The sequence below is a fragment of the Quercus lobata genome, chromosome 1 (assembly GCF_001633185.2).
Source record: "Quercus lobata isolate SW786 chromosome 1, ValleyOak3.0 Primary Assembly, whole genome shotgun sequence".
NCBI lineage: Eukaryota > Viridiplantae > Streptophyta > Magnoliopsida > Fagales > Fagaceae > Quercus > Quercus lobata.
Window position 1 is genome coordinate 17,671,995 of NC_044904.1, and position 138,155 is coordinate 17,810,149.

Genomic DNA, 138,155 nt, shown 5'->3' on the forward strand with positions numbered 1-138,155 from the left:
AATAAACTTAACTCTCTAGACCAATACCCAAAAGTCTTGGAAACTTGAAATACCTTCGCAGTCTTAATCTGAATCTGAATAACAATCAGTTCACAGGGGAGCCTGGAGAGTAAGAAATGACTTTCCTTTCATCTTTATCTAATTGCACATTTTTGGAAGAGCTGGTTATATCCTACAATTCCTTCAATACTACAATTCCTTCCATTTCACTTAACACCTTCCTTGCAAGTTCTAACCAAATAAAGGGTCAAATCCCAATGGGAATTGGTTCCTTGAAAAACTTGATCTTTCTTGATTTAAGCCCTAACAATTTGACTGCAAGCATACCATCAACATTAGAAGGATTTCAAGGGTTGCAAAGATTGCATCTTAGTGAGAACAATATTGGAGGAAACATTCTAGAAGAACTTTTTCAGCTAAGGAATTTGGGAGAATTATTTTTCTCACATAACCAAATCTCTGGATCCATCCCAAATTGCATCGAAAACCTTAGTCTTTTGCAGAGATTAAACCTGAGTTACAACGGATTGACGTTATCAATCCCATTGAAATTGTGGAGCCTTGGAAATCTACTATTCTTGGATTTATCATCGAATTACTTTGGTGGATCTTTGTCTCCAAACATGAGAGAACTGGATGGTATTATATTCATGAACTTATGTCGTAACCAAATTATTGGAAATATTCCAAGTATCGTTGGTATTTTTGAAAGCCTACATAGTCTTGTTTGTCAAAGAACTCATTTCAAGGACATATTCCAAAATCCTTCGAACACTTGAAAGAATTGGATCTGTTGGACCTCTCAAATAATAATCTCTCCGATGCAATTTCTAAGTCTCTTGAGGCACTTTCATATCTCAAGTATTTGAATTTGTCTTTTAATAAGCTATCAGGAGAGATTCCATCTGGTGGAGTTTTTATAAACTTCACGACAAAATCATTTTTAGGCAATGAAGAACTTTGTGGGATCCAATTTTTGGAGTTCCACCTTGCACAAGTCCGATTTCTTCTCAATGATCAAGGGTGAAGCAACTTTTGCTTAGATATATTGTTCCTGCCATTGCATCAATTATAATCTTTGCTACACTGGTCACTATGCTAAAAAGACACCCAAAATGTAAAATCTAGATTCCAAGTTTTATTAACACATTACGTGCAGTGGATTATAGAATGATATCATATCATGAGCTTTGTTGTGGGACAACTTTTGTGAAAGCAACTTACTTGGAACTAGAGGTTTTGACTATGTTTACAAAGGGGTATTATTTGATGGGACCATTGTTGATATCAAAGTTTTAAACCTGCAATTGGAGGGTGCTTTCAAAAGTTTTGAAAGCACCACACCAGGGCTACAAAAAAAATTGCAATTAATTTACCTGCCAATAAAGAAATTTATTGAAGAATGTCCATGATGTTATATTTTAGCTTCTCTTAAGCATTATTGTATGCATATGAAATATTGGCATACTTGCTAATGATTGTTGTAGGTTGCCCTATTATTCTTCCTCAAGAAAATGAGTCAGTGCTTTTGGGTGCTTCCATTCTTGGTGCAATTGCTGCAAAGAAGTTTTCAAGTCTGAATGAGGCCATGAAGGCAATGAATGCAGTTGGTCAAGTACATAATTTTTTTTTTCTTAACTCAATCCTATTTCTTTATATTTAAGATGAGCTTAAAAAGGTGTTTGAACTAAGCTAAGGTCTTGAATGTAGTTCTGGGGTAAAACCTTCCACATGGTAATTGGTATGCTATGCCACATAGCTGGCATCATCATTGTTTGGTACTTTGGTCTTTATTCAAAAGCAGGACTTCATTTAGTTTTGATATCTCAAATTTGCACAAATAGCATGGTATCATTTTAGATATTATTGTAAAGTTGTGATTTATAACTATTTTGTGTTGGCTTTAATTCCATGCCAAATTTGATTGTAATTTTGTTCAATCATGTTTACCCTATATTTTATGTGGGAATTCATTGTCTAGGTTGTGTGTGAGAGAGAGTGTGAAGACTCAAGTTGTTATTGAAGAATAAGTGGATTTCGCGAGAAGCCTTCCCGCGAAGTGAGCCATGTGCAGAGCACATGATTGGAATACGAAGCATCATGATAGCTGGTTTTCGCAAGTAATTCGCAGGTAAGGCCTTCTCGCAAAATACCTGTGAAACGTTCTGTTTTGTTATTTTGGCATATCTACTACACCATGTCTTCACCCACATTATATATACCCTCATTACCCACATATTGTAGGGAGTTCTTTTTTGAGAGAAAACTCTAGCATACACACTTGAGAGTTAGAAATTATTATACCCACAATCCTCTACACAATCTTTTGTGGTTTTCCTCTACTCCTACCTCTCCATATCCATATCCTTGAGAGGTTGATAGCCTAAACACTTACCACACCCAATTTGAGTGTTAAGTGAGGTTTTGGTGTTGCTGGGAAACATTGGAAAAAGCCAAGTGTTGGCGGATGCAATCGGGTATATTGCGGGATTCGGAAAGCTAGACAAGACATGGTTCCGAGAAGCCTTATTGGAGTAAGAACTTAGAGGGCTTAGGTGCATTGGGTAGATTAGGCTTGGAGGGTCTCTTGCTATTCGTGTATCCTAACTTATTGTCTAGTGGATCGATTTACCGCTTGGAGGGTGGCAGAGAGATTTTTCGCTGAGTTTTTCAATTTCCTTTTTGATAACACATCGCCGTGTTATCTTGTGTTTGTATCTTTCTTCCGTACTCTTTTAGCTTTCATTTTACTGTTGATATATGATGAATATGGCTTAGAGTAGTTTTATTGTTTGTTCGCTCGCATTTACTCTATTCTGCTCTTAATTAAATTAGAGTAAAATCAACCGAGGCGTAATTTTTAATTTGGGGGTTTGAACAGCTCTTGTGTTTTCAACATAAATCCAAGCTTTCAATTGGTATCAGAGTGGGTGCACTTGTTGTGGTTTCATTACCTAAGTGCGATCCTAAACCCCTTCTGTGATGGATCGATCACAATCACTTAATGCTCCACCATTCTTTGATGGGAGCAACTATGCGTTTTGTAAAGTCCATATGAGGGCATTCCTTTGTGCTATAGATGAGATGGTATGGGATTTCGTCGAGAATAGGTATGATAGACCCACTACCGCCAAATCCGAATGGGATAAGGCAGCTCTTGCTTTGGCAAATGCTAATAACAAAGCAATTAACGCTATTTTTTGTGGTGTGTCTATTGATGAATTTCACAGTATATCTCCTGTGAAAACCACCAAGGAAGCTTGGACAATTCTTGAGACTACCTATGAAGGTACCAAGAAATTCAAGGACACAGCTCCAAATGCTTACTACCCAATTTGAAGAGTTCAAGATGAGTGATGATGAGTCATTTGATTCATTCTATGGGAAGCTTAATGAGATTGTGATTGCCAAGCTCAATCTCAGAGAGAAGATTGAGGATGCTAAGGTGGTGAGAAAGATTTGAGGCCCTTATCGGAGAGCCTCCGTGCAAAGGTCATAGCTATAGAAGAGAGCAAAGATTTCGATGAGATCAAGATTCAAGAACTCATTAAATCTCTCCAAACATATGAGCTCAGACTGCCTTCCCACAAGCCAAGCAAATTACTTGCTCTCAAAACCATCAACGAGAGAATGGATGACTCCTCCGAAGAAGATAATGTGAAGAAGGAGGTAGCGTTCCTTACAAAGAACTTCCAGAAATTTCTGAAGATGAAAAACAGTGGAAAGTCTTTTAGCAAAGGAAAGTTCTCATCCTCCAAAGGAGATAGGAAGGAGTTCAAGAAGAAAGATGGGAAGAATTCTCAATCCCCTCAAGGAATCGTGTGATACGAATGCAACGGTCATGGACATCTCAAGAAGGAATGTCCCAACTATTTGAAAGGGAAGGGTAAAGTGTTTGCAACTACCCTTAGCGACTCTGAAAGCTCAAATTCAGACACGGAAGGAAAGTGTGATAGTGATGGAAATTATAGGGCCTTCATGGATATTACCTCTATTAATTCTAAGGATAATTTGAGCAATTTGTTTGATGAACTTGGTGTGCATTCGGATGGTGAAGAAGTTAAAGGTTCGGATGATGAGGAAGTATGCCACAATGAAGGTGAGAAAAACCTTCAAGAAGTCTATGATGCTTTGTTAGAAGATTGTGGTAAATACACCAAGGTTGCGAACCATGCTATGAAAAAGATGAAGAAGATTCACTCGTGCAACTTAAGGAAGCGAAGTGTGAAGTAGAAGGACTCAAGGGAGAATTGGTGGAAGCTTATTCTAAGATCAAGTTTCTTGAACTTGAAATTATCCAAGCTATTGTCAAGGTTGAGTGCATCTTCACCAAGAAACTTGACAACGTGCGATCTTCACAAAAATCTTCACATGATAAAACCAATCTAGGTTATACCAGTGAAGGAAGCTCTAGCAGCGAACCCAAAAAGGAAGTGAGGTTCGTATCAGCCAAGAATCTAGAGAAACTCAAAGAAGTGAAGCTTGAGATTGAGACCCCTGTTGTTGCAAAGAGAACCATTGGTGCAAAACCAAAGGATAAAGGAAAGTCATTACCCAAAAATCAAAGGGGACCTCAAGTGAAGCATGTGTGTCATCATTGTGGCGTTCAAGGGCACACAAGGCCGAATTGCTTCAAGCTTCATGAATTCAAGAAGGCTGATTCTATGCGTGGCCTAGAAAGTTCAAGAAGAATACCAAAGGGAGCATAAGCTAAGGGAGAAAGTGAGGGACAACTCATTGGAGACGTTATGGAAATGTTGAAGAACATCTCACTATGCCTTGCTAGCTTCACCCTAAGGTTTGAAAGTTATGTCGGTCGTACCCCTCCATCTAAGGATCTTACCCAAAACACTTGTAAAGTGCGGGTGAAGAAGGGTACTCATGCATGATCACTCTCTATGCCCATGCATTAATATTTCCAATGTTTTAGGGTTATAGGTTCATGCATCATGACATATACATTCTTCTTGTGTCATTGCTTCCGACTTTTAACATGTTTCTTTTCAAGTTTTTGTACTTGTTGTTTTTGTTGATCTTACAAAAATTCAAAAACCATAAAAAATTGAAAAATCTCCAAAAAGTTTGATCGCTTGTGTTGTGTTTATCACATGTGAGTTTGGCCTAGTACCTTCGTACTAATGGCATAATACATTTACAAGCTTAGCTTGTTATGTATGCATATCTATCTTTGTGGGAAAAATCTTGACATCTATGTGTGATTGTTGTAAATCAATCTTCAAGCTTGTCCTAAATGATTAGTCAATAGTCTTGATGGTTTTGATACATACATATACTTGTGCCTATATATCTTCCCACTTTTTATGTTTTTGCTTTATAGCTCAATCAAATGTCAAATCTTGAAAAGAGATATTGTTGCAAAAGCCATCGCACATGCTAGTATTTGACTAGGAAAAAGGGAAAGCGACTTATATTGAAATGTATGGTGCCTCAAAAAGCCAAAGGCTTACTATCAAAATTGAAATATCAAAAATTTCAGGCATCGATTTCAAAATGAGATGTATTTGTTCAAAGATCTATATGGAAGGGCAGTTTTGTTGATGCATTCCTGTTGAGAATGAAGAAGAAGAGAGATCTTCTTTTGAACAGGAAAATTTGGTCACGTAGATCTTCTATTTTGCTGGAATTCGTTAATTGCTCTGTACGAATTTACAATGATCAAAAGTTATGAGTTGAAAGAAGCCAACAAGAAAAGCTTCAAAGATATGTAATCATTTTCTTGTGAGAGGTCATATATATGCATTTCTATAATTGAGATAGACCATTTGACTTGTACTAGTTATGTATGACTTAATTAAATTGATCATTGAAGCTTCACTCAAGACTAAGGATTATTCCACATTTGATACACACACACAACACACAAGTCTATTGTTCAATGAATGCTTATTTCATTTGTGTGATCGTACATGATCAAATATGATGTGTATACTCAATTGCTTGTCGATCAAATCCAAAAAGATTTTTGAGTATTTTATATGTTTTTGAAAGTGTTTTTATGCTTTTGTGTTTTAAGTTTTTGTTCATATTGTGTTTTTAATGTTTTTCATAAAAAACTCCTTCAGAGGCATTTTTGCGAGAAGCTCGCGAGTAAGCTCTTCCCGCGAAAATGAGATAGGCAAAACAAGAAATTCAAACATAAACTTTCACAACTGTCTCGCGAGTAAATCTTACCCGTGAAAAGTTTTGTGCTTCAGTGGCATTTTTTATGAGTAACTTTGTGAGAAGCTAACCCACGAAAAACGTGTGTTTTCAGTTTTTAAAGGGTAGAACAAGACAGTTTTTCAAACTTATACCCTTTGCCTCCCTCAACCCTCTCTCAACCCTAAACCTATTTTCTCTAAAAAACCTAACAAAAACTCAAATTCAATCTCCTCTACAACTACTCTAAGGTATGTTTCAACACTTTCTACTCTTTGATTCCTTGGTTTAAGCCTTAGATTCTAGGATTTTCATGAGTTGGGTATATTTTTGAAAAAGGGTCGGGAAAAACTTACTTTTGTGCAAAAAAAATTTCAATTTCTTGATTGGGCTCTGTCCCATTTGCTCTGTTTGTGTTTGTGTTGGCCCCTTGTGGCATTTTAACATGTATTTAGGCAAAATTTCCATATGTTCATGCATTGCTTATATGTTAGTTGTGTTTGTGCAAACCAAGTGTTTGATAAAATGCCCACATGGCATTTTGGTGTTGTTTTGGACTACGATAAGTACCAAAATTTGGGGATTACCATGATTATACATGTTTATCATGTTGTGATCATTGGTTATGTGTTTTACACACTTTGACCCAAATGTGCTTAGTCATGCCTTGATCATGCATCACATATGCACACTTGATGCACACACTTGTTCATTTGTCATGTTTTGCATATCACTCATACTAGATATATGTTGTTACATATTTAGCACTCATTACATGATCTTGTGACATTGTTTATGTTCTCTTTAGGACTTTGTAGTTGCTTTATGAACTAACTTGGTAACAATCAAGTTTGTGTTCTTGTTTTGTGATTTTGCACTTGTTCCTTGTGTTTTGTGATTGTTTTTGCAAATGTCTCCTACCAAGCATTTTGCCACAAAGAAATCATCAAAGCATCCACACTCAGACTCAGAGAATTTCTGAAGCATTGAGGCAGACATGGCCTACAACAACTTCTACAAAAGGGCAACGATCATCATGGAAAAGGTTGTAAGAATGGAGACCCTTGAAAACACTTTCATTCCTGAAGTGTTCAAGGAGAGGACATGGATAAAGTTGTTGAACCCAAGTAGGAATGTATTTTCTGAAATCATAAGGGAATTCTTTGCAAATGCCCTTATGGAAAGGGAGCGCATGCTGCGCATAAATTGTTGGATTCTCTTTAGCAAATGGTGGATCTCCTCAGTGGTTCTCTCAAAAAGAAGTCAATGTACACAATTCCTTTCACCACAGAGATAAGGACATTGGCCTATATCATGATCCACAACCTCTACCCGATGACGAACTTGACCACATTGTCCAGACCAAGAGCTATGTTTCTGTATGATCTCTTCACACATAAGGAGATTGACATATGCAATCACATATACTACCTCTTGACCAAAGCCATCACCAAGTGGAATTTGAGAACCATCTTGCCATTTCCAAGTCTCATCATGGCTCTTATAACAAGAACAAGGCTGAAGTTTCTGAGTGGTCTTATCATCATTGAAAGGGATTCTCCAATTGGTGCTCCAACAATGACCTGAAGCAAAGCCTATGTCACCGGACCAAAAACCGGCATTTCTCAAATCCCAAGGGACAATGTTAAGGAAGAAGGTAGGGACACGGAAGAGGAGATTGACAGGTTCACATCAGCCCCAGAGGGCTCTGCACAACCATCCTCCCAAGCACAAGCACGGGCACCTGATCGTCTTGATTGTCTCATTGCACGGGTTGAATAGATGTATGGTATGCTAAAATCCCATGTGCAGCACACCTCGGGTCAGTTTATCTATGTTGAAGGCCAGATTTTTGCACTATCGTCTCAAATTGATAACATGATGATGAAGCAGCGGCAGCAACAAAAGGGCTCTAAATCAAAATCTGAGCAGTTCTAGCCTCTTTGGCCATTCCAGTCAAAAGGGGGAGAAAGTTTGAGGGGAGCATAACATAGTATATCATAGATATTGGTTTATTTTGGTGGTTTAGTGGTTTATTTTGGTCTACCTCTATAGTCTTTATAACTCTTGGATATTTACATTACTTTCTTTTTAAGCTTTAAAGTACTTTAGTTTAAAACTTTAGTTTATATTTTAGTACTTTGTTTTTAATGTATCCTTGCTTTGTAGCATTTTAAGTACTTTTAGATGAATGCATACATTATCTTTAACTACACACTTGTGCCCTTGTTGGATCTTGTATCCTTAATGCAAATACCTCTTGTGTTTTGCATTGGTTGTGTGTTGTGCCCTCGTTGGATCTTTTATCCTTAATGCAAATACCTTTTGTGTTTTTGTATCGGTTGTGTGTTGGACATGCAATTGATTTTTGCATTGCTCTCATTGCATTGTGTGTCCAGATGATCATTTACTCGTTAAATGTTCATTATAGTCATTCTTTAATGACTGCTTTTTTTTTTTTTATCAAGTTATGCTTCATAGTTTATATCTTGTTTAATTCCTTGATCACATTTTACCTGTTCCTATACGTACCTTGTATTCAACTTGTTATAAGCTTAATGAAAGTTTTGTTTGTGTGCGAGTGTTTTAGGATATAGGTGTATATGTGCAAGTGCTTCACAGCTTCTAGGTTAGGTGTGAGTGAGTTTTACCACTGTTCTCAAACTCACATTTAAGTCTAGAGTCTGTTTTAGGGGTTTTGTCACGGAATAGCCAAAAGGGGAGATTGTAAAGTTGTGATTTACAACTATTTTGTGTTGGCTTTAATTCCGTGTCAAATTTGATTGGAATTTTGTTCAATCATGTTTACCCTGTATTTTATGTGGGATTTCATTGTATGGGTTGTGTGTGAGAGAGGGTATGAAGACTTAAGCTGTTATTGAAGAATAAGTGGATTTCGTGAGAAGTTTCGCAAGAAGCCTTCCCGCGAAGTGAGCCACATGCAGAGCACATGACTGGAATACGAAGAGTCATGAAAGCTAGTTTTCACAAGTAATTCCTAGGTTAGGCCTTCCCACGAAATGTTCCGTTTTGCTATTTTGGCATATCTACTACACCTTGTCTTCACTCACACTATATATACCCTCATTACCCCACATATTGTAGGGAATGCTTTTTTGAGAGAAAACTCTAGCATACACACTTGAGAGTTAGAGATTGTTATACCCACAATCCTCTACACAATCCTTTATGGTTTTCCTCTACTCCTACCTCTCCATATCCATATCCTTGAGAGGTTGATAGCTCAAACACTTACCACACCCAATCTAAGTGTTAAGTGAGGTTTTGGTGCTGTTGGGAAGCATTGGAAGAAGCCAAGCGTTGGCGGATGCAATCGGGCGTATTGCGAGATCTAGAAAGCTAGACAAAACACAGTTTTGAAAAGCCTTGTTGAAGTAGGAGCTTGGAGGGCTTAAATGCATTGGGTAGATTAGGCTTGGAAGGTCTCTTGCTATTCATGTATCCCAACTTATTGTCTAGGGGATCGATTTACCGCTTGGAGGGCGGTGGAGAGGTTTTTCACCAAGTTCTTCGGTTTCCTATTCGATAACACACCGCCGTGTTATCTTGTGTTTGCATCTTTCTTCCCTACTCTTTTAGCTCTCATTTTGCTGTTGATATATGATGAATATGGCTTAGAATAGTTTTATTGTTTGTTCGCTCATATTTACTCTATTCCCCACTTAGTTAAGTTAGAGTAAAATCAACCGAGCTGTAATTTTTAATTTGTGGGTCTGAACAACTCTTGTATTTTTAACACAAATCCGAGCTTTCAATTATGTATACAATGATTTGTTTGGTGAGACTGCATATGAGGCCTAGGCTAATATTTTGTTCAAGATTGACTTGGATGGAACTCACTTCCTTTTTTCTTTGTGAGTTTTAGGGATCCCCATCCATAGGTCTGAGATCCACATCTATGAATTGGGGATTGTTAGCCCTTTTTTTAATTTTAATTTTCATTGATTTGTTTCTGTTTCCTGCGCGGTTGGTATCAAGACCATTAATAATACATGGTTTGCACAATTGTATCTTGGTTTTTCCATAAAGGATAAGTGTGAAGTCAATAAGTTTTGTAATAATTTTCCAAACATTTTGTAGACTGCCTATATCACTACCCAATTTTAGATTACTAGCAGTGCTAAGGGTAAGCAAAGAGAGCCCAACAACTTAGGCTAACCCTTTTCCCATGAGAAAGAAATAATGAAATATGAATGGTGAATTGCCACCTCTGCCCAAATATTCTGAGCTAGCATTGTATCCTCAAGACCCTCATTACATAAACAAAAAGCTCTCAAAATTGCTATAAAAAAAATTTTATTTTAAAAGTCTCAAATATATATATGTGAATTTTGCAGTTACCCCCCCCCCCCTTCCAAGAAATCCCCTCAAAATGAAACTTTAAACTGATAAATAAATATATATATATATATATTAATTATTCATTGACAATCAATTTTTTTAAGAACTTTTAAAAGGGAATTTAAATGCAAAAACTTAATTATCAATTTTGTATCTCAAAAAATAAAAATAATAGTTTTCACATAACTTTTTTTAAAGAGTTTTTAACTTATAGCGTCCGCTCCTGATGATATCTTTTTATCATCAAACTAAGACACCAATCAGTTTTTGGTGTAGGCAAGGATTGAACCTTAAATCTCTTATTCAACCATCAAAAACTTTACCAATTGAGTTAACTAGAACCCACTAGTTTTCACATAACTTGATTACTTTATGTTTTATCTTCACATAACTTGACATTTATGCCTCTAAATATTCTATTTTCGAGTCTTTGACTAATATTTTCTTTATTTAATGCTATGAGTTGTGATTATTTATTGTTAAAATTTGTTTAATTAACATTAGCGTGACTATGTCATTATAGTAAACAGTGAAATCATTTGGTATATATGTTTATTCAAATTTTGATGGCGCGGTTTTGAATATTCAAATGAAGCTAGAATTGGTGTTGTGGTCTAAAACTCAAAGGGGGAAGTTATGGCAGAAATGTTTGAGAAAATACCAATGTCTTTATCTACTGCGGTGCTGGAGATATTAGCTACACAAAGGGCTGTCTAGTTTGTTCATAAGATCAGTATTCTTAATGTATTTTAGAGGGAGATTCAGATTTTGTTATCAATGCTCTTTGACATGATGATACGTTTCTATCTTCTATCGAACATCTTGTAAAAGACTCTAAGTGTCTAAGTCTATTGTTGGTTCATTACAGAATCATTCCATCTCTCATATTAGAAGGCAAGGCAATGTTGTAACTCATGCTTTTTCTTGAATAAGCTTCAATATTATTCGACCAAACTAAAATATACCTTGCAAACTGTCCTTAAGACATCTAGAAGGTTAGTTAGGATAGCAAGATTATTTTTTACTTTGTTAGTATGAATGGAGTCTGTCCCTCCAGACATTCTTGAGTTTTTGTTTCTGATTTTTCAAGTTGCTGAATAAAACCCTTTTGTTATGATTCCAAAAAGAAAAAAACGGGTATATTCGTTTATTACTTTATAGTTTATAAGTTTATATAGCATATAGACATAATTAATTAACTTCAACATGATAACCATTAACTCTTTTAGAAAGCAAATAGACATAAATCACATAACTTCAACCAAAAGTCACTTAGGGTATGTTTGGTTGGAGGAATGGAAAAGTGGAAGGATAGAAAATTGTGGGAGGATGGAAAAGTAGGAGGATGGAAAATATTTAGTTTTCCCTCATGTGTGTTTGGTTGGAGGGATGGAAAAGTGGAAGGGTGGAAAATTCTTTTGTTTGGTTGAAAAGAAAAGTAGGAGGATAGAAAATGTAGTTTATATATAAATTAACTATTATACCTTTGTTACATAATAGGTAAGAAATAGATTTATTTGTACTCATTAAATAATATAAAATTTACCAACAATTATATTTTTCAATGAGAAGTGTTACGTCCACAACATTTTTTGCAATATTTTCACAACAAAATTTTTGTGGAAAGTTGTTACTAATTCTAATCTGAACCCACCACTGAAATTATTTTTTTACTCACCAATATTAACTAATAACAATCTGTTACTTAAAATTTATTGTAAAAATATTGTGATAACATTTCTCAATTAAGATTTTCTATTCTTTATATTATTTCTCTTTTCTCTCAATTCATTTCATCCATACGTTTTTTTTTTTTTTCACCATACACGTTTGTCCTTATCTCATTTCTCCCTTCTTTTCTTTCTTTGTCTCCTACCTTCCCAGAAATGCTCACATTCTATCTTTTTTTTTTTTTTTTTTTTTTTTTTTTTAATCTTCCTCCATACACGTTTGTCCTTATCTCTTTATCTCCCCTTCTTTTCTTTCTTTTTCTCCCTCATTCAAGAACATTCCAGCTAGTGCTCTCATTCTCTCTTTTTTTTTTTTTTCTCCAGCTCTCACTCTCTATTTCTTTTCTTTTTTTCTTTTTTACTTGATTCCAGAACAGCCGTTATGTTTGTGAAGAGGATAGGTGGGAAAGGGCATTTATGTAATTCCACGGTGAAAACAGTTTTCTCTCCACAATTTTCCTCCCAATTTGGGAGGATGCAAATTGTGGGCCCGGGAGAGAAAATTTTCTCCCGGGTTTTCCATCCTCAGCATGCCAAACAATGAAAAACACTGTTTTTAACCCTATTTTCCTCCCTTTGTTTTCCATCCTCCCTATTATCCCCCCAACCAAACATAGTGTTAAATACCCCCAAACTTTGGCAAAAGTGACCTTAAACCAAGGATGACGATTTCGTACAGTACCGGCCAGTACCGCCGGAATATTCCGTTCCGGCACCTGAACCGGTACAGAAACAAGGCTGATTCGTACCGCCCAAAATACCGGGGTGTATCGGCTTGTTTCGGCTATTCCAGCGAATTTCGGAGCTTTTAGGGCGGTATTTTCGTTTCGGACCGGTACAAATATAACTGGGTTTTTTTGAAAAAACTTGATACTTACAGCAACTTACAGCAACTAGTGACCATCATTGAAGCATCAACTTGCTAGATCATCAACAACATCATCTTCTTCTTCGTTTTAGCCACTTAGATCTTCTTTTTAGCCATTGTAATCACTCCCTTCTTCATCTGCTCTCCCCCTGCTTCGTTTGCTCAGCTTGTTGAAATTCTTTCTCTACTTTTTTGAGAAGCTTTCTCTGCTTGGGGAAGAGCAGATGTAAAATTTAAAAGCAAATAAAATAAGAGGCTGCTGTACCTATTTCGCTTGGTTTCTCCGCCAAAAGCATAAAAGCCTCTTATTTTATTTGCTTTTCCCAAAGCCACGTGACTCTCCATGGTTCTTATCTCTGGCTTATTTTGCTCTTTCAAATTTCAATTACTTTTTATTTTTTATTTAGTCAATTGCTTAGATGGGCAAGTGCCAACTTCTAGACTTCTAGTGGCTGGAGTTTAGTTTAACTGATTACATGGGTCATAAATAAAAATTTAATTATTCTTTAAATGTATTAACAAATTCTTTTAAGTCCTAAAGAACATAGAAGGGATAAGTTCTAAGAGAATTATTATTATTATTATTATTATTATTATTATTATATAAAATAACGATAAATCCGAAACGGTACACCGGTATTGACCGGTATCCGAAATATATCGTACCGGTGGTCAAACCGGTACAATCTCCGGTATGGTATTGACTTCCTTGCCTTAAACAACTCTTCATAGAGGCAAAACTCACTTCTTTATTTTCTTTCTTAATTTTTGAATAAAGAATAAATAGTTTATCTTCTCAGATGTTCCATATGTGTTACTATAAAAGGCCATGCAATATATGACTTTGTATCCCAACTTCCAAATTATAAGAACATTTATGGGAGTAAAAGAAGCTATGGATGTAAATGGTATGGGGAGACTTGTGGTGATGATGATATTAATGCTAATCAATCACACCTATGTTAATTGTAGTGCAAACGAGTGATCGTCTTCTCTCATCTTCTCTCCATCCTCAACCTCCTTCTCTCCCTCCCTCTGCATCTCCTATTAATTATGCTCATCTCTCTCCCCATCAAAGTGATGCTTTACAATCTAAAAAACTCCCACAAGCATTATCATGTCATAAGAGGTGTCACCCACAATCGACGACTGGTGTGCATTCGAAATGGAATTGTTCTACAGTATGTCATAAGATATCAAAACCAAATGTACTCAAGTTTGTTTCCCACGAACATACATATATAGTTAAAACCAAGGCCAATAATCTCGTAATTTAACTAGATGGCACATTCTTGTGTCATTTAGCTTTAAATTCCCTTCCTGATTATAACCATTCAATTAAAAAAAAAAAGGTGATGTATTGTTTCATAGCCACGTGGTATGCAATTGATTTTTTTTTTTTTTTTGCATGATTTAATATAAGCCTAGTATCAAGAAAGTTAGCACAGTAATGTATTGCTACATAGCCACGTGGTATACAATGAGAAATTCTAAGGGCTATATACTATCTCTCAACTTCCACTTTTATATGTTGTAAAAGAATATATTAATATATTGTTTACCGTAGTTACACTTTAGAACTAACCACTTAGTATTTTATTTCATTTTTAATATCTGTCATATTTTTATTTTAATATAAGATAAAAATTCTACTTCAATTTAATCTAAATGTATATGTGTGTAGAGCTTTCTCCTAAATACTTAAACCCTGGTCTTTGCCCTATCTCCTTTATCCCACAAAAACTTTATATTTAAAGAATAACTATCACATCAACGGTGCATGGTTGTCATTTTTATTAAAATTTAGAACCACTTTATTATAATGAATAGGCACAACTTCAAGTATTCAACCATTAGTCCATTAACTCAAACGCCATCAAAGTTTGGCAAAAGTCACCTTAACTCTTAAAGAAAAATCCACCTTTTTTTGTTTTTTGTTTTTTGTTTTTTTTTTTCCTATTTTTTCGTTTTTGAATAAAAAATTAATGGTCTTACTTTTTGAGCTTTTGCATATATACGTTATAAAAGGTTTAAACCCTCTAATATATACATATAACTTTGTATCCAACTTCCAAATGTCAAAAAGTTCTAGAAGAGTGAAGGAAGTTATGGAAGTAAATGGTATGAGGAGGTTTATGTTTATGATAATGGTATTGATATTCATTATACCTACCTTAGTTGTAGTTCAAGCAAAACTCCATTCCCATCCTCCTTCCTTTATTTTTCCTTCTGGATTTCCCCTTGCTCTTCTCTCTTCCCCTCAGAGTGATGCTTTGAATGTTGAAAAGTTATCATATCAAAACCGCTATGCTATGTGATGTGTGCTACAAAATGCGTGCAATTTCAAAGAAATGACATCCTTTTCGATAAGAACTGTTACCACCATTTTGTGGGTGATAAATGTAAACTTCGTGGATAGATTTGATAGCTATTGAAAAACATCAATTTAGGATGAGGTCCGATGAGGACCTCATCCTAAATTGATGTTTTTCAATAGCTTTTTAGCCCCGTAAAAGTGGTGGGACAGGGATGGGGCAAGATTTTAGCCCCGCACCAAGAGGCGAGGTGAGAATGGGTTTAGACTTTTTAGACCCACCTCGCCCCACCCCTCCTCGTCCCCATCCCGCCCCACCCTGTATTGCTAAAGGTTATAATTGTAAATTTTTCATACTCTAAAACCCTACTATTTAAACAAACATATTAATATTAGCTTATTTTATTCTACCTAATATGGTTCTCTGTCTTTATTTTGTCATGTGTTATACTATGAGATTTTTTTTTGTGATTATCTTGTTAAACGCTTGGATATATTATTCAATTTTTTTTTTCTAAAAATTGATTTGATTTGATGGGATAAATTTAGTTGTAATTTCAAGTATATTTTTATTAATGAAATAGGTTTCATTAAAAAAAAAAATTGGTACTAGGTGTAAGGCAAATTAACAAAAATTAGAGTTTTACGGGGTGGGGCAGGGTTTCGCGGGGCCCCAAGGGGCGAGGATGGGGTTAGAAAGTTTTCCCCATCATGCAGAGTGGGGCGGGGATGGGGCAAGACAAAACCATGCAGGGTGAGGACAAAAACCCTATCATTCAGCCCCACCCCACCCCATTGCCATCCCTACTCTGAATAAGGTTTTTTTTTTTTTTTTTAAATATAGAAAAAGGCTGTAAATATATATTACTAAGAAACAAAAGCTAAATCGGCTTGAATTAGAGCAAAAATGTGTGGTGAGACTTCTATGAATAAGTAGGTAGAGATAAATATGTAGAGCTAATAAAGTACATAATTGATTATTTTCAGTCATCTACTTATAAAAATAGGTAGAGCTAAACATAATCAATATTATCACTTTAATTGTAGTCATTGGGGTTGTGCTTTTTCTTAGTGTAGTTGATGCATGCAACTGGTATATGGTTAAGACCAAGGTCTGAAATATATAGAAGCATTTAACTTTTGTTCTGCTCTAATGAAATTCATCCGATTGATCTTCATCCAAAAAAAAAACTTTGGATACTCTGAATTTTATTTTGTACTGTTTGTTTCGACAATAATGTTTTCTAAAAAATGAATTAATTTTCAAAAAAATATTTTCTATAATTTTATTTCATTTTCTTATATTTGGTACTAACCTTAAATAAGTTAAAAAAAATAATCTTCTAACTTCTCTTATTTAGATTACTATGTGATAATTTCTCAAAAAAAAAAAAAAGTTACTGTGAAATAAAGTTATTTTCCAAATAAATTTAGTGAATAACAATATCTAAAAATAAATCATACGGAGCAGATGGTTAAGTAGTTTTACATCAAAAGAAGAATATTATTACTTATTTCTCATTAGTTCGTCCTCAGTTTTATTATTATTTTTTTTTTTAAATGTGTTACAAGTGTACTAGAGTATAGTAAGAGAAAGTCAATGAGATGTATTAATGCTTTTATCACTACAAAAACTCATTTCATATGCGCTCCTGGAAATGTAATTCCTTCAGAAATTACAGGTAATATGCTTTAATAATAACTATATTATTATTATAGGTATCTATTTCTCTAGTGACATATTTTTAAGAATTGCTATGTGTCATCTACCGATTGAAAACATTGGGATTAGCAGTCAAGTTACACATGCATAATCTCAAGTGTGATATCCTAGATTTTATGGACTAAATGATATGAAAGTATTGCACTTGCCTATATAAGCTAAAGTCTCATATTTTTGCAAAGTATATTTAGGTTATATAAGTTTTTTTTTGTTTTTTTGAAAAGAAGGTTATATAAGTAATTATGGGGAATTATAAGAATCTTACCCTTAGCTATATATGTCCCAATCTTAATATTTCATTATCAAAATATGAAACTAAAATTCATTAATTAGTAAGTGCATGATTGAATAATTACAATGATCCTGGTTATATAGGAACTAAATAAGGACTCTAATAGTCAATTTAGATGGAGGGAGAGTAGAGTAGAGTCGGCCAAAATGAATAACCTATAGAAGCATTAAACCTATACAAGCATCACATGTGCACAGCACGTGATCTACTAACTAAGCCTAACATATATTTATAGAATGACTAAACGATTGTAGTTTAGCTAATAGTAATACACTAAGCTACCGTAGCTTTGGAGCTAACAGATGAATCTTCTTCTTGACTTGTTTTTTCTATTTCTTCTTCTTGCTTATCTGAAATCCAATTTCTGTTTACTATAGTATGTGTTGTGTTTGATTTTATTTTCCATTTAAAATTTGATTTTTTATCAAGAAAAGAAAAGAAGAAAAAGTGACATATGATGGACTTTAATTAATGGAGCATAAAATAAAATAAAAAGTGAGGGTGAAACGAAGAATATGACCAATCTAATCCCAACAATCAAAGAAAACATTGAAATTCCGATATATCGTGTATTATATACAAAAACAAATAAATACAATTATTAGCTTACATGAACACTACAATGTAAAGTCTACATTGTAGACAAAAGGATTCTTTCAATAATATTTGCCACTTTGAGAGAAAGTGTACAAGCCTTTTACCAATGTACACTTTACATTGTATCGTTCATATAAACTAATAATTTTCCAACAAAATAAATATGCAAGTCTACACCTCAAAAGGAACTCATTTCCATTACATACATTATCTTCTTCTTGATTATCTCTCTCACAGCTTCACCAAAAACTACCTTCTCTTCCTCCTCTCCATCAAAATCATCACCTACCAACAAATCATCTCCCACCAACAAATCGCCATCACATACTTCCTTTCCAATTACCTCACTGACAGGCTTGATCAACACAAGTGCCACTTCCTTCATGGCATACCCCAATGCTGGTAACTCCATTACAGGCACATACCAAAGCTTCATGCACAACTTTGGTATTGGAGTCCTCTCCAACGAAGACTCTAATGTCCTTGGCGAGTTCATACTGTTTCTAAGCTCAACAAGTTGTTCTTTCCCCATGCAAAGCTTCCCTCTCTTCCCTGCATCCGTAATAACTAAACTTTGAAGCATAGGAAAGTTGGGTACAATTTGTTTCAACAAGTGATGCCTCACTGATGCAGATACTAAGCAAGATATTGTCCATACTATTTGTAACTTTAGCTCATCCTCAGCTAGAAATGATTGGAGTTCTTCTTCTTCCTCTTCACGTTCATTTACATAGGTATAACTTGATGATGAAAGGTTTTCCCTACGAAAACATTTTGAGCTAAGGATTGCGCAGCTTTTGAGCTCTTCACCAAATTCAGCTTTCCACTTGAGCAATGAACTTCCACCGTTAAATTCAATCTCACTCCCTAAGGAAGGAAGCTCCAAATGCAAAGATTTTAACCCATTGAAGTTTTTCAAAATTTCATTAGGTGAATAGTACAAGAAATGGTCAGAGTTGGAGTTTACGGCATGTGTACAAGTCATGATATTGTGAAGGACTTGCAAAGGTTTGATGATTAACTTTCTGGCCAGAATCTTGAAAACCTTTCTGGACAAGCCACGCCTCCTTTTCTTGTTCCGGAAATGAGGAGGAAGAGTAACGAATATGGTGTCTATTTGACGTATGAGAGAAGCAAAGCGCTTGGAAACCAAGAGACATCGGATTAAGGTCTTAGCATCAAGCGAATTGTTCAATATGAAGAGGAGAAGCGCATCTGGAAGGCGATCAAAATGATCAACCTTCATTAGCATTCATTTGACTTCAGTTGAAGATAAGCATTTTTTTTGGTTGAATGACTTGAATCTTATGAGTGCAAATAAATAGAGGAAAAAAGTGGTTAGGATTGGAGAGAATAGAATGGTTGTAAATGGTATCCGTGGTTTATTGGCATATGAAAAACAGGGGCCAGTACGCTGTTTATTTGACCAGAGCCTATGAATTTGGACACAGTTTTAGTAAAGACCAATATTATAGAAAGGATGTGCCAGAAAGGCAACAACCTTATCCTATTTTCTTATTGAAAAGAAAAAAAAAACAACAAAAAATAGAGAAAGAAAGAACCAAAAGAAGCAATAGACAACTAGGCATTCAGAAAACTTTGACGCTGCAAATAGTTAAGCTACCTGGCATGCTCATCCTAGGATACCAAATTAGAAGGTGGGATATTGGTGGCATACTCATCTCATCCTAGGAGGCTGAGGACGGAAAATTAGGTGATATCAGGTTAAAATAGTATTACAACTCTTTTCACAACTATTACAACATGTATGCTGTGATTGGCACTAATAAAAACTGGGGTCCGAGGTAGACTTATTTAAGGGAAAATCTTGTTAGGCATTTGTTATTGCACACTTTATATACACTCTTTGAAATTGCATTTTCAGTCAAGATTATGGAGTCGTGAAATCATATTTTCACAATTTTAATTGAGACAGTGTTTTGAAACACAATTTCTGTCTACGTGGCAGTGTGTGTATGGTGAGTGTGTAATTAGGAATGTGTGATAATCATTGCCCCTTATTTAAAAGTGATGATATTTTAATCGCAACTTAACACTTTAGCAAATTATTAAAAAAAAATTAAAAAAAAAATTATTAAAAAAAATGGTGTCAATTGATCTTAAAATGATGTAATGCATTGCATCATGAAAGAGGTGACGGAATGACTTGAGAAGAGGAGGTGACAAAACTACCCACGTTTCTGGTCTCTGGTCCAAGATTGGCTTCAAAGCCTACCTAAACTTCTCAATTTTTCAAATTTTGTTGAATTGTTTCTTCTTGCTGTGTGTTTTTACTTCCTTTTTTCATGTACCCATTTTCTTGAAACTTTCTTTTATTATTTTTTTGCAAGCATGTTTGCTTATTTGTCAAGCATTAAGTTTTCTTGACTACAATTTTTTTTTTTTTAAACAAAGAGTCAAAAGCTCCCTCAGATGTAACAAGAATGGTTCTCCTAAAGAGCAGTGGTCAGGGGCGGCTCAAATTTCTAAGGCAATATATTTAAATGGGGTCTTTTTGTTATCACTTAAATAATATTTAACTAGTATTTAATATCATTATTTTTGATAACAAAAATCTATTCCTTTTATTTTGTAATATGCTTTTTTTTTTTTGAAAAAATGCTAAAGATATAACAAATTTTACTAAAAAAACTTTCAAACGATGTAAAAATGAATGCGATTAGTGACACTTCAAGAAAATAATAAATAAGTATTTGAATAAATGATGTTAGGGATATTATAAATTTTACAATATGAAGCTTGCAAAGATATACCATTAATCACAAAAAATAATTCAAAAATGTATTTAATAGGTTATTGACATCCACATATCATATTAATTGTCACATCAATTTATAAAATTTTCAAGTAAAATTAATAATATTTCTAGCATTTTTCTATCTGAATTATTTCTTGCGATTAGTAACATATATATATTTGTAAGGGAAAATGTTAGAGATACAAATTCTTTTACAAATTGATGATGTGAAGAATGATTATAGATAAACAAAAAAGTGATGTTATCAGTGGGTCCAGATGAGAACCAATAAGAAGTTGGCTACAACAACAGTTAGTAAAAATGTTGTAAAATAGTTTGTAAAACTATAGCATTACTCTATTTGTAAGACCCATATATTTAAAGTTGTATTATCTCTAGCATTACTCAATACTTTGGGACTTCTTGAAAGTAGAGGAAAATTATAAAACTAATTTTTTTTTCCCTATATCTCCAAATTTTTTATATTTTTTTTAAATATATCAATTTTTGCCTCAAAATTTGGGGCGTTCCTCTAATAGGGGGCCCTAGGCGGTGGCCTAAGTCGCCTAGGCCTAGAGCCGGCCCTGACAGTGGTAGAACTAAGATTTTTAAATCAGGAGTTATACAAGATTAAAGGAAAAAGTTGACAACAAAGTGGCTCTGGTAATGTTAATGGATACAACTAACAAAATAAATAAATATTAAAAAATTTTAATTCTCCATTAAGATATAAACAAAAACAATCAATATATTAATATATTGATTATATGTGTAAGGTACAAGGCAAGGTTGTGGATCAAGACCCACGGAGTGCTTATTTAACTTAATAAAAAATTCGTCAACAAAACTTTTTTCTGTTGAAAAGTTTAAACCTTCAATGAATTTGAATGTAGCCAGTACTGTATAAAAAACTAGTTACATGACTTTTCATGATTAGGTGTTTGATTTGCCTTCTCCTACAAACAATGCAAAACACATGCGCACTCACACACAAAACAAAATGTTGTGCAGAAATTAGTCAAATTCCATTACTATGTTGAATGTCAATATATATGTAATGTCGTTGTCATAGGTGTAGTGCCTGACATAGTGAAAATTAGATATTCTGTACTAGTATGATAGAATTGATGGATTCCTAGACATATTTATTCTTTTAGCTAGCTTCTAAGACATCATAGTTTTAAGCAAAGTGAGTTGATAATGAATATCATGTTCAGAACCATAATAATAAAACACATGATCGGCCTTAGAAGATATTTCCAGACACAGGACAATTAATTCAAGAAGCATTGAATTACGTAGGGAATGTGGTGAGCCTCAAAACAGTGCAGGCAGAGGACATAATACAGTTTTTTACAAGAACAACAGAAGGAAAAGTAATTACATGCATTGAGGTGACTCAAATCCTGGAAGGGATGAGTGGAATGCTGTTCTGCAAGTACGCGCAAGCAGCAGCGACTCCACTTCCTAGCTTAACCGGGTAGCCCACATCCTTGAGTAGCATCTCCACACCAGCAAGACAACCCAATAATTGCAACTGAAAATAATGAAAATGGTTATCACACAGAATAAAGCAGGGAAATTCACAAGGCAATGAAAAACCAAGAAAGAAAATGCTTAGACACATAGAAAGAAATTAGCATTTGGAATATCAGAAATTAATATTCAGTCTGGTCATAGTGACATTAGAGATATTATAAATTAACATACCTCATTCAAATTGCCAAGATGCCCTATTCTGAAAACCTTTCCAGCAACTTTGTTCAGGCCCAAACCTAAGCTTAAATTGTATCTCTTCCATCCCCTTTTAACAATTTCTGTACTATCAATATAGGGAGGAACAACAACTGCAGTCACTGTGTTACTGTACCACTCTTCCTTTTGGGTGCAGTTCTTCAAGCCCCAAGCCTCCACAGCCAGCCTGTATTTTAAGTTATAATGGCCAGTCAAATCTATCATTCATATATGTAAGAGATAAGATAACATATGGAACATGAACATCACAAGGTTCTTCTTTCAAATATTACATAGGATATTAGACTCATTTTTTTACTTGGTAACAGACCTTACAAAAAAGGAAAAACATGACTCACCTTGTTGCATGGCCAAGACGGCTATGCCTTGCAATCACATTTTCAAGTCCTTCCTCAAAAATGAGATCCAGAGCAGCTCTCAGACCATACAACAGTTGAATGGAAGGGGTGTATGGCCAAAATGTTCCCATTTTGTAGAACTTCAAGTAATCTTTCCAGTCAAAGAAAACTCTAACTGATCTTGCAGTTTTAGATGCCTCTAGAGCTTTAGGGCTTGCACACACAATTCCCATCCCAGTGGGAAGAGAGAGAGCTTTCTGAGATCCAGTTAAAGCCACATCTATTCCCCATTCGTCCATACGAAAATCAAGAGCACATATGGATGACACTCCATCAACAAGAAAGAGGGCTGGGTGCCTGTACTCATCTGAGATTTTGATAATAAACATAAGAAACATTTTTTAAAAGGCAAAAAGGAGTAAAAAATACAGAGGAAGAGAGTGTTGTCCATTGCAAAGGGATACATCACTGATGAAAATATCTGAAGTTGAGTAAGAAAAAAAGTAGGAATTTTATGAGAATTTTTATCATGATGTCTACATTTGCAGTGGCAAGTCAGTAACAAATATTAGACATTAGGCAATATAAATAAGCTTGTTATATTCTGTACAGATTCTGGGAATTTTTTATTTGTACATCATGCACCATGTATGCCAAGCAAACTGTGGCCAATCTGTACATTTCTAAAACTTTTTTTGATTACAAATTATTGAGTAGGCAATAGCACTTTATGGCCGCCACTAATTTTGGAAGCTCTAGTATTTGACTTGCCACTGCGATTCAAATACTCCCATGAGGCTGGCCCAAATTAAGAACTGATAAACAAATCAGCAAGCCACATGGATATCAGAACTCAGCTGCTTTCTCAGCAAAGATTGTCAATCCACAGTATAACTTTAGAACGTCTAAGTTTGAGATAACAGCTAATCACAATGGCCAGCTATTTAGCCTTATTAATAGCATGAATGGAGAGAAGCATAATTTTAAAACAAGGGATCTGGTCAATTTTATTACTATAATACAGGCACATGTGTGGCGTGCACACACACACACACAAGAAACATCATAACAAATGAAGTACGTATATATGTGATGAGCAAAGAGAGGCTTTTAGTATCTGATGTTCAAATGATCTGAAAGAACTTAATGTATTTAATCATGTCCAATGTACACCTACTCAAGCAAGTATTATCCACCAAAAGAATTGCATAAGTCACAGAAAAAAACACATGTCAATCACCAAATGTGTTCCAAGAAACTTACCCAAAAAGAAAATGTGTTCTGAGAAAATCTAAGTCACAAGTGTAGTACCACTGTAACTAGTAAATACTTTAATGGGTTTGTGTATTGAGCAATGACACCCACCAAGATAGAAGTATTGAAGAATGATGATTTGGATCTCACCAAAGAGATATCCAAAGCCAAATGTTTTCCTTGGTTTGGTTGGTTTAAATGGGTTAAAGGGTCATAACTTCATCAAAACATTATGACTATTTTTACCTCCAAAATTCATTAGATGATACACTTACCAAGGAGTTTTCTCACTTTAGACAAGTCATTAGTAACCCCTGTTGCTGTCTCATTGTGAACAATGCAAATTGCCTTTATAGTGTGTGCACTATCTGCTGCAAGTTTTGATGCCAGAATGTCTAGGTTGGCACCTTGGCCCCATTCACTTTCGATGACATCAACATTGAAGTTAAGGCGCTGCTGCTGATCAATCCAGAGCAGACTGAATTGACCAATGAGGAAAGATATTGTCCGATCTCCAGGAGACAATGTGTTAGTAAGTGCACTCTCCCATGCACCAGTACCTGAAACAGAACAACATTGTTTAACACTTAAATACTTAAACCTTATGTTTATTAAGATTCAATGTAATTCAAATCTATAAAGCAAAACCCCATATATGACTTAATGAAAAAAAAAATGCTATAACCACATCAATATCACAGTACCAGTGGTAGGAATCAGAAATGGGGTTCCAGAAGTAGTCTTGAAAATCTTCTTCACATCCTCAAGCAGAGTTTTTGTCAATGCTGGGACTGCTGGAGAGCGGTAATCCTCATTGTTTCTGTTCATGGCCCGAATGACAGGTTCCGGGATATTGACTGGCCCCGGAACAAAGAGATGGTTCCTTCCTGGTCCATACACATAGTCCATCTTTCCCCCCTTGAAATATCAGTATGGAATTGAATCCTAACAAATTTCTTGACACGTTTGAGTGCCAAAACACATCCAACTGCAAAAACACATGAAAAAATTAATCTTGACTTATTTCCATTATCCATTTGTGTGAAAGTACAATTCTGTTACTGCAAGTATAGGACTTATGATGTCAAAACTTAAAATACCTCATCTATATTTATTTATATCCAAAAAAATAAAGCGTAATACTTATTATTGCTAGGCTTCTGTCAAGCCACATCGGTAGTCACGTTATCCACCTTTTTTTTTTTTTTTTTGTAAGCTGGAATTAACATTCAACTAACAACTGGAAACCAACCCAGGACAGCGCCTGTTACAAGATTCACCATGAATATCAGCCTCAACAAGGGAGACTAATTCCACAGGAGGAGCAGAATAAATAATAAACTCCGAAGCTTGAGAATGGCCAGAATTCGCTAACCAATCCGCACATTTATTAGCTTCGCGAAACACATGATTGATACGAACTTGGGGGATTTGGGAAATCAGTACCTTACAATCATCAAATAGAGGAGAAATAACAGAGTTACCGTAACGGGGATTTTTAAGAGCATCCACAAGAGCCTTGGCGTCTATTTTTCAACTCTCTATCTCTCTCTTATTTTTAATTCTTTTTCTTCTTATATTAATTCTCAATTTATTGTTACACTTTCTCTAACATTTCCCCTCTCTTTTACCTTTTCATCTCCCTATTACTATCCATACCTTAATATCATTCTTTTTCTATCCTTTTATCTTCCTTTATTTTTGGTTCTATTTATTTATATCCTCTTACTATAAATTTGCAACACAAAAATGTTATTTCTCTCTCTCTCAATTTTTTTCATTTTTTAGTGAATTTTCTTTTATCTTGCATCTCTACTTTAGGTTGATTAATTTTTGTGTTTTTTAGAACTCTACTTTGAGTTGATGTGATTTAGTTTTATGTTTTTAAGTTATCTTTTTTCTTGGATTTCATAGATATTATCCTATTGCATTATGAAGATATTATATACAAATATAATGTTATTATATTACATCGCATGATTTAGATAATTTCGTATTTATTACTATATCTTTTATTTTTACTTTTTTTTCTTCTCATCTTATTTTCTATAAATTTGTTATCATCTCTCACATTCTCTCCAAAAAAAATAATTATTCTCTCTCTCTCTCTCAATTTTTTATTCTTTCTTGTAACTTTACTTCAGGTTGACGAATTATTATGTTTTTTTATAACTCTAATTTGGGTTAATATATTTTGGTGTTGTGTTTTTTAGTTCTCCATCATGAGATGTCTCTCTTCCTCTTATAACTTTAAGGTCTGTTTGGATATCGCTTATTATTGAAAATACTATAGCAAAATAATTTTTAAATGTATGAATAGTGTCGTGGGATCCAATTTTAAAGCAAAATTTGCATTTTTCCGTACTTGTGAGTCTCGTGAACAGTGCACGGGACTCAGGGGAAAAACGCCAAATGCTAAACGCAGATGCAGACGTGCAATCCAAACTCAGCTTTAGTTGGATTTTTTTTTTTTTTTGAGTTAATATTTAGTTATTTTGGAAGTGAGTATTTGAATTTATTTCAAAAAACAATTGGTTACGCATTTGAAATAGCAATTATTTGAGTAATATTAAAAAGTTACATTTAGTCATTTAGAGACCCATATAATCAAATAGAGTACTAGGGAAAAAAAAAAAAAAACACAAGGTGACAAAAAGTTCAATGTCATTACATTCTATTTTCTTGATAAGTTACATTTAGTCATTCACAGACCCATATAATCAAATAGAGTACTAGGGAAAAAAAACACAAGGTGACAAAAAGTTCAATGTCATAACATTCTATTTTCTTGATAAGTTACATTTAGTCATTTAGAGACCCATATAATCAAATAGAGTACTAGGGAAAAAAAACACAAGGTGACAAAAAGTTCAATGTCATAACAGTCTATTTTCTTGATAGAAGTATTTTGTACTATGTGAAAAAAGAGATAAGAACTAAGGGGAACCTGACATTTGATTGTAGATAAAATTCTAAAATTTCATCCAATATTTCCACAACACTATTCCGGGCCTTAAATAGGATGAAAGATAATGGAACTGACCTTTCCTTTCTTTCTCTTAGACCATTTATTTCCTCGAAGTTATAAAGAAAAAATGGTGGTATTTTTTTTAATAATAAGAAAAAAAAAAAACATAAATTGGACACACATGTGCTAGTAAATACAGACAAAAAGAAATTACTCCAATATTCTGTTACTCCATATCAGAGCAGCAAGAGATTCTTGTAATACTGTAAAGGCTTTGCTTTATTTTAGATTCAAAATCCAAGGAAGAGAGGACAATTTCCATAGAAATACAATATACAACAATACAATATGCCAAATATGATATATTCACTCCTCCGTTTGCTTCTTCCACTACTTATTGAATAAGACAAATAAAAAAATGACGTGGAGAAGTAAGAACAAATTATTATTTTTTCTAGTTGTTTAGTTCATTGATTTCTTCTACTTAATTCTATTCTTATTTTCTTGTCATAAGAAGCATAGACAAGATTGGCAGCAATAAAACCAGACTGACTCTCTGAGCCAGCAATTTACCCCTCTAGGACCCACCCTCACGAACAATTTGAAAACTTTGATGATACACGGTAGGGAACCCAAAAAAAAAAAAGAAAAAAAAAAAGGAGACTGACTCAGCTACCAAATATAGCTGAACCCAGAAACAATCAGAGAACTAAGACCTGCATGGTACATACACTGACACACATGTAACTATTTAAGGCTTGTAAGCACTGAAATATATATATAATAAACATAAGAAATTCCTCCTAAGTTTCACTATATATATTATAAGAAGATGGAAGAATTACCTGGAAGAGAATCTTCTTTCCCTGAATATGTTCTGTGCTGGATTTGCTCTCTCAATCTAACTTTTGCAGAGAGAACTCACAAGTCTGAATTCTCAACCTTGACATAAGAGGACTTTTGATTTTATAGTAAGAGCGCGGGAGAGCCAATCAAAACATTTTCTATGGGCCCCACCCATGCACAAACGTGGCAGATAAGAGCTCATAAATGAGTGATATGAGAATCTTCATGAGATTAATTTGTAGTTTTATACCATAATTTATTATTTTATCTTTTATATATTATTATTATTTTTTATATTGAAAATTTTCATGTGCCCTTGTATTTTCATTTATTTTATATAATCTCATACAATACTTACTATTAGACTTATAGAGTGTTGAAATTATTGTTTTTAGAGACCTACTGAACTTTATTTTGGTCAAATGTAATTATGTGGTTTGTTTGGGTTTTTAAGCTGAACAGTAAAATAAGTTAAGTTTTTAAGCTGGAGCCAAACACACACGCAGTATTATTATTGACTTATTTCTAGCTGTTTTCTTATAATTTGTGTATTTATGATCATAATATTAGCACTTGGAAATGGCATCAAATTCAGGACTCAGATTATAGGATCCAGTCCAAGTTGGCTTAATTAGGAAAAGTAGAAACCTGGAGGCAGTAAATAAGAACTTTGCAAAATGTTGGGGCTCCATATAATAAACAAAAAAAGATTCAGATTTCGTCACTACTTAGTCTTTTGGAAAGTGGAAGTCTGAGGTTGAGAAGGCCATGTAAAAGATAAAGTGATAATGTGCTGTCAACCACACCTGGCTTGTGGGAACCTTGGCCACACAGCAATTTGTATTTATGCAGCTTCTTACTTCTTTTGCCAACCCCTAATTTTGAGGCTGTCTCTGAAACTTAAAACTTGTGGGTTTAATTTAGAAATATGCGTGGCTGCGTGGGGTACATATTTTGTCCTCTACTCCTTATCGCTGATATCTAAATTCTTTTTGGTTGTACTAGAAACCAGTATGTCCATGACATCTATGGTTCAAATCTCTCCTTGTAACTATAAAATATAGATAATAGAATAAAGCAATGTCAGTGGTTTTATGGTGTTTACAATAACAAGGCAGACCTCCAGTCTAAAAGCAAAATTGTTTTGAACTTTTCTTCGATAAATAATCAAAAGCTAATAAAGACAGAAGAAACTGAATACATCTGAATCACACAGATGGAGCAACTAATGAAATCCAAACTGTTATGAAAGTGTTACAGATCTACCCAGTTCAACTTCTAATATAAACAGTTTACAAATCAAAACTAAATTCATTTCCGCCACAATAAACAAATTCCATACCATATGAATAGGAGACTGAATTTATCAATTCGACAAACATTGCAAATCTTGAATTTCGAATCTCCAAGTAAAACTTGCCCCCAAGACAGGCACTTTGTTCTTCGCTCTTGTTTTCCTAGAAATCTTTAACATCCATTGTTCAAAGTGCATGTCAAAGCCATATTTCAGCCAGAGAGATAAAAGGCAAAAACATAAACACAAACCAAGACATTATGATAGAATATGATGCAGCTTTGCCCCAAGACCTATAGTTATTAGTAGTGTATATTGTGCATACAAACACTGATATAGGTCTTGGTGCAAAGCTGCAACATCATATTCTAGCGAGAGCCGCTACAAAAGACAATTTGAAAAACTACGAAAAAACATCAACCTTCTTATGGACAAATGGAAATAAAAAATGGCCTGAACAAGTCATTCAAAATTTTTTGCAAAATTTGATAATGTACAATTTTCAAAGGCATATTACATATAACAGGCTCTTCTAATGTGTGTATATATTGAATGGGGTAAATCCTTTTTCTGATATTTTTTTCACTATTTACGAGAACAAATTACTGAACTCTTCAAAAGAAGAAAAAAATTGGCAGCAAGACTCCTCGAACCTTGCACAAAATAGAGCATTTTTGGCTCTCTCGTCATCAGCCAGCTTTGATGAACGGTGGATGCAAATTCCCATTTGATGAATACTTTCCCATTTGATGAATACTTCTGAGATCAGCCGCAGGATACCTAATAGGAATCTGAACCACTTATTCCCTTGGGTGAAAAAAATTCCAGGGAGAATATATAATGGCTGAAGCAGTTGCCACCAAGTGAGCAAATAGCCATGATTCTCAAATCAGCTGTGCTCCCCTCCCATAGAGAGCATGAAGACTACTTGATACCAGATGAGAAACCTTGCCTCGGAGGGAAACCAGTCTGACGCATCCTAAAAGGCTTCTCACCACCCAAATGTCTGTTGTCAGATGGTCCAGCCCCAAGAATCCCCAATGAATTTGGATCAGCTACCCGAGCACCATTACTCATAGGTCTTAGAGCTGGGGGCTGAACTTGGATATGATTATCAGTTTCTGCTCTTCTCCTTCGTTTCCATGCTTCAAATTTCCCTGTATCAAAACCCTTGACAACTGGTTCTGACACTTGAGAGTTACTCATATTTTTGAACCCTCTTGTCCTCTCAAATTGCCGATGGAAAGGAGGAAAATAATTGGGGTCACCGTCTTGGCCAATAGGACCATGTGTGGATCCATTAACATGGGAAGGGCCAACCGCTCCCTCCTCATCCTGCTCCTGTCTAAGTTTTGAGTAAATTTGATGAAGCCTCTCACCAGAGAGATTTGAAAAGGTAGAGACATAGTTCCAAAGTCGCATGGTCATCCCTGAAAATTGAATAACCACATTGTAAACATCAGATTAAATTTGGAACAAAAGAGAACAGATCATTAACTACTATAACATAAAAACAGAGTCATCTATTATTTTCGGGGAGAAAAAAAATTGGAAAATGGCACTGTACACTCACAAGAGCAAATGAGAATCACTTACAGACCCAAATTTAGATTGAAAAGCAACATAAATCAGTCACACTAATATATGAAGGATAAAGAAACACTTACTATCTTGTTTATACGGTTCCTCCTCATGTTCTAAAACAATTTGATCTATCCTTCGGCCTAGAAGCTGCAAGTAATTCCGAATTTTTGAAAGCACCTGAAGAAGAAGATAATGAAACATAAAGTCAAAGATAAAAAATGACAAATGAAGAATGAAAAATTAAAACTAATATGTACCTTTTCCTTTGGGAGATCAGCACTAGTGGTCTGCAACCTCTGAAGACGTTTCAGGGTTTTTATTTCGTCAACCATGACATCTTCACACCATTCCATCCATTTCACTTCCTTGAACTGCTCATATACTTCTTCATTGTCCGACATTTCGCCCTCCTCTTTTACTAAAGGTTCAAGTTTCATGGGTTTCTGAGGTCTTCCTTTGTTCATTTGAACATTGAGTTTGGGAGATCCAGGCTTTCCTTTCTTAGCCCGGCCACGAGAGATTGAGGTGTTCAGAAGATTTTCCCTCTCCTTCTTAGAAGTTTTACGACCCACTTTAGCATTTGCTTTCTTTCCAAGAACTGCAAGTTCCTGGCAACAGAAGTCCTAGTCATCAGTTCATGCAATTCATGAACCAAAATAATACTAACATGAAGCAAAAAGTGATTTTTTTTTTATTGGTAAGTTATACACATACCCAATGGGTCTTGAACCCACCTCACCCTCCACCTATAACTCATTAGGGGAGGAGGTGCCAGTTGAACACATGAAGAAAAAAGTGGTGTTCATTCTATAATAGATATCAGCATATTTTACAGAAACGGGCACATTCAAGTTTGCATGAAATAAATGACAGCAAGATGATATGTGCGGCCACATTCTTCAGGATTCCGATCTTATCACTATGGATTTTGTTTTGATGTTGTGATAAACAAATTCTATTAGACTGAAGAAAATCCCGAAGTCTACAATACATAAGCAAAAGGTTCACCTAAAATATACAAGCAGAAAAACAAAGTCTCTCCAAACTAGTTTGGAGTGAAACTCTACAAACTCCTCATATATATCTATATTGAATGTGAATTTTGAAAATCTAACCGTTAAGTTGCATGTTCTTACTATATTCTTCTTGCATGTAAAATTTAAAGAAGATCAAAGATCAATTGATATCTCATCAAACAAATGTTAAAATTTCAAATTTTTATGATTTAAAATTGTGTATAAAAAATAAGTTTATTGACCAAATAGTAAATAATATCCAATTTAAACAAAATTTGATATGCATGTTAAGAACATAAGGAACATGAAATTCAACGGTTAAATTTTAAAATTCACACCAAAAAAAGATATATGAAAAGTTTGAAAAGTTTCTCTCCAAACTAGTTTGGAGAAAAACTTTGTTAGGAGTAGCATCATTCCAAATCAATCTGTCGGTATGTCTTTGAAACGAACCTTTCCAACAAAATAACACACCAATAACCTTCAAAGATCACTCACTAATGCAGGGAACCAAGATTTTATTTTTTTTAATTTGCAATTTTTTTATTTTTTTTATTTTTGAATTTGATTATTAATGTTGAAGGTTTTAAGGGATTTGATTAGACGTTTTCCATATTAGTATAATCCCTAAAACCTATTTGACTGGCACTCCTGTAATGGTGAAAGGCAATACAATTTGAATAAGAATATTATGATGATTTAAGAATATATCTCCTAGGTGGTGATGCCTAGGGTTTGCAGGCATGTTCTAGGTGGGGAAGCTTAGGATTTGTTTTGTTGTTCCTTTTGTTCCCCTTTTATCTCCCATTTTATTCTTGTGTTCTGCATCACTCACTAAACCCCAAATAAAGAGAACATGAACAACTGAAGCTCCCTAGCAATCTGATACTGAACTTATGAGATTATCCACAATTTAACACTTACCCCCCAACAGGGACACATTAAGCAAGAAAAGGATAATTTTATAAACACTTCTGATGTTTATACCCCTAATGCCAGAGCAGCATATTCACAATTGAAGCTCAAAAAAGGAAATTTTATTGAAACTAGTGATGGTTATATGTTGAGCAAATATTGAAAGAAAAAGGCCAACAAATCTATAGACATGCTAAAGATTGCCTACCATTTCTAGAAGAGCATTAGCACGGTCTCTCAAATTTGGAGCACGTGGTAAAAAGGTTTCATGGTGTTGAAGTTCCACCGGAGCAATCTTCTTCATAAGGCCAAGCCTTTCATCTAACCTTATCTTTTCCCAATTGCCAAAACCATGGTAGTATATTCCCAGAAGCAATCTTGCATCATCAACTATCAGAAACCGAAAAACATTCTTTGAAATCACGATATAATGGAAAGAAATGAAAAAATTAGTACAATGGGAGGAGAAACACATACTCTGATTCCAGCCGCAACCTTTGGACCAGTTTGAAGGTTTGAGGTACGTCAAAACCCGGAATTGGGCAATGGGATCTTCATAGCGACTAATGCGCTTCGCTAGGAGTTGAAGCTCTTGAACACGAGTGATAAGATCATTAGCCTTCACAGGAACACCAAAGAAATCCAACAAAGGCCCCTATCAATAATTACCATATAAATTTGTTAGATTACAAGAGCAAACAAGACAAAAAGTACGCAAAGCATTCAAAACAAAAACAGAAACAGAAACAAAAGAATAAGTCTAAGGCCAACCTTTGGGTCCAGGATTTCTACTTCAACTGCTTCTTTACATCCATCAATCAAAGCATCGAAGAGTTCAATCTGTGCTTCGGGTGGAGCTGCTCCAACTGCACCCCCAACCTCCTCAGCTATGAAGCTGATTTGGCTCTGATTTCCAAATTTCATGACCTAATTTTTTTTTAATGGTGGGAGAAATTTGACAATTAGAGCTTTGCCATAACAGAGCAAAGTAATACAATTTCCAGCTATCATGTCCAAAGACTATAAATAACACACTCATTGCCATATGACTACAATCCTTGAACATCTAGCACAAATTATCATACCTAGCTACTACCCTAGCAAATCGTGATGCTGGATTGCCACTTCAAAATCTGATGCACTTTTGTTCCAAAAGACTAAGGTTGGAAATCCACAAATTCCCTTAAATTACCTCCTTAATAAAGTAATACTAAAACTTCATAGATTATAAAGCTTGGGGCTAAAAGAGGATAAAAATTATAATATGCATGCTTCACAGATTAGGAAGTGATGTCATTAAGAACATATTCATTCATGCTAACATAGTGTAAGATGAAGATTTGAATCACAAGTAAACAGGCTGGCTGTGATGCCCCAGATTGACATTGAATTAGTTGAGTGTGTTGAATCGCACATTGAGCATATATTGGGTTGGTCTGAGCTTTGTAAACAATTACAGGAAGCCTCAATTGTGATAAGAATAGTCCTTTTAGGGTATAGTGTAGATCTAACAAGTGTTTTTCCTTGGTCATTACAAATGGTACCAGAGCCAACCTAGTAACATAGTGTGGGCTCGACCACAATACCCACAACTTGGGCCCTGACGAGGAAGTCGAGAATTTAAGTGGGGGAGATTGTAATGCTCTAGATTTTTATTGAATTAGTTAAGTGTGAGTTGTGTGAGTGTGTGCTAAGTCAAGTATATACTAAGTTGATCTGAGCTTTATAAAAAACTACAATGAGCCTTAATTGTGACTAGATTAGTCTTTTTGAGGCACAATTCAAATGTGACTAGTGCCTTTCCTTGAGTTGTTACACCAGCTATGCCAAGATTGAAAGCAGCAATAAAAAAGACCCCCAAAACAAACATTAAACTCAAACACAAACAATACCCCCAAAGAAAAATTATTTAAAATAGAGAGAGAATAGAGAGGTAGAAGAAGACTCAAAAGCTCCAAAAACATTTTCCCAAAACATATAGCCATACTCATCAATAAGGTGAATAATATGAATATTTTTTTTGTCCTCTTTCATTGTAATTACAACTAAATTCGCCATGTGCACATTAACGAGTAACAATTGGTATTGGTAACTGAAACTGATACACAGCATCTCATACAACAAAACAGCTTCTGTAGCTGAGTCAAACAAAAAAAGCTATGCTCTCCTGATCTGTTACACACTAGTTCATTCAATATTAACAGTGAAAACAGGCAAATGGTGCCCCCCCTTCCCCCTCAATGTTCATGGCAAAAAGGTGCAGGAATGGAGAAAGCCAGTAAAAGAGAAAGGGAGTTGCTTACATTAAGTATATTAAAGAAAATGCATATTGGATATCCCAGACCCAAAACTGCAGAAAGTAACTTTATCATGTCACCCCATAATTCCACATGTAGCAAGATCCCAAAAGCAATGACTTCCAAACAATAGGATGGACCCATCACCTAGGTATAGAATCTAAAAACTTCCAAATAAAAGGACCCATCACCACAATAATCTAACGTATATAAACTCCCAAGCTAAATTATTTACAGTAAAAAACAATTTAATATGGTATACGATCAACAGCCTTGACATCATAGGATAAAAAATTTGAAGTTGATATAACAGCTGGATTTTTCAACAAATAAATAATGTAATGATAGCTAGTATATCCAAATACAAACAACTGAATCAGGATGACCTACCAAAAAAGAAATAATGGACCCTCTGTAAATCAAGAAAAAACTTTAAATGGTAGATAAAACACAATCTTTTTTTTATATATATATAAAAATCTCTATCATCATGTTACAAATAAAAATTGTAAATATACTGATATTAAGGTGGCCAAACTATCAAGGGCACAATATGAACTTGCTCTAGACAATCCAAAATAAATTAATATAAGGTGTAGTGAAACACAAGGCATAGAGTTTGTAAGAATATCAATAGAACTTTACCGCACGAGAAAAACGCAATGCGTCTCTTTTAGACAAATTCCCATAAGACCATCTTCTCACTTGAAAAGTAGCTCCCTCGATCATTGGTACTGCTGGCACTGAATAATCAGCTCTACGTCGTTTCTGCGATCTCTCCTGATGCTCAGGTCCTTTCTTTTTCCTTTTATTACTCATCTCAGGTTGGTTAGCCTCTGCATAGCTTTTGGTATTTCTTGCAGCACGAGGAACTAGAGCATCCTGAAGGAGAACAAATGTCTAAATGATTAAGAGATTCCAAAAATGAAGAAAGAACTCATAAGTGTAACAAGCAAAACACAAAAAGGTTATCACAGTCAAAGCACATACTTCAGCGTGGGCTATTGCTTCTGGCTTTATCCAACGACTCCAAAAGCTCCCATCATCTTCAGCACTACCGAAATTGGCAACCTGGATGTAAACAAATAAGTATATAAAGGGTTCTAAAAATCATTAATGACTCTATGTCCGGATTTAAAAGCCTAGAGGAGGGAAAAGCTATTTAAATGAACCCACATATTGCTCCCGACCCCAAAACACTAGAAGAGGGCAAAGTTATTTAAATGAAGTATTTTTTTACATTACTACATTACACACACATTCAGTGCCTTGGAACTATGACCTAACCCTACCCATCCTATCCTTATAAGGGAAGGAGGTACCATTAGAGCTAGCAGTCACTGGCTAACAAAAAAATGTCAAAGTTACTAGGAGGAGAACGACCAAGATTTAGCCACCAAGAAAATGGTTTTATAATCTTGCCTTAAAAGCACTCAACAATTCATTCCCTTGCTCTCCACCAGGTTCCTTCTCTTCAACTTTCTCTGCTCTTTCAAGAATTTCATCAATATCCATGCTTAAAAGTTTCTTCTTGCTTTCTTCATCATTCTTGTCTTCCTTAAAAAGTTCCTCTGCTCCAAACCTTAAGATAGCCGATAGCTCATTCTGCAATCATGAAAAATACAAGATATATCAATTCTGCCAAAGGACAAAAAGTACAGCAGTCACTACAAAGTAAAATTCCGAAGGTTGCATTAAGGCCCAAGAAAAAAGAATTGAGCTACAAATGGAAGCTTATAAGCTCATAAACTTCTTGTGTTTCTGCTTCAAAGTTACCATGTAATCCAATGAAATTTCGATAATCTTATTGTAACAAATGTCCTTACTTTGTCAAAGAAACTCGCTTTTTTCGATTCTTTCTTCTCCAATCTGCCCTCTGCATTTAATTTTTGGATCACCAAATGGTCAAGAACCTATAGAGGACACATAAGACAAGAACATGTAAAATTATTATCTCAAATTTCTGAGGAAAAAAAAAGATTCACGTAAAATGCATGAACATTGGTAAAGATTATAATGTTTACACGCTCACAGACACTAACTAATGCATCTAAGAATAACTGGCAAAAAAGGAATTAAACAATTTAAAACGTTTTTGTGCAGTATACCATTTTTTTCTTGGCTCGCTCCAGGATATCTTCCTCAACACTTTTGCTTGTAACAAATCTATAGATGTTAACAACTTCTTGTTGTCCAATTCTATGAGCTCTACTCATTGCCTGATGCAAAACAAATAATAATAGTAAACAACACGATTGAACATATCTGCTATTTTTTTATAAGTAAATAAGAAACTTTATTAATATGAAGAAAGGCACATCCCAGTACACAAGATGCGTACTGGAGATGTTCAATTAAGACAGATTACAAGAGTCTAGCAACTCCAAGAAATTGGAACTCAAGTATCCTGGCGTTACAGCCATCAATCAAACAAAGACCATACGACAATCATCTGAATGAACATGTCCACTATTAATCATAATCAAGAAGCATGAAGCCCAATGACATAATCACAAGACAACAGGAAGAGAGATTTCATCCAGTACAAACCTGTAAGTCATTTTGGGGATTCCAGTCTGAATCAAATATTATAACTGTGTCAGCCGTTGCAAGGTTGATACCCAGGCCACCTGCCCGAGTTGAAAGAAGGAAGCAGAAATCATCACTCCCAGGAGCATTAAAATGATCCATTGCCTGCTGGCGTAACTCAGACTTTGTACTACCATCAAGCCTCTGAAACTGAAACCCTCTAAGCGACATATACTCTGCTAGTATATCCAGCATTCTGACCATCTACAATAAATCATGTAACCATGACTCAGATCACTTTGATGCGTGCAAACACTCAATACTAGTTCAGAATCTGACACAAGTCACACAACTATCATCAACACAATCATAACTCATTAACAATCTCAGTGCAATGTCAATACAGGATGGTACCTAAGAACGTCAGTCAATTATAAAACTATCTAAATTGAACAACTTTAAATGAAAATTCTTAGGAAGACATAAATTCAAAATAACTTTGAAGGGTTTTTTTTTTTTTTTTGTGTTGTTGTTTGGGGGGGGACACTTGTGGAATTTACTACTACTAATGAAAATATAACATGTAACCAATAAAACCCCTTTTAATATGTTAATTCTAAAACTATTCTCCATCTCTTGTCAGAATCCAACTGCACTCCCTTCAAGAATCATACCCAAACAGTGACCTCTTATCATAAACCAGTGCACTACTGCACTCCCTTTAAGAGATCATACCCTAACAATCCATTTAATAAAAGTAGCTCCAGCTGGCAAAAACAGCCACCTAACAACAGTATCATCAACTCGAGCTTGCTTTATTATGAAAGACGGCATTTTCATTCCCAATGCCAAAATACATATACACAGAAACTGTGCTCCCATTGACAGCTATTTACACCCCTAACCTCATCAACGTGGGACAAATAAAATGACACATTTTTGTTTAGTTTGATTGGTAGAAAATAAGTAACAAACAGAAACCAACATTGGTGCACATTTGCATGCAACTTGTTCAGCTCCCAATAAGTTCATCTAGAATCCATGATAACTGACTTATAAATCAGGTAAGCCAATTATTAGTCTCAAGAAAAACTTCCAGTCAGGTAGGCAAATCACATGCCTTAGATGATACAGGGAATCTGCATAAGCCAATATGTCACTTCTACACTAACAGAACAATTACCTGATACTTGATTGATCACTTACAAAACATATTTCTGATACTTCCAAAATAGTTCAACTAATATCTAAGTAGCTAAGAAACACCATATAGATATCCATGCACAACAGGTCAAGATAATTTATCCTGCTGATTAGCCTATCTACATGCAAAGATATGAAGACTCAACAAAACAAAACTACAAGGTAAAACAACAGACTATTCATAGCTTCTTGTAAGTTATTTTTTTTTTTTTTATATTATAGCTTCTTGTAAATTCTTAAGCTACAAATTCAAAGCAATTATTCCGGAAAACAAACCTGGGAAAAAATCAGAACACGATGCTTTGTCTCATGTAATCTAACAAGTAGCTTATCAAGTATGACTAGCTTCCCGCTGCTTAAGATAATTCTCTCCAGTTTACTGCCATCATTTCTTGAGTCCCCACCATAACCATGGTCCGCACTTTCAAACAGGAAAGGATGATTGCAGCATTTCTTCAACTCTACCACAATATTTAAAAGTGAAACCTGGAAAGGAGAGAATATAAGTATGTGCCAATTTTTATATAGTTAACAAGCAAACAGGCATTATTGAACCAATTACAGATTCAGTCAGTTTTATGCCACACAATGCATTCTTACTTTTAATTACTAATGCTATAAAATTATGACGGAGACCTTTTACGGGACATACAGAGATGTTTCTTATAGTAATGATAAATGGTGTTCAAGCCTTAAAACCATATAAAGCTAAAGTGTATAATAACCTGATTCCCACGAACTCCTTTGTTCAGGTCATGAAAGTTGCGTTCCAAAATCCACTTGTAGTACCTAGATAAATGCAACCAGCACCAGGTGTGCAGATAGTGAATTCAGATGGCATGATTGGAAGGGTAAAACTTCACTGCAAGCTGATAATAGCACTTACTGCTTCTGAAGAGGGGACATTTCAAGCCGAAGAATACGCTCAATTTTTGGAGGCAAAGACTTCTCTACATCCTTTATAACTCTTCGGAGAATATGAGGCCTCAATTCCGTATGAAGATTAGCAAGCTACAATAAGATAATCCATAAAAAATAATAATAATATGAATAAATATTTAAGGTAAAGACAAATTAATGTTTTTCAAATAATTAAATACATATTGAGATACCACCACACACCCTTGGTGCGATGGTCACTCCACAAGCATTAGTGCTTGTGGGGTGTGGGGGGAAAGGACTGGAGTTCAAGTCTCTAGGAGGGAACTTCACACACATATACACTTAGATTAGGCTAAAGTAGAATTTCTATCTTGTATAAAAATAAAAATACATATTGAGATAAGCAGGTAATGTAAATGAACATGTGATGAAGAGTGTAAATTGCACCTCATTCTCATTGAATGAGCTGAGATTCTTGTAATTCTGAACAAAATCATCCTTACTCTTGAACTTCTCATGGTCAAGGAAGTGAAGCAAAGCCCTATAGCAAAAAAGGGTTGCAAATAAGCAAAACGATGAATAACATTGGTACCAATAATAGCAAATAACTGCTTGTTGCTTTCCTAAAATTTTGTTTACAGTCAAAAGCAATCTCATACTGGCTCACAGATCGTTACAAAAAAAAATCAACAATATCTTTTCTTTTCTTTTTTGTTGGTAAAAAATCAACAATATCACACTAATGAGATCTAGTTCCCCATCGTTTGGGGAGGTTAGAATAAACAGAACAACAAAACATTTATGCAATATTTATTATCTATAGAAAACACACTATAGGATCTTAAGGAAGTAATGTGGTAGCCGGTAAGGTTGGATAAAAATAACTATGAACAAAAACCTAGAAGGCATTAAGGACAAAATAAAACAAAGCATTTGTTAGTGCAGAAAGCGATTAGAGAAGGTAAAACTCATGTTCTAATTTTTTTATGATAAATAAAAACTCATTTTATAATTACAAAAGGCTAATATAACAAGCCAAGATTAAACCCCTGCAGTTTACATTCAGTACAGATGAACCGACAAGAACTGATTCTCATCTGAGTAGAAGATATGAGACACAATAGGATCAAAAGTTTCAGAACACAGTGCTAAGACCAAAAACAGGAAGCATGAAATATTTCTATGTCAAAGTGATAAGGAGAATGAGTCTTCCACCAAGTCACTAGGACATGCATATGCAATTGCCACCCCCCAACAAAAGAAAGAAAAAGAATGGCAATTGCACATGCATCAGAATATGCTAAACTATAGTTGAAAAGTTATTTATTTGCCTCGCAATACATTTGTTATCAGCATTAGTGCATATTCAGTAAGAAGTTAAGAATTAAATAAACCAGCATGCAAAAAATGCAATGCCCTTTCTAATATGAAGAGAAAATTCAATACCATAGTTCTTCCACACTGTTTTGTAAAGGAGTTCCAGTGATAAGCAACTTGTTCTTGGTGCTAAATTCCTGAACACAGCAGGGCAATCCAAAACCATCCAAATTAAATTAAAATGTAAATATATATGTCAATCATTCAAATTCATTGGAGAATTTAGCATACCGAAAGGGTTGTGTACAATTGTGCCTCACTATTCTTTAACCTATGAGCTTCATCAACCATCAGATAATTCCATTTGATCTTCGAGAGAACAGCCTTATCCTTCAGAACTACTTCATATGTAGTCAAAATTGCATTAAATTTTATATTCCGCCCAACTTTTTCATTGTAAAATTCATATTGCTGACAAACCTGCAATCATATAGCCAGACAAAAACAATTAACTATAAAAAATATGATGAGAATATCTAAACACAGGCCAAATATATAGTCCTTAATGCAGATATGAATCAGCTAAATACAAGAGGCATATAGCCTCCACCTTAAGCTTTCTCAATTATTTAAAGGAAAGAGAACAATCAGTAATTGTGATCTGTCATGACTACCATCATGATGCAAAGTCCCATCAATTATAATATTAATGATTGCCAGGGAGATTTGACATTCACATGCACCATCAAGCAATACAAGTTACAACAATCGGAACCAAAATTTTGTCTTGCATTCAAGAATCAAACGACATATGACATAACATCCACTTCTTTTTTATAATCAGTCGTTTTCCCGAGCTGATCTACCATTATTTTATCATAAATGTCATAGGAGAAAGAAATTCACTAATTTTTTTAAAAGGTAGATAGTGGGGGACGGGGGAGGTGGGGTTCAAACTAGACACGAGACACCACAAAGGATGCCATGTTGAGCTATCACTTGAACCCCCCCAAAAAAGAATCACTAACTCCACAAAGCAAGACAGCTTGGGGACCAAACTTGAAATTATGGTCAAATATCAAACAGTGTGCAAAAAGGCATGCCAAAATGTGTATCACTGTGCTGATATTGTAAGTCATATTATATGTACCAATTGGACGAGCAAGCTCTAATAGTACACTCACTAAACAACTCATCAACATAAACCAACTTTTTTTTTTTTGATAAGTATCAACATAAACCAACTTTATCATTTGAAAACTACAACTATCTTTACCTAGAAGAAATATTTGGCAAAAAATGTCACCGCTAACAATCACAGATATATCATGCCTATCAAAAACTTTTGCATCCTATCCTAGTAAATACATCAAACATACATATCCAGAAGTATAACTAACCTCTCGGCTTGCGCGGGTACCAACATATACAATAACATTCATATCAGGAAGCCACTTCCTAAATTCTTTTGCCCAGTTTGACAAAGTAGATAATGGTACAACAACAAGAAAAGGCCCATGGATTTGTTGAGCATTCTGTAAGAAAAATACTTATTAACACTAAATATGACTAATGACTGCAGAGTTCTATCATGTCATCAGCAAAATGAAGAATAAGTTCACCTGTAAAAAACCAAGCATGGAAACTGACTGAACAGTTTTCCCAAGACCCATTTCATCAGCTAAGATTACATTTGTATCATTCCTCCAACTGGCACATGAAAGAGAAACCAATTAGAACACATACAAGAGCAAGCATATTCTAACAAAACCATTTTTCAGTTTAAAGAGAGGTGAAAAACAAAACAAAAAAAAAAAAACCAAAGAAAAAAATAAAATAAAATAAAAGCAATCTTTAAACTGTAGAGAACTAAAGCACACAGGCAGTGTACTAAGGAAACCGGGGGGGGGGGGGGGGGGAGGTTGGTGGAGAGGAAATATATATATATATATAAAGCAAAGAAAGTACAACTATCTAACAAATCCGTCAAAGAATTAAAATTAAAAACACCCAAAGCATTTGTCCACTCTAGCAATGTCTGGAGAAAAAACAGCTTCATATCATGAGTTGAAAATTAGAGAACATATACCTGTTAACAAGAAAATTCAAACCCTCAAGCTGATAATCACGAAGCTTTCCTCCCTTCAACCATTCAGGCTGTTCGTCAAGCTTCCTTAGGCTTGCTAAAAATTAAAAATTTAGATTAATTTATAATTTTTATGTCATTCGCATGCTGCAAAATAGGGGGAAAAAATCTACATACATAAAGAGAAAATTGAAAACTTATGGGACGATGAAGGGATGAAATAATACAACTTCAATTAAAAAGAACTAAGGCTGTTACCAGAAACTGTTTGTGGCAGGAAAGAAAAACAAAATGTTAAATACTTCAACCTCCCCAAAATCTATTGAAAATACACAGATAGAAATTATTATCAATATATATATATATATATATTTTTACAAGTAACGAAAGATTTTATTGAAAAAACAAAAGAAAGAACACCAGGGCCGGGGGTGTACTCAGGGAGCCTAAATAAACAAAAAGCCATTGTCCACAGCTCGTAAGCCATTGGACAATGATAAAGAAGGTAGTCCACAGACTCCCCACACCTTTTACACATGCAGCACCAATCTAAAATGATAATACCTCTCTTCCAAAGATTTTCAAAGGATAATATCTTCCCTAGAGAAACAGCCCAAGGAAAGAAGGCCACCCTAGGAGGGACCTTCGATCGTCACACCAATTTCCAAGGGAAAGGTGTGCTATTACCAATTTATATTGATAAGACAATATAAATGCCTGAAACACTTACTTACGTTATAAAAATCCTAATAACATCAGTAACCTTTCCAATGGAAATCTAAATCCAACTTACAGGATAAGACAGCACTTGGATAATACTTTTAGATGCATAAACAGTGCATAATACTTTTAGAAAGTAGAAAAACATTTGGGACATCCCAAAAATGAAAAAAGGACTAAAAAGAATAAATACCACATACATACATACATAAATATATATATATATATACACACACACTTGTGTGTGTATGTATTTATCAAAAAACACTTGTGTGTGTATGTGTAAAACTTATTAGCAGTTCACAGCAGCTACTTGTTAGAGATCATGTGATGCAAGCTCCAAGGACCAAAAAATACTTTTTTATTGGTAAGATACAACTTGAACTCACAATCTTACCTTCCACCTTATTCTTACAAGGGGGAGGAGGAGCCATTTGCTTTAACTCATTGGCAAGGACCAAAAAATACTAACCTTTGCTCTTCTTGCGCTGGAAATCCACCATTTTCCCTTGTACAGCCATTGCAGCCTCACGAGCCTACTCACAGATATAAAACCACAACCTTTAGTAAATATAAAACCCTTTGTGCACGGGTTCCTGTGCATTTGCTCATATAATAAACAGTAACAGATCAAACAAAGCTTAATGATTGATGCTGACAAGAGAGCTGTGAGAAGCACTTAATTAGGAACAAAAAGGGGAAGAAATAAAGCAAAGAAAATATCAAGTCACAATATTTCAAAGCCCTAACTTCAGTTCTGGATTCCAAAGCATCAAACACAGACTAAAAGCTTTGATACTATTCCATTTTTTTGTTAACGAGTGAACCACTAAATGGTCCATCCCCAAAAAAAACACCTGAATCAATATGAACCCTACACATACTATATTTAAAACAAGCCATTGACACTGCTTGTCTTTTAGAAAATCAGAAGGCTGTAAATAGAAATAAGGAATGTCAATGAGTGCCCTTAAAGAATTACAAATGGACACTCATGAGGTCCAAAAAATCAACAAATAAAAGAAATTAAACAAAGGGAAATGTAGGCATGCTCTTTCACAATCATTGAAAATTAAAACCAAGAAGACAATTTAAAACACATAATACCTTGTACTCATCAATGGATTCTTGAGCAAATGCGATATCAACATCCTTCTCCCTGATACCATATATAAATTTAAATATAAGCATTCCAGTTCTTACTTTACAAATAAAAATGATGAACACGTAAAAAATGAACAAACCAGTGACCAAAAGAAACAAACAAAAACCCCAAAACGAGCACTACAATGCACCCATGAACCAAAATCACGTCCTCCATCCCATTCAAATGGGGAGAGAAGATGCCATTTAAGCTAAAGCTCATTGGCCAAAGCAATAAAAAGAGTATATAGTACAAACAAGTATCATTGCACAATATTCTTGTCCAGATTACCATGTTGCTTCAGCATAAGACAATCCTTGCCACTTAACTAAATACTCTGGTATGACATTGCCAGAACTATCTTTACTGATTCGGTCTGCAATAATTCTCTCCACCTGAAAAATAGATGTGGAAACCATTTATAAAAATAAAAAAATAAATTAAAAAAAAATCAAATTTAAAACAAATTATTTGACAATAGAAAGGAAAGTAAAGATTAAAAAAAAAAAAACGAAAGCAGGAAAACAAACCTGACTATTTTGCTTGATGAGATCTAAGTCCATTTCCTTGCTCACATCATTTACCTCAATCTAACAGGTAAAACAGAACCAGAAAATGAAAATGATAAATTAAATCACGTGAAGGAAATTAATATACTGAATTTCATGAGCACAGAACTTCATAGGAATCCGGAACTGTTATATAACTTCGAAAAAATCATATCTGCAGTAAGTAATAATTCTTTTTTTTTTTTTTCTTTTTTTGACTATTCAATAGTTGGGGGTGGTGGGATTTGAACCCAGGATGTGTCAACTGGAAACACCAGGGGGTGCCAACCAGTTGAGCTAAGGCTCTTGGCCTATAGTAAGTAATAATTCTCACCCATGCAGAGACCATTACATAGAGAGTTCATAAAGTAAATGGACAATAACACACCAAAAAGGTTTTATGGCTATGAACTCCCATACAGGTAGCTAAGTACCTTAGTGTCACTATAAAGGTATACATGTGAGCAAGCTAAAATTTATTGATCAATATCTGACATCAAAAAATAGCTAGGCCTCATTTAGATTGTAAAGAGTTACCAAGAGAGAGGAATAGAAAGACTTATATGTCAGAATTCACCTATTACCTAGCTATTAATCATATCATAAGTCAAAAGCCAACACAGCAATACATTGTTGTTCAACCTTTTTTGTCCTTTCAAAAACTCAAGACAGTGAAATCCAATATGTCACAAAATTAAAAGTCAACAATAATCTACAGACCAAAAATAGTGTAAATCGGTCCATAGCAAAAAAAGCACAAAACACAGCTTGAACTCTCAAGACAGACATATTAACGACATTGCCAAAGAAACTTGTGTATGCCCATGTTGCTAGCATGACAAATTGTTTAGCATCTTGTTCTGAGGAAGCCAGTTCAGTGAACCAGATTCACAGAAAAAGAAACAGAAAGTAGCAACTCAAAGCAAATTACCAAAATGTTCCTATAACATGTTCATATGCATACATGAGTAACATGACCTCACAAACATTTTGAGCATTTGTTTCTTTCCAGTTTGTGTGTCTCTGCTTGCAATTGTTTATAAATCAAAATACCAAACATACTTCATAAATCTTGCTCTGCTATTAAAATAAAGGAACTCTAAAACTCAGAATATTACCTCCTCGCGTGAGATTGCCTTCCTGTATCTAACATCCTCCATCACCTTTTTCGTGTAATTTAAAACTTTCTTAAAACCACTAAGCTGCAAACTCACATACACAAAAAGCACAGAGCTGCACATGTGAATAACAATTGACAACAGAAAGCATAAAACTAATTACACCATTAGCACATTACTCACAACCAATAGGAAGAACAAAAGGCATACATTTTGTAGCTCAGAAAATGACTTCCACTGACAGTGCAAATGAGATTGGCCTTTCCATTTTATCAAGAATTCAATCTCATTCCAATCTGGCTCAGTATCGTACAAGTGGCTCCACAGAACAGGCTCCGTTGATCTATTGTTCCTTAGAGCATCTTCAGCCGTGCCCTTTGGCTGATGCCACAGAACCTTCTCAATGCAGTCACCATCCTCTTCTTCAATTTCCTCCTAAAGATGTAATTTAGAATTTGGAACACCTTAGAATCTCATACATAAAAACAAATTCATGAAATGATCCAAAAGAAACCATTGCACAGTAAGCTATCCAGTAAACACATAGATGTGCACAAAACAAAAGTAAATTATCATCAGATTGGAAGAGTCCAGAGTATTCAATTAATAAACAACACAACTCTGCAAACAAGATCATAGACACATCACAACTAGTGTAAGGAATTTCAACTCCAAATAATTTATAACTTTTACCTTTGACTTTGCCCTGGGGTCTATGGAGCAGTGTTCCTAAGCATTTCACACTTCAAAATTTCATAGTTTAGCACACAAGCATGGAAAACTGATGCAGCCGTTGAAAATTAAATTTTTTTTAGCACACAAGCATGGAAAATTAATTTGTTACTACTTCCCAAATTCGTCTATTCAGTGTTTGTTTTATAGGTCCCAGATGTGAAGTCCAAATGAAGTAAAAGTTGTGTGGTTTCAAAACTCTAGTTATATGCGTCCTAGGGTTGAAACATTTTTTAACTTGGATTTTAATTTAATAAGTTATGGTCAATTTTGTATTCAGGGGCAGAACTATAATTTCTGCAACCCTACAAATTAAAGTGATATTGGTAATTTAGTTAAGTCTAGAATTTTCTAGAACATTCTATGTACCTTAACTTTTCTTTTCTTTGGGTCCAAGTTAGTCCTTTATCAGTTATTCCCATATTAGGATTTTAGTTTAACCTAGTCAAACTAGGAGACCTACTACTACTAGTACAAGAAAGAGTATATTTATGTTCAATGTACTCGAGAATAAATGGAGTTCATTAATATTGAGGCACATTGGTGTTGTAGTTCATTTTCTCCCTTCCTCTTCTCTCTTTTATTCTCCTTCTCATGATTTCTTCTCCTTCTCGTGATACTGTTCACAGGTACTGTTAATCCAAACCTAAACACTTTTCCTTCCTCCTTACAACCCCAAGTCAAGCCCTTCCTCTGACCTATCAAAACCATAAAGCCTCATGTCCTTTCTCTATCACAACACTACCCAAGATCTTAATTTCTTAACCTGCCACAGCCAAATTTGCTAATTTTTCCTACTTCAAAACCTAACCACAAAAGAGAGAAGAACACACAGACACATAAAGCTAACAACATTGATTAGATTGAGCAGGTCAAAATATTTTAAAAGCTACACAAGATGGCTTCAAAGGGAATAATAGGCAACAATGCAAGTAGGCTTCCAGCCTAATTATTTCCAGACAGCAGAAGCCACAACTCAAAGATCAGCAGACTGCATAATAATTATGGTGTATAAATTAATTACTTCTCATTACTTTTCTATTTTTTATTTTTCGGAAACAAGTTAGATCTTTAGACCTGTGGTTCATCAATGTTTCATCCATTTGATAATCGCTAATAGTCAACCAAAAAAAAAATTATTACTAAATTTCAGACGAGTAATTAATTTGGACCTCCATTCTATAAAATGCATATCCAACAACTAAGCTCCGCTAGTTTTAGACATGTCTGCTTCTAAAAAGATTATTTTCAAGTTAGACTGTTAAAGGATACATACAGTGCTTATCAAACCCATATCAGCTGTATCCAGTGCATTCCCCATCAAACAGTTGTTTGTTAGTACACATTGCTTCCAACATATCATGACTAAAAACCTACATCACATTTGCTAAAGAGACACCACCAATTTTTTGACAACTAGCTGAAACAAAAAAAGTATTGGATCTCCCCAACGGATCCAACACAGCATACTTTCCAAAAAAAAAAAAAAATTTTTAATCATCACAAAGAAGCCAATATCCAGTGGACTTCTCCACAATCCAACAGAAAGCTGATCAAACATGTCATCTCAAACCAAATGAAGAAACTATATATCTTGGAAAGACCAGGAGGAGATTCCTCTGATCTGAAGAACATTGGTAGCATTTACCTTTTTTCCTAGACAATCAACCTAAGCAAAGGCTTCCTTTTCAAAAGCACTTTAAATTGCCAAATAATCAAAGAGGGAAAAGAGGAGCTACTATATTGGGCTTCTACAGAGTAAAAAGAAGGTAACTTTGCAAAATCAACTGGATGATCTAAACACCAGAAACTAGTCTTTTCTCTTTCTTAAGCAGGTGGATGGGAGGGAATTCACTTGACATAACCATCAGATATTCCACTTCAAAACACCAATTTGCAATACAAAGTTCCTTGGATCTGTCTAAAACGTTTTTTTTTTTTAATAAGTAAGGATCTGTCTAAAACATGCCTACCAATCCTGCCTTATTTCTTATCAACAGATCCATCTCAGCCTCTACTTTATAAAGTTGATAGTGCCTCACTGATAAGCTCCAGGTAAATTCACCAGCATATATATATCATTCAGAACAAACAAACCATCCTTTCAAAAAAAAAAAAAAAAGAACAAACAAACAAACCATCAACATCACCACTAATGGTAAAGGCGCTAACTAGGTAAAACATTCTGATGTTTAATTTCAAAGGTAGATATAAAAATGTATATTAAATAAATAGCAAAAATAAGGTCAACATTTCACATTAAATAGTGCTTCAGCAACACCAATCTGTAATTCTCTTTTCCCCTCAATTTTAGATCACAAACTGTTTCATCATAGAAACAATGTATAAAAACATCCAAATTTTCTAGCAGTGTTTCACTAACCGCTAGCCTAATCCTCAGCAAAATTACAAAATAACTAGTCAAGTAGGTACTTTAATGTCATCCAAAGGAGAAAAAATATACATGGTATAAATAACAAAACGTGACAAAGCTATTTTACATTACTGAAATTCTAGTTAACAAAATTACTATTTCATTCCATCAATGTTGTGCAAAAAATTGAGACAATCTTTTTCTGCAAAAAAATAATAACTTAAGCAGAAGCTAAAAAAGCAAATTTCCAACAGTCATAAGGGAAAATCGTCCAGCAGCTATACATGGTATAAATAACAAAATGTGACAAAGCTATTTTACATTACTGAAACTCTAGTTAACAAAATTACTATTTCATTCCATCAATGTTGTGCAAAAAATTTAGACAATTTTTTCTGCAAAAAAAGAATACCTTAAGCAGAAGCTAAAAAAGAAAATTTCCAACCGTCATAAGGGGAAATCATCCAGCAGCTAGATTGCTTATATGATAACCTAAAACCCAGCCCTCTTCAAAACCACTAGGGGATAGAGAGGGAGAGACATCATCATAAAAGACCAAAAGACCCTATGAAGAGCCCTCACATATCCTTTGCAAGCTTAAAGAAGTATTTGGCTTTAATTAATATCACCAAAAAAAACTGGCTTACACCATGAAAGAGCCCTATAACAAGATCTCATTTTACTCCTAAAGTGCAGATACAGCAAAATTTAAATCAAACACAAGTCAAAAGATATAAACAAAAGAGAAAATACTTATAGCTGTCAGGTGAATGCATGTAATTAACACTATAAGTAGACCACACCTTTTGGCCCTTTTTCTTTTTGCCTTCATCAACTTCTTCACTTTCTTCACTTTCAACATATGATACCTTTCGAACTGACCTACTAGAAGTACGGACCTCACTGTTTCGTCCAGATTTATTTGTTGACACGGTGGACCGGCCACCATTTTTACGGAGATTTACACCTCTCCTTGTCATGCTTTTAAAAGCCTCATCACTGTCATTGTCAGAGTCCTCTGCCGAGGACTCTTCCTCTTCAAATGATGATTTCATTCTCCTCTGTCGACTAGATGCACGATATGATTTATGGTCTCTAGTGGACCTTATATTACGTCCAACTTTACCTTGTTGCCTACCCTTAGGTTTCTTTGCATAATAGGAATCATCTTCATCTGAACCTTCTATATCATCAACACTGTCATCATCTTCATCAGAATCTTCACCATCCCAATCTTTATGCTGTATCATTAAATAGAACTTGATAAGTCCACAAACATAACAGACAACTAAAAATACAGAATCTATATTAGTACCCGGAACCAGCAGGAAACAAAATCAAAAACCAAATTTAAGTTCCACATAACATAACAACCCCCCCCCCCCCAAAAAAAAAAACTCCTAACAAAAAAAAAAATCATAATAATTAATATGATGCGTTTGATAATCAAGCAGGAAATATATCAATACATAAAGAATATGTCATCGAAAATGCAAGAATTCTTTTTTTTTTTTTAATTGAGAAGTTAAACAAACACCCAGCGGCTTTGAAGATCTCACTCTCCACAAGAGGATTAAGCTAGATCTCATTGGCAACAATGCAAGAATCCTATCTTGTCAGACAAAGACAAAAACATAAACATGCATAGCATCTGAATCTAGTAGAAAGGACATCATGTCTACTATCCTCAAACTGATTTTTGTTTGCAATGCTATTAGAACTTATTATGACCTAATTAACATCAAATATGCATAAGATTGAGGTAACCTATAGTAAACCTCAGGTGCCTACACACCCCCACTGAGCAGGCATCGGTAAATCGCAAAATGCACTTATATAGCATATAGTATGACAGAACAACAAAAATGAACAAACAAGATTAAAAATTACAAATATAGATCAAAATTTTTCATTTCCTTATTCATTGTATTTTGATTTGATTGCACTTCTCTCTTAGTACACCACCAGTGTACACTAGGGTTGCTTTTTTCTAATAAAATTTTTCATTCTTAGCCCAAAAAAAAAAAAGTTTCCTTATTATTTATAACTTTCCACCTATATTTTCCAGCTCACTACTGGGGAATATTTCCTAGAATAATGAAATTTACAAGGTTCTGTATATCAAAGTCCAAAAAATTTCACTGAGCAAGTTAACCTAAAGTTTGAGCAGCAAGAGTAAAGTAGGCACATTTTAATCTGGACAATTTTTAGACATTCCTAACAAGTGTCATAAAAATTTCTGTTATAGGATTGAAAAATTAAAGAGAGACTTCTTATGGAGTGACATGAGGGACGAGTTTAAACTCCATTTGGTGGGATGGGATACAGTGCGCACTCCTATTGCTAATGGTGGATTAGGGATAAGGAAGCTTACCACAATCAATAAAGCATCTAGACAATTTTTAGACTTTCCTAACAAGTGTCATGAAAAATTCTGTTATAGGATTGAAAAATTAAAGAGAGACTTCTTATGGAGTGGCATGAGGGAAGATTTTAAACTCCATTTGGTGGGATGGGATACAGTGCGCACTCCCATTGCTAATGGTGGATTAGGGATAAGGAAGCTTACCACTATCAATAAAGCCTTATTGGGGCAATGATTGTGCCAGTTTGTGGTGGGGGTGACACAGTTATTGATGCATGTGGTGGCCTTAAAATTTGGGGAAGAAGGGGGGAATGGTACTCAAATCTGGCTAGGGGCCAGTATGGTTGTGGCCTTTACAGCCAGTGTATTTGTTTTGAGGTGGGTATGGGAAATTCAGTAATTTTTTGGCATGATTGTTGGTGTGGTGACCAATCACTCAAAGTGGCTTTCCCGGTCTTGTATGAGAATGCCATAAATAAAGAGGCTTTAATGGAGTCCTTATTGATGAGACTGAATATAGAGGCGGAGCTGGGATGTAAGGTTTCATCAAAAAAAAAAATTTGGTAAGTAACATAAGGTTTCATCAAAATTTATGATTGGGAGCTGGAGTCCGTGGCAGATTTTCTTCATCTTATAGTCTCACACTCCTCTAACTGATGGTGGTGACCAAGTGACGTAAAAGTTGAAAACAAATGGAGATTTTGACATTCACTCTTTTTATAATATTCTGAGGGGTCTTCTTCTGTCTCTTTCACTTGGAAGAGTATTTGGAGTGTGAAGGGCAGCTTGGCGAAAGATACTCATTGGTGATAACCTAAGGAGGAGAGGATATACTACAGTGGATTGGTGTTTACATGTGCCAATGTAGTGAGGAGACAGTGGATCATTGATCCATTGTTGGGAGGCTCATCACTTATAAATCTTTGTTTTCAGAACATTCAGGGTATCCTGGGATTTACCAGATAGAGAGATTGATCTTCTGGCGGTCCCCCAGAAGGGGGGGGGGCGGGGGGGAGTCAATTGGGGAAACATTTGTAGAATATTTGGAATTTGGTTCCGCTACGTTTGTTGTGGAGCATTTAGAGAGAGCGTAATAATTGTACACTCGAGGATTAGGAGGGCTCAATCAAACAGCTTCTAGTCTTTTTTTTTAGGCACTTTGTTTGATTGATCTTGAGCTTGGGGATTTACATTTAGTGATTCCATTTCATTGTTTATAGATTCCCTTTCTTCTTGTACATAACATCTAGTATCTTTGCAGGTTTATTTTTTGGCTCCTTCATGCCTTTTTTTGCATGTAGCATTCTTTTTTCAATAAAATTATTCTTATAAAAAAAATTTTATGTTATCCTAAATGCTTGTATCAAATATAACGAAAAATCCACATCCTAACAGATTTGGAAATTGATCGTAGTCTACATCAGAATATTGATCTTTACATACCAAGTTGTAGTTGCAGAAGTCAGGTTATTAAACACAGCACCTATGTGAGACCATACATTAATCATTATACAATAAAAGCATCAAAAGGTTCAAACAAAGTAGTAAGTTTCTTCCTCTAATAATACAGTCCACTAATCACAATATCCCTCTCCTAACAACTTCTTTTCTAACTGGAAGTATAAATTTAAACCAGACACTGCAAGCCCAAACAAAAATGAACACGTAAATGTAAGCCTTGATGGATGCATAAAACAATTAAAAATAAGTAACAAATTGAACAAGACATCAACAGCATCCCAACAACCAGACGGGTCTTAAGTGCAGGCACCAGCTGCTCAGCACAACCCACATGAATAAAAAATTTAGCATATTGACCTAAAAAGGATAAATCCCAAAATCAATTACATGCTTAGACCTATTCCTCAAATGTTAACAATTTTGACATTGTTATATTATACCAATACTACTACATATGTTACTACAACAAAAACAAAGTCATAGTCCCAATACCAGGGACTAGAATGTAAAAACCACTTTGACTAAATAGATTATGACAGCTTACAAGGTTCACTCAGACTTGTACCAGAATGAAACAAACTTTAAATAATTTTTTTCTCAATTCAATCCAAAAGAAGTATCTGCTAGCAGGGAAAAAATTTTACTAGAGCCAAAACCTGCTATATTCACTTTTTTTTATAACTCAATAGTTGGGGATGGGAGGCAAAACCAGCTATATTCACAGATGTTAAACCATATGAACTAAAGAAAGGACTACAAGGAAAAATGGTAAGGGGACATCATCATGCCTTGTCAGTTTGTTAATTTTCAATAAGTAAAAAGTCAGATCTATTACCATATTCCTACTTCGAAAAAAAAAATGCATTATAATGAACCAATACTTATAGCAACTATGACAATAAAATTAAAATAACCTTGTTCCCTGTGCGACCAATTGTGACACCAGAATCAGGTTCAAAGTCTGCATCATCAGGGTCATCCTCTGCATGCAAAAAACAACATAAATTTAGTGTCAACTCCCCAAGTGAATAGTGACACTACAGCAATAATCAATTAGACAAAACAACAATGTAAAACAAATTACCATCTGCCTCATCCTCTTCATCGTAATCAGCGTCATCATTATTGTCGTCATCATCTGCATCATTGTCATTCAAAGCTCTAGAATTCCTTTTCACGTGGCTACTAATAGCAACAGGCTTTGATTGTGGCCTAGAATTTGGCCCAACGGAATGATGAAACCCTCTATAGTGCATTGAGTCACTCTGCTCTTCCCCATCCTGCTCATAGTATTCATCAGATAACATCTCATCTGCAGGGACATCGGAGTGGACCTTGTGACCCTTGCCCACTTCCTTTTGCCTATCATCATCTTCTGACTCTAATCTATCTTCCCTGCCATCTGATGAATTGTCTTCCACCCCTTCTGCATTTCTATACTCGGACCCACTTTTAGAATCCTGCCCAGAATCAGAGCCACCCCGAGTCATAGGTTGGCAGTCCTTCCAAAAGGTTGAACCCCATTTTCCTGCCATAGCCATTCTCCTTGAAGTTGGTTGGAAATTGGACGTTCTCGTATTAACATCATTAACAGCTTCCTCATTTTGCAGCCTATCAGCACCAACCGCTTCAGCTTCACTTTGATACTGCACATCCAGGTTTATATCAAATTCTCTATCACTCGAAGTCGCATCAACATCCCCATTCCCTACTGAGCTCCTCATCCTGTCTTCACTCTGTTCCTGGCCTTTTTCTTCCAGAACACTGTGTGAAACTGTTTCATTAGTATAGTTCCTAAAAAAGGCCATCCTTTCACATGTACCCTCTATGTAGCATATTTAACTCAATCTCCTCCTCACTATAAAGAGTAAGATTTCAAATAAAGAAAGCTTCAAGTAAACACCTAGTGCCTCAGTTTTTGTCTCCAAAAATCTCCCGAAAAAGGCCTGAGTAAAAAGCAAGCATGCAAAGGCTAGTCAGTAGAATCCCCAGACACTTTCAAGAACCTGAATAAACAAAATGAATATTTCAGCCATTAATCACTCAAAAACTTACAAATTACAGTAGAATGTAGGTCAGAACCAAATAACAAAGAGAGCATGTATTCAAAAAACAAACACCTGAACCTCACAACTTCTCAGGAATCCCAAATAATGATTAATCTCAATAAGTTGATTCAATTTTCTCAGAAACCAAACACTGAATACTCATCCCCAAGTGTAACCTTAGCTCGAAGAACCATCCGAACTAAATATCACGAAAACAACATTCTCCCATCAAATTCAAACCCTAAACTAAAACACAGAATCAATAAAAACTGTCACAAAACAGTTCAAACGAGGAACACCGAACACACTCGAATTTCGAACTCATTGCAATCGCAATATTCATCAAAACCCGATCCAAATTATCGAAAAACTCACGAATGCAAAAAAAAACAAACCAAGGGAGCGAAAACGAATCAAACGGAACAAAGCAATAGATCGAATACCGAATTCTCAAAACCCAACGAAATTAACCGCTAAAACCCCTTTCAAAAAAAAAAAAAAACCACAAACCCTAACGAACACAAATCACAATACCCCAAATCGAAACCCTAATTTTCAAAAGCCGAAACGAATCGAACGCGAAAAAATATAGAATCCGATATAATCGAAAAACCATAACACAACGCTAACCTTTAAATTTTTTTTTTTTTAAATTTCTTTTCTACATGAGCTTAACTATAAATAAACAATACAGGTTTATAAGAGAGATTGAAAGAAGGTGCGCAGGTTAACAATCGTGCGCACCTCGTTTAACTTAGAAGAACTCGCCGGGTCACCGAATCGCCGGCGAAGAAAATAAACGGAAAATGGGACAATCCGAATTTGTTTTTTTGGTTCCGGGTTCGGGTCAAAATTTCGGGGCGGGTTTTGAGATTCGTCGACGGCTGAGATGCGCCGAAGAGGTGAGAATTAACGGTTGGATTTAAAAAGAAAATTAGGGGTTTTTTTTTTTTTTGTTTTGTTTTGTTTGGATTAATCGTCGAAGATGACGATGGTGTGTGCCAGAGACAGAGGGAGAGAGAGAGAAAAATAATTTTGTAGAGAGAGAAAGTAATTTTGTTTAGAGAGAGAGAGAGAGAGAGAGAGATATAGGGTATTTGGGGAAAAATCTTTAGATTGTGGGTAAAGGGTTAAGGGGTGAGTGTATTTGATTTTCTCTGGAGAAACGTGTTTATAGTGGTTTTCTCTCTCTAAATTTTTCCCTATCTCTCACATTTTTTTAACTTTCTTTTTTTTTTTTCTTTTTTCTTTTTTTTTTTATAACAAAATGAAAAATGTAACTCTTTTTTACTTTTTTTTCTTTAATTTTTTTAATTTTTTATCAAAAAAAAATGTCAAAACATAAATTATACTATTTAAATTTGACTAAAATTCATTTTTATTTTTTAATTTTACTTTCATTCAATTTACATAAATTTTACTATTTAAATTTGACTAAAATTCATTTTTATTTTTTAACTTTACTTTCATTCAATTTAGTCTTTTAAGTTTTAGATTTATTTAATTCGGGTCTTTCATCCATTTCTGTTAATTAACTAATGAATAAAAAATTATCCCGTTCAATATTTTTATAAATTTTTTCATGGGAAAAAAATATTTTTTGAATGAAAATTTTTTAACGAAATTAAATAGAATGCTTGAATTGAATAGATTTAAAAATTATAGAATTCAATTGAACGAAAATAAAGTTAAAAAATAAAAATATTTTTTGAGTTATGTTGTGAACACAACAAATTGTTATAAAATTTTCACAATAATTAAGGCCAAATTAAAGTAAAATGTTTCACCAGAATTAAAAATAAAGGTATTATGAAAATATTGTAAAAATTTGTTCTCTCAAATAAAATTTCTCCTTTTATTTTTGGGTAAAAACAATTTTTTTTTTTGAAGTGAAAAAAAGTATTTATAATTTTAACTCTATGGGCCAAATTTTATTTCCTAGTGGTGGATTTTTTAAAAGTTGTAAGATATGGGCAACTGGGTGGGGCCATGTGGCGGTGAGGTGAGCGTGGAGGGGTATCCAAGTGAGGATACCAAAGGGTTGCCATTGTGGGGAGCACAAATTTGGATTACTCCCATTAGAGAGAGAGAAAGGATAAATTTGAAAATGTGACTGTAATTCTTCTTGTAGTCTCTTTTTCTACTTATGGTACAGTTTATGTATAAGCAGTAATTCTTCTTTTGAAGCCTGTTTTCTACAGATTACCCCCCAACAAAAAATAGTCTGTTTTCTACATATAGCATAGCGGGTTTGTATGTGTATAGGCAGTAGATAGTAACAATTGGGAGAGGCCTTGGGACAACGGCCAGTTCCATGATTTTCACACTATGTTACCATATTTATGAGAGATAAGGGAAATAAATGAAATAATTGTTGGAATATTCATTCCATTCCTTTATTTGAGAGTTTTAACGAAAGAAATTAAAATTTTATTTTATGTTTGAATGTGAAGAAATGAAATGGATAAAAGGAAACAAACACTCATTTTTCCATTTTCATTTTTCCCTTAAAATTTAAAATTTATTTTGCCCCCAAATTTTGGAGGAATTAGAATGAATGGAACAGATTTAATGAAAATAATGGAATGATGTCTTGGTCTAATGATAAAAAATAATCATTAAGAAGCACACGTCATATGTTTAAATTCTATCATATTTATAAATAAATAAAAAAATTAATGAAATTTTCACTAATAAAACTCAAAAAATAGCAATTTTTTTATACAAGATAGAAATTCTATGCTAACCTAATCTAAGTATATGTGTGTGTGAAACTCCCTCCTGAATACTTGAACCCTAACCCTTGCCCCCTACACCCCACTGCTAACCTAATCTAAGTATATTTGAGAGTTTTAACAACAACAAAAAATTAAATTGTTATTTTATGTTTGAGTGTGAAGAAATGAAATGGATAAAAGGAAACAAACACTCATTTTTCCATTTTCATTTTTCCCTTAAAATTAAAATTTTATTTTGCCCCCAAATTTTGGAGGAATCGGAATGAATGGAATAAATTTAATGAAAATAATGGAATGATGTCTTGGTCTTATGATAAAAATTAATCATTAAGAAGCACACGTCATATGTTTAAATTCTATCATATTTATAAATAAATAAATAATTAATGAAATTTTCACTAATAAAACTCAAAAAATAGTAATTTTTTTATACAAGATAGAAATTTTACGCTAACCTAATCTAAGTATATGTGTGTGTGAAACTCCCTCCTGGAGACTTGAACCTTAGTCCTTGTCCCCTACACTTTACAAGCACTTATATTTGTAGAGTGACCATTACACCAAGGGTGTGTGGTGGTAAAAAAAAAAAATAGGGGTATAATAGAGGTATAATAGTAATATTTTTATAAAATAATTTTGTTCAATTTTTTATAATTTTATTCTCAAATAATATGGACAAAGTTTAGTTACAAAATTAGTAGTAACCTAAGTCTATAACCTTACACAATATCTTTTTGTTGGAGGTGAATTTTCACATATCCACTATTAGAATATATTTTATTCTTATATCCTCTATACTTGCAAAATTTCTAGAAAATTAAAAATCAATAACTATATCATCAATAAACTGTTTAAATTGCAAGTTTTTGTTGTTTAAAATTATGCATAAAATATAAGCTTATATATCATATAATAAATAATATTTAATTGATACAAATTTTGACATGTGTGTTAAGGGTGTAAAAAACATTAAATTCAACAGTTAGATTTTCAAAATATATAGTGTGAGTACCTGAGGACCGACGAGGAAGTTGGAAAGTCACAGCATTGGCCTGAGGACCGAGGAGGAAGATGAAGGGTCGCAGCATTGTCTCGAGGACCAAGGATGAAGTCGAAAGGTCACAGCATTGACGTGGTGATACTGCAAGCCACGGGCCTAAAGGAGGAAGCCACCCGAGGAGGAGAAAAAATGAGTCATGATACTCCATGGTATTCTAAGTGGAAGCTAGAATCTGAAAAGAATGGAAGTCAGTAGACAGTAGGTAAGCCTTTAGCCTGATGTAGCCTATTGCATTCACATTAAATGGTAGACAACAATTTTATCAGCCATATTGATGAGGAAGTAATCTAAACAGTGTAAGTCACAGTTAAACAGATCTCTTCCACCACCTATTTCAGATGTGAAAGGTAACCAGTGTCAAAAAAAGAGGAAGGTGAAGTAGAAATTGACGGTGAAGATGTGATGAAGGTAGAAGTATATAAGGAAAGAAGAGAGCATTGGAAAAGGGATCGAAAAAAGAAGAAAGAAAAAAGAAACAGAAGAAAAGGCACTGGAAGAAAAAAGTGAACAGGACTAATTTTATACAAATCCAATCTCCTCGGGAGTACCTGTATAGAGCCCTGTACTCATTTGTTTCTGAATAAAAATGAGATTCTTCCTTGTACTTGTCTTTGGGTATAGCCCATTGTTGTTGTTATTTCCCACCTCTTACAAATTTTATTGATTTGGGCCAGGTTTGAAAGACACAGCCCATTGTTCCAAGTGGGCTTGGGCCACAGATATTCGGGTCCTTACAATTGACGCTGTCTGTGAGAACAACAAGTTGTGGTGGATCTGTCCTAAGTACTAATGGCTAACGTTGGCCAGGATAGGGAGGAATCCATTGGCTCCTAAAGGGAGAACCAATTTGTTAACTTGGAACGTAGGAGAGACAAGCAACATACCCCAAGTGTTGTGGTGGAATCTTATCACATTGAGTATACTAAGCGAAGCCATTCCAAGTCCAAGAGTCAGGTCTCACATGATTAGGAGACACTGAAGCTGCAAAGGGAAGTTGATCATCTGCAGACGAAGCTGAGGCGCAGGAAGCATGATAGGAGGAGCCCATCTTCCCCATCAAGTGAAGGCTCAGAGGAAAGCCATGATCACTTGTACCAACGCAGGTCTAGAACTCCACCTAACGAGTCTTACTTAGCCTCTTCACGACAAGACAAGTTAAAGAGGGGCCATAACAAGCACGGAAAAGGACTTGCTCATCACACCATGGGAAATGATGCTATAAGCAAAGCCCTACGGTAGATTTCCAAGTCCCCTTTTGTGAGGAGGATTAATAAGGACAGGCTCCCCTATTGGTTCTCCCAGCCAACATTCACCATATATAGTGGAAGGACTGATCCCGTGGAGCATATCAGCCACTTTAATCAGAAGATGGCCGTCCATGCCAGCAATGAGGCCCTTATATGCAAAGTGTTCCTCTCCAGTCTTGGGCCTGTTGCCATGCGTTGGTTTAATGCCTTTGAGGAAGGATCAATTGGGTCCTTTGAAGAGTTGACAAGGGCATTTAGCGCAAGATTTATGACCTGCAGTAGAGTCCCCAGGCCAGTGGATTCTTTGTTGTCTATGGCCATGCGGGAGGGAGAGACCCTCAATACCTACTCGGACTAGTATTGGGAACTGTACAATGAAGTGGATGGAGATTTTGAGGATGTGGTAGTAAAGACCTTCAAGGTTGGCCTCCCGACTGAGCACGACCTGAAGAAGTCATTAACAATGAAGTCTGCCTTGAACATACGCCAGCTCATGAATCGTATTGACAAGTATAAGAGATTAAAGGAGGACTAGATGCAGAGAAAAGGGAAAGCTAAAGTGTTCCCAGAAAAGAGGGATCCTCGAGCAAGAAGGTACCATAATGACCGGCCCCGAAGAGATTTTCCTATTCATACAGCATCCATGAGGGTTCAACTAATCAATTCACTGTTTAAGGAGCCAGTGTACCAAATACTGGAGAAGATACAAAAACGAGTCATTTTTCGAGTGGCCTAACAGGATGGGTGGGGATCTATCCAAAAGAAACCTAAACCTCTACTGCAATTACCATCGGGACAAAAGACATACCACGGAGGACTGCAGGACTCTATGTGATTACCTTAATCAGTTGGCGAAATCAGGAAAACTCGGTTATTTCCTACATCAGCCTGTGGAACAGCTCGGACACTCGGGGAGTGGGATGCATGGAAACGGCACTCTTCGGCCAGCGTTGGGCATTATTAATGTGATCTTGGCTAGGCCAGGGGGTGACGTTAGGGCAAATTCCGGAGTCATGTCCGTGGTAGGGGGCTATAACCTAGAGGCTAGGGATCAGACTCACAAAAGAACAAGGGTGATGGTCCCCCCTAGCTTGAGTTTTTCCGAGGACGACAAGCAGAGAACCCTCCAACCACATGATGATGCCCTGGTGGTTACTGTTAGGATTGGGGGCTATGATGTGAGGAGAGTATTGGTTGACCAGGGAAGCGAAGTAGATATAATGTACCCAAATCTGTATTAGGGGCTAAACTTGAGGCCCGAGGACCTGGATACGTATGATTCTGTGCTGATGGGTTTCGACGGCAAAATGGTGGTCCCCCGAGGAACGATCAAACTTCCTGTGTAGGTCAGCGATATGGAGGTCCAAGTTAATTTTATTGTGGAAGAAGCGTTCTTCCCATACATTGCTATTTTGGGTAGACCCTGGCTTCACGCTGTGGGAGCAATGTCCTCAACATTCATATGAAGGTCAAGTACCCTACTCAGGGGAGAATAGGAGAATTTGTGGGTGATCAGGCCATGGCTAGGTAGTGCTTGGTGTCAACAATCACGTAGCAGTCATCAGGTCCTGCCGCGGTGACTAGGGATCCAATCCAATAGCAACCAAAAGGGCCTGCAAAAGGGCAGCAGGTTGAGATATCAGGAGAATCATCTGAAGAGTTGGAAAAGGTGATAATATGACTGGACCTAGAGCAGTATTTCCTAGTGGGCTCACAGTTGCCACCCATAGAAAAGGCAGAATTGGTGAAGTTCCAAAAGGGAAATATTGATGTTTTCGCATGGAATGCTTATGACGTTCTAGGAATTGATCCCGAGCTAGCATGCCACCGGTTAAACGTGAATCCCAAGGCCGTGTCGCCCAAGCAGCCTCCTCGGCGGTCATCCAAAGATCACGCTAAGGCAGTTAGGATAGAGGTGAACAAGTTGAAACAGGCTGGGGCTATTAAGGAATCCTTCTACCCCAAGTGGCTGGCCAACCCAGTAGTGGTGAAGAAGAAAAATGGGAAGTGGCGAGTGTGCGTAGATTTTACAGACCTGAACAAAACCTGCCCAAAAGACCCCTTCCCCATTCCTAGAATTGACCAATTGGTGGACGCCATGGTGGGGCATCCTCAGATGAGTTTCCTGGATGCCTTCTAGGGCTACCATCAGATACCTCTGTCATTGTCCGACTAGGAGAAGACGGATTTTCGTGCCCCCAATGGAAACTATCACTATTGTGTGATGCCCTTCGGCCTCAAAAATGCAGGATCCATTTATCAGAGAATGGTAACACGAATGTTTAAGAGACAGATGGGAGGAACATGGAGGCATACATTGATAATATGGTAGTTAAGAGTAAGAAGGTAGAAGAGCATTTGGCTGATCTAGGAGAAACCTTCTCGGTGCTGAGAGAGCATAAACTATGCCTCAACACGTCCAAGTGCTCCTTTGGGGTCAGCTCGGGCAAATTCCTAGGATACATGATTACTCACCAGGGAGTCGAAGTCAATCCAGAACATATCACGGCTATAAACAGCTTGCACGCTCCTCCAAATCCCAAAGAGGTGCAAAGGTTGCCTAGGATGACAGTAGCCTTTAATAGGTTCATCTCTCGGTCCGTGGACAGGTGTTGCCTTTTCTTCCAACTGCTTCATAAGTGGAAGGATTTTCAATAGAACGAGGAGTGTGCAATAGCTTTTAAGGACCTCAAACAGTACTTGTCCAATCCACTGATACTTTCTCGACCCGATGAGGAGGAAGTGTTGTATACATACCTAGCAGTCACTAAACACGCTGTTAACTTCATCCTAGTCAGGAACGAGGATGGGATTTAGAGGCCCGTCTACTATGTTAGCAAATCCTTACAGGAGGACGAGACACGTTACCTTTTCTTGGAAAAGGTAGTGCTGGCCATTGTGTATACTACTAGGAAACTTCCTCATTACTTCTAAGCCCATACCGTTGTGATGCTTACCCAGCTCCTTTTGCAAGCCCTACTAAGGAAATCTAACTACACTGGCAGGATTGCTAAATGGAGAACCAAGTTGGGAGACTATATGTTAAGTACATGCCTTGAACGGTCATAAAAGGACAGGTTTTAGTAGATTTTGTAGTAGAATTCGCCGAGGGCGTTCTCGAGGAAGAAAATGCAGTAATGAGTGGATTGATCTCCTCGGCCACAATTGCCCCCTCCTGGAAAGTTTATAAAAATGGGGCTTCCAACAGAAAGGGGACAGGAGTAGGGATTGTGTTGGTCACCCTCGAGAAGCTGATAATGGAAAAGTCATTGCGATTAAGATTCTCGGCCACCAATAATGAGGCAGAATACGAGGTCCTGCTGGTAGGGATAGCTATGGTCAAGCTGCTAGGAGGAAGTTGGAAGGTCGCAGCATTAGCCCGAGGATCGAGGATGAAGATGAAGGGTTGCAGCATTGTCCCGAGGACTGAGGATGAAGTCGAAAGGTCATAGCATTGACGTGGTGATACTGCAAGCCATGAACCTAAAGGAGGAAGCCACTCGAGGAGGAGAAGAAATGAGTCATGATACTTCATGGTATTCTAAGTGGAAGCTATAATCTAAAAAGAATGGAAGTTAGTAGGCAGTAGGTAAGCCTTTGGCCTAATGTAGCCTATTGCATCCGTATTAAATAGTAGACAACAGTTTTATCAGCCGCATTGATGAGGAAGTGACCTGAACAGTGTAAGTCACAGCTAAGCAGGTCTCTTCCACCACCTGCTTCAGATGTGAAAGGTAATAAGTGTCCAAAAATGAGGAAGGTGAAGTAGAAATGGACGGTGAAGATGTGATAAAGGTAGAAGTATATAAGAAAATGAGAGAGCATTGGAAAAGGGATTGGAAAAAGAATAGAGAAAAAAGAAACAGAAGAAAAGGCACTGGAAAAAGAAAGTGAACAGGACTAATTTTATACAAATCCAGTCTCCTCGAGAGTACTTGTATAGAGCTCTGTACTCATTTGTTTCTGAATAAAAACGAGATTCTTCCTTGTACTTGTCCTCAAGTAGAGCCCATTGTTGTTGTTATATCCCACCTCTTACAAATTTTATTGATTTGGGCAAGATTTGAAAGACAACCCATTGTTCCAAGTGGGCTTGGGCCACAGATATCCGGGTCCTTACATGTAGTAGTGTTAATTTTTCTAATGAAAGTTATAGCCTAACAATTTTGTAACTAAACTTTATCCAAATAATATTTATTACATTCCATTATTTTATTTTAAAACATTAAGACTATACTACTTAATTATATTCCACCCTTCCCTCAAAAAAAAAAAAAATATATATATATATATATATATATTCCACCCATTCATTTCTTTTTCATTACTTGAATACCTCTTAGGGCAAAGTTTAACCACAAAATTAGTTATAGCCTTAGACTACAACCTTACTCAGTAACTTTTTATTGGATGTGAATTTTGACAAACTATCATTAGATTACATCTTCTATATTTGCAAAATTTCTATGAAATTAAAGATAAAAAGTTATCAATAAATTGTTTACAATTCAAAAAAAATAATAATAATAATTGCAAGATTTTGTAATTTAAAATTATACATAAAATATAAGCTTATAGAGCATAAAAAATAAGCTTATAGAGCATATAGTAAAATAATATATGATTAACACAAAATTTGATATGTGTATTAAGAGCGTAAAAAAATGCAATTCAACTGTTTGATTTGCAAAATATGTAATAATGTTTATTTTATTAAGTAAAGTTGTAACAAATTGTAATTAGAACCAATATATCACAATTATCAATAGCTTTATGAATGTAATTTTGCAACCTACATGAATAAGGTTTTTCTCTAAAATATCAAATTTTCAATTAATATTTGAATATACAATATTTTTTTTAATATTTTTATTTAAGGGAAGGTTCTTTTATAATTATTCCAAAAAAAAAAAAAAAAAAAACACATGGTAAGCTTAAGTTGTGTTTAAACATAAATAACGTGTAAGTGAATTTTATTATTTATTTTTTATAATTCTATTAATTATAACTAGTGGGGATAAGGGCTTAAACTTTAAACCATGGTTTTCCTTGTAAAGGAGACTAATCAATACCACCTTTTTTTTTTTTTTTTGCTAAAGAGACCAATCAATACCACTTAACAACAAGATTTTTGGTAACTTTATTCCGAATTCTTCACAAACTTACGAGGTTTTTTTCCCCTTACAAATTCTCAAATAAAATTTATTTTTTTCATTTTAATTCCAAATCCTATGCTAATTAGGCGACAATCGTAGTAGGATCATGCTGCTAAAACCTTTTTAATTTTTTCTCTTTTGAAATTGTATTCAAATGACAACTGTAGATATAATGAATAAAGAAATGACTAAATTACATTTTCTTCTAATTAAGTTTGGAGGTATTTTTCAATGTAGTTCCTCAAGTTTCAAAATTTTAATTTTCTTTCTTCATGGTTGACATTGTTTACAAAGTGGTCCCTCGATTTTTATCCAATTGCACTAAGCTTAGACATGGCAAAACAGGCCCGAATTGTCTTACCCAACCCAACCTGACCTAAAAAATACCCGACCTTAACCCGATTTTTTGACCGGAAGCAAAAACGGGTTGACCCGTGACCCCAACCCATGTTTTTTACAGGTCAACCCGACTCAACACACAACCCGAATAATTTTTTAAAACTTTTTTTTGGTAAAAAATAAAATAAAATAAAGACAATATTATTTTAATTGTTTATTGTGAGCTTTAAAGAAACAATTAAGACATTTACATAACTGCATGCAAATGAATTGAAAGATGAATGATTGAGCATTCTGTAATAAGTAAAGATTTTTAGATATTAAATAGTAAAGTACATGTCAATATAATCTGGTTATAGTAGAGTTAAAAATATAAATTTAAAATTGTAAACATGTGAGAAACATTCATAAGTGTGAAAATAGCGAAGCAAAGTATCAAATTAGCATAAATTATGAATGCTTAGACCTATTTTTTAACAATTTATGTCCAAAATAAACAATTTTCCAAAGTAAATTATAATATTTACTAGAGTTTGTGTTACTTAACAATGATATGATATTTATAAGACACCATGAATAAATAAGTAAACAATCAGACTTTAATATATATTCTCAAATTGAAATAGAGTGTCAACCACAATTGATAATATATTATAAAATTAATTTTTAAGATTGTAAATTTCTTATATTCATGTTTTTATTCTTTGTCAAATGAATTATCTAATAAGTCATTTGTAATTTTGTTTTTATATTTTGAGACGTTAATATTGTGTAGAAATAAAACTTGAGTATCTGTTTTACTCATCTTTGTGTTATTTTGTTTTAGTTAGCAATATTGGGATTTGTATAATTTTAAAATTATTGAATACTTATTAATAAGTTTAACTGAATTTATTCTTGATATAAGTGGTGAATTCAAAGTAATGCATTTTACATCAAGTAATTTGTTTCATGATTGTTCAAATGGCAAATATATGTTGTTTTCTTTATAATAATAATAAAAAAAACTCATGTGAAAAATACGGGTCAATCCAACTCGACTCACAACCTGATTGACTCGAACTTGTTTTTAACCTGCTTAAAATGACCCATTTTTTACTCGTAACCTATTTGACCCACAACCTAATTCACCTGACCCGAACCCGACCCGCCTGTTTGCCATGTCTAACTGAGCTAGAGGCGGCTTAATATATTTAAATGGAAAGCCTATAAACACAAAAAAAAAAAAAAAAAAAAAATTGATAAAACTTTTCACACATATTGATATAGTTGATTTACCACCTCATTCGCTTATAGCATAGAGTTGGCTAGGCACCGAGCCCAAGCACATTGCTAAAAAGATTTTAGCTTATGTGGTGGTGCCCTTTTATATTTGGCGGGCCTAGTGGCGGCTCTAGGATTTTTATTTAGGAGGGTCAATAATGACAGAGCCATGAATTTATTGGCGGGGGAGGCGTGAGTAAAAAATAAAATGATTATTTTTTTATTTTCTATATATATAACTTTAACGTTATATATAACACAACTATAGTGTACAATAATCTTAAAAAAATATTAACATTCAAAAGATCTTTAAAACAACAATCATTGGATGTGTAAACGAATAGAATTAAATAACCAATCTTACAATTTTATCAAATTAATAATAACTTATTATATGATTCTCAAAAAAAAAAAAAACTTATTATATAATTTATATTTATAAGTTATATCAGTTGAATAAAAAATATTAAATAAATAAGAATAGTAACACACTTAGGAGTAGGGCTAGGATCTGGGAGTAAGTGTGAAACTAAGAAAAATAATACTCTAGTAATAAAATTTCGCTTTTAAAGTATATGGTTTTTTAAATATGCACGTTGTTACTCTCTTGGAATTGGAGTAAACAGTAAAAGATTTCTTGGACTTGGAATGTGTAAAGCACTAATCAAAATACTTAATCGGATATAGAGAAAACTAAGAAAACATAAATACAAATCAAACATAGAGAAAAATTAAGGATCATGTTCAAACTTATTTCAATTGGGTTTAACAAAACATTTAAAGTTAGGGGGTTCAGATTTTTATTGTAGGGGTCAAAAAGAATTATATATAATTTTTTTTTTTAGGACTAGGTCAGGGGGTTCATTTGAACCCCCTGGGTTGGTCTTGGAGTCGCCCCTGAGCGGGCCCCACACACTTGTGAAACCCTCATGTTGTGAAGGAGGCACTCCATAAGTCTATCTCACAAGATAATTTGTTCACAACACCACGACCAATTTTCCATTGCCCTCTTAAGCCCATCAAACCCACTATCATGTCACCACCGCACAATTTTAGTGCGGTGGTCACTCTACAAGTACAAATGCTTGTGGGGTGTGGGGGCAAGAGATGGGGTTCAAGTCTCTAGGAGGGAGTTTCACACACATATACTTAGATTGGACTAGAGTAGAAATGTTATCTTGTATAAAAATAAAAACCCACTATCACGTCTCTAATTTTTTATACTATATATAAGGGAATTTCCGTCTTTGAATTGAACTTTTATGTAGTTCAAAATTATTCTCATTAATGAAGTGTAACTTAAAAAAAAAAAAAAGGTTATAAATGTCAAACAAGTAATCAATCAATCTGTACTTTCTATAACACCCACAGCAGCATAGCTATTGTCTTTTTAAAATTAAAAAAGAGAACTCTTAGGGCACGTTTGGTAGATTGTAATAGACACTGTAATGTAATAGATATTCTTATGACATAATTATTTGGTTGTTTGGTTATATTTTTATTACAATGAATAGTCATTCCTTATGAATAGTTATTCCTTATCAAAAGTATTGAATATCTATTTCTTCATCTTACGTAATAATTTTTTTAAAATTTTTTCCTAAAAAGCCATTAGTTGCCACATCTTCAAAAAGAAAGAAAATAAATTTTTCTTGTTGTTAATTATTAGCTCTATTTTGAACATCCTAAAATAAGTGTATTTTAGGAAATTTGACTTAAAAATGATTTAATTATATCTTCTTTTTATATTCTACTAAATTATGGATGTATATTCAGGATTCTATTCTTAAATGGTCACCAAACTAATGAATAGTAATACTTATTACATTCCTACTTAATGTCCTTGTAATACCTATTCCTATTCCCATGTAATAGTCATTACAGTGTACCAAACATGCTCGTAATATTTAGATATTTTTTCCCTTCACATTCATCTTTTTATTCCCTAAAATTTAGCCATTTTATTTTTATTCCTTTCTCATCCAAATAAAAATACCACCATTTTTTTTAACTAAGAGAACTTCTAAAATTTAGACTTTTTCCCCTCAAGTTCATCTTATTTTTCTTATCCAATCTTTTCTCTATATCATTACACCACTTTCAAACACACGTTAAAAAAAAAAAAAACAGTTACTGGTTTTTTTTTTTTTTTTTTTTTTTTTTTTTAATTTTAAGAATAGAAAAACTTTTGCCCGTGCATAAAAAGTAGTCAACTATAAGCCTATTCGCTCCTCTGTTCAACCAAACCAATAAGGCCTTGTTTGGATTTTTTTTTTTATCACTCATCACTCCTCACTCAATTTCCGTCACTCATCACTCATCACTCATCACTTATCACCCATCACCCATCACTTATCACTCATCACTCAATTTTTCACACTTGTTTGGCATCATCACCCAATTTCCACCACTCAATATTTTTCACACTATTTATGGGCCCCACACCTGTCACTTTGTCAGATTTTTTTTTCAGTACCCAAACTCACCGAATCCATAAATAAAATAAATAAATAAATAAATAAAAAGAAAAAAGAAAAGAAGAACTGAACCCAGAAACCAAAACCAGTGAAAGAACAATTGCACCCAAAAAAAAAAAAAAACCTCAGAAACCGAACCCAGTGAAAAAGAAAAAAGAAAAAAAAAAGAAAGAACTGAACCCAGTGAAAGAAGAAGGAAAAAACAAAAAAACACGGCCAACTGAGACCAGTGAAAGAAGAAGAAAAAAAAAGAACCCATCCAACGTGAAAGAAGAAGAAAAAAAAAAGAAAAAGAAAGAAAGAAGAAAGCCAACGGAGATAGTATTGGAAGAAGAAAGAAAAGTGGAGAAGAAAGGAAAAAAAATGGTGAAAAGTTGCGGCTGTGGGTCCCTTTATGTGTGTTTATTTACGAAAATGTCATTGAGTTATGAGTTATGGAAACAGAGTTATCGTTTGCCAAATGGATATTGAGTTATGGGTCCCACCATTTTTGAGTTATGAGTTATGAAAACTGATAATTAATTCTTATCACTAAAATGTGCATTTAGATTTTTTTTTTCTTTTCCTTTTTTTTTTGTCAATAATAACCTCAATATATTCTTCCCATTAAAGACATATTAACTTCTAAAGGTTAATAAAATAGTGGGTTTTTTAAAATTATTAATAAAAAATTTTCGTCAAAACCATTGTAATTGGGCATACATATTGTATAAACCATAAAATTACAATAAATACTGGTTTTTATTCTTAATTTTTGTTCTTAAAAAATATTGGTTGCTATCATGCAAGTCTACTAGCATGTGCTTCTTGACCTAACTACCTATTTTGTGTGTGTGTTTTATTTATTATTATTTTTTATTTTTAGGGTCGGTTTAGAATCTGCTTATTTTATTGAAACTGAAAACCTTTTACTGAAAGTATTGTGAATAAAGGTAAATGTTAGTTAAAATAGTATAGTAGGACCCATAAATAGTATCAAAAAATGCAGTAGGACTCATGAATAGTAGTAAAAATAAGCTAAATAATAAAATAAATTGGTAAAAAAAAAAAAGCTAGCCAAACTTGCTTGGATGAGAAGTGGAGTACCATGTGTAAACCAAAGGGGGAAGGAGGTATGGGCTTTAAAGATTTAGCTTTGTTTAATGATGCACTTTTGGCAAAACAAGCTTGGCGGCTGCTGCATAATGACCGGTCACTATTTTACCGGGTTTTTAAAGCAAAATTTTTTCCGCATTGTTCAATCTTGGAAGCCTCAGACTCTGTCAAGGGGTCTTACGCTTGGCGAAGTATTTTGCATGGAAGAGAAGTGCTGAAGAATGGAGCAAGATGGCGAGTGGGTAATGGAGAGGATATTAGCATTTGGGGTACTGCCTGGCTTCCATCCACCTCTGACCCAAAAGTTAATAACCCCATGGGAATTGATTTCCCAGAAATCAAAGTCAGTACTTTGATCAATTCACATACACGAAGCTGGGATGTGGATTTACTGAAGGCTTTATTTAGACCAGAGGAGGCGCAGCTGATCAGCAGCATTCCACTTGGAAGTGCCTCAGCCAGAGATAAGGTGATTTGGCCTCATACTCAATCTGGGATATACACAGTAAAGTCAGGCTATTACTTCCTTTCCCGAGACCAAGATTTGTTGGATGGTGGAGCTTCTACTCCTACCCCTCCAAAGAAGTTTTGGAAATTTATTTGGAGTATGTCAATCCCAAGTAAGGTCCGGAATTTCTTGTGGAGGGCAGCAAAGAATGCTATACCAGTCAAGACCAGCTTAGTTCAGAGGAAGGTATTGACAGAGGAGACTTGTGATCAGTGCAAAATGCAACCCGAGAATGTTTTACATGCTCTGTGGTCGTGTTCTTGCCTTGATGAGGTGTGGATGTCCGATCAAGTTTGGAGTTTCAGGACACAATGACTTTCTCAAATTTCCAGCACCTCATACTTCACGTTATTGAAACAAACATGGACTTGGAAGTGTTTTCCATGGTGGTGTGGTCCTTGTGGCATAGACGGAATCAAGTTAGAGTTGGTAAGGCTGTTCTTCCACTCGTGCAAACCTTAGCTCGGGTTCAGCAGCAATTGCAGGACTATTATCGAGCCCAACCAGTGAAATCAACCCCAACACAGACTATTCCTCACTCAAATACTCGGTGGACCCCTCCCTCTGGTGCCACATTGAAAGTAAATTACGATGGAGCAGTTTTTCGTGAAACTAATGAAGCCGGACTAGGTGCTGTTATCAGGAACAGTGCAGGCCGAGTGTTAGCATCCAGTGTTGAAAGGGTTACCCTTCCTCAGACAGTGGCAGAGGTGGAAGTAGCAGCAGCTCGACGGGCCATTCTCCTTGCGAAGGAGCTGAATCTTAGCTCCATTACTCTAGAAGGTGATTCGGAGATCATTAACCGTGCCTTTCAAGACGCAGAGCAGTCCTTTGCTACTTTTGGTAACCTTATTGAGGAAATAAAACTTCATGCAGACTCTTTTCTTAATTATAATTTTTCTTATGTTAAGCGAAAAGGGAACTCTGTCGCTCACAGCCTTGCTAGACATGCGAAACATGTTAGCGGTTTATTTGTTTGGAGGGAGGAAGTTCCCCCACCCATTGTATCTGTTCTTTTAGCCGATTATGGCTGAGGTTTTCTATTAATGAAATTCAGTTTCTTTCTCAAAAAAAAAAAAAAAAAGATTAAATAATTAACTTAGTTTGTCTAAGTGTAACTTTATTTCCAAAGTTTAAGGACATTGCGAAATCACAGCTTCAATTAAAATTTATATTTCTAAAAGTTTAAAAAACACATAGATTTTCTATTATCTAATTTAATTAATTTAGTGTGTGTTTGACTTCAACTTAAAAAGTCAGTTTATTTGACTATTTAGTTTTTTTTTTTATACTATTTTTTGGTACTATTCATGGGTCTCACTGTATTATTTCATTTAATTTTTACCTTTATCTATAGTATTTTTAGTAAAAAGTTTTCAGTTTCAGTAAAATAAGTGGATCCTAAAAAAACCCTAATCATCAATGAACTTTTGTTTTAATGATATAGGTTGGGTCTTATATGCCACATTTGTGATGTGTGGCTCAAAGTGAATGTTATATATATCTTGTACATGTTTTTGTCATGCGATGCATTATCAGTGTATTTAAATTATTAAAGTAGTTTACTTTTATGGTCTGTCTAATTGGGGAGATGAAAAAGTAGAAGGATAGAAAAAATTATAGTTTTCATAATTTGTATTTGGTTGGAGGAGGAAAAGTAAAAGGAAAATTTTTTTTATATAAATATACTCATAAGCTCTTATTAAAAAATAACGTCTAATTAAAAAAAGTGGAAAATAGCCAACCAAAAAAAAAAAAAAGCAATACCTAAATTTAATAAAAAAGAAAAATCATTCCCAATAAAAGAAAGAAAAAAGTTTTTTTTTTTTAAAAAATCACATGTGGTTAAACCCAAAAAAAAATGAAGACAAGCAAAACAAAGAACCTAGCGCTCAAAAAATATTGCAAAAAAAAAAAAAAAAAAACTAGCACGTAAGAACAAAACAAAAGGAGAAAAAAAAAAAGTAGGTCTAGCACGTTAGAGGAGGAGGGGTAGTTCAGTCATTGACTGCAACTATTCATCTTCCCTTTATTTTCTCCCCAAATTGGAGAGATTGAATTTTGATAGGTCAGGGTAGAAAACACCTGAGTTCTACCAATTTTTCATATTCCCCTTTTCTCCAACTAAATACCTATAAAATCAGTTTTATTTCCATTTTTATCTCCTTAATTTTGTATCCTTCATATTTCACCTGCAACCAAACGGACCCTAAGTAAACCTTTATTAGCACCTGACTTTATAAGTGTGATGAATTGAAGATATCTCCTCATGCATTAAGTACTTGGAAGGTTAGGAGGGGGGCAGAGAAGAGATCAAGTTATCAAGCTTGTAACATATTAGTGATGTAGAACAGATAGCACATGTCTTTTTGGAGCAATAAGGGCGCAGGAAGTCACAACGTAAGATCAAAGGAAGGTACTAGTAAAGGCCATCGGGGTGACAGTGTTGGAATTGCATGAATTTTGGCAGGTTGAAGGGAAACGCATTTTGATCTAGACTCATATTATGAATGTTGCCAAAATTTAGGTGAATTCCTTTATTAAGGCCTTGAAAACAGTGTTTTTGCTATTTATAATAATATTCGTTTTTCCTTAATAACTTTTAGTTTAAAAGTTAGAACAAGGTCTCGTCTATTTTGGGACGACCCTTGAAGTCAGTAGTTTATGATTCTGCGTTTAACTCAATTTTGCCAATTTTGGTATTTTGTCACCTAATCGTGTAATTAGTGCGAATTAGGGTTTTAGAAGTTTTTTCTTAGTACTTATATGTTTTGTAGCCGTCCGAGGCAAAATAGACTATTATTAATACACACAAACTTTTGTCAAATTATTTTTCTGGTGGATCTCAGTTTTTTTCTCTTTGTGGATTCAGGGAAACCCTTTGTGGATTCAAGGTTTACTATTAGGAATTAACAATTTAGTTTCTGTTCTATCAAGATAGTATCGTGTATGCTTTTTTCAGGCTTCTGCGACATCAATTAGCATATAATATTTCTAACCATCGCCATAATAATTTTTTTTTGAACCATTAGTCTAATAACAACTCAGTCACAATAAAATTAAAATAAGAGCATTAGTGTCTAGATTCTTACAAAATTTGTTATTTTATACTCTAAAAAGTTATTTTATCTATTTTACCATAGAATTTTATAACTCACCAACATCTTAGTTTTATTTTAACATACAACTCATTGAGTAGCAAATATGGAGTTCAAATCTTACCTATATAAAAAACTGACTAGTGTCTTGCATAATTATGAACGTTATAAGTTAAAATTCTATATATATTAAAAAAATAATAAATGTGATTAGCATTTTCCATTTTTAATATATACATAACTAACATTTTTTTTAATAAAAAATTTCACCACTCACAATTTGATTGTTGTCTCTAGAGTCTAGTGGCAATATTGCCCACAAAATAAAAAGTCTCTTAAACATAAAATTTTAGAAACATGTGATCAATCTTTCCCATAATATCTAACCGTTACCCAAAAAATAGTTAAAAACATATTTTTGGCTTTTTTCATCTTTGTAGTGGCACGTAAATCCAACCAGAGAAACTTACTGTAAATGCTAAATTTCTGGTGACGTGGCCAGACAAAGACACAGAGAGTCATGGCGTGGTTATAAGTCACAGTTCTGGAAAAAGCGTTAAAAGTACTACTAAGCCACAGTGAGTTAAGTTGAAGAACCCAGAAACCAAGACTAAGAGAGAGAGAGAGAGAGAAACAACTTTGTTATCAATGGTGGTGGTGTTGGTTTAGGTTGCTTTAGAAGAAGTGGAAGCGTTTTGTCTTTCTTCAATGGAGTCCTGTACTACTTCTTCGTTGAGAAGCTTCTGTGTAACACTAAAGCCTCCAGTAGTACTAAGCACTAGTGTAGGAGTGTTTTCTAGCACTCATAGCTGTTGGTGGAGGAGGAGGAAGAGAGCTTCTTTTCATGTTTCAGCAATTTCTTACAAGAAGTTCATCGGATTTGCTCTAAATGAAGCTAAGCGCCAAACCCATTTGGTTCCTTCTCCTTTGCAGGTATATTTTGCATTCTATTGTCTCTGATCTTACCTGGAGTTACTTCAATTTTAAGTTTAATTGATCCATTTTCGTATTCAGGTTCTGGGTTATTTTTTGAATTTGAAGGCTTATATTAACCTGCTATTAGTCGCCACTGTGACTAAAGTACTGTAGTTTGACATTTTTTGTTGTTGGTGTCATTTTTCAAATAAAATAAGTTATAGTTGCAATAATATAAGAACTAGTTCTGTTTTGAGTCTTTTGACCATTGACTTCATATTTGTGTCATGAAAAATGGGTTCTTTAGCTATGAATAAAAAATAAATTAATAGATAGATGCAATTCGTAGCGGTTAGATTGGAATTCAGTGGAACCATTTTTTTTTTAATGGGTGTTTCAATAGGCTTAATATTGCATTAAATACTCTGCTATTGCCTTTTAAAAGAGTATACATACGATAAGATGTATTTGCTCTGATCACATTGATAAGTTGTTTTTACAGTTAGTAACATATACATCTCCAAGCATTGGATCGAAGAAAGACGCTCACTTGAACTTGATTGCTTTCCAATTTGGAGAGAAAATGGAATACTTTGTGTGAGTACACAACTCGCACCAATCGGTTTTTGTCCGCTTTGGGGAGCCAGTCCCTCACGGTTTTGTCCTCGACCCCGAGTGTGGTGTTGGGGGTTTTTGCCTTTGAGGTGATTGACACCTAGGCTCACCTTAGTCCCACATCGGTTAGAGAACCCTCCCACTCAAGGCTTATAAGCTTCTGGAGCAACTAAGAGTGTAAGTAGTGGTACACTCTTGGTTGCTCCAGAAGCTTATAAGCCTTGAGTGGGAGGGTTCTCTAACCGATGTGGGACTAAGGTGAGCCTAGGTGTCAATCACCTCAAAGGCAAAAACCCCCAACACCACACTCGGGGCCGAGGACAAAACCGTGAGGGACTGGCTCCCCAAAGCAGACAAAAGCCTTCTAATGTCCCCACACTTTGAATACAATTGTAAAGCACAGTTCTGGTCTTTTTTTGATTAATCAAAGCATTTGTTGCTCTTTCTTTCTTTAATCTTTCACATTAGTTTTTATTTGTTATCTTTACCTTTTTTTTTTTTGTCTGCCTAAATTAGGCACGCTTAAGCATGTCTTCTAGCAGTTTATCTATTTCAGCACACATCATTCTCATTAGCTATTTTTTCATGGTTTGGGGACCTAATATTTTGGCCAACAACTTTTATTTAACTTTGGCTGCATGTTTTTCCCACTTTATTGCACCTAGTAAAATAGGAAAATTGGATATAAGCTATGTGCAGAACTTTAATTGTAGTTAGATGGTGGGTTTGAAAGTTACATAATCCAAAAGTGCCGTCCTTCCTCTACTTTGACTCAGATGGTTTTGAGACATCATGAGGTAAGATAGTATAGAACCTAGTTTTAGGCTTTTGAAATCTTTCTGGGCTCTCTAGTTAGATATCTGACTCCTGCTGGCAAGAGAAATCCTCAGTGATTGTGTTTATTTTATTATCCTTTGGCTTACTCCAAATGACAAGTTATTCTCTTTGTCGTTCTAGGTAGGTTTCCATTGTGTTGCTTTACTAATTTGATGGATAACTGTGAGGTTTGTTAGAGGCAAGATCATGAGGAGAAGTGCATTATGGAAAATTATTGTTCCATTAGGTTGGAAAAAATTAGCAGAATTTTTCAGGATCCTACATTATCTCCTAGGAGGAGGTCTGAGAGATGATTCCTGTTTCACTTTTTGTGCTTAAAGCTTTCAAAGAACAAGACCTTTTTAACTACTACTATCGTTTTAGCATTGTTAATTTTGTCATTAACACTATAGGAGCTCATAGGAAATATTACATTACGTCCTCAGTCTTGCTATTCGTGAAAACATCAATTTTTTATGTCTTCAGGAACAGTTTAATTCAATGATATCCATGGATGGTAAAGCAGAACTTCAAATGTTATCATTTCAAGCTCCCAAGATTAGACTTCTACGGAGTATGAGCATTGAGACTGAAGTAATGCAGGTATCATTCTCTATTATGTTTATTTATTTATTTACTTTGATATTACAAATTATCAAATAGTTCATAATCATTTTTCACTTCAATTCTTTTGAAACTATTTATTGTGACTAATGGAGCTTGTCCTCATCTGAAGCTTCTTTAAACTTTTATTACCATTCCGCATGAGGATATCTATTGGAGGTGGTGTAGTTGTCAGCCACTTCAAGATTGTGATATATCTTAAAAAGAAACCTAATTAAAAATCAATGGAAAGGTTGGTCAATTTACTGTTGCTTATTGAATAAATGGATGCAAAATCATCTTTATGATGATTTATGCAAGAGATTGGACCTTGGTTTGATGGCAAGTACTGTTTGCCCAAGTGATGTGTTGTGGGTTTGAGCTTTGGAATCAATCTCTCCAAAAGTGGGGATTGCATACCAATCACCTTTCCTAGACCCTGTAGAAGTGGGAGCCTTGTCACTGGATATGACCTTTATGGTGATTTAAGCCTGGGTTTAGTATTTGGATACCTTTATTGTTTTGCTTCTAGGCTGCAATGTTGTCTAGTCATTTTGGGGAAAAAAAGAAATTAATGGAACAATTAAAAAAAAAAAAAGGCAATAAGAAAAACCTAATTCTACTCTTCTGATATTGGCTGGTGGCATCTTGGTCCAGGCCTGCAGGTCCATATGCACAATGAAAAGAATTTTAGAAACCTCAAATCTTCAAAGCATGTGCTTTATCAATATTAAACCTTTTAACGTATGAAAAAATTTATGCTTTTCTGTGTAATAGCTTTTTTGTCAAAATCTATATGCAGGTTTTGGACTTTGCTGTCTTTCCAGAATCGGAATTTGATGTACCCATATTTTGTGCCAACTGTTTCTCCACCAGTAGCACAAACATAGTGGTCTTGTAAGCTTGTTCCTTTCTTTGAATTACAGAATCTGATAAGCCAGACACTGCTTTTTTACAATAGAAAATACATTCTAAAACTTTTCTCCTGGATTTCCTTTCTGCTTGAAATGGGAAACATGCCTCCCAAGGGACCTGTTCTCAGAAGGTTTGATAAAAATATTAAAAAGGTCTAGGAAAACTCGTTCTCAGTGAGCATTTATTTTCATTGGAAATGCTCGAGCAATGCAAATTTTTCCCATTCATGAAATTTCCAGAACTTGATTAGAGGCTTTCCAATGCTTTGATAACTTGATTAACTGATAAAGTAGATTTGTAATTGGTGACTTTCATGTAGCATGATAAAGGACCTAAGTTGTACGTCCATGTAAAGTAAAAGTTTGAGAGGTTGTGTGTACAACAAAAACGTTCAGCTCATCATGCTCCTACAATCTTGTACCAGTAGACGCTTTATTGCCCTTAAGTATGATTAGTGATAACATTATGTGATATGTATAATGTTTTTCAAAAATATTTGGTCTGCAAGACACATAACATCAGCATGTCATGCTCATACAATCTTTTATCAATAGACATTATGTTGTTCTTTATTATGATTTGTGACAGGCTGACAGCATAATTTTGTCAAAATTGTTTTAAAAAATAATTTTGGTGTGCAATGACTTGGCAACCTGATATATTCACTCACTTAGGTTGATTATTGAGAAACTGATCTGCCCGATATTTACAGGACTTAGAGACATTATCATATACCAAACTAATTCTAATGCATGTTTCTGTGGACGAGTCCCACATGACCATCATCATAGCACCATGTTGCCTCTAAGCTGTCAAATTTGTCTTGTAACCAGTTGAGGACTCTGGACTTCACAACTTACTTTTAATTGGTGATTTATAGGGACCTTAACCCTTTGCATGATGTCATTAGTCGAAGAGATTATAAGGACAGATACTATAAAAGTTTAATGCCTCTTGGTCTCAAGTATGCTGAGGTAAATGAATTGCTCAGTACTTGCACATTAAATAAATCCTGAACTTGTTAAATCTTTGGATTATTTTTTGGGTAATCCTTTCTAAGATTTATGGTATGACTGAACACAGATTTCATGCAGCTTCTGCCCTGGGGAGGAAAGCTCACAAGCGAGTCTTTAAAATTTTTCTCACCAATTGTGCTATGGACCAGATTTTCTCCAAGCCAAGACAGATTTGATATCTTATATTCTGCATTCATGGATTATTACAAGGTATAGACTAATGAATTTTGTAGCCTGATTTAAAAGTGAGAATTATTTTAACCACATACTATTAATAGGAAGTGAGAATTAACATTTATTTGGTAGTTCCTATGTTCAATTGGACGACTGAAACATTGCAAATTGTATTGCGTCACAACTTTTCACTGGTTTTGCAGGCTTGGTTTGAGCTGATAAAGCCAGCAGTAGGGGAGACAGATGCATCCCAAATTATGAGCAATCGTGAAGCACAACATAGATATCTAACATGGAGAGCTGAGAAGGTGGTTAATGTTGTTTCCCAGTTCCTTTTTCAGGCATCCTATCATATCTGCTGAACCATTATGATTGACCATTGAGCCTTCTGTGTGTACCACGCCACTGAGATTGAGGGAAAAAACCACTATATTCCTTAACATTTTCAGACATATAAACTTGAGTACAATCCAAATGGTTAAAAATCAGTTCATGCTGCTCTTTAAAGTTTTTCAATCAACTGAACATCCCTGATAAGAATTTTTAAGCGATAGAAACTCCCTCTTGGTCATCTACTTGGTTGTGCATGTGTGCATGCATCTGAAGATCCTTCCCTTTTTCTTCAAAATTATTAAAAACTAAAATTATAATTAGAAGATGCTTCATAATTTGCTCAACCTTATAAAGGCTATAGCCAAGATGTATCACTAGCATATTAAAGATGCAACTTGGGAGTATCTGTAATGCAAAGTTTAATATACTCATCTCAAATTCAATGTATATCAGGATATCATGTTTGATATTTGTGTTGCGGTTGGTTGTGACACACAGCAGAAGTATTCATGCTTTATCAAGGGCGTGCAAAAAACATCAGAATTTGTATGTGTATGAGAAATCCCATTTAGCCTACGATCATTAGGGTTACATCTGAAATACAACTAGACCAAAATACTATATATAAAAGTGTTATAAGTAGTCTCATTGTTGACTTGTAAATACTTATAATTGTATTCGTGGTTGAGTGTTAGTATGTAGAAAGCAATAAGATTGACCATGGGGAAAGGGCCAGGAGTCAAGGATGAATCCATATACCAAGCTTGATTAATTGTACAAAATAAGGGTTAAACCATATAACTGATAATCACATAGAGTGAAGCCCTGAATCTCATGCAGACCATGTTAAAATTCACAGTTTTATGCGCCTTCTCTTGCTTTCCTGATGTATTTGGTTTATGGAACATTTGCAAAGCAGGATCCTGGTCACGGAATGCTGACAAAATTGATTGGGGAGAGAAGTTCAAAGGTATATATTTTATGAATTGGTAAGTTAAACAATGTTTCTCTACCATTAAACAATGTCGTGACTCGTGTCTTACTTTGCTACTAATCCATAGGAGTTGTTGAGGAACTTCCTCTTTAATGGAATTAATGAGCTAGGAAGCAGAACATTCCTGGATTACTTTCCTGAGTACCGCTGTGAAGATGGGACTATAAATGAGAAGCGCAGCATTATTGGAAAGTCTTTTGAAAATCGCCCTTGGGATACAAGAGGGGAATTCATTGGTAAAATTTCTAACTAATATGTATGTCCTTTTTTATTTTCCTCTTTCTTAGCCTTTTTGTTTGTCCGGCTTAGTACTTAAATCTTGCATATTTTGATGTGTTTTGTATTTTTTTCATAATAAAAAAGGATAAAACAGATTATTGTACTCAAAAATTTTACCAGTGAATGGTTGGGCCAAGTTTCTTTAAGAGAAAACCTGGAACTTGCTGATTTAATCCAATTTTATATATTTAAGTCAAATTTACCCATGTTTGAGATGAGAACACATGACTGAAAGATTTTCTGGGTTTGGCAAAGACAAAGGATTGCGGTAGTGGGAAAAGGTATGGTGGGCACTTGAAATAAAAGAATTTATGGTCATTTTCAACCCCTTCCCTCCTCTTTTAAAAAGAAAAAGGTTCTTAATGGTCCTGTATAGACCATGAAAGAAGAAACAAAAAGGAGAAAAAGAAAGAGAAGATTGTGTAATGCTTGCTGGCATGGTGTCCATGTGGCTCAATGAGCATCAGACTTTGAAATCTTTTCTAATTAGAAAAAAATTCAGTTTCTAGTTGTTGATTGGGGGTAATCTTTTGCAGGTTAATAGGGGGAATTTGCAGAGTAACGGTGTGAGGGGGTTGTATGTAGTAAGTTAGGTAACGTTTGAAAGATTTAAGAAAACTAGTATCTCGAGTTTTAGAAACTCGAGATCCAATTAAAAAAACAAGTTTTAGAAACTCGCTTTGCACTTGTTGTGAATTACTGACTGGGCTTGAAGTGCCACATAGATCTTGAGTCTATAAGACTCGAGTCCTAAAAAACCAAAACCGAGTCTTACAAACTCGATTTTTGTCGGACTTGAAGAAACACAACCTGAAGAACGCAGCAAGAATAGAGACGAAGAGACCTGAAGAACGCAGCGATCTGACGACGAAGAACAGGAACCCACGGAAGAACAGGATGAAGAACACAATGGAGCTTCACTGCTGCTGCCTCCGTCGCTCCTAGGACGGAAGAACACGATGAAGAAGAACACAATAGAGTTTCGCCGCCACTGCCTCCGTCGTTTCTGATTTGGGATTTCTGATTTGTTGTTCAGATTTGTTGTCTCTTCGTGTTTCTTCTAATTTGTTGGTTATTCCTTTGTGTTCCAGAGTGTTCCTAGTGTTTCTACGTGGACTTTTCCTCCACGTTAGCTACCACCACATGCAAATCGAGACTTAAAAACTCGAGTTTTATATTGGAACTTGAGTTTTAGACACTCGAGATGCTAGTTTTTAACATTCTTTTACAACGTGACAACTAACTAAATTTTTTAATATTTATTGTTCTTTAGAAAAAAAAATTATAGGTTAATATGCTTTCTTGGAACAAATTATTATACTCATAATATGTGGCCTTTATTACTACTCCAGCATATATCCGCCTTCAATTGTATATATATACTAGTATTTGTCCAAGCGATACTGAATCAAAATTCATATGTACGCAAAAAAATGTTATTAATTTATTAAATTTAAAAATAAAATAGATAATAAAAATAAATGAATATTTTACTATAAGTTATATAATAAATGCATATTATGTGAGACTATGTTTTTATAAAAAACATATATAAGTCTAAAATAATTGAATGGAATATGATAGATCATTATGTAATTTTTAAAAAAATATATATACAAGATAGAAATTCTGCTATAGCCTAATCTAAGTGTATATGTGTGTTAAACTCTCTCTGGAGACTTGAACCCCATCCCTTGGCCTCCTTCACCGCACATGAACTTTGTGATCATCATGCAAAGGGTGCGCGGTGATGATAACTATGTAACTAATATAAAAGGAGATGCCTAAAAAAATATATAAGAAGTTTGCATAATATATTGTGCTTTAAGGCTCAAGTAATCACCAACATATAATTAAATGAAAAAACCTTGAATTTAATAATTAAAAAATATCTAAAACAATAATTGAAAGCATATTTAAGTGAAAATCTCAATTTAATAATTAATAAGAACAATCTAAATTATTAAAAAAAATTAAAAATTTGAAGTAGCATGAAAGCTTTGAATTTTTGTACATTTGTACTTGAAAGCAAGGGAGGAGATACCAAAAACATGGGTGAGTTTCAACCTACCAAAAAATACAAAAACAGAGAGAATATATATATATATATATATTTTTTTTTTGATGAACAAAAACAGAGGAATATATATATATATATATATATGATAATTGAAAATAAATTCATTAGCATTGAGATATGAGGAGAATTGAGAAATAAATAGTAGCATACCTTTTAATGAGCAATTGCATGCCGAAAGTGCATCCCTTTCTGGGTTTTTCTTGTGAACAACAATCTGTATCATAAGTAAGAGCAAAACGTTATAAAAAAACACTAATCTCTCGCACACACAGATATAAAGTAAAGAACATATTTGACCTTTTAAGCAATTGTATCATCCATATTAACTTAATAAATTCCTGCCCGAAGAAAGTAGCTTAAAAATACATATATATGGTTTAACAATTTATTGACCACAGTTCATCATTTATAATCTTTGATTTTAAAAGAAAAAAAAAATTTAAGTTAATAACCAAGCTATATCCATCACACCATCGTGACCATGAATTTTAGCTCGGTGGCACTCTCTAATTAATCCCCGTGTGAAGAAGTGGATTCGAATACTCCACTTATTTTCTGAATTTGTGCTTGATCAACTTAAAAAGAAAAGTTTCCCTAGCATATTTGCTATCTAGTCCACCTAAATAAGATTTTTCAAAGCTTAAACTACATATAAAGAATAAAACTTAAACTAAAAAGATAGAGTTTGGTGCAATAATGGCTTTTGAGCCTAACATTTATTATATGATATGATATGTGTTGCAAAAAAAGAAAAAAAAAAAGAAAAGAAAAGAAAAATCAAAACAATAATATTTTCATTGAGTTTTTATTTTTTTAAATGATCAGAAAAATAAAATCTCTATTACTGTGATCACGTAAACTGGGAAGATGGTTTATCCGAAAACTCAACTACCAATAGTATATATGTACTCTATTATATGTAAAACTCTATTATTTGAGATTAAAGAAATTTAAAATTCTACTTCAACTGAAATTTTATTAAATAATTAAAATTAAAATTTAATATATATATCATAATTTTAATGATTTTTGAACCATATCCTGGCTATGACAGTTAATAAATGTAGTAGTAGAAATTGAATGGAAAACGTTTAGTAGGAGGTTTTATTTTTTTATTTTTTAATATCTCTTGATTCTTTTTTGGCAGCAATATCTGTTGATTTTTGACTTCTAAAGGAATTTGTAGCCAAGTCTCCACGGTTGTTTACTCAAAAAAAAAAAAAAAAAAAAAAGTCTCCACGGTTGTGTTTAAAGTGATTGAAAATTTGAAGACGTTTATAAATCATTATTAGACTTGTTACACGCGTTTTGCGTGTGCATTAATAACATTATTTTTTATTTTTTATTTTAAGTTTAGTGAAATAATGTTTTTTTTTTTTTGGAAGATAATGAAATACTATTTAAAAGTGAAATAGAAATAATGTCCTAAATTTTAGAATCTTGATAAAAGGAAAAAACTCAAAACTTAGGAACATTAAATTATTCTTTTAACTAGTTTGTATTTTTTAATTTAAAATTATTTAACTAAAAAATAAAGGTATTTTGGAGAGTTCAAGAATTTAATGAGAATATTTTAGTACATAAAATGTTAAAACTCAAACAAAAAATCATGTTATTAATAGTATAGATTTGTGAGCATCAAATTAGGAAACAAGCATGGTGCTATCTCCCCTTTGAAATCCTTTTACGACGACCCATCAAGTCACTTTTGCAATTTAAAATTTAAGTGTGTCTCTCCACAATGGTGCAATATCATTGATAATCCACGCTTTGCTCACATGCACCATTCTCGATGTGTTGAAGAACCCAAAATCTTAGTGTCTCATGGACACGCAGTAAAATAATTTAATTGTATAAAAAATAAATTAAAATAACTCGTGAATAGTTGCCCCGGGTTTCTTTTAGAAAAAAATAGTAGCTTTCTAATTGAATCCATTTTGTATCTTCAAGTAAAATTTACCCATATTTGAGTATACATGAATAATATAGATTCAAAGTTTTGCAAAGACAAAGGGTTGAGCTGTTGAGGCAGTGAGAAAAGGAACTATGACACTTTTTTTTACAGCATTCCTTTTTGTCCTCTAGGAAGCGAAGTTTGAGTTTCTTTTCCATGAATGAATAGCTGAGACACACCAACTCCGAGAGCAGAGAGAGGGAGGAGAGAGGGAGAGAGAAGAGAGAACGAGAGAGACGTGAGATGAAAGAGTTTTATTTATTTATTTATAATTAATTAAATATTTTTTGGAACTTATTATTATTTTTTAAATATTAAAAATATTACAAATTATATATAGTTGTTGGTCAATTCGGTCCAATCTAGTCCAGAAGTTCTATCACACTGTCTTCTTGTTCCCAAGAGCAATTTCAGTCTAATTCGTTCGAGGCACTGGCATTAGCGATTTCAAATATTCTCAATACTTTTTGCGTTCCAAAAAGTTTGGAATGCAAAAGCAGATGGTTTAACTTATTTTCATTTTGGAATGCAAAAGCAGATGGTTTAACTTATTTTCATTAATTAGGAGGGTAATATGAAAAATTGCAATTTGGTGTAGTTAGTTGGTGCAACCACAATTTCAAAGCGCAATTTTTATTATATAGTATATGATATGATATAATTTTCTTAACAAATTAAACTTGATATTCATTCGACATTCGTTCTCAAAAAAAAAAAAAAAAAAAAAAACTTGATATTCTTGTATGACTTATAATTTAGGTTTTTTTTTTTTTTTTTTTTTTTTTTTTTTTTTAAATAAATTTTAATATTGACTCTAATCTATTCATATAATGTAACTTAAGGATTTTATCATTATAAAAATTTTTATATAAAAAGAAATTGTTGTGCTTTTTATGTTTAACTTGTACAATGACTATTTCTCAAAAAAAATTTACAAGAGTGTTCAAAAACTATGACAAATATATATTTATAATAAGTAGTGGACATAGAATAAATGATACCTCTTAATATATACTCCTATATATATATATATATATATATAAAATCGAAGTCTATGAAATTCTCACAATTTTTCACGTCTTAAAAACTCTATTTCAAACAGATAAAAGCCAAGCATACTAGGTTTTCTCACACGCAAACCTGCTACTACCTTCCCTCTCTCAAACTTTTTTTTTTTGTGGCTCCTCTCTCTTCTTTTTCTCTGCTCATCTCAGCCAAACCCTACAATTCAACTCATACAAATCTGATTCTCACTGCTTGGATAAGTAGTGCTCAACGAGAAAGAGCCAAATTTTAACCTTCGGAGATTCTAGGTTTTCTCAAATGCAAACCCGCTATTACCTTCCCTCTCTTAAACTTTTTTTTTTTTTTTTTTTGCTCCTCTCTCTTCCTTTTCTCTGCTTATCTCAGCCAAACCCTACAATTCAACTCATACAAATCTGATTCTCACTGCTTGGCAAAGTAGTGCTCAACGAGAAAGAGCCAAATTTTAACCTTTGGAGAGAAAAATATTGAAGAGGTAAGTGTAAGGGAACTTATTTGGTTTTTAGTTTATTAATTAATAATTAATTGGTTTTTAAGTATTTTCCCTCCTCAAACCCTAAACGTAAGACTCTTCCCTTCTCTTCCTTGCTCCATGATAGTCCCTGCATTCCAACCAACACTCCTAAATCAATGCTTCTTGATTGCCCATCAGGCTTGACGGGAGGCCTAGGACAAGTATCGTGGTGCTAAAGGTGGTGTTTTTACAAATCTAAATCTACAACTAACAAACCCTAATCTTGGTATGTCCCTTTTTTCTAATACTTATGTTTTTGTTTAATGGTTTTTCTCTTGTATTTTTTTTGTCATTATTATTATTATTTTATATTTGTACCCGATACAATTTTACAATCTCATATCAGATGACTTCCCAAGTCCTAGACTAACATCGAAACCCCACGACAGATAAAACACTTACATAATGTCGATGTTTGTCTTCTCTATGTGAGGTTACAATCTGGCCGTGATATAGGAACAAGGGTGATCATAAACCTATTGAAGTTAGGGCAAATAGGTAGTATATCTCCAATCTTCTTTTACAAAATAGGATAATAATAGAGCTTAAGATACATTGAAGAATTGAGAAAAAATAGTATAAATTGATTGAACAAACCTCCATACGAAGAGAACACTTGACGGCTTTCATTAATTTATTTTATTTTTTAATTTCTTTAAATAGATTGCAATAGTAGAATCTAGAGATACTCACGTTGGGATTAGGTTTCAGAAAACATAAGTTTTGGTAGTCCCACAATGTTATACATAATTTTTTTGTCAATATTGTTGTTGAATTTTGTTGTTCCATATTTCATAAAAGTTTAAATATGATAGACATATAAATAATGCACCTTTGTTTCATCTTTATATATATACACACACACATACAATTTTTTATTATTATTATTTTTAAATATGTGTATCTTTATTTCATATAATAAATATTGATTTTTATTCATTTTTAACTAATATATGTATAAACTATACTTTCGTAAGATTTTATCCTGTGTATTGCACGGGTTAGTGACTAGTTTGTATTAGACTTCTCTAGTGATTTCTATAGTCGAATCCGAGTCATACTGGTACTCTCCAATTCCGAATATTGTTTGTAGGATGTTATGTGTACATATATATTTACTTGGACCGATGCTCAATTAATAGTTTTGTATTACATATATTTATTTTTCTCTCTCTCCTGAAGATTTAGTTTCTCGGAGTTTGTTCTTCAATTATTTGGTATCAAATTCCAGCAAGCTAGCACGGTGCACTTCCCTTCAGATCTCCACTTTGACATCGTTTCACGACTACCCGTCAAGTCACTTTTACGATTCAAGTGTGTCTCTCAACTATGGTGCAATATGATTGATGATCCATCTCTTGCTTACATGCATTTGACTCGATCTGTTGAAGAACCCAAGATGTTAATTCTTGATCATCAAACGAAAAAACCAGATACATCAAGGTTTACAGAAGTTGTTGGGGGCTTCTTGAAGGCTGACATGAATTTAGTTACAAAGTTTGCAAGGTCAAAAGCATGTTTCTTAGAGAGTTGTTGCAATGGTTTGCTTTGCTTTACAAAAATTTATGACGATAGAGTTTTGGTTTTGTTTAATCCTCTTAGACAAGAAGTTATAGCACTGCCACCACATAGAGCTTCTCTTATACCAAGCAAGAGCAAATATGGATTAGGTTTTGATTCTTCAACAAACACATACAAGGTTGTTAGGGTTTTCTTCCGTGGAGGCTGTTCATTCAATATGGATGCTGAAGTTTACACTCTTGGTACAAGTTCATGGAGACCTATTAACAAAGGTCCTCTCTGCCAAATTGCTGGAAGACCTATATTTGCATGTGGAGCACTTCATTGGTTTGTTCACCCTTATGTTGATAGGGATGCTCTAAAAGGCTAGTATATTGTTTCTTTTGATGTTGGGAAGGAGGAGTTTGGCTGGATTTCTCCTCCCAAATATTATAGCTCAAGTCATTTGCTTGATCTTGGAGGAAACTTGGCTATGGTTGATCGCTCATTTGATGGCCACATTGAGATATGGATGATGAAGGAATATAAAAAGAAAGAGTGGGTCAAAGAATACAAGATTGATATATACCCCCCACTTGGGATATCAGATTCTTCTTTGGTTGAAGTTATAGGGCTATGGGAATTTGGTGAAATACTATTAAGGTACCGTGAAAGTTTTATTTCCTATAATTCAAAGACTGGTGTGAAAAGGTACATCGAAATTTTAGGTCATGACGTGGAAGTCCTATATCATATGGGTAGCCTACTATCAATTTCTAAATTTCAGACAAAGTAATAGTGTTTGTTATTACTTTCCAGAGTAAATTTTTTGATCAATTATGATAAAAAATCATAATTGAGTTTACGAAGTAAATTCACTGTACTTTTACTATCAATAAAGTTTGTTATTACCTATCAAAAAATTTTTTTTGATCAATTAATTAGCATTATTTTGAATAAAATGCAAGATACTTGATTTCATATGCTTAATCCACAGATGATTGGGATTTTGCTTCTTTGTTTGGTAACCAATTCCTTGGTCAATTTTGATTTATTTTCAATGTTCTAATCCATCATTAAATCTTCTTTTGTTATTCCATTTATCTATATTGTTAAGGATTTATGAGTTATTTATTCACATTGTTTGGTGACAAGCATGTGAGGTAGCATATTTTAGCCTGAAGGAAATTTAGCAAGTTTGCTTATGTTCTGTTTGAGCTTAAGTTATTTCATTTACAACTAATATGACACTGGCAAATATTGATATGCAAATATTGATATACTCAATAGTGGATGTGTACTTAGCAAGAACATATGTAGCAAACCACCTTTCTATGTGTGTCAAAATCTTTAAATTAATAAGGTCTTTGATGTGCTTGAGGTACAAATGCCATGCATGTTGGTTAACTCTGGGTGCTAGCTAGGCTTTTCCTTAAGCTCACTAAAATCCAAAAGAGATAATATAACAACTGAAAATTTATTTCTTTCAACATAAAAAATAATATGAGTCATTACTCATGCGCTGCAGATAAAGATTCTGCATACGACTTGCAATGCAAACCTCACAGTTACCATTATCACAACCCTTTTGTTAAACTGGCCTTGGTGGGTAAATTTTTTGCCTCACATGTTGTTCAAGGAAATAGAAGTATTGGTATAGTTGGTGAGCTTAGTGCTAGATTGTGACATAGCTATGATACCAACTATAATGTCTACCTACCTCTTTTGCAGTTGAGGATGGACCCCGAAACACCCCCATTCCTCCACCGGTAATTAACAAGATAATCATGATGTTTTTCAAAGGCAACAATGCACCTATGCACACAACCAAGTAGTAAGAAATTAAAGGCGACATTATATAAATGATATTATTTTAGTAAGCATATGTTTTTATACTGTAATTAGGCAAGGATGTGGAACCAGACTCGCTTTCTCTTATACTAGTGTAAGCAATCCAGTGTTTTTTTCCACCAGTCAGGGCAGGCAGCGCTTTCGCAAGGGCCTCGCCCCCCTTCCCGGTCAATATAGATGGGAAGGGGCCCTAGTACAACCTGCCTCAAAGAGTATATTAATTTCCAAAAAGTAAACATTTATAATTACAAAAATGATCACTAGTCACTACAATAACTATTATTATTTAAAAATACATGACACATGATGTCACAATGAGAGCAAAAATAGACAATGACAAGGTCTTGGACAAATTTTCTGGTGGCACATTTGCACGAGCTGCCAACTAAAAATTTTATTTCAAGAGAAGATGAGGTACGTAATGTGAGCATGTACATGGACCAACACTAACTGGGTCCAGAAATGACCAATTTTTCTAAATTTTCAGCCAGAACCTTTCTAAGAAATTAGATCATAACTTTCTTTGGTAGCATACTACCTGTTATGACCTTTTCCCCCCATAACAGAGAACATTTAAAGGCAACGATCACAAATTCACAAACTTTCAAAAGCTTAAGCCCTCAAACTACTTGACCCAACCATGCAAAAAGATCAGATCACCTATTTATAAAAAGAAATCTATATTTGTGTGAGAATGCTATAACATATTAGATTTAAGCATCTGTATGGACAATGGCCTGCAGATCCAATAGCATGTTCTGTCTCCCTTTATGGAAGTGATCATAATTTTAACCTTAGAAGGGATGTTGCTTGTGAATTGTGCTGAGGACATCTGTATGGTTAAGGATATATAGGTTCAATGGCACGTTCTATGTTCCTTCATGGCAATAGGGTTCAAACCCCAAAATGTGCATTATTTGTAATATAGAGGGAATTTAGGACTCCTAGCTTATGTGTTGGGACTTGGTATACCTAAGTTATAAAGCATGTCAATACCTTAGTTACCAAGCTAAAGTCAAAAAAAAAAAAAAACTGTAAACTTGGGAAGGCTGCAATCATGACTTGAACTGTGGGGGAGAGAAGGGAAAAAGAAAAGGAAGATGCAATATCTGCCATAATTAACTATATTACTTACATAAAAAAAAACTATATTACATAATATAATTACTTACATCACACATTTCTCAATTTCAAACAATATCTCTAATGGTACACATAGATGACGAACCAAATTGAATGTAGGAGTTCAATTATTGGGCTTGGGCAGCTTTAAATAGCTCTTGCCACTTCTGCGGATCACTTCCTGGTCCTTCTCCCTACATATAAATTTCAGCTTGGCAAGTAATTTCATAATCATAGTAGAATATGGTAAAGTTAACTGAAAGTCATCCAAACAGTTGACACAGATTAAGTCCAATTGAATACTGAATGAAAATGCAAAGACTCTGATTAACAAGGACTAAGAAATCTGTACCACACAAAATTGGATCTCACAAGCATTTGAAAGAAACATTGAATATTATACAAGTTACAAATATACATGATGTGGTCATATATGTTTCTTTCTTATCATGGATTCACATACCTGGTCAAAACCCAATATGGAAGATCAAGAAGATGATGCATTTGCTTAGATAAAATAAATAATGAATGTTGAATGTCAGAAAATAAGTGCATGTTGTTCATCATCGACCAAATATTATAATTAAAACAAAACTTGTGTCAAAATTTGTCTTTAGCCTTTAAAATGTGCTTCTCTGATGTTTCAAAGTCCATATTGCTGTTAGTATATATTCAGCCTGTTGTTTAACAATCAAAACCAATAAAAGATTTTCAATTTGTGATGCAAGTCAAAAACATTCCAGAAGCAAGTGGAATGATAACATTTGCATTTTATGTCCATATGCTCCACATTTACCATAATCATTACTTGAAGATTACCTCAACTGAGTTGATTTCATAAACTTTGCCTTCAGTGAATTCCATGTCCAGTGCCTGTATACAAGCTTCTGCAACTACAATTCTGCTAGCTTCTCCAACAAGTTTATCTCCTGACACCAATATACAAATCCATCAGACAAAAGAAATATGAATTAAAGGAAAAAGAAGAGGTTTTCAAAATACACGTATAGATTAGATGATCTGTTATTTGATTAGTAGCTATGGATCTGTAATTTATTTGACATGATGATGTATGTTGCAACTCGTCTGAGAAACAAATTATTTATGCCATACCTTGACCTATAAGAACTGCACGTCTTTGCCCAGCTGTAGCTTTGAGCAAAGTATTTAGATCATATGATGTGTAAGGTCCATCGGTCAATCTACCAGGTCTGGTATAAGAAAAAATTACAAAAACCAAATTAAAATATGACTGCAAGTTCTCTCTCTCACTCTCTCTAGTTACTAAGCATTCCTTTCTCAGCATTGAGTTAACAAAAAAAAGGGCAGTGATTATACCATATACCTGATTATGGTAAATGGAAGACCAGAATTGCGAAGAAAATCCTCCCCCATCCTTTTAAATTTGAGGACACCAAAGAGGTTCATAATGCTATAGAAATAATACAAAGTAATTATATTAGCCCATAGTACTAGTAATATTATGGAATGAATCTCTAATCAAAACTTAACACACCAAACACTTGAGAAAGCTGTAGCCGCAACAAGAAGAGAATACAAAGATCCCCAATTTTATACCACTGACAAATATGCACAACTTCTGCAAAACATGAATTTACTACGCCAATTTCTAACACAAAGCCTGATAGAATCACTAAAGAAAGTGTACAGTGTACAGGATATGTAAATTCCTATAGAATCCTACAGAAACCTTTTAATGGGAATGTCTATTTTAAAATCATTTGAATTGAGTACTAGGCATCATATTAACATGTAGGGTCCAAACAATCACACGTATATATTTATATCAGCGGATAGAAATTTCCTTATAATTGCTTATTTTCTAATTATCCATTCATTTAAGAAGTAGTCTTACCTCCACGGTAGTTCACTGAACTTTGTTACTCCGATTGACGAAACAAGAACAATTCTCTTCAGTGACGAAGGCAGTGCAGATACAAGATTTCTCACACCCTCCCAATCTTCAATTAATAACTTACAGTCAAAAGCACTGAAAGCATACATACATGTGTACATGGTCTATTGGTCTGGTGTTTGTGTATGCATAAACAGAAATTTGAAGGTACAAGAATGATGAATTTTATCCAGTATGTGGGGCTGCTCTTCAATGCACAGGCAGTAGTACATAAAACACGTTGTAGATTCTTCTCCATATTTTTCCTTGCATAGTCTTGTTTACTCATAATGCTAAATTTTTAATTGATGAAAAACACAATACTGACCTACTCTTTCTGGTGTGTTATCCCCATCCCATCGTTTCGAAGGAAAGGCTGTTGTTCCCGTGCAGCAAATCACATGTGTTACTCCCTGAATACAAGGTTTTTAGAATAAAAATCATATTTTAGATAATTACCCAACATTCTAAATGGTCAAGAAAAACTTTTATCATTCATTAAGATAAATATAATCAAATAATATAATGTAGAATTGAATAGAGCAAAGGAGAAACCTCAAATATAGATGGATCTAAATCCTCTGGGTTCCGAGTATCCCCTTTAATCACCTATCAAGTTGAAAAGCTCTATGACTACAAAGTCTAACATCCGGAGGTAAGATAACACAGTAAAATAATGCACAAAGAATGAAGAAAATTTGTGCACATTTATTATTCATGGAGAAAAGTTTATGCATAATTCAGTCAGAATATTGCTACCTGCAATGTTTCCTCATCTTGTTTACCAAACAAGGATATTGCTTTCTCAGGATCTCGTACTAAAAGTCGTGACTTGATATTCCTGTTTAGCAATGATGCCACTACCAACTGCCCTGAAGAGTAGAGAAAAGTACTAAACTTGCAAAATTCCCAAACAAGTTAACAAAAGGGTATGTTTTCAAACTGATATTCTTTGTGAAAGCCTTATTAGTTACTCAGATCCCGAACCAATAACAAGAATTATTACTCAATAATCACTGAGATATGGACACGGTACTACTAGCTACTGCTCTCTCTCTCTCCCCTTCCTTTTTCACCAGTTTATAGTTATTCTTATAAGATTTGAATAGAGATCATTGGTTATTCATTAAATCAAGAGGACTTCAAGGAGTCAAATTTATACTAGATAACCTTTCAAAATTTAATCTTTCTTCTTATTTATTAACAACCACTAGCATTTCCACAATCACAATAACTGCATTCCATTGCAATATAAACTACCAGCATAAACGCACACACACTAAAACCAATCAGGTTGAATACAAAGAGGCACAGAAGTAACATATTCACCTTCAACTCAAACCAAACATGTTTCATACAGCACAAACACTCAGTCACTCACATAGATGCACTAAGTACACAAGTTCATAAACATGTAGATGTTACATCATAAGCAGCAGAGAAAAAGAGAAAGAAATAGCCTACCAACACCACCGGAGCCACCAGCGACGAGAACAAGCTTCGAAGAAGAAGAAGGAGAGGTTTTGGAATCATGGGTTCGCTCTGAACTCGGGGATTGGATGAGTTCCTCTTTGACAGCATTAAGTGGCGGTGGTGGTGACCCTCTTCCAGAGCTAGAAATGGACTTAGAAGAATAAGAAGTTGGAGGTGCAAGAGTGAATGTAAAACATGGGACTCGTTGATGGGGTTTTGGGAATTTTTCAACTGGGACTGGGAAATCGGGAATTGGAGTGAATAAGAGTCTGGAAGCCATGAACAGAGAAAGAGAGCAACAAAATGAAACAGAGGAACAAGAGTCACAAGAGAACGGTTGGGCTGTGTGGTGGGTGCTGGTTATGTTTTATTGGGATTATCAAAATATGCAAGCGAAAAATTATAAGTTCCTTACGGTGGGTAAGTGACGTGTTCTATTATTTTATTAAAATTTTTTTATTTATTTAAAATTATTGAGTTAGAAATTTTTTTAAAATAGAAACTAATTATTAACTCAATAATTTTAAACAAATAAAAGTTTTTTTAATGAAATGGTGAACAAATGACGTGATTTACAAAATACTGTATAATTTCTCACACATGAGGGCCGTGACTATCTTCCTTTCCCTATTTTCTTTTCCTTTTATTTATTTATTTTTGATATCAATATAAATAAAAATATTTTTATATAATTATATATAAAAAAATATTATCATTATTTTAATAATTAATAATATTACTTTTTATTATCATTGTTACGTAATATGTATGTTCTTTGAAAAATTATGTTCATTGAATATATAAAATTTTATACATTCTTTGAATGTACATAATTGTATACATGTTCATGTTATGAAAAAAAAATATGTACGTTTAATATACAGAATTATGTATATTTTCTATAAAAAAAGTCTTCATTAAATGTACAAATTTATGTCTATTTTTTGAAAAATTGTGTTAAATTTCAACAAATTGTACACAATTGTGTACATTCCTACCAACTGTAGAATCATGGCTCTTAAACTTGGGGATTGGATGAGTTCCTCTTTGACAGAAAGGGCCCATTTGATTTTTATGTGTGTTTGGTAGTAGAGAAGGGGATAATGAAAAATTGGTGAGACCTGGATGTTTTCTTTCTTGGCCTAGAAAAATTCTATCTTTCCAAATTAGGAAGAAAATAGAGCAGAAATGAATAGTTTCAGTCAATGACTGAACTAATCTTTCTCCTCTTAACTGCTAGGTTTTTTTTTTTTTTTTTTTTTTTGGTTGCAATATTTTCTTGATTAATAGGGTGTTAATTTTTTTTCTTTTACTTTTTTTTTGGGGTATGATTTTTATTTTTTGATAAAATTGGTGATTGTTTTTATTTTTTGGTTGGTTGTTTGCCACTTTTTTGTTCTAATTGGATATCATTTTTTGATAAGAGCTTATAAGTAAATTTATACAAACTCATTTTTTTCCATCTCTTTACTTTTCCACCCTCAAGGCCTCAACCAAATACAAATGAGAGAAATTCAAAATTTTTTTCGGTTCTATTTTTCTATCATTTTCTCATTTTCTATTCTCTCACTTTTCCATCCCAACCAAATGGAGCCTAACTTGTGGTGACCCTCTTCTAGAGCTAGAAATGGACTTAGAAGAAGTAAACATAGAATAAGAAGTTGGTGGTGGAACTGTGGAGAGTGAATGTAAAACATGGGTCTCATTGATGGGGTTTGGGGAATGTTTTCACTGCGAAATCTAGAATTGGAGTGAATAGATGTCTGGAAGCTATTGAACAAAGAAAGAGAGCAGCAAACTGAAATAGCGGGATAAGACAACGGTTGGGTTGTGTGGTGCTAGTTATGTTTTTAATGGGATTACCAAAATGATCCCCTCAGGAGGGTCATTACTTTATTTTTCTTTTTCTTTCCTTTTAAATAATTTTTAATTTCAACTATTAATTGATTGATAATAAAAAAAATTAGTATCTTTGAGCATGTTCCAAGTTTTTTTTTAATAAATTGAAATTAAATTTAAATTTAAACTTAATATTTTTTTTTGAGAAACAAATTTAAACTTACCTAATTATTAAGATTTGTTGTCAACTCTTTCACTGTTATCTTTGAAAATTATAGATACTCTCATCTCCCTCACTTTTCTATATTTAAAACTTTTAATATCTTCTTACTTTGAAAATTTTAATTTCATACTCTAATCTAAATTCTATCAATTTAATTTTAATAATTTAATAAGAATTTTCCTAAAATAAGAGATGAAACCACCACGTCATATCATTACTATACACTATATTGTATTAGAAAAATAAGCCATACATGCTATTGTAGTGTATTATGAAGACATTATAAGAGGGGATGGCAAAACATACCCGACCTGCGGGTACCCAACCCTAATGGGGGTGGGTTTTACTCGACTCGTGAAACAGTAGGGTCGGGATTAGGTTTTTAAAATAAAACCCGAAATAGGTTTGGGTCGAGTACGGGGTTTTAGTGATACTCGCCTCAAACTCGAACTTGGACCCGCCCCGGTTAGAGTAAAATTACCAAAAACCCACTCTATATATATACACACACACATACACACACACACACACTTAGTAAAACTCTAATCTCTAACTCTCCTCTCATCCATAGCCACCCCTCTGCTCTGTCACTCTTACTCATTCAGCCCCTCACCCACTTGACAACTCTTACTCACTTTCATCGCCAGCTATACCCTTTTCTCTACTCTGTCACTGGTTCGTTGTTGCTATCATTGTTATTTTTATTTTTATTTTAAACTTTGGTTTCGTTACATCAAATCTTTGGTTATTTTGGGAGATTAGTGGCTGGTGGCGTGCATGTGTGGTGGTGGTGCAATGGTGGTTTATGTTGTTGGGTTTTGTGGGTTTCCATTCTGTTGGTGGTTTTTTGGTTTTTTTAGCGATGATTGGTGAAATTTGAGTGTTCAGATCTAGGTTTTCTTGGGTGTATGTTGCTAGTTTTGTGGGTTTCCAATTTGTTGGTTGCTGAGAAAATAATGGGTTTTGTGAGTTTTTGATCTGGGTGTATGTTATTGGGTTTTATGGGTTCCGATTTGTTCAAAACTAGGTTTTTAATTTATTTATTATTTATTTTTTATAAAAGATTTGGGTTTTCTTGAGTGTTCATTTTTCCCTATTGTTTGGTTGCTGAGAAAATCAGATTAGGTAAACATAATTTTAAAAAAAAAATTGGACCACAGATTGGGCCTTGAAGTGGCATGGCCGGACGAGGCTCGCGAGGTTCAACGGGGTGGGTTTGGGAGTTAAAGAAAAGCCCATTTATTAAATGGGGTGGGTTTGGGTAACGGGGGTAGGTCCGTGGGGCGGGTTCAGGCATAAACAAACCCGCCCTGAACCCGACCTGTTGCGATTCCTAATTAAAAGTATTAATATAGTTTGCTCTAAGTAAAACTCTACAAATCTAGTAGGGTAAGAAGAAGCTTGTTGTTGGTGGTGGTGCACAAGTGGTGGTGTAAGCAAAAAATTTGAATGGACACAAGGTTGGTGGTAGATGGAGATTGACTTGCATTATTTGAGTTCATTTTAAATTTTGATATAAACCAAGGCCAACTCTAGTTGGTTTTTATTTTTGATCTTAAATTTGAGTTTATAAATGTCTGTTGATGTTTGATTTTAGTTCTTTACCATGTTTGAATGCGAAGAAAATGAGGAAAAGAATAAAAAAGTGGGCCTAAAAAAAGTAGTTGAACCAAATTGTGTCACTCTTGGTCTATACAATGTGATTTTGGGGTTTCTAGGTTGATCTTGGTTTCCCATGTGGCAAAAATGAGACCATTGGTTTGGTGCCAAATCCTCCTCCGCATCGACCGTCACCAAATTGGTCTCATCCTTGGTGTGGATCAAAATAGATTATGATCCTCTCTATTTGCCTTGAATATAATGGATTTCTGTCATTTTAATTTGCACCAATAATTTGATTTTATGGTGAATCCATAAATATTTAATTTTTCATGAATCTAAAGGTGAATATATAGTGTCACGTAGAGGTGATCACAGGTCAAGTTTGGTTGGGTTTTTGTTCCACTTACCACTAACCCTATAACTTTGAGTTCAAAAAATTAGCACCCAATGTCAACCAACGTCACATTTTTTTTTTATACTGATCATGTTAACATAACATCACTTAGTGGTTCAATTTGGTCAGTTTAATATGGAATTGTGCATAATATTGAGGAGGAGATTGTAATCAATGGTACTAAGGGAGGATAGAGGGGGTTCATTGTCGATAGATCTCTGCCTCTCACAATTAGATCTTGTGAGGTTGGTAGGAATGATTCTTGCAAAGGAGTATAAAATAAAATGATATGACATTCATTTTGTTAGATTGTTACATGTTCAATTTGGTTTGCTTGTAACAAGAGATTCTTTCTCCCATTTTACAACGAGTGGATTCGATTTAAAAAAACTTGCAAGTTACGTAAGAATTTTAGAGGATATTGATAACCATGCTATATCCACTAGAGTATTAATAAATAAACATCTCTTTAATTAATGGTGGGATTCTTGATAATCATAATGATCATGATAATTATCATTTTGTTCGGGTAATTATTCAGTACTTTAAGAGTACAATGATGTGATACTCTCTCCTCTTACATAATAGTAGATCTTATTAATTAAATTTATGGTAAGATCCATCATTCATATGAGAGGAGGAAATACTATGTCCTTGTATTTGGAAAGAGTAAGACTTAGGTACAGTATTTATGTGTTGTTTTTTAGGTTTTTCTTTTAAGATTCCACATGTGAATTTTTTCTTATAGGATGGAAATGTATTTTTTAGTTAAATAACCACATGGCTGAATCTAAAAAGAGGAATTACGGAACAGCACAGTACCTAAGTTTTGTCTATTTGGAAAATACCTATAATTTTTTTTATTGATTGGCATAAAAGCAACCTGTAAACTCATTTTATTTATAAGAATCATTATTACACAACACATTATAAAACATCAAGATCATGACATCCATGAAACAAATCAAAAGCTTTTCCAAAGACAAACAGACAATTGCATACTTTATTTGAAAGGACCAATATTGAACTCAACCATAAGATTGATCAGCCTATCAAAGAAGAAATCAACAATGTCACTCGTACAAGAGTTCATGCCACCGAGTAAGTTCAAGTACTTGACTTGGTCTCCACTTATTTGGAAGCTTGATACAGATTCATATCCTGGCTTGATGGGAAGGTCCTTTGTTCCAATTGCATTTGCCAAAAGGCATGCAAGGACCATTAAAATAAACACATTCTTCGTAGCCATGGTGCTTGTCTTTGTGTACTGGTGTGTGCGTCTAGGCTATGTGATGGAAAGGGAGAGATATGAAGAAAAGCTTAGGTTTGGGAGGCTCTTTATAGAGGTCTTGGTAAGGAGGTACCAGATCTTTTAGCAATCTTTTTTTTTTTTTTTTTTTTTTTTAATCTAGAAAAAAGTTTTGACTTCATTCAAGAGTTGTTTAAGATGGTATTATTATTAGGGTAAAAATATGTTGGCTTATTGTCAAATGACTTTTGGCTAGGGTTAAAGAGTGACCAATTGGAAAAGATGTAATATTTATGTTACCAATAATGTACATACAATCTAAAAGTCGCAGAGTACGAATTGAATGGATCCACATCCATTCATATTGGCTTTCAGAAGAACAATAGAGGTTGTGATACGAGTTGGCACATTGCTATTTGTGAAATACAACTCATGCCACAAATAGATCAATGGAAATCATACTGTCAATTTTATAAGTAGAAGTAATCATTTTGACAAAATCAAGTATTAAATAAAATTTATGAATAGATGTTTCCCATGTACAGGGATAGTGTGTAATGGTTATTAGAGCCTGTTAGATGATGGATATAATTTTTCAGCAATAGCAGAAGCCGTCTCATCAAGTTTTGAATGGACTTTTACTATAACCTAAATTATATAGAGTTAAGTTAATGCATACTTTAAGGGTATTGGTTTATGAAATATTTTTAAAAATATTTTATAGGTATTGTTTTGTGTATAATCTCAAATTTTTTACTTAAGATTAGCGCATGCCTTCCATGTTGGCGCTAGTGATTATAAACGAACCCAGTCTCCCTAGAAAACTAAAAGAAGAAAAAAATCAATAGGATTTTTTTGATTTCTTCATGTATCCAAATGCACTTATCTCAAAGTATGACATAATTATTATAAACAACCTTGTTAGAGAGAAAGAAAAAAGGAGATTATAACAACCATGCATGACGGATTTATTAAAACTACAATTAAGAAAATAGAAATAGAATAAAATTACTCAAAACTTATTGTTAAAGAGAAAGAATTACTTAGCACATAAATGATAAATTCAATAGTATTTTTATGATTTGTTAGATACACATGTTTTTATTATGAAAGCATGTAATGTAATTGAAATGACATTTCATATTCTTATTATAAATCCATCCTCCTATTTTAAACGAACAAATAACTTGTAAAAAAGAATTCCATATCAACATGGAAACTTATCCACCATCAAAACGCTATGATTTGAAATTTAAAGCTGATATAGGCGGAATAGAGGAGTTGACAGTGCCCAGTAATTATTCCTATTGTTTTCAGGTATTTATAGTGTGTCTATTATATTTCATCTTTTTGGATGATTTTTCTAACTTCTTGTTAACTTTTTCCTCTAGGTCTGTTGCATAACTTGTCAAACTATTGTTGATGACACTGTCAGCATCTCTACGGAAACTAAAAAAAAGATTTGCAAGGCGGGTTAAATCCTAAATTCTTAGGATGAGTCTAACTATCTTTTTTTTCCCATTGTAACATTTTATTCACTATTTATGTAATTCAAATATGATCTGTTATTCAGTTTTGTAACATATATTTAACATCCAATTTGTATCTGCAGTGTAAGAAGAAGGAATGTCGTGAAAAAGGCTGTGCTAAAGGCTTTGTTCAACTAGAAGAAGGCCAGGAGCAGCCATATACCGGAGACGGTATTAGCCAAAAGAAGTGTCACGATTATGCGTTTCCACTGTATGGGTTTCGAGCCTTTCGGTTTTGTGTTTCAAAACGACTGGATTGCCAAAACGGTATGATAATATCATTAAATGTTGTTATTTGATTTGATAATACTATTAAATTATTTTCTAACCGTTTTTATTTTTTATTTTATTTTTATGTAGAAAGGTCAAAGCTTCTTCAATGGAGAAGCAGCTTACGAATTTGATACCCAGGACACTTTTCAAGCAATAAATTAGGAAAAAAGAATCTATAATAATATATTAGAAAAAACTATAATAATTAAATACATGCCGTAAAGCAAAAGTTTTACATTGAAATATGTAATAAAATAAAACAGCCAACAGTCAATTGTGATACAAATATATATATATATATATATATATTTATATATTTTTTGATTGATGCATGTTATCATAATATATCTCTCTGACTTGTTTGAAATCTCATCCTACTTAAAATCTAAATGAAGATCAACACATAAAATTTGAAATCTCATCCTATCTAATATCTAAATGAAGATCAATGCATAGAATTTGATACCTATTATGAAATAGGTATAACGTTAATTAATTGTATCTATGTTGAAAATTATTGACTAAAAAGTGAGACATTCTCAAATTATTTTAAAATATCCAAGAGAAAAGAAAAATTAACATGAAATGTAGTTGTGTAATTTTTGAAAAGGAATTCAATTTCTTCCATAAAATAATTTCAAAAAATTATATACACATAGGTAACATTAAGCATTTAATATCCCATACAAGAATCCTTCAAACTAATCAAGCTCCTTCCTAGGACACGCAATTCAATGTAAAATTTGTGTTCTAACAAACCTTGAACTATAAACTCCAAAAGTTCAACCTTCGTGGTAACCAACAACTCATAATTCTAAGGACTTGCCCCAAGAGGGGTGGCCCAGTGGTGTGAGATCCTGCGTGCATGCATGTGGTCCCTCGTTCGAGTCGTGGTGGGTACCATGTGGAGGGTGAGTTCCTAGCATGCATTGTGCCTCATCTGCTGGCTTTCTTGGGGTGCTAGGGTGAGGTCTGTGGCATCTCGGTTACAGTAGCTATGACTCAATTCAACATTCCCTAACGGGAGGGGGGTGTCCCTGTTAGGCCATGCCCTGGGGGGTAAGTCACATATGGTTGCCCCCGTCCCCCCTTTTCATTCTTAAAAAAAAAAAAAAAAAATTCTAAGAACTTTATATATATATATATTATATATAGAGAGAGAGAGAGAGAGAGAGAGAGAGAGAGAGAGAGAGAGAGAGAGAGAGTAGTGTTTTAATCAAGAATCATATATAACATAAGTATTGAATAAATATTTTAAATACAGTATAGCATAAAATGTAAAGTTACAAAAAAAAAAAAAAAAAATTTAGGCATAACACTAAACGTTAATATGTAAATATATAATGGTAATATGTTTATATCATGAATAAGATATTGTTTTTCTTATTGTGGGGGTATAAAACTGGGAAACCCATGTCAATGTCTGCGCTGGGCCCAAGGCCTGATCCAAGGAAGACCCACCCCTGGGCCATGGGAAGGATCTTCCTCGGTCATGGGAAGGACCCTCTTCGGCCATAAGTGTAGCTGAGGGCAAATGGAGCAACCCGGTCCTGGTGATGACATTTCGGGTCATTTTGCCAAACAGGAAAAGTACTAAAACGACAAAGAACAAGGAAACGGCTGCCATTACTGCAATTAAGTACTCTGCACCCGACAGAGCCATGCTTTTCAGCTTTTACAACCACCCCCAACCACTTTGGGTATGGGCTGATGGGACAAGTATCAGCCCTATAAAACTGAACCTACACGTGGACGTTTGAGAGAGGGGAAAAAGCTAGTATAAAAGGAGGAAGAAGTAGTCCAGAAAGGGGACTAGGACCAGGTCCAAGATTCGGAGCCACCCAGGCCATGCCGAGGATAAAGTCTTCTTGGATAAGCTCAGTTTACCTCTGTGCGATCATTATGAACACCATGACTAATGATTGTCCGTTCACCAAGGCCTAGCCTTTTAGCCCACTCTCTACAAATTCATTGTATTGAGCCCGCTGGTCCAAGATCCCACCCACCATGTGGTATTGGGCTAAAAAATGAGACCCTACAATTGGTGCCATCTGTGGGAAGGCTTGTGCGTTGGCGCAGGCGGCGGTTAGTCATGATAGGATCAAGCTCCTGTCAACAAGGGTCCCTCGAAAGAAATAATTTTGGCAGTGGTGCAAGCTATGCGAAAGCCACTCCATCATTTCCAGCAGCACACGGTTGTTGCCCTAACTCAGCTCCCACTCAGGGCTACACTTTGAAGTGCCAGTGGCTCGGGTAGTTCTAGAGGCTTCTAACATCAAGTCTATGCCCCAAATATTTGCCAAGGGGCTAATCCTTGCGGGTTCAGTAGCCCGATTCACTGAATTCCCATAAGTGTTGGACAAAACCAAGGTCTTACATGGTCTTCGGACTCAAACCTATGGGGAAACCAACTACTTCAAGAAGAAAGTGCTAGACAGAACTAAGGTCTTGCATGGTCCTCGGACTTAAACCTATGGGAAAACTAGTCACTAGAAAATATAAGTGTTGGACAAAACTAAGGTCTTGCATGGTTTTCGGACTCAAACTTATGGGGAAACCAGCTACTTTAAGAAGAAAGTGCTAGACAGAACCAAGATCTTGCATGGTCCTCGGACTCAAACCTATGGGGAAACTAGTCACTAGAAAATATAAATGTTGGACAGAACCAAGGTCTTGCATGGTCCTTGGACTCAAACCTATGGGGAAACCAGCTATTTCAAGAAGAAAGTGCTAGACAGAACCAAGGTCTTGCATGATCCTCGGAGTCAAACCTATGGGGAAACTAGTCACTAGAAAATATAAGTGTTGGACAGAACCAAGATCTTTCATGGTCCTTAGACTCAAACCTATGGGGAAACCAGCTACTTCAAGAAGAAAGTGCTAGACAGAACCAAAGTCTTGCATGGTCCTCAGATTCAAACTTATGGGGAAACTAGTCACTAGGAAATATAAGTGTTGGACAGAACCAAGGTCTTGCATGGTCCTCGGACTCAAACCTATGGGGAAACTAGTCACTAGGAAATATAAGTGTTGGATAGAACCAAGGTCTTGTATGGTCCTCGGACTCAAACCTACGGGAAACTAACTACATCAAGAAAGGCTTAAGTCCTAGACAGAAAGGAAATCCCGCATGGTCCTCAGACCCCTAACTCTAAGGAAACTAACACAACCAAGTGTTTAGACCCAGTACAGTCATGCCTCGGTCCTCGGACCGGATGCCCAAAACAAGTTAAGGCTATGAATATCATCTGAAACGTGGCAAAGCATCCTAGTGCCCGGTGACCCCCTCAGACAGTTCATTTTAGGTTACACGTCCTTGGGTGATCACCCCATACGGAATACAGAACATTCAGCTGTTATCCCGGTTAGTCTCATATGGTTAACCTACTTGAAGTCGGCATTGTTGTGCCTGTCAGTTTTGATAAGTTCAAAGTGATAACCTTTTGCTAACAAGGGCATAGGCCCTAAGTACTGTTCGAAAGAAAAGGACACCAGCACATCCATTCATAAAATAATTATTGCAGAAAAGAAAGAACATGCAAAATGGGATAAAGTCATCTTTTATTAGACAAAGAAGTAGTACAGCATACAAAAAAGGGGTTTAGACAAGCCTATACCAGAAGCTAACTACAGAAAAAAAAAAAAAAAAAAGGATACACGGGAACGATAGATCCTTCAATTTTGCTTTAGCAGTGACTAAGCAAGTCTGGATGGCACCAGTGATGGAAGAGAAGAAGAAGCGGAGGCACCTGGTCCATAACCTTGCTTTAGTAGCGACTAAGCAAGTCTGGATGGCACCAGTGATGGAAGAGAGGAAGAAGTGGGGATGCCAAATCCCCATACCAGCACTAACAACAATCGAGCAAGTATCGTATTAGCAGTAATCGGGCGAGAACGGATGGTACTGGTGATGGGAAATCTCAGTGCTGTCGCACCAAAAATCTGATGCGACCTCCACCTGCTTCGGATTTTGGCTAAAGGAAGAAGAGGCTCCTTTCTTGCCTTATCGAGGAGAAGAAATGTCTTGAGTCTTTGTCTCCCTTGCCCTGATCGGGCCATTTTGAATCTCGAAGATACCCAAGGCTTCTGAAGAGGGTGTGGTCCCTTCACCCTCATCCTGGCCTTGACCATGTCACCCCCTAAGGCTCAGTCACACTGGTAATGGGGACTTTGTGGGCACAATTGGAGGGTTAGGAATTTGAAAAGCTTAAATGGTCTGCAAATAAATGGAATGACCTCCCACCGTGCTTCTTATATGGGGGGCAAGTCTGGTGGCATTTAATCTGTACAAATCTCCAAGAAAAACTACAAACGAGATAAATCCCGCTCAATTCCCAAAGCAGTCTTCAACCGTTGGATTTGCATCGCCTCGTAAAGAGACCTTAATGAAGTCGCACCTCGTGTACCAAAACGGCAGGAATGCGGCGTGAGTAAACTAAAAGAATGTCTCACAACTAGGAACGTGCCCCTGGTAAACGAAGAAGCTCCAACATTGATGAAGGCCAAGACTTGGCAAGCCGTGACATAGGCCCGACGTCACCAAAACCCTCCTCTCCGTCCGAGGAGTCGGACAACAAGATTTTGTGGGGCTATTGTGGGGGGGTATAAAACTGGGAAGCCCATGTCAATGTTTGCGCTGGGCCCAAGGCCCGATCCAAGGAAGGCCCATCCCTTGGCCATGGGAAGGATCCTCCTCGGCCGTGGGAAGGACCCTCCTCGGCCATAAGTGTAGCCGAGGGCAAAGGGAGCAACTCGGTCCTAGTGATGACATTCCGGGTCATTTCGCTGAACAGGAAAAGTACTAAAATGACAAAGAACAAGGGAAAGACTGCCATTACTGCAATTAAGTACTCTGTACCTGACAGAGCCATGCTTTTCAGCTTTTATAACCACCCTTAACCACTTTGGGTATGGGCTGATGGGACAAGTATCAGCCCTATAAAGTTGAACCTACATGTGGACGTTCGAGAGAGGGGAAAAAGCTAGTATAAAAGGAGGAAGAAGCAGTCCAGAAAGGGGACTGGGACCAGGTCCAAGAACCGGAGCCACCCAGGCCGTTCCGAGGAGAAAGTCTTCTTGGATAAGTTTAGTTCACCTCTGTGCGATCATCATGAACACTATGACTAATGATTGTCCGTTCACCAAAGTCTAGCCTTTTAGCCCACTCTCTACAAATTCATTGTATTGGGTCCGCTGGTCCAAGATCCCACCCACCGTGTGGTATTGGGCTGAAAAACGAGACCCTACACTTATATATAATTTTGACATTGTTTTTAAAAATAATAGAAATGTTTAATTATCTTAACCCAATAAAAAGTTACTAATTTTACTTCTTCAGGGTAGACTTCAAATAGTCAACCACCTTGGTTCTACAATTTTACTATTTTGTTTTTTAAAATTTCTCCTTAATTTTATATTCGTGAAAGAATATATGTTAACGATTAAAAAACTTAAAATACATATTGATAATCACAATGAAATACCATATCAAACCCTCAAAAAACAAATAGGTACCATAAACTTTATCAAAAGCTAATGCAATTAATGCCTTACATAGAATAAGAAAATTAAATACAAAAAAAAAAAAAAAGTTAATTCAAGAACCTAGCTTCAAATTATTGTTAAGGCTTCCTCTATCCATATGTGTATATTTTTTTCATATTTTTTTCATCTTTAGCAAATCTAGTTGGTTCGTTTGCTACCTCAAGAACATGGGTTCAAAACCTATTACAAAAAAAAAAAAAAAAAGATATTAAAACTATGCAATTTTCACGTTACAAAAAAAGAGATTGAAAGATTAAACTTGCTTACTTACCTAGGAAGATCAAACCAATCAAATATAATAAAGACCAAATAAAAAGTAACTTAAATGAGGCATCGAAAAGAAAAAAATATAAATCAACACATAAACTCAAAGTTACAAAGAAGTTCCTATCAAAAAAAGGGGGAAAAAAAGAAGAAGAAGAAGAAATTGAGAAAAGAAAGTCTGATATATATGCAATGTTCGCAAAAAGAGTGAAAGGAAAATAAAAAAAAGATAACAGTAACTAAGTTTTTTGTATTTAATGAAAACAATTGATAGAGATTTATTGAAAAAATCGATAAGAATAATTATAATTTTGTGTCTATCCATGAGGTGTTTAAAAAAAAAAAAATTAAACTTTGATATTAGTAGTTGTATACATATACTATGGTTTTATTTATTTATTTAAATTAATGTTGATATGAACCATTAGTGTGAAACTAAAATTCTAGTCCCCTAGGAGGCTAGAACTTGTAACTCATAAATGAAGTAGATTTCCAATTGTGTCTATCCATGAGGGGTAATATTATAACAATCCCACGATAACTATGAATAATTATTATTATTTTTAATAATTTAAACAATAAGTAGATGTTCAAACTTGTTGGGTTATAAATTGATCCCGATTAATTAATTCAATTATCTAAGTTGATTAATTAGGCCAAATTACATGCAAATCGTGGGGGCACCAATAAATCACTAAATAAACTAAGTGCAGCGGAAAATAAATTGATACGGCGATTTATTGACGAATGGAGAAAAATTCTCGCAAGGCAAAAACTCCATTGGGTGAATTTTAGGTCACCACTTTCAAGAATCCACTAATCATGGACTATCTCAAAATACCAACCTACTATTGAACTTGGCTTGATACAAATTTATTTGGCCTCCACTTATTTGGAAGCTTGGTACAAATATCTTGGCTTAATGGGTAGGTCCCTTGTTCCAGTTGCATTTGTCAAAAGGCATGAAAGAACCAGTAAGATAAACACATTGTTCATGGCCAAAGTGTTTGCCTTTGCGTATTGGTGTGCTTTTTTGCAATGTAATAGAAAGGGAGAGATGAAGAAAAGCTTTGGTTTTGGAGGCTCTTTATAGAGGTGTAGGAAAGGAGGCAATTTTCAACTAAGAACCAATTGATATCGTTTTTAATAGCTACAATATATATTTTTTAATCTAGCAAAGAGATTTGATTTGATTCAAAAGTTGTTTAAGAATGGTATTATTAGCAAGGTTGTTAAACCCGGATCGGACCGTACGGTCCGACCGTAAAACCCGGGAACCGTTTAGATTCACGGTCCGTTTAAGGTAAGGAACCGTTCCATGCGAAAAAAAGCATGAACCCGTCTGAACCGTGGTCCGACCGTCCGGTTCTGTGAACCGTGGGCGGTTCAAACGGTTTGAACGGGTGCATTACTTCTGCCTTAAAATGACATCGTTCCAGCCTTTTTTTTTTCCCCCTTCCTATACGGCGTCGTTCAACCTTTGTTTTTTTTTTAACCCTTTCTCCAGAACACTTCGAAACCCTCACTCTCTCAATCACACGAAACCCTTTCTCTCATTCACTCTCTTGTCTCTGCCTCTATCCCTCGTCGCCGTCGTTCCACCATAACTGCCTCTATCCCTCGTCGCCGTCGTTCCACCATAAATCCTACCGCCGTTCCACCCTTGTTCCACCGCCGTTCCACCTTTCTTTTGGCTCAGCCCAGATCGCCGTCATTCCACCCTAAATCTAAAATCCTACCGCCGTTCCACCCTTGTTCCACCGCCGTTCTGGCTTAGCCCAGATCGCCGTCGTTCCACCTTTGTTCGATCTCAAAGTCTCAATCACTCTCTCGCCGTCGCAGTTCAGCCCAGATCGCAGCTCACTCACTCACGCTTATCTCTGCCTCTCTCCCTCGTCGCCGTCACAGCTCACTCTGTGCCTCGTTGCCGTCGCCGTCGTTTGGTACTTTATTACCCCTAATCTGTTTTTTCTTTGTTAATTTTTGCAATTTGATTGTTGATGATTTGGGTCAATTGAAAATGTGGATGATTGTAGATGATGATTGTTGATTTTTTTTTTATTGAAAGCATTGTTGATTTGGAAGATATGGTTTATTTTGAACAACAAACTTGACCATATCGTGTATGAATGGACTGAAAGCATCACGATGGAACACAGGTTTTTAACTTATTTGGAAATTTTGTTGTTGTTTTTGTTTCTTGTTATGATGAATGTGGGTATGGATTTGATTGGCTGTTTGTTTTGAATAATAGAATATAAAGTCTTAGTGATGCAACTAAGAATTGGCATGTTATGATTGGTGTTATTGGAATCAGAAATGGCATAGGGACAATATTTTTCACAATGGCTGACATGGCATATTGTGAACCTAGTAGAAGTTATATTGTTCCAATCACAATGGATCATGTTAGGAGTTGTAGTAAAATGTTGCTATAAAGCTATAAATGCTGTGTCCTTAGCATTACTATTTGACTTGGATTGTGGACTTCTTTGGTTATGAAAAGAAGCACTTTGTGTTCTTGGCATTACTTATGTTTTTTGTTCGGTTTAGCTGATTGAATTCTCCTTTCTATGCTGAATTGTGTATATGGGTATGATTGATTTGAATTGTGGACTGAACTCTCCTTTAGTGGGTTGTCTTTGGTTATTGCATTAGACCTGAATTGCGATATTCTGATGAGTTTTGTGATGAAGTAGTAAGAGTTTGGAATGTGACAGGATTGGAATTTCTGATTGAGTTTAATTCTATCTGGTTGTACTTATATGTGGACTAAGTTAATGGGTTTATATCCCACATTTGGTTGATCGGGGAATTTGAGAGCTAGAGAGAGACTTAAAGTTTGGATTCTCATTTCATTTTATTTTGTGCTTGGTACAACAATTTGGCTTAGTTTATGATTCTCTCTATATTAGCACCTATAGATCAATTTGTGATTCTTTGACTCTATGACTTTGTGTATGTTAGTTTGTTAATTTGACTTTGTGTATGAAGTTGTGATTCTTTGACTATTTGTATTTCAAAAATTGATGGGTCTATGCGTGTTTGATTGGTTGTTTAGTTTTTTAGATTAAAATGGAAACAGAGACCGGGTCTACTCCATCACATGAAGTTGATTCCAATGTAATGGAGTCTAGCTCTAGAGTAAGGGAAAAGGTTGATCCGGCTTGGGAACATTTTAGCCTTGGGGCGGATAAGAAGGGACGAAATACTTTCACATGTATGTATTGTAGGCAAACATATAAAGGTGGGGGTATTAATAGGATGAAAAAACACCTTGCGGGGATAAAAGGTGATATTGGATCATGTAAAAAGGTTTCTCATGATGTGAGATACCAAATGTTGGAATATGTGAAGGAGTTTGAGTTGAAGAAAAAAGCTGAAAAACAACGTCAAGCAGAAATGTTTGTGTGCCTTCCACAAATAGTGATATACAAGAAGATGAAGATGTTCAAGAGGTGTATAGTAGTGGGTTGCCTAAAAAACTTGTTTTAGATAAAAGAAAGGGTACAAATCCGGTGGATAATTATTTTGCTCCAAGAACTACTCCAGGAGCTCAACCTGGTCTTAAAAGTGTGTTCCAAAGTAAAGAAAGGGTGAGGCAAACTAATATGGCTATTGCAAGGTTCCTGTATGACAATTGCATACCTTTTAATGTAGTCAATTCAGTGTACTACCAAAAGATGATTGATGCTGTAGCTGCTGCTGGTCCGGGCTACAAAACTCCATCTTATCATGCTGTACGGGTCCCTTTGTTGAGGGATCAAAAGAAAGAGGTGCAGTTGTTGGTTGAGTCACAACGTAGGCATTGGGCAGAAGTTGGATGTACACTTATGGTTGATGGTTGGACAGATACTAGACATAGGTCATTGATTAATTTCCTTGTCTATTGTCCTAGGGGAATGGTATTTGTAAAATCAATTGATGCCTCAGATATTGTGAAAAGTACTAGAAACTTATATAAATTGTTTGATGAAGTAGTTACATGGGTTGGTCCAAAAAACATAGTTCACATGGTTACCGACAATGCTTCCAATTATGTATCTGCTGGTAAATTGTTGTGTGAAAAGTATAAGACCATTAGTTGGTCTCCTTGCGCAGCACATTGCCTGAATCTTGTGTTGCAGGATATGGGAGACATGCCTCATGTGGAGAGACTTAAAAAACGTGCATCCAAAGTTACAGTTTTTATTTATAATCATGTAGCTTTGATTGCTTGGTTGAGGAAGAGACCTGGTTGGACAGATATTGTACGTGTAGGAGCAACAAGATTTGCTACTACTTTTCTTTCATTTGGAAGTGTTCATGTGCATAAGCATGACTTGCAAGCCTTAGTGACTAGCAAGTTTTTTATGGGCAATAGATTGGCAAGAGAGTCAAAGGCAAAAGAAGTAGTTTCTATCATTTTAGATAATTCTTTTTGGGATGATATTAATGTTCTTGTCAAGATCATTTCATTGCCGCTCATTCGTTTGTTACGTGAAAGTTAAAAAACGTGTATAAACACATTTGAACGTTTAGACCCCAAAATTACAACTTAACCAATTCAAGCAATATGTCAAACAACTAGTGTGCGGAAACTTAACATATGCTATAATATGAAATTGGTAAAAACTATCTAAGCCGAAACAAAACTCAATCCACAGCAGATAATAAAAAGGTAAAGATAGAGAGGAAGGAAGATGCAAACACAAAGACAACACGCGATGTGTTATCGAAGAGGAAACCGAAGCCCTCGGCGTAAAACCTCTCCGCCGCCCTCCAAGCGGTAAACAATCTACTAGAAAATACGGTTGGGATACATGGACAGCAATAGACCCTCCAAGCCTAATCTACCCAGTGCACCTAAGCCCTCCAAGCTTCTTGCTCCAACGAGGTTGCACCGAACCTTTTTCTTTTCTAACTTCATGGATTCCGCTACTAGACCGTAGCATCAACCAATGAAGATTGATTCTTTCCTAACTGCTTCCCAGAAATCCAAACAGCTCTCTCGCAGTAATGATAATGGTGAGAATCAGGTTTGGTATAATGCCTCTCAAGGATTTGACAATGGAGAGGAAGAGAGTTGAGGAATTTGGAGAGACTCTAAGATATAGATTGTGGGTGAATCAATCTTGTTTTTCTTTAGGGTTTCTCTCTCAAAATTCTTTCTGGAAACTCTCTCACAATCGTGGGTAAAAAGGGTATTTATACTGGAGTGGGAGAAGAATGTGAAACGTCAGGTTTTACAAAACAGGGGTGGCTCGCGGCTTGACCTCGCGGCTTGACTAAGTCGCGAGATCCAGTCGCGAGATAACCGTATGGCCAGTTGTCCTGTAGTGCTCCAGCTTGCATGACTGTTCACCTTCCAGCATGCTTGGCATGTGTGCTGCGTCTGGCGGCTTGCAGCCGCGAGTCACCCGCGAGGCCCAGCCGCGAGTCTCTGTTTTCTTGCACACTCTTGAGCAATCTTCACTCTATCTCACTCACTACCCTTACATCAAACCCACCTAAATACAGGGTTACTAAATGCTGAATTACAAGCAAATTTGGCACAGAATAAAGCCAATTAGATGGTTGAATAAATTCAACCTTACATTACGGATTGTTGATTCTGATCAAAGGCCTGCAATAGGATATGTGTATGAGGGCATGGATAGAGCACGGTTGGGAATCAAGAAGATCTTCCGAATGAAGAAGCACTTGTACAAGCCATACACTTCAATTATAAAAAACCGTTGGGACAAACATTTGCGTAAAGATCTTCATGCTGCTACATATTGGTTAAATCCCGCTTTTCAATATGATGAGGAGAATTTTTGCCGGAAACCAGCAGTACATATGGCTGTTTTGGACTATATTGGGACAAAATATGATGGTGACAAAGAGAAGGTAATTAAGGAAACCCAATATTTTCGAGACCGTATTGGGAGCTTTGATAGAGAGCTTGCATTGTCAACAAGCACAACCACTCATCCAGGTGAGAAGTAATTAGTTTACTTTAATACCATATGTTTATTAAAGGATATAGTGTGCATTCAAGTAATTAGTGTTGCATTCAAGTAATGTAGTTGGGAATTTAATTACTTTAATACTATATGTTGAGAATCTAGTCTTGGACTATATGTTTATGTTAATTAATATTAGATTATGTTGTGTTATGAAAATTAGATGAATGGTGGAAGTTGTGGGATGCTGATGCTCCAAACTTGCAAAAATTGGCAATTAGAATCCTTAGCCAAACTTCCGCTTCTTCTGGATGTGAGCGTTATTGGAGTTTATTTGACCAAATACACTCTAAGAGGAGAAATAGATTGGAGCATCAAAGGCTCAATGATCTTGTGTTTGTTCATCATAACTTGCGATTGAAACATAGGTAACTAAATGCTATATCTTGTCATTATATTAATTTTTAAGAAGTCATTTATATAATGTAATTGTTAGTTACTAATTATGTTCAAATTCCAATAATGAGCATGACATTTTATGATGCAGGCTTTACAACAAAAAGTTTAATTTTGACCCCATTGATTATGCAAGTATCGACAAAACCGATTTTTGGGTATTTGTGGAAGAGGACTCATATCTTAATTATGAAGAGTTGGAGAATGCAATTTATGAAGAGGGTGCATATCTAGCAAGTGTAGGGCCTTCTTCTAATATTGAAGGTTAGTTTATATGTAAAAAAATATAATAACCTATATTGATTTTTCTTTTATTTTTTTAAGCTTGTGTAAACATTATTATGATTTTTCTTTTTATTTTGTTCAACCTTGTGTATAGAATCTGTAGATGATAGTAGTGAGGTTGAAGGAATTGATTTGGGAACATTTGAACAACCTGTTGGCCCTCCTCCTGGATTTCCAGGGAATGATGATGAGCATGATGATTTGGACATTGATGATTTATGATTTATGATAATTATGTTTGAACTTTGAAGTTATATTTTGTATTTTAGAGATAATTTCTATGTCTTTTTGTAAGAAGGTTGGAAAACATTTCTATGTATTCTGTTTTGGGTGATTGGTTGTGAAAATTCTGGGTTCATGGGGGCTGTTTTGGGTGATTGGTTGTGAAAATTCTGGGTTCATGGGGGCTGTTTTGGGTGATATATTCAGTGGGTTTTGCTGGGATTTTGGTTGTGAATTTTTCTGGGTTCAAGGGGGCTGTTTTGGGTGATTGGTTGTGAAAATTCTGGATTCATGGGGGCTGTTCTGGGTGATTGGTTGTGAAAATTTACCTAACTTGAATGGCCAAGTTTTTTTGGGAAGAAAATTCTTCTACTGTTGAAGTTATAGAGGAAGTAACAATAGCTGTGGGGGCTGCTCAGGTAAACTCAGATTCAAGTGCACTACAATTGGTCGTCTGCCCTGCTCCCATCGATGCACAACCAAGGATTCCTTCTCTTCACTGGTTTTTACATTCAGTAGTGTTCAACGTTGCTTTCTTGGCTTGTTTGATTCTCCTACTGGACAAGAAAGTTTTCAATAATATTGCACCTGCATTCATGGCCTACAAGAAGAAATGGGCTTTCTTTCACTTTGGCTTCATCATTACAGGAAGTGCAATATGCTATTCGTTGTATGCAATCTTGATATCAGTGCTGAACAAAGCAACGGGGCTGTGGGTTGGTTTCTTGGTTGTTAAAATTGCAGGGCATACAACTGAAATATAGGGGAATGTGAACAACATTTTCATTTTCTAAATGAATTAGACTATTCTAGTTAATTTATTTATTTATTTATTAATTTAATGTTTTTATATATATATTTAAAATAATTATTAAATTAATTATGACGTTATCACGGTTTGACCTCGGTTCGACCTCAAAACCCTTGAACCTCTCCCTTTTACGGTTCAATGAACGGTTCGGGTCTGAAAACCTTGATTATTAGGGTAAAAAAAAGGGTAAAAAAATTTCTATATTTAATTTCTATTTTTTTCTAAAAAAAGGGAAAAAAAATGTTGGCTTATAATTATGGTTAAGTGACTTTTGGCTAGTGTTAAAAAGTGCATTTAAACCATTGGTAAGGATGTAATTTTTTTTTTCAATTAATAATTATTGGAAATATGCATAAAATCTAATAGTCTTAGACTAGTGAATGGAATTATGGAAGCATGCATTCATATTGGCTTTGAGAATGAGATGTCACATTGCTATTAGTGAAATATAATTATGCCACAAATTGACAAATCGAAATCGTATATATGGTCAATTTTACAAATGTATCATTTTGACAAAATCAAACATTTAAAATTTCTGAAAAGATGTTTCCCATATTCAAGATAGTGTGTAATGATGTTTAAATTACTTTGGGAGTTATAGTATTCATTTTTGGATAGACTTGGGGTTTACACTCACCCTGGCTTGATATCTTAAGTAAAGCTTCTCATTAGCATGATTTTCAATTATGAATCTTCCACTAAAAATAGGTTACCAGCTATGCATCGAAATGTTCTGCAAATGAGTTATTGCATAGTCTTCGGCATCACAGATTCACTTCTAAGAAGAGAAAAGTGGATATACTATATAGTAGGCAAGAGAGAGGGGGCCGCCCCGGGGGGGGGGGGGGGTTGATAGTGTTGGTACCTGCATGTGTGTGAGGGTGAGGGTGCAAAGAAACAGAGAATTTCCCCTCCATTTTGCTAAGAATATATATATATTTATATGTTAGAGGCATATTTTATGTAATTGACTAATCCTTTGATAAAAAATGCACTTTATTTGTAATTGATTTGACCTAAGATGGGTTTAGGGTTTCAAGAAATATGTTGTTCAAGTCAAGTGTTAAAGCCATGAAGATATGACTAAGAAACAAGTGAATAAGAGCTGTTCATTAAAGCTCAACAGCAATTTCGACAGAAAGACTTCTATCGAGATTTAAAGTCAAAGCTCGACAAAATCTGTTTTTGTCGAGACTTACGGAATCAGAATTTCCAGATTTGATTTTCGGCCCATGCTGAAATATTTGTATAGGATTTCTTTTCTCACAACCTTAGACATATATAAGGATTATTGTAAAGGCCGTCACACATGCAGAAAGTGACCTAGTGCCTTGTTCTCTAAAAAAGAAGCGACTGCGTCTTTGCGCCATAGGGTTTTATAACCAAGGAGTTTCTTGATTTTCATCGTTGATGTACTGAAGAACTTTGCAGCCAACGACCTTTTTAAGTTGTTGGAGTTAGTCACGTATTGGAATTCGTGCACATTGGTTAGTCATGTACTAGGATTCGTATATCAAAGGAAAGATTGCCGCTACAATATAAGTCCAATTGGGTATTGGGGTAAGGGTTCAATTGTAGTTTGGTATTTCAGGATAGGCCAAAGGGTTTGGTAAGATTCCTTATACTTGTAACCACTTGTAATTGATAATAGTGGATTCTAAGGAGTTGTAACCTTAAAATCACTCAGTGGGGTTTTGCTTTGGTGGTTTTTTCCATTCGTAAACAAATTACCTGTGTCAAATTTATTTTTCGTTGCATTTAGATAATTTGGTGATTTGTTTATGCTGCCACGCTATTGCATGAAATTTGATCTAATTAATTAATTTGGGCAATTAATTAATTAATTGCAAGGGGTCAATTCATTTTGCCCTAACAATATATATATATATATATATATAATATACACACATGCGTATGAAGTAAATCTTGACCTTTTAATCCTACCTTCTTATATGAGAGGGGAAAGTGTGTGTGTGTGTGTGTGTGTTTTTTACATTAATAATTGGGGTGGGGGAATCTCAGCCGTGAATGTTTTTACTTGAAACACTAGAATGTGTCACTTAAATTACAAGTTATGACATTATGGGTGGAATCAATATATGTTGCTTGAACTTGTGATATGTTAAATATTAGCTATGATATATTTCATGTTGAATATACTTGAATAGATGCAAAAGAGGGAAACATAAAATAGGAACACAAAAACACAGCGTTATGTGGTTCAGCCTTACGGCCTATGTCCATGGAAGAAACCCTTAAAGGCTACATCTTTATTATGTAAGAGTGTAGTACAAAACCTGTGTTACAATGAACCGAAACATGGGTATATACAATAGACTAAACTCTTAGACTAATAGACTTCTAGTAAAAGTAGGAGGAGACTTGACTTGCACATAAAGTAAAATTAGGCTGTTAAATACTAATGGGCTAATATATCTCCAACATTATAAGTTAGCGATTTAGTGGCAATCAATACAAAAATGTATGATAGATAGGTTGTTGGTCTTCAAATCAAGGTAGTCAATATTGTATTGAAGGTCATTTTGATGTGGTTAGGAAAACGAAATACTTTGGTACCAATTACGACTAATATACAGTTTCAGGGTTACTGCTATATATATATGGATTAATTTTTTTTATAAACATAAAATTTAAAATCCACATATTTTATAAGTCCAAATAGTAGCCTACGTACATTAACCCAATTTATTAACAATTATTTTTAATTGTACCATTGAAAACATCAATTAATATCAATTGAAACACCCATCAATTATGCCCAATATAGCCGCTACAAGTCCATATTTTGTTTAGTGAGTTTTAGAGGTGGGTATTGTTGGCAAATTTGGTGGAAACTACTAGTGAAATGGACATAAAAGGTTCAAGTCAGACCAAGGATTATCAATTCAATTTGGTTTCATCTAACCCACTGTCACATCATCTAAAATTAGTTATCACTAGTAGCAAATCCATGCAATGCGTGTGAAATGTAATATAATTATTTTATAAGAATATAATGCAAATTTGTAGGTCAAAAAGAAAGAAATATAAATTAACACATAAACTCAAAGTTACAGAGAAGTTCCTATAATATATATATATATATATATATAGTGATTGATGACATCATAATATATGTGACATTCTTTGACTTGCTTGAAATCTCATCCTACCTAATATCTAAATGAAGATCAATGCATAGAATTTGATACCTATTATGAAACTAGTATAAAAAAATTGTTGACTAAAAAGTGAGACATTGTCAAATTTATTTTAAATATCTAAGAGAAAAGAAAAATTAACATGCAATTAATGTAGTTGTGTAATTTTTGAAAAGGAATTCAATTTCTTCCATAAAATAATTTCAAAATTATATACACATAGTAACATTAAACATTTAATATCCCGTATTATCACATGTCATTCCTTACAAGAATCCTTTAAACTTATCAAGATCCTTCCTAGGAGGCTAGGACACGCAACTCCATGTAAAATTTGTGGTCTAACAAACCTTGAACTATAAACTCCAAAAGTCCAACCTTAGTAAACTAGTCTCCTATTTTTATGGGTAAAGTTTAATATTTGGAAATTTAATTTTTATAAAAAAGGATAAATTTATAAACAGTAACGATATTTTCTTTTTTGTATGTGTGTATAAAACTTTTTTTTTTTGAGAGTTTCAACCTATGGCGTCCGCTCTTGATGATAACTCTTTATCATCAGACCAAGACACCAATCAATTTTTGGTGTAGGCAGGGATTGAACCCCAGGTCTCTTATACAACCATTAGAGATTTTATCAGTTGAGCTAACTGAAGTCCACTACATGTGTATCAAACTTGAAAATGATGTAGAGATATATAGAAAAGTTTAGGTAGGAAAAAATAAGATGTGTGAGGGGAAATAAAGCTAAATTGTAGGAGCTCTATTAGTTTTCTATTTTTCTAAATTGGGGGTTTTTTACTTTTATTCGGATGAAAAATGAATAAAAAGGTTAAATTTTTGGGGAATAAAAAAATGAAAATGAAAGGAAAAAAATCCTGAATTTTAAGAGTTTTATTCTTTAATTCAAAATGAAATTTGTTATTTGACAGTTATGACTTTATTTCTAAGAGAGGTTATCCTTTTATTAATGAAGGTATTTTTGAATCATATAAAAGTCTAATTCAAGGAAGGGAATTAAAATAAATAGTATAGATAGATATAGAAGATAGTGTATATAGAAGACTTATTTACAAAGTTTGTTTTTATTTTTTATTTATTTTTAAATAGGTGAGAAGTTTGTATTTATCTAGGGAAAGTTATAGGGAGATTTATCTATATTTTACTATTTTGAATTTTGTTAAATTATGATTTTAACCTTATTTTTTATTTTTTTAAGAAATAAAGACTATTTAATTAGATTAGAAGTTTAACAATTTTTGAACTAATAAGTAACTTTTAGAATCCTTTTAATATATATAAAAACAGATAAGATAAGAGCTAAGAGATATAGAATATAGATATTGTTATTTTACTTGTACAGAAAATTGACATTCCGTATTTAAAAAAAAGAAAAAAGAAAAAGAAGAAGAGAAGCAATTCCGTAATGGACTCTTTATCCTTTCCCAATCTTGGGTATAAAAAGCGGCGTTTTGTTGTGAGTGCAAGGCTTTGGTAAAATATTAATTAAAAATCCGTACTCTGCCGCAGCATGTCCCAAAAGCCCCCAAACCAAAGGGTATGTTATTTCTTAGCGTTCACTTCATTTTAATATATCCAAAAGCCGCAAACATGTTAGCATTTATCATTATGATTTTCTTTCTGTAATTAGAAACAATTGAATTTTGATCCACAGTCTCCTCAATGTAATTTTTTTTTTTTTTGAAATTAAATTGTTTTATACTAAGCTGCTTTTGGATAAGCTATTGCGAAACAGTGTTTTGGAGGGTTTACAGGGGTTCTGTATTTGATATGAAAAAAAAAAAAATAGTTAGCACTTAGCATCAGTAAGTTATTTTTTGATAATTTGATATTAATATATTATGTTCCGTATTTATTTCTCATCGAGAAAGATAATACAATATCTCTTGTATTAGAGAATGGAGAAAAGTGCTTGAATTTTATTAGAAAACTTTATATGCTTTTACATAAGAAACTCCTCCACTCAAGTTTTGCTTTTGTAAAATTCGTTTTGTTTATTATAGCAGTCAAGTCAACTCAAGCATCATGGTTGATATGGAGGAAGGTTTTAATGTTATGGAAAAGGAGCACAAGATTGACATGATATCTGAATTGCCCGACACTCTTCTACAACAAATTTTGTGTTTCCTTCCCACTAAACAAGTTGTTCAATCCGGTATGTTGTCCAGAAGATGGAAACATGTTTGGCATACAATCCCAGTTCTAGAATTTGATCGATCATGTTTTGAGCCGAAGTTGTGGTGTCGGGACAGCAAGAAAACTCGCCAAATCCAGAGAAAGAGAGTGGAGTTATATCATTGCGTGGAGCAAAATTTATTAAGCCACTGTAGACAAGGTCTCAAAATAAACAAGTTTACACTTTTTATGAAATTGACTACACGAAAATCAGTGTCACGTCTGGACCGTTGGATTGACTATGCAGTTAAGGGAGACATCGAAGAGCTGAATCTTGAATTTTACAGAAGTTTAAGCAAGAGGTATATTTTGCCTCAAAGGGTTCTACTTGCAAAATCAATAACTGTGTTGACATTACGTGGGTGTAGGTTAGAGTCACTTTATTGTGATATAAACTTATCGTCTCTGAAAAAGTTGTCTTTATCAGAAGTGCACACAAATGATCAAATTATCCACAATCTAGTTGCTGGGTGTCCTCTCATAGAAGACATGAGATTAGAATCTTGTTATGGGATGAAAAATATACACTTTTCTGCACTTTCTAAACTCAAGGCAATCATGTTGAGATACAATATACTTGAGAAGGTGGAGTTGGAAGCGTCAAATCTTTATGATGCATATATAGAAGAGAATAAAGCATGCGTGATCAACCTGATCCATTGTAAAAATTTGAAGAAATTAGAATTATATACAGAGTGCATGACAGATGAGTGGTTCCATTACCACATCTCTCAACTTGCACACATTGAGAAGTTGATTATTCATTGCAATATGTTGGGAAAAATTAAGATTTCAAGTCAGAGTCTTAAGGCATTATTCTTAGTTGAATGCGACAAGTTGGTTGAAGTCAAGATTGACACTCCTAAGTTATGTCTTCTCTCATATTGTGGTCATAGCAAAATATCATTTTCATTGAATGCTTCGGTTTATTTGTCAGAAGCTTCCTACCAGATGGTGAGGCCCGTTGATCATTGGGATGTTCAAAAGATTGAATTGCTTTCAAAGCTAAGTAATTCCAAATTATTGTATTTGACAGGTTTTTACGTTGCCAAGGTATTTTTGCTTTCTTTCATTTGTTTTTCTTGCTTCCTTTCGTTTCATATCTTTTTACTTATCTTTTTAATTTTCGAACATTCTTCTTTGTAAAGGATGTGGTTGTACCAAAAGAATTAAGAGACACCCTACCATCCCCATCATATAATGTGAAGCAATTAAAGGTAGTAATTTCCCAGCCATGGAATGGACATGAAATTGACAGACTTGTGGATAGCTTGCTTTGGATTTCTCCCCTTCCAGAGATTTTAGTAATAACTTATTGGATCAACGTAAAACCCTGGAAGGACACCGCATCTTTCAAGGTATGAGAAAAATTCATTATTTTTGAAATTAGAAACTTCATGCATACTATGATATGCATGATATTAAGCTATATCACTTTCGGTGAGATGGATCATCTAGCTGTTTATAATATATTGGCAAAGATTTTTATTGGAATTACTCATGGTGCATGTACATGTGTTGCTAGTGAATTTTTTAGTCTTAGAATCCTTTAAATTGTGATTGAATGCAAAATAGAAAGTTTAGGTTTGAGAATTAAAGTTTACAGTACAAAATGTACTACTAGTATGTATGTGCAATAAAAAAGATATTGTACTCTGTGCACAAAGTTCCCACTTACGTGGAGTGGAGAGAGAAGTTTCATAGATATTATTTAACTTGAGCACTAAAATTCTTAGTAAAAAATTATGTTAAGTTAAATGATAGAACCTTTTACTCAAAAAAAAAAAAAAAAAAATTATAGAATCCTATTTTCTGCAACTACTTTGGTATCTCCTAGTTAGATGCTTAAATTTGTCAAAGTGGTATTTCATAGCAGTGCATTTATGAAAATTTGCCTAGTAGAAGATGACTATCATTGTTGTTATGATTTGATATCAATTCTCCTATATCTGCACAAAACCCGCCATATCTTTCAAGGTATTACTGAAATTAATTTCTTGAACTTAGATACTTCCTGCATATTATGAAGTGTGTGGAAGATAATTGAGTTTTTAATTTGTAAATTCTTGTTAAAATTTGTGCTTATAATGGTAAGTGATATTACTTTTGGTGTGATGGATCCACTAGCTGTTGATAATATATTGGCAAAGAATTTTATTATAAGTACATGTGTTGCTACCAAACCAGTGCATTTTATGAAAAGTTTCCCAGTAGAAGATGATTATCACTATTGTTATGATTTTGACATTTCCAAGAAATTTTTCCTTTTGCACCTAGACTGATTCAAACGGCATTTAGTCCCTAGACACTTTTTTTTTTGGTTGCAAGAGATATGGATGCTAAGGTGATGTCTATTTTTTTCCTTTTGGCGGTGTTGCCAATTTTTTTCTTTATTTAAGTTCTCCTATAAAAAGCCTAAAGCCTCTTTGCTTGATTTTAGTTTTCCTATAGAAAGCCTATTCTTGATGAGGAGAATCCTAGTTGCTGCAAACTTCTTCCATTTCCATGTTGGAGGCACTGCTTAAAGACTGTCACAATTGAGAACTTCAGAGTATATGCGGATGAAGAGACTCTAAAGTCAGAAAAAGAAACCTTAGAGAAGTATTTTTATGAGAATGCAAAATTCTTGGAGAGCTTCCAGTTCCTTGGTGGAGGTTTTGATTAAAGATTGTCAACCTCAACGACTTTAGAGGATCTGTATAGGCAAAAATATTAGAGGTGGGAATGCAAATATCTTGGAGAGCTTGAGCTTCCACTTCCATGTGGAGAATCTTTTTTGAATGCATTACACATGAGTTCGTTTTTGGTTTGAACAAATATTCTTGATGTTTGGTTGTTTTGTAAGATCACTATGGAATGTAGCAACTTGTTATAAAAGTTTTAATAATGCTACCATTATTTTGTCATTTATTTCAAGTGTCTTATGGATGGATAGTATATTTCTTTTGTTGGACCATTATTATTGATGCAAGTTCATGTCAATTGAATTAAATTTCTTGAAGTTCTTAGACTGACTTTCAATTGCTTTTGGCATCTGCAGACAAGAGTATGCCATATGCTAGCATATCTAGATTACTCACCCTATCCTAATATCTTAAGTAATGCTTCTCATTAGCTTTGATGTAGGACACAATTTAGTACTTAATTATTGTAATTTATTATTTTTGGTATTTTTATGTAAAAAACGTTATTTTAGGTTTAGGTGATTTATTTCCTTGTGTTAGGTGCATTTAATGCTTTTTTAGGTCAAATTTGGTTCTTATTATGGTTAGATATCAATTAGGAGTTATTTTAGAATATATTTTCTTGTCTGTCATGTTTTACGGAGCCCTTAAATAAGTCCCTAAAGACATTAGTTGGTATCAGAGCCTTGACTTACCCTGGTCTAATTGCTAACCAGTGAAACAGTAACCACCACCACAACAATGACGAATAACTTAGTGAGTATTACATGACGTACAACAAGCAGTCACAAATATCTATGCTAGGATGGCGCCGTTGAAGAATGGAAACAATAGGGACAACTGCAACGGAAACATAACTCACAAGCAACTTATTGGTAAGCAAATTTCATATAGACCCTATAAGAGAATTGTAAGTTTTAATGGTTATTTATCAAAAGAAGATTTTCTTGATTGGTTACTTGATCTAGAGGATTTATTTGACTATGAGAATATTTTTTATGAGAGAAAAGTTGGACTTACTTTGTATAAACTTAGTAAGTATGCCTTGCGTTGGTGGGAACAAGTACGAGCTGATAGAATCCAATAAGGTAAAGACAAAATTTATTCATGGCCAAAGATGAAAAAGATGCTTGCTATCAAATTTTATCCATTGGATTGTGAAGAAATCTTGTCGTATACAATACAAGATTATTATTGGCCAAGAAGTTCATACTTGAATTATTTTGAAGAGCCAAATATTCCATCCTTAAAGGAAGAATTGCATGTTGAAGAAAATATTGTTTTTGAAGAACATGGAGAAGTCAAAGAAGAAAATATAGAGATTTCTGAGGAAATTAATGAAGGCCTTGTTATAGAAGAAGAACCTAAAATCAAGATTGTGGAGGAGATTATTGAAGACCTATTATAAAGAAAGATCTTGAGGTTGAGATAGTAGAGACCATTAAAGAAGAAATTATAGAGGAAATTGTCAACGATCTCGATGAAATCAAGTTAGATGATTGCAACATTCAAACTCCTATTATTTTATTGGGAGACACCGAAACAAAATTTATTGATTTTATTGGGGTGGAAAGATTTGATTTAATCATTGACTCTTATTTGGTGAATATTGTCAATTACATGAAGATCAAGGAAGAAGAAGTTCAAGTTGCTCAATTAATGACTTTCAAGTTTGACAAAAAGACAAAGAAGATGAAGTATTCAAAGTATTTGTTCTCTTGGCATGGGAGATTTCGGATTTCAAAGATGAACCCGAGGACGAGTTTGTTTCAAGTGGAGGGGTCTGATGTAGGACACAATTTAGTATTTAACTATTGTAATTTATTATTTTTGGTATTTTTATGTAAAAAACGTTATTTTAGGTTTAGGTGATTTATTTCCTTGTTTTTAGGTGCATTTAATATTTTTTAGGTCAAATTTGGTTCCTTACTTATGGTTAAGTATAATTAGGAGTTATTTTAGAATATATTTTCTTGTCTGTCAAGTTTTACGGAGCCTTTAAATAGGCTTCTAAATCTGTAAACGTTTTTCATAGATTATTATCAATAAAATATAGATTTTTGTCAAATTCTTTCTCTAATGGATTCCAGTTATCTCCTTGTGGATTTAGGGAAACCCCTTATGAATTCGAGGTTTACTATTAGAAACTAACAGTTTAGTTTCTGTTCCATCAAGAGAGCATCGTGTGTGCTTTTTTTAGGCTTCCGCGACATCAAGCTTGGTTTAAAGAAAACTAATGTTGAAGAACTATGAATCTTCCACTTAAAAATAGGCTACCAGCTTTGCATTGAAATGTTCTGTAAATGAGTTGTCTCAATATATTGCATATTTTTAAGCATCACTTCTGAGAAGTTTAAGGTAAATGGTGGATATAGTAGGCAATTTTTAATAGAAGGGTCTTTAAAATTTTATGGACTAACCTGCCTTTTGGTTAAGGTCAATCACAATTTCTAGGAAATGGTTATATCCTTCCCCTTAAAAAAAAAAAAAAGTTTCCTACGTCTTTGCCAAAAGATCTTGTAAGAACCTTTTTTTCGTACCAATTAACTATAACCTTCCAAATAACGCATTGAAATTATATAATAAAAATAGAAACCTGAAATTTGGAAAAAGCAATAACCGTCCATCCCCTCAACACCTGAAAGTGAAACCTATTGAAGAAGGATCATGAAAATAAAGACAGTGAAGGAAAAAAAATGCAAAATCTGGAAGAAGTATGTATTTTAGTATTGGAGAAATTGCCTTTTTATTCTAAATTCTATCAATTATGTTTTCACTAATTATGATTAAATTTCCGTAAAGAGAATTTGTTTTTTCCTTTAATTTAGAATATTTCGTTATTAAAAGTGTTATTTTTTTCAAACCTTAAGGGAGGAAGAATGTTTTTTCCTTTTGGTTTTGGGAGGAGTTTCATTCCCTCAAACCTCAAAGGATGGAAGTATAAGTACCTAAAAAGTATAGAGTGTATTTTAAGTAGCTTGAACTTTTGATAAGTTTACAAAACTTTATCATAGATAGGTTGTTGACCTCAACTCACAAAAGTTATCTCATCTACAATATTTATTATTTTGTGTAATAGTTGATTGCAATAACTGTCACATGAGGGTAGACTCTTCAAGTGAAGGACTCCTCCCTATATGAGAGGGATATAATAAACAATAATTACAAAAAATACTAAAGAAAGCATACATATAGTTTAGAGGGCCAAAATGGGGATATACCTCTTTCGCTGAAATTTTCCAGCAAAATGTCCTATATATGTTTGACACTATTTAGAGATATGCCCCTGTTTTAAACTCGATTTTCTAAAAATCGAGTTTAAATGAAAAACTCGATTTGGTGAAAATTGAGTTATAGGCAATCCAAAAAAAAAAAAAAAAAACAGCATGGAACTCAAGTTCATGGAACTCAAGTTCCATGCTGGTTTTTTCAAGAAACTCGATTTTCGTCAAATCGAGTTTCAAAATAGGGACATATCTCTAAATAATTTCAGACATGAGACATTTTGCTGGAAAGTTTCGGTGAAAGGGGTATTTTGCCATTTTGGCCTAGTTTAGAGAATATGTACTTAAATTCCTTTTGAAGGGGAATGTCAAATTGAAAATGATTTGAAGTTGAGTTTTAGGTACAATGTAATTTGTAGACTTGTAGGGTCTAGTATTAGCACTAAAAGCATACATATATGTGTACATGTTCGGGAGTTTGTGTATGCATAAACAACAATTTGAATTTGGAAAGCACAAGACTAATGAATTCTATCCAGCATGCAGGGCTGCTCTTCAATACATGGGCAGTACATTTTTATTTTTTTGGTGTAGATTATGCTCTCCATATTATTACTTGAAGAGTCTGGTTTACTCAACCCCAAAAATTTTAATTGGCCTCCACTTATTTTAAAGTTTGATACAAATTTATATCCTGGCTTGATGGGAAGGTCCCTTGTTCCAGTTGCATTTGCCAAAAGACATGAAAGAACCAATAAGATAAACACATTGTTCATAGCCATGGTGTTTGCCTTTGTGTACTGGAGTGGTGTGCTTTTGTGCAATGTAATAGCTAGAAAGGGAGAGATGAAGAAAAGCTTTGGTTTTGGAGGCTCTTTATAGAGGTGTAGGAAAGGAGGCAATTTTCGATTAAGAAGTAATTGATATTGTTTTTTATAACTACAATTTTTTTTTTTTTTTAATCTAGCAAAGAGGTTTGATTTGATTCAAAAGTTGTTTAAGAATGGTATTATTAGGGTAAAATATGTTTGCTTATAATTATGGTTAAGTGTTGGTGCAAGAGGCTGATTCATTTCCATTTTTGATACCTCCACTCTTCACCTCCCCCTTGCGCACGTATCTAGCCTAATATTTGAGATAATTCATGTTAGCCTATTAATCATCACAATTAAAAAGAATAAAATAGTCTCTCTCATTTTCAATGTGAGATTAAACATTTTCACTAACTCTTTATGTTCCATATTCACTCTCATATCTTTACATTTATGTTATAACATTTATTCATTTTAATTATTTAATATTAAAATGCTCCAACATTAAGTGACTTTTGGCTAGGGTAAAAAAGTGCATTTAAACCCATCGGTAAGGGTGTATTTTTTTTTTCCAATTAATAATTAATGGAAATATGCATAAAATCTAATAGTCTTGGACTATTGAATGGAATTATGGAAGCATCCATTCATATTGGCTTTGAGAAAAACAATTTATTCAAAAGGAGTGATATGAGATGCCACATTGCTATTAGTGGAATACAATTCATGCCACAAATTGATAAGTCGAAATTTTATATATGTTCAATTTTACACAAGTATCATTTTGACAAAATCAAACATTTAAAATTTCTGAAAAGATATTTCTCATATTCAAGATATAGTGTGTAATGGAGTTTAAATTACCTTGGGAAATAGAGTATTCATTTTTGGATAGACTTGGAGTTTACACTTATAAAATCATTTACTCCAATCATTCATATTAATTACTTAGGGTAAAAAAATTCAAGTCCAACAATTATATTTCAAGGGTTAAACTTAGGTACACTAGTACCTTAGATGTAGTATACTAAGTTCCTTAATTAAGTTAAAAATATTAACCAATAAAACAAAAATATTATTATATTCTCTAATAAAAATTAGATGTTATATATTTTATTTTAATTAGAGAATTTACAATAATACCCATGTTCCAAACTTGGACTAACAAGCTTTTTGGTCATGCAATTGAGCTGAGCACTCTTCCTTTCCTTGTGTGTGTGTGTGTGTGTGTGTGGAAAAGTGAACAAAACTAGCTGAACCCTCCTTTCCCTTGTGTAAAAGTAAATTTAAAAATCGCCAAAAAAAAAAAGGGAATGAACATAATTCTAGTATTCCAAAAAAAGAGAAAGGGATTCTAAGGGAAAAAAGAAAGAAAGAAAAATGGATTATCATGAACATTGGAAAGAAAAAGGACAAAGTGATCAAAATTAAATGAAAAAAAAATTGAAAATTGAAATAGCAAATATTAAAACACAGAAAAATAAATAGTTTCTTAGTATTTAGGAACTCTAATTTTTTTTGGAGGACATGGCTTATATATGTCCGGTGCTTCAAAGCACTGGACAGAAATTCAACCCTTTTTTTTGCACATAACCTTACAAATTGGGCTGCTCAATGTAATTGGGATTAACCTTTAACCATCTCTATTGGGAATGGATCTCTTACAATTCTTTCATATTTTTAGCTAGATGTGCACAAAAATGACATTTATTTGATTTTTCAATATTATATGTTTTACATCTAAACAAAAATTTGAAGAAATTGGAGTATCTTAATAGAAATAATTTAAATAGTTTAATTGAATGCAAATGGAAAGTTTAGGTTTGAGAATTAAAGTTTATAGTATAAAATGTACTTAAGGTATGTATGTGCAATAAAAAATGTCGCTTATATGGGGTGGAGAGAAAAAATTTCACAGATATTATTTTACTTAACACTAAAATTCTTAATAGGAATTTATCTTAAGTTAAATGATAGAACCCTTATACTAAAAAAAAATAAAAATTGATAGAACCCTATCTTCTGCAATACTTTGGTATTTCCCAGTTAGATGCTAAAAGTTTTCAAAGTGGTAGTTCCATAGCAATGCATTTATGTATGAAAATGTGCCTGATAGAAGATGATTGTCACTTTTGTCATAATTTGATATCGGTTCTCCTATAATAAGCCTAAAAACTCTTTGCTTGATTTCAATTCTCCTATAAAAAGCCTATTCTTAACGAGGAGAATCCAAGTTGCAAATTGCTTCCAGTTTTATGTTGGAGGCATTGGTTAAAGACTGTCACGGTAGAGAACATCAGAGTATGTGCGGATGACAAAAATATTAGAGATGGGTACGTAAAAATCTTGGAGAGCTTCCATTATGGAGGAGTTTTGCTCAAAATCTTGGAGAGCTTCCATTTCCATTTCCATTTCCGTAAAGTTGTGATGGTAAGTATGACGTAAAGTTACAAAGCCAAAAAGAGCATTACTGTTGGCACTACCAAGGAGAACTCATGACTATAATATTTTTCTTGAATCATTTTTTTTAAGGAAGAATGAAATTATAGATTATTTTTATATAATAGGATGAAAGAGTATTCATTCAAGATATTGAATATAATGGAAATTACGGAATACTTACCGTCATGACTTTACGATCTAAAGACTAGAGCAGAGTTGCTGAACGAGGCTACTAAGATATACATGGACAACAAAAGCTACATTTATAGTTTCAAGGTATTTTGAACGTGTGTATTATATTTTGCTTTTTTTGGATGATTTTTATAAAAAATTTTACTTTTTCGTTTAGATTCGGTGCACTTATTGCCAACAGATCAATGAAGAAAATTTTACTATTAAGCGAGGGAATAAAACGATATGCAAGGTAAAAAATAGAAAATTTGTGTAGGTAAATCCTCTTTGTTTAGTATGAGTTCAACTCATTTTAGTATTACTTTTTATATGTAGTTCAAATACGATTTGTTATTTAGTATTTGCTACATACATTTAAAATTCATTTTATACATGCAGTGTAGGAATCCTGAGTGTCCAAATGGCTAGAAGGGCATGGCAGGCCCTACACTAAAGAAGACTTTGATGCGAAAAGATTTGCAACGGTGATGCACTTCCATTGCTTGGCATTCAAACCATTTGATTTTGAATTTGGGAATGGTTGGATTGCCGAAACGGTATGATAATCAAATTTTCCTTTTTTTAGTTGATAATACTAAATAATTTTTGTTGAAAATTTTGGTATTTTTTTATGCAGTCAAAAGATGGTGTTGTGCTCTCGTGCCGTTTAATTTAATTGGAGGTTCTTATTCACTAAGCATAAATGGAAAGGCAGCACTTGTTGATGGAATAGAAGCTATCTTTGACATAGTTAAGGAATAGTTTTATATAGAAAATGATGTAATAAAATATATATGTGTACAATATATATATATATATATATTTAGAGAGTTTCAACCTATGGCGTCCGCTCTTGATGATAGCTTTTTATCACCAGACCAAGACATCAATCAGTTTTTGGTGTAGGCAGGGATTGAATCTCAGATTTCTTATATAATAATCAAAGACTTTACCGGTTGAGCTAACTGAAATCCACTATATGTGTATAATATATAGTAGTGGCAACTCCAAAAATATTTTTTAGGATGGTAATTAAAAAACATAAATTATACAAATTTAATATACAGACAACTTCAATATATCAATGTCACAAAAAAAAAAAAAAAAACACGAAAATACATAAAGTATTACAATTTTTTTTCCTACTAACAAAGAGAAAGAAAAAGAAATGAAGTGAAAAGAGATAAAGTGGGAATTGAGAATGCTGAGATGAGACTAACAAAGTAAGAAATGATAATAGAGAAAGAAAGCGGATGATATTTGCTACAGCTTCGAGCTGAGTCGCTAAGAATAGCAAAATTATTACTACTGCACAGCCAAAAAGAGCATTACTGCCGAGTGTCGACACTACCAAGGAGAACTCATGACTACAATATTTTTCTTGAGTCATTTTTTAAGGAAGAATGAAATTATATATTATGTTATGTAATAGGATGAAAGAGTAATCTTTCAAATTTGTGACCCTTTCATTTCATTACATAAAAACAATCTATAATTTCATTCTCCCTTAAAAAAAGTACTCAAGAAAAATATTGTAGTCATGGGTTTTCCTTGGCAGTGCCAACAGTAATGCTCCTTTTGGCTTTGCAGTCATAATAATTTTGTTATCTTTAGTGACTTAGCTCGTATTTGTAGCAAATATCATCTGTTTTTCTTTCTCTATTATCATTTCTTACTTTATTAATCTCACCTCAGCATTCTCAATTCCCACTTTATCTTTTATCACTCCATTTTTTTTTCTCTCTTTGCTAGTAGAAAAAATTGTAATACTTTATGTATTTTTGTGTATTTTTTGTGACATTGATATATTTAAGTTATATGCATATTAAATTTGTATAATTTAGGTTTTTTAATGACCACCGTAAAAACAATTTCTAGAGCCACCGATGGCTGCCCCTGATATATAGTATTAGCTTAATTATAATTATAAAATAAAAGATATATTGATATATCATATATGTCTATTATATAGCAAATAATGAAATAAAAATATTATTGGCAAGATGATATATGTCTTTTTCGATTTTCTTGAAATCATGGGCGTGTTATAACTTGTATTGATTGTTAATTGAGCTGTTAAATATTAATGCATAGTTTTTTCTTGATGATATTTATATTGATTCATTGAACCGATGGCATGAAAAGTGTAAAATTTTCAGTGAATGGGATTCCTATCATCCAAATCCATATCTCAAAAGGGAATATGGTTTCTTGGTGGCTTTAGAGAGTGCAAGCAAATTGGATTTTGCTTTTTTCCACTTAGAAGATCCATTCATATCATCACATAAATATTTGTGCGGAGAGAATCCCCTATAAGTATAAACTATCACTAAATAGATGAAATCATTGTCCCTTATAACTGGTCAAAATTATATCATTTTAAGCCAACTTGGTTGGAGGAGGCCTCCAAATGAATGATTCTTATAGGGCCTTCTATGCTGAGGAATGGGATATATAAGCTATATTAATTTATTGAGCAAAGAGGATATTTTGAAGTGTATTTTTTTGTTATAAGTTTAGGTATGTAAAGTTGTGATTTTTGGTTTTAATTTCGTGTCAAATTTGATTATATTTTGTCAATCATTTCCCTGTATGTTTGTGGAATTCAATGTAAAGGGTTAGTGTGTGAAATTGGTGAAGAACTGTGAAGTTGTTGAGAATAACGAAGGAGGTCTTGCACATCAGAGCAAGCTTCAAGCTGTGCCTCAAGCTGAAACACTTGCATAGTAGAGCAGACCCGAGCTTGATGCAGAGAGTGGATGCACAAGTGAAGCCTCACAAGCAGCTTGGGCTAGCAAAGAGCTAATAGACTTGATTGAATCTGTGCCATTTCATGAACAGTTCATACATCCCCGGTGATGATATCAGATGGCTTAAGTAGTTAAGTGATTAGGCTCCCCAAGCAACATGTGTACATAGAAGTTGGTTATAACTGTTTTTCTCTCCAAAATTCCCTCCAAACCAGGGAAGTTTGTTATTCTGTTTTTGCTTCTTTTAGCTTGTATATATAGGTTTAGTGATATGTATTAAACTCAGTTGCTTGTAATTCTCTTTCAATCAATAAAGTCTGAGTTCTAAATTAGAGAGAAAGTGATCTAGAATTTTCAGAAGCACAGAGTAACTCGCGACTAGCTCTCAAGTGGACAACCCGTGAAAGTCCACGTGCATCTCACGACTTGGCCAACCCGCAAGATGACTCGTGAGATGCACTGTCAACTTGTTTTTTGTGCTTTTCTCATTTCTTTACCTACACTATAAAAGCCCACATTACTCATGAAATTGTAAGAAGAATTTCAGAGAGAAAACCCTATAAATTCATTTGAGAATTAGAGATTGCACACCCACAATCCTTCGCACATTTCTTTTAGCTTTCCTCTACTTTTACCTCTCTAATTCCATACCGTTTGAGAAGTTCTTAGCCCAAACACATATCACACCAAATTTGAATGTTGTGAGTTGTTTTGGTGCCTATTGGAAGCATTGAATGAAACCATTTTTTGGTGGATGCAATTGGAGCTAATTGCAGGATCCAGATAACTAGTGAAGACATGACTCAATGAAGTCCATTGGGAGTTAGAACTTGGAGGGTTCAAGTACTTTGGGTAGATTAGGCTTTGAGGGTCTTTTTGATGTCTTTGTACTCCAACTTTATTCACTAGTAGATCATTTCGGCTTGAAGGACTGCAAAGAGATTTTTATACTGAGCACTTTGGTTTTCCTCTTCGATAACACATCGCGGTGTTATCTTGTGTTTGTATCTCTCTTCCCTTACTCCTTGTGCTTTATAATTAATTGTTAATTATATATGCCCATGAACTAAGTTGTAGTCCCGGTTAATTGCGCTTTGATTTTTCTTATTCCGCACTTAGTTGAGTAGATTCAAAGCAATTAAGCCGTATTTTAAAATTGGGAGTCTAAACGGGCTTTAGTAATTTTAGACTATTGAGCTCTCAAGGTAAAAAAATAAATCAAAGAATTGCTAATCAATTGAGCGAAATTAGGATAAACTTGAGCAATAATTAAAGTTAGACAGAAAGTTGGCAACACTTGCTTGACCCTTGTTCAAGTAAGATCACGACCCATGATTCCTAATTTCATTCAAATACTCATTGATGCCGAGTTTTAACCTTTCTATATAAACCCTTTTGATGCATTATTTTCACGGGAAAGGTTGCTGCCATATTTAGAGCATCAATGAGTTCCAAGAGAGCCTTTGTTCATTGAGCCTAAATGGAAAATGAAATTATGCTTTTTCAATCTTGAGCCTAAATTGATTTTTCTTGAAATCATTAAGTTTGTTTCTTAATAATGAATTCACTATTACTGCCTTCTGAAGAGTTCTTTAGACTAACAGAGTTTTGGTGGTTGCAGATGAGTTTGTTCATTGAGGGGTTCCCATAAAGGAATTTTAGAGAGTTTTGGGCCTCTGCGATAAGATTTGTTGATATGGTTGATATGTGCTTCTTTAATTGTTAACTTCGAATGTAATAAAAAATTTTAGTCATATTTAATAAATTCGCTGCTTAGAACTTTGGGGGTCTTAATTATATAGAGTTTTTATTTTTATTTATTTTTTATTGGTATCAAAGCTTAGGTACAGTTAGAAATATTTTCTTGAGTAAGATCCTTAATCCCTGTTAGGAATAAAGCATAGTCCCTCACTTGTCCCCTTCGCTTTGATCAGAAGTTCGGAACAATTATGTCTAGGGGTATAGCTAGGAAATTCTGTTTTGGGGGTTGGTGAGTTGTGGTACTAATTTATTACTCTTGCACGGGGGATCTCAATCTCATACACTAACGACATGGTGATTAATGATTAAACTTTTAAGTATAAGATAATAGAATAGATGTATGAATACAATTCCAGGGTAAAGTGTCAATTTGAATAACTATTATCTATATATCATATATTATATAACAAAAGTTGGGCGTAGACTTTTTCGTTTCTGCTATTATTTCCAAGCTTTTTAATTTTTTTTTAATTTTATATATATATATATATATATAATTAATTTGTTCATCATTTGATATATTGAGATTCATAAATATTTAATTTTGCAGATTCATAAAGGGTAACCAAACATGTGGAGCATAAAATGCAAGGTTGTTTCTATATTTTCTTTATTGAGTATGTCATATCGCATGACTTTTTTTCCTCAATTTTTTGGTGAATTTTACTTCTTTGATCGTTTCAAGTTATGAGTAAAATATGTAGATGAGACCCAATTGGTATGACAATAAATAATTAGGCCAGATTCATGATTTTTTTATTTATTAATATTTTGAATCCAAGTATCTATCATTTTTTAGGGTTATTTTTTATTCGTTTTTTTTTCCTCTCAAATTCAGCCCCTCTTTTCTTCAAAAAATGAATTCCCAATTTTGTTTTTCTTATTATTCATGATTTTTTAGGGAGTTTCCTTGAGGTTTCGAAACACTTGATCATACAATACTCTTGGTATTGAGTTTTTCTCAAAAACATTTCTTGAAGTTTATATTTACACATTTGGTTTTGATAGGGTGAAATTCGGTGCTTCCTCCCTCACTTTCAAAGACAAAAATTCAATTCTTATGTAAGTTTATCTACTTTTATTTTATTTTTTAATGTTTAGTAATTTAGGCTGTTCATAATTTATAACTATTACATTGAGGTTACCACTTAAATATGCTTTCAATAATTTTTTTTTTTAATTATTGAATATATTGAAGGTTTTCATTTAAATATGCGCTTTAATTATGCAAACTCCGTTTATATTTTTTTAGGCAGCTCCTTTTTTATATTAGTTGCATGGTTATCTACTATATTCCATTCAATTAATTTTGGACTTAAAATATGATTTTTTTTTTATATAAAAAAACTTAATCTTACAATATATGCATTCATTATATAACTTAAAGTAAAAATGTTATTTTATTTAATTTTAATTAATTTTTTTCATTAATTTACACATGATTCTTGAGTAAGCTGTGCACATTGCACAGACATAATACTAGTGTGTGTGTGTGTGTATAAAACTGAAGTTTCTGAAGCTCTCAAAATTTTTCATGTCAGCACAATATTTAAATAAAATTATCATTTTATTTAAATAAAATAATTTTTGTTTAGTCTAAACTTAACAAGGAGTAAAACTCTATCTTTTTAACAAGTCCAACTTAAACTCAAACTCATCATTATCATTTTTTTAAAACAAAACTATTTTTGTTTAATCCAAACTTAACAAAGAGTGAAACTCTATCTCTCTAACAAGTCCAACTTAAACTCAAACTCAAACGTTAATAATTTATCTCCAAATTTGCGAGGTTAATCATGAACAATATAAAAGTAATCAAAAACCAATTTTTTTTTTTTTTTTTTTTTAAGCCAATAGAGGTATGGGCTCTTCTTATATTATTTTCTTCTCCTCTACTTTATTAAAAAAAAAAAAAAATTTATTTTATGGTTTTTCATGTATTTTTAAAAAAAGTAATTTTCGTACATGAACCAAACCACCAAACTCTCTTTAGCCTTTTTTTACAAGATAAAAAAGCTTACAATAATTGAAATTATTCTTTTGAATGTAACCCATATTTCTCTATTGTTTAGTCATATATATATATTATTTTTTTTCAATAATTTCTAAACAGCAAATCTTTTGATTCTTTAATATTTTTTGGACTTTTAGAAGTTTTAATATCTTAATTTTTGTAAGTTATTGCACATTCAAGCAATGGCTTCTTCATCAAATTGTAACACAAATTGACATCATACAAGAGCAATTCATGCAATGGTGTAGTATCTTAATCAATTTAAGATTTTATAAAATTATTTTAGTCTACTTCACAAATAAGTAAGTTCCTGTGCATAGCATGGGTGAGCAACTGGTTATGATATATAAGTATTAGCTTTTTGTTGGGTATGTTTTAAAACTAATTGGGTATGTTCAAAGCTTAAGCCCATAATATTTTGTTGTAAAACCCAAGCCCATGCTCTAGAATTTTCCTTGGTTGGCATGTGAAATTTTTTGGCAGCAAACAAAATCCTCAATCATCTCATATTTCCTTAGAAAACTATTCAGCTGCACCTTCCCCTCTTTTGCAAAAAATACATAGCAGCTTGTGGCATCAATAGGAAAGGAAAATTCTTTTGTTTTTGGCTTTCCCTTTTCACTCTAATCATCTTCAACTACTTCCTTTTAAGAGCCCTAAGACTATCAAATTTTGTAGATATGAGATTAGTTGAAAACAATTTAAAAAAAAAAAAAAAACAGATATTACTTTGATACTTTTGCTCCTTCGTCTTTTACTGAAAATTTTTTCTTGGGCATTTGTGAGGAGTTCGAAACTCTGTTTGTGAGTGCACATTAACAGAGTTGCCATTGTATCTTAGAGAGTGACTACCTGAGCCATTTGCATTGATGGATTCATTCTAGTGGGGGCAAAATCGCTTCTTAAGGACAGTAGATTTAGTTCTGTGCCTTGGCAAAAAGTTTTACTTAATCCTTAATTTTATATGCTTTTGCACTTGTCTATTTTGCTTATAAGTTATTCTGAGCATATCTTGTTTTAATGATATATTATTGATATTGCTTTGTAACTTTGTTAATCAATCTGAACAATTTTCTAAACTATACCTCCAACATACAATTCCAGGGTAAAGTGTCAATTTGAATAACTATTATTATTGTTCTCAAAAAGAATAACTATTATTACTATATATAGGTATTAGTTTTTGTATTTTTTTTCTCAGTTCTCAAAAGAAAAATTATAGTATTACTTTTTGGACAAAGTTTAGCTACAAAATCGATTGTAGCCTTAGGCTACAAACTCACTCAATATCTTTTTATTGGAGGTGAATTTTGACAAATCCACCATTGGATTACATCTTCTTCTTAGATCCTTCATGTTTGCAAAATTTCAAGAAAATTAAAGATCAATAACTATGTCATCAATAAATTTTTAAATTACAAGTTTTTGTAATTTAAAATTATGCATAAAATATAAGATTATAGATTATATAGTAAATAATATCCGATTGACATAAAAATTGACATGTGTATTAAGAGCATAAAAAATATGTAATTTAATAGTTAGATTTTCAAAATATGAAGTAATATTTATTTTATTGAGTGAGTTTGTAGCTTAAGGCTACAACCAATTTTGTAGATAAATTTTGT

The 138,155-nt window shown here is 34.2% G+C and overlaps 9 protein-coding genes and 1 pseudogene across 18 annotated transcripts; 6 read left to right on the forward strand and 4 right to left on the reverse strand.

The window, feature by feature from the left end:
- The first annotated feature begins 116 nt into the window (after positions 1 to 116).
- On the forward strand, positions 117 to 3,825 carry LOC115950038 (probably inactive leucine-rich repeat receptor-like protein kinase IMK2). The gene is made up of 4 exons (XM_031067294.1): positions 117 to 699; positions 1,488 to 1,610; positions 3,080 to 3,289; positions 3,446 to 3,825. The coding sequence occupies exons 1-4, from the start codon at positions 117 to 119 to the stop codon at positions 3,823 to 3,825; spliced, it is 1,296 nt and encodes a 431-aa protein (XP_030923154.1).
- Positions 3,826 to 18,027: 14,202 nt separating this feature from the next.
- Positions 18,028 to 19,541, reverse strand: LOC115983565 (F-box protein At4g18380-like). The gene has a single exon (XM_031106312.1). The coding sequence runs from the start codon at positions 19,295 to 19,297 to the stop codon at positions 18,224 to 18,226; it is 1,074 nt and encodes a 357-aa protein (XP_030962172.1). The 5' UTR covers positions 19,298 to 19,541; the 3' UTR covers positions 18,028 to 18,223.
- Positions 19,542 to 21,997: 2,456 nt separating this feature from the next.
- LOC115981618 (serine--glyoxylate aminotransferase) lies at positions 21,998 to 28,072 on the reverse strand. Its single transcript, XM_031103899.1, has 6 exons — positions 27,964 to 28,072; positions 24,855 to 25,138; positions 24,426 to 24,710; positions 22,897 to 23,263; positions 22,514 to 22,724; positions 21,998 to 22,340 (listed from the first exon to the last, which is right to left on the reverse strand). The coding sequence occupies exons 2-6, from the start codon at positions 25,057 to 25,059 to the stop codon at positions 22,203 to 22,205; spliced, it is 1,206 nt and encodes a 401-aa protein (XP_030959759.1). The 5' UTR covers positions 25,060 to 25,138; positions 27,964 to 28,072; the 3' UTR covers positions 21,998 to 22,202.
- A 1,602-nt stretch (positions 28,073 to 29,674) lies between these two features.
- LOC115981625 (protein CHROMATIN REMODELING 5) lies at positions 29,675 to 56,683 on the reverse strand. 7 transcript variants are annotated; one of them, XM_031103947.1, is made up of 32 exons: positions 56,342 to 56,683; positions 55,453 to 55,495; positions 54,634 to 55,313; positions 54,464 to 54,531; positions 50,527 to 50,964; positions 46,828 to 47,052; positions 46,618 to 46,701; positions 45,482 to 45,541; positions 45,243 to 45,346; positions 44,915 to 44,966; positions 44,280 to 44,343; positions 43,091 to 43,184; positions 42,624 to 42,711; positions 42,402 to 42,536; positions 41,293 to 41,481; positions 41,131 to 41,198; positions 40,132 to 40,225; positions 39,689 to 39,813; positions 39,528 to 39,591; positions 39,079 to 39,288; positions 37,621 to 37,863; positions 37,179 to 37,289; positions 36,897 to 36,983; positions 36,493 to 36,675; positions 36,061 to 36,141; positions 35,716 to 35,952; positions 33,545 to 33,700; positions 33,251 to 33,428; positions 32,982 to 33,163; positions 31,100 to 31,450; positions 30,926 to 31,019; positions 29,675 to 30,688 (listed from the first exon to the last, which is right to left on the reverse strand). In XM_031103947.1, exons 3-32 carry the CDS (start codon positions 55,271 to 55,273, stop codon positions 30,183 to 30,185), a joined length of 5,211 nt encoding a protein of 1,736 aa, XP_030959807.1. In that variant the 5' UTR covers positions 55,274 to 55,313; positions 55,453 to 55,495; positions 56,342 to 56,683; the 3' UTR covers positions 29,675 to 30,182. The 7 variants fall into 7 exon arrangements, with proteins under 7 accessions (XP_030959807.1, XP_030959800.1, XP_030959814.1 ...); XM_031103940.1 differs by having other exon boundaries at positions 55,453 to 55,555; XM_031103954.1 differs by lacking the exon at positions 56,342 to 56,683 and adding an exon at positions 55,605 to 56,257.
- A 3,915-nt stretch (positions 56,684 to 60,598) lies between these two features.
- On the forward strand, positions 60,599 to 61,883 carry LOC115950047 (annotated as a pseudogene).
- Positions 61,884 to 75,091: 13,208 nt separating this feature from the next.
- Positions 75,092 to 82,520, forward strand: LOC115981670 (phytochromobilin:ferredoxin oxidoreductase, chloroplastic). Of its 4 annotated transcripts, none has more exons than XM_031103965.1 (9): positions 75,094 to 75,511; positions 77,411 to 77,527; positions 78,330 to 78,424; positions 79,323 to 79,416; positions 79,537 to 79,668; positions 79,836 to 79,940; positions 80,885 to 80,935; positions 81,027 to 81,195; positions 82,040 to 82,459. In XM_031103965.1, exons 1-9 carry the CDS (start codon positions 75,287 to 75,289, stop codon positions 82,084 to 82,086), a joined length of 1,035 nt encoding a protein of 344 aa, XP_030959825.1. In that variant the 5' UTR covers positions 75,094 to 75,286; the 3' UTR covers positions 82,087 to 82,459. The 4 variants fall into 4 exon arrangements, with proteins under 4 accessions (XP_030959851.1, XP_030959825.1, XP_030959843.1 ...); XM_031103983.1 differs by having other exon boundaries at positions 75,096 to 75,511; positions 81,775 to 82,520; XM_031103975.1 differs by lacking the exon at positions 82,040 to 82,459 and having other exon boundaries at positions 75,097 to 75,511; positions 81,027 to 81,767.
- Positions 82,521 to 87,235: 4,715 nt separating this feature from the next.
- On the forward strand, positions 87,236 to 89,185 carry LOC115950071 (putative F-box protein At3g21120). The gene is made up of 2 exons (XM_031067322.1): positions 87,236 to 87,243; positions 88,013 to 89,185. Exons 1-2 carry the CDS (start codon positions 87,236 to 87,238, stop codon positions 88,719 to 88,721), a joined length of 717 nt encoding a protein of 238 aa, XP_030923182.1. The 3' UTR covers positions 88,722 to 89,185.
- Positions 89,186 to 91,289: 2,104 nt separating this feature from the next.
- Positions 91,290 to 95,070, reverse strand: LOC115981692 (protein TIC 62, chloroplastic). The gene is made up of 9 exons (XM_031104005.1): positions 94,683 to 95,070; positions 93,978 to 94,090; positions 93,774 to 93,827; positions 93,547 to 93,631; positions 93,180 to 93,285; positions 92,649 to 92,735; positions 92,417 to 92,514; positions 92,123 to 92,232; positions 91,290 to 91,497 (listed from the first exon to the last, which is right to left on the reverse strand). Exons 1-9 carry the CDS (start codon positions 94,969 to 94,971, stop codon positions 91,432 to 91,434), a joined length of 1,008 nt encoding a protein of 335 aa, XP_030959865.1. The 5' UTR covers positions 94,972 to 95,070; the 3' UTR covers positions 91,290 to 91,431.
- Positions 95,071 to 111,219: 16,149 nt separating this feature from the next.
- LOC115950079 (zinc finger BED domain-containing protein 6-like) lies at positions 111,220 to 112,098 on the forward strand. Its single transcript, XM_031067332.1, has one exon. It carries the CDS (start codon positions 111,220 to 111,222, stop codon positions 112,096 to 112,098), a length of 879 nt encoding a protein of 292 aa, XP_030923192.1.
- Positions 112,099 to 119,979: 7,881 nt separating this feature from the next.
- On the forward strand, positions 119,980 to 123,334 carry LOC115950086 (FBD-associated F-box protein At5g56380-like). Its single transcript, XM_031067340.1, has 4 exons — positions 119,980 to 120,031; positions 120,498 to 121,722; positions 121,818 to 122,027; positions 123,110 to 123,334. The coding sequence occupies exons 2-4, from the start codon at positions 120,520 to 120,522 to the stop codon at positions 123,332 to 123,334; spliced, it is 1,638 nt and encodes a 545-aa protein (XP_030923200.1). The 5' UTR covers positions 119,980 to 120,031; positions 120,498 to 120,519.
- The last annotated feature ends 14,821 nt before the right edge of the window (positions 123,335 to 138,155 follow it).

Excerpts from the sequence above, each read along its gene's own strand:
- LOC115983565 (XM_031106312.1), bottom strand. The coding sequence starts at position 19,297 with ATGCTAATGAAGGTTGATCATTTTGATCGCCTTCCAGATGCGCTTCTC.
- LOC115950038 (XM_031067294.1), top strand. The coding sequence starts at position 117 with ATGACTTTCCTTTCATCTTTATCTAATTGCACATTTTTGGAAGAGCTG. Across the intron at positions 700-1,487 it reads AAATATTCCAAGTATCGTTG|GTTGCCCTATTATTCTTCCT; the intron begins GTATTTTTGAAA and ends TGATTGTTGTAG. Across the intron at positions 3,290-3,445 it reads TCTTGAGACTACCTATGAAG|GTGGTGAGAAAGATTTGAGG; the intron begins GTACCAAGAAAT and ends GAGGATGCTAAG.
- LOC115981618 (XM_031103899.1), bottom strand. The coding sequence starts at position 25,059 with ATGGACTATGTGTATGGACCAGGAAGGAACCATCTCTTTGTTCCGGGG. Across the intron at positions 23,264-24,425 it reads TAAAGTGAGAAAACTCCTTG|ATGAGTACAGGCACCCAGCC; the intron begins GTAAGTGTATCA and ends TCAAAATCTCAG. Across the intron at positions 22,341-22,513 it reads ATCTTGGCAATTTGAATGAG|TTGCAATTATTGGGTTGTCT; the intron begins GTATGTTAATTT and ends CATTATTTTCAG.
- LOC115981692 (XM_031104005.1), bottom strand. The coding sequence starts at position 94,971 with ATGGCTTCCAGACTCTTATTCACTCCAATTCCCGATTTCCCAGTCCCA. Across the intron at positions 93,632-93,773 it reads TAGATCCATCTATATTTGAG|GGAGTAACACATGTGATTTG; the intron begins GTTTCTCCTTTG and ends CCTTGTATTCAG. Across the intron at positions 91,498-92,122 it reads ATGAAATCAACTCAGTTGAG|GGAGAAGGACCAGGAAGTGA; the intron begins GTAATCTTCAAG and ends ATTTATATGTAG.
- LOC115950086 (XM_031067340.1), top strand. The coding sequence starts at position 120,520 with ATGGTTGATATGGAGGAAGGTTTTAATGTTATGGAAAAGGAGCACAAG. Across the intron at positions 121,723-121,817 it reads CAGGTTTTTACGTTGCCAAG|GATGTGGTTGTACCAAAAGA; the intron begins GTATTTTTGCTT and ends TTCTTTGTAAAG. Across the intron at positions 122,028-123,109 it reads AGGACACCGCATCTTTCAAG|TTTTCCTATAGAAAGCCTAT; the intron begins GTATGAGAAAAA and ends GCTTGATTTTAG.
- LOC115950079 (XM_031067332.1), top strand. The coding sequence starts at position 111,220 with ATGGCTATTGCAAGGTTCCTGTATGACAATTGCATACCTTTTAATGTA.
- LOC115981670 (XM_031103965.1), top strand. The coding sequence starts at position 75,287 with ATGGAGTCCTGTACTACTTCTTCGTTGAGAAGCTTCTGTGTAACACTA. Across the intron at positions 80,936-81,026 it reads TTGGGGAGAGAAGTTCAAAG|GAGTTGTTGAGGAACTTCCT; the intron begins GTATATATTTTA and ends ACTAATCCATAG. Across the intron at positions 81,196-82,039 it reads TACAAGAGGGGAATTCATTG|AAACACAACCTGAAGAACGC; the intron begins GTAAAATTTCTA and ends TCGGACTTGAAG.
- LOC115981625 (XM_031103916.1), bottom strand. The coding sequence starts at position 55,357 with ATGGCCTTTTTTAGGAACTATACTAATGAAACAGTTTCACACAGTGTT. Across the intron at positions 46,702-46,827 it reads CATTTTCTGAGCTACAAAAT|CTTAGTGGTTTTAAGAAAGT; the intron begins GTATGCCTTTTG and ends GTGAGTTTGCAG. Across the intron at positions 30,689-30,925 it reads GGAACCGTATAAACAAGATA|GGATGACCATGCGACTTTGG; the intron begins GTAAGTGTTTCT and ends TTCAATTTTCAG.